Consider the following 130033-nt stretch of genomic DNA (forward strand, 5'->3'; position numbering starts at 1 on the left):
TCTTTGTCCAGCTTCAGTTGATGCTCGTCCATCTCTGCCTTCAGCTTGTTCTCGAGCCCCATCAGCTGCTTCTGGTGCTGCCGCCTCATACGTTTGTAACCAGACATCTGCTCTCGCAGGGCCGAGCCCTGCTCATGTTCCTGGATCTGACGGGTTACCTGGAGAAAGGGCGGAGATGAGCAGGAATAAACACTGGTATTTGAGGGTGGAAGCATTTCAGCTGGCCAGTAGAGGGCTGAGAGGTTCATGTGACACTTGCTACATATGCTGTCATATATAGTATTTTGTGCAGAGATGTTCTCCACCAAACTCTGGACTCTGTAACTTGTTTTTAATGTGACAAGCATTCACTTGTGATGTGCAGTTGTGTGCAGTATTTTATTGTAAGTTATTGTGTTTTGTAAGTGATGTGCTTTGTGTTGTAGTTTTATGTTATAATGTCTGTCTTGTATCTTGTTCTTTGTATTATTTTATATCATGTGCATTTGTGTGTATTATTTGTCTTGTGTGTGTGTGTTTTCTTTTTCTCTTCTTCTTCTACAGCTTTGTACTGTCATGTCATTGTGCTGTGGCTTTGTTCTGACCTGCTGATGGACTGCAGATGCGATTTAGCTTTAAGCAATAATCTGGCACAGGGCATCAAATGGCAACTTTTATGTTTTAAACTGTAAATGGTTATTTTAAATAAATAAATAAATCAATAAATAAATAATAAACAGTGGCAAGAAGGCATTAGTCAACATCTGCAGTATGGAGTGGACCTGGTGAGGTCCCTGGCACAAAGGGGGGAATAAATAATGACAAAAACAAAATGAACAGCAATATAGCAACATCTGTATCGGCTATTGGCTAAATTGTTATTATAAATATTAGTATCGGCCTAGAAATTCCAAACTGGTGCATCCCTAAAAAATGTATTTGTGGAGCTCATAATGTAAAAAGAAAGAGAGAGAGAGAGAGAGAAAAACCTGTACGTTCTCGTAACTTACCAAAGAGGCAGTTCGGATGGTGGCAAAGTGATCACGGTTGCGGTAATAGGCTCTACGACGTCCAGCTGAGGGAGCCTGGGGTTGGTCCATCTCTGGCTGGTAGGGGTCATCATAGATGTTATCCTGACCCTGAGAAGGAGGATCAGACATTATTAACACACATATAATTTCTCAACTTAAAACTCACGGGTGCCAAACATAATATTATTCTACAGATATGAGTTTTCATATCACAGATCAGGCCCGGTTTCACATATTTCGAGCCGAGTGAGCGTCCGTCATTACCGTGGGTCTGTGGATGATGGAGCTGTTGGAGGTGACGGTGTGCTCGCCCTCCTGCATCATGGCCATTTCACTGCTGCTGTCGTCAGAGGCGTCTGCCAGACTGTTGACCGAGCTGCTCTGAGAACTGGCCGAGATGGACATACTGGGCACCGACTGAGAGCTCTCCATACTGTTGACTGTCCCTGTCCGCAGCAGGTACTGCTCCACCTCCTGATGCAAACAGACACTGGATTTAGAGCCACATTTTTTTTTCAAGGTAACAGGTCTTAATTTTCTTTTCATTTTTGTCTGCATGCACAATTTCTCTTTTTTTGGTGTGGTGTATTGTTTTTATATATATATTAAAAAAAAAAAAACAAGCACTGGAAGAAGATAATGAACAACAATAAAAGAAATGACCAGAAACTAGCAAGAAATCTATGAAAAGCATAAGAAAATTAGATAGGTCACTGAACATTTTTCCTTTGCTTTAAAAAAAATCTGGATGTATTAATCTCTTTTTTTGCGTGTCTCTCTTGTTTACGATGCCGGTAATAATGTCTTCATTTGGTGCTCACCGTGAGTAAAATTAACTGAATGAATGAATTGTGGAGAATCTTACCAAGCTAACGATGTGTGTAATATGGTCATATTGACAAAAGTTTTTACATTTATATCTGTATGTGCAATCTAAGCAGCTAACTAACGTTATCTTCAGTGGGTCGTCTATAACCCAGTTTTATACATCCAAAAAACGTTTCTAAAAATGAAGCGCATGGCAACCAGACTGGGCCTCTAATTGAGACAGGACTTTATTTGTCAAATGTGTTGCCACATCTGGCTAGTAAAAGGGACTGGGCATCTAATTAGGACTAGGCTTTTATTTGGATTTTTACGGTAAATACACCCCCAGACTAAAATAAGCTACTACAAAGACTAGAATACCCCTCTATAGTACTAGGTGGATATGCAAAGACATGTCTTTTTAAACAGGGACACAACAGATTGATGTTCAGTGTATGAACAAATACACAATACATTAGACTTCATTGTCCCCTCTCCTGGGCTCCTCACCTCCTCGTCCTCCCCTCCCTCAGACACGGGGCCGTTCTGCTGTGTCTCTTGGAAGAGGATCTTCTTCATCTTGCGGTACTGCAGGTTGTCCAGCTCTCGCACTGCATCCTTGGTTCGTGCAATCAGGTCCATGATCACCGTCAGCGGACGCTCACGGCACAAGAACCGATGCTACAGAAGCGAAAGAGAAGACAGGTGAGCATGACAACGCTGCAGAGGACGTGTGTGTCTGGGTGTGTGTGTGCTCTGGTGAGGATGAGTTCTCACATTCAGCAGCACGTCCGAGGTAGGCCGGTCCTGGGGAATCTTCTGTAGGCAAGAGTCAACAAAGTTTCGGAAGGAATCAGACCTGCAGAGAAATATGAGATTATGTTATTTAGTATAACAATAATAATAATAATAATAATAATAATAATAATAATAATAATAACAACAGCTGTAAAAAAAAAAAAAAAACTAAAATAAGACTATTTTATTTATATGTAATCAAACCCCAATAAAGAAACCGTTAAAAAAAAGATATCAAACATTGTTTTCACTATTTCTCAACTTAAATAATGTGTTTTTTCAACACTCAGATAGCAACATAATTACATTTTTTTAAAAAACGTAATTATCTCAAGATAGAGATAAAAAAAATTTTTATCGTAAAATAGCAAAACCTCAAGCTTGACTTTAAGATCCGGACACAGAGGACACAAAGGACACAAATGTTCTCACCAGTGATTGGACTGAAGGATGGGGCTTTCATTCTGAGCGATGTGATATAAGGCACTCATAGCATTCATATTGAACAGTGGGGGCTTCCTCTCCGCTATGGAAAGAGCACAAGGTCAAAATAATGTATGTGTGGATTTATCTGCTCATCTGAAGGAAAAGGAAAAGCTTGCAGTTGTTACCCAGCTCTATGGAGGTGATGCCAAGCGACCAGACATCCACCTTGCCGTCATACTGGCCCTCATCCATCGCCAAGATTACCTCTGGAGCCATCCTTAAAAAAAAAAACATAAATAAAAAATTAAAAAAGCACAGCAGATGTTAATGAAACAGAAGATTTAGGAATGTCACAGAGCTGTTGCTTTGTATCTGCCTTCTTTTCACTGACCCTTCTCTGCAGAAAAAAAACCCACCAAAAGATGTTTGGAGAAAGATTAAAAACCAGTTCAGTTTCCCTTGTATAATGTGAAAAAACTGGAATACAACCACAAAGCAGACAGCTGCACTTCTATAAAGGGCATGACAGGGTTTGCAAAGTTGCAGAAATATTCCATTTGAAAACTTATTATTATTATTGTTATTTTCTCAGGCTATATTAACCATGTCATATGCAAATTGAATTTAACATTTCACCGTCAAGCAGACACAACCTTATTACATACCCTTCTAATAGAAATGTCAAAAAATCAAAAATTTTGCTGAGTTAAACTTTAATTGAGTTGACAAATTTTAGTTGTATTATTAAATATACTGAAAAACAAATTTTAAAAAATGTATTTTTCCCTCGGAAAACTTCAAGAAATTCCTGGCCAGTTTGTAAACCCCTATAAACCTGAGGCATACTTTGAACCGAAACAGGTTATAAGACCTCATATTGCTCATATACCCCCCAAAAAGAGTTGGGTTAAAAACTTCTCCAGAGTTTTAGTGATTGTTTGTAATGACTTGATTTTTATTAGAACTAGGGCTGTCAAATAATTGCTTTTTTAAATCAATATTAATAGCAGTTTCAAAGAGTTTTAAAACTCAATTACTTGTTCTTTTTTTTTTTATCAAAGTCTTTTAATTTTCCAAATGGTTGAATTATTTGCATTTTTAATCATATTTTCAATTCCATTATTTTGCATTTCAGAACAGTTATGAAGTTTATATTGACAAGGTAAAGCAATTCTTACCAAGATGTCTTGATTAGGACTCAAATGACAGCAAAAAACTGCATGGTACTAGCATAAAGTAGGTATGTCTGTAAAGGAGAGACTCATTTTCATTTCCATTCAGATATCTTGAGGTCAGAGGTCAAAAGGACCCCTGTGAAATAGTCATGCCGTTTTTCCATTGCAAAAATTTAGCCTAACTTTGGAGCATTATTCAGTACCTTATATAGAAGTTCACATGACATGACCGGCACCACTGAACTCCTCAGGTCTCCTAGTTTTAAAACGCAGCCCAGTACAGCCTCTTAAACAGAAATGTTGGCTGACAATTAATGGGATTAAAAAATGTAATGCTTTATGTAAGGACCTTAATCGCATTGCAGTTAATGTGTTACCGCTAATCAGAAACTTTTACAGTAATCCTTTGAAGAAAGTCACTTTAAGCACAACAAGAGGACTAGAATAAGACAGTACTCACCAGTAGGGAGTCCCCACGAAGGAGTTGGCTGGAGCCACGATCGAAGCGGAACCAAAGTCCCCCAGTTTGACCTGACCGGGCTCCGTCAACAGGATGTTTCCTGCTTTCACGTCCCTGCAGATGAGAATCAAACATTAGTGCAAACAGCTTTTGTTACATACACATTTGTCAAAAACCTTCTTGAAGCACTTAGTCTTAAATTGTATTTTTCTCAACATGTAAAATCTCTGTACTCTATGTACATTTCTTGTTTTTATTGTAAAGCCAATATAGTTATTGACATGACGCTGTTTTTTTTGTTTGCTGTAATCATTTGATTGTTGCTAAAAATTGTCTAAAAAAAAATTGTGAAACTAATATCTATACTTCTATCTATAGAAGTATAGATATATTCAAAGTGAAATACATTTAAAAAACAAGTTAAAAAAAGAGCCAACAGAGTGAAAAACATTTTACCTGTGAATCATGTTGTGAGAGTGAAGATATGCTAATCCCTGCAGTGCACCGTGGGTAATAGCAGCTATTTCTATTTCCTGGAGCGGCTTTTTGTGAACTGTGAGGAAGAGAGGACACCAAGAGTCACAAACAACAACAAGAGGCGGGTGAATAATTATGTTTTAATGAGCAATTTAAGTGTTAAACTGACCTTCTAGGAGGTCTGAGGCCGAGCCGAGGCAGTACTCCATCACCAGCTGAGGGAGGAACAGTCGAACAGAATGATTAGCAGGCAGGCAGGCGCGCGCGCACACACACACACACACACACACACTATTTATATTCACATTAAAATTACAGCAATAGGTAATATTACAAATGCAGACCATCCTCACTGACTGACAGCATACGTACCCATGCTGTGTGCTCTTTCAGGTAACATCCCCGGTACTCGATTGTGTTGGGGTGGCGAAGTTTCTGCAGGAACTTCACCTCTTTAATGATGTCCTGCCATTTCTGCACATGAACACAAAAAACACAGTGATAGTGGTAATTTTCAGTGACCAGACCCTTAATCATGCTATCTTTGAACATTTTTCTTTGTCAAAAACAGCAGTAGGACTATGTCACATAAAAGACATTTAGTTTTATGAGCCCGTATTTTTCCGCAATGCACTGTTAAAAGTTGTAGCAAAAGACAGGAGGTGGACTTTGAAAAAAAAAAAAGCAGTGAATTATGACTATTTCATTTCTTAACTGAGAAACTCTGAAAGGGTAAGTCAAGCATGCAAAGCGAAAGGAATTTTTTTTTTTCTTCTTTCCAGTTTGTTACCTCGTTCGTCTGCTTGCCGCTGTACGACATTTTCTTGATGGCCACCACCTCATTGTTGCGCACATCTCGAGCCTGTTGGAAGCACAAGTATGAAAAACATTGAATACTCAAGAAACCAAGTTACTAAACAAAAACAGACTACTGTTAAAGGTTTGAACCTTTTATTATCAAAAATGCACCTTAACCATATTACAAAATCTACATTTGAAATGGTAAAAGCCACATCATAGTACGGTCCTATTTTAAGAGAAGGATGGTTAGGATGGATCATCAGTTATAAAGAAAAAACATAACAAAGACATTCATATCCAAATAACACATTAAAACGGCATTGGTTGGTGTGTGATATGAAACAAAATCCACTTTTGCACCAAGAAAAATGCTTTAACCTTTATTTATGAAGGGAATTTCACAGAAAGACCTGACAGCACTCACACAATTTCCCACTTTCACACCTGAAAGCTGCCCAGTGCATCCACAGCCTGACCTTACTGATTTCGCTTCAGGGCAACTCAGAGGTTTGCCTGCCAGTGTTGGGATCAAGCCCACTTCTCTAACCTTTAGGCCACCACTGCCCTCAATTTTAACATTTAGCAGTAACCTTTGATTATATCCAACTGCTGTAACAACATCTGTTTTTCACCTCAGCTTTACATATACTTTTTAATTTTCTTTTTTTTTGCTGTTGTTTACTGGTGTACCATATTTGGTGCCATGACTATTTTATGTTATTTTATGTAATATCTGTTATAATTGGAAATCCCGATTAAGACACTGTTTAAAAATAAACTTGATTATATCCATACATATGTATTATCCACATTTACAAGCAGCAGGTCAGCAATCAGATTTTCCCCCAATTCTGCCCTCCTATTTAAACTTTACTCTGAAGGCATGGATTTGGTAACGCAGTGTGATCATGATGCTTCCTGATTTTGTGGAGGGACAGGATTGATGATGCAGTAAGAGGACAGGTAGAGAAAGAGCACACAACTTCCTCACATAGTGTTTAAATATTTAAAATGCTTACATTTTCAAGGAAACCTAGTTATTTGAGTTATCTTTTTATACCTGTACACATCATAACAGAATATATATTTACATGCATATCTCTTTTCAACCTGTTCTCTTTACATATACATTCACCACACATAGACATATTTAAATTTCAGTATATACAATTCGTTAGTACTCTCCTGCCCACCACAGTATTTGATTTGATTTGATTTGATTTTATATTTTAGCTGCTGCTCTAATTTGGGTCTTTGATTTTCATTAGATTTTGTTCTTTTAAGTGATTTCTCTTTATTTGCTTTTATTCACATCTGTAAGAGCAAGGGGAGGCAACAATAGTGTATTTGTGGCACATTTAACAATAAAGAATTTAAAACTTCTAGAAGCTACTCTGTGAGAGTTTTGCTCTTAATTTAGATAGATTTATTCTAAATAAGAGGAAGCATCTCAGCATATCTCTCATTTCATCCAGATGCTGTGCTTTCACTGCAGTATTGTCTGATGTCTTTGTACTACACATGCGTACATTTAAAACAAAGATTAGAAACATGTACAAGAAACTGCTTCTCTCTAAGAGAAATCAGGCTTCTGTAATCCCTCCTGATTACAGAGACAACATTTACATTACGTTTTGGAAATCAGCTTACTGAAGAAAGCCGTCAGTAACCCGGTTACTCAAGTGCATGTAAATGACTGAGAAAAAAGATGATCATCTTTGTGGCCACAGTCCAGTACAATGGCCCAATCCAATGGAAACATTCACCTTAATTATGGCATTTTCTTTAAAATTCTGTTTAAATAACCTTTTAGGACTTCACCGGGGAAACTAACCATGTAAAAAGGAGGCTTTACTTCTTTAAATAATTTCTTTTGTCTTCTCCATCGTTGTCACGGTGTTTTTAATTTTTTCCCCGTCAATTAAAATGACCCAAATTTTGCATGATTACTGCTGTCAATAAACAACTTCCCCTAAAAGCATCTTTTTGTCATCATTTCCAGATTAAAGAGTGCAAGCTACTTTTCACACCACTTGGTGGTGCCAGAATATTGATCCAACATATTCAGAGAGCTGAGGACAAAAGAAGTACACAATGATCCACTTATCAACCAAACTAAATGATTTATTCCTGGATAAAATACTCATATTTTCATGAATCTATTCCAAGTGCTTAATCCTCCAAAAAGGGCTTAATCCTAAATCCCAAGTGAGGATGCTGCTACAGACACCAGATGAAGTGCACTGAGATGACACCGACAACATGAAGTCCTGCTCCAGACTGTAAACAACTAAATGATGCATCACTGCTGTTTCTACAGAGGATAATTCCCAAATAAAACAGCATTAAACATGGAGCCAGAAGAGCTGCCCAACGCTCTTTAAATCAGGTTCCCTTAAGCTTTGACTGTTCTTGTCGAGGGTTGTTTAAGGTCATTTGCTCTCGCTGACACACGCATACAGCCTGAGCTCCGAGGAAACACGGTGTAAAAGCTGTACCACTCTGGCTAAATTGATGCAAATTGATGCACACCGTCTATTTTTGTAGCACATCTCTAATGGCCTTTTAAAGATCCTCTGAAACTCAGACATTCAGCGAGAACACTGTGGAGGTGTTAGTCTACCTCACAGCCGCAAGAATATTTTACAGGTAGAATGAGAAACACAGCTCAGTAAAAAATACACTGTGTTCCCACTGTTTTCATAATTAGGTGGGGACATTTTCACATTTACAGTTTCCTTATTAATTATAAAATGCAGATGAGATGCAATTTCTGTCTTTCAGAAATGCGCACAGAGTAACAGTGGTTGCTGCTCAGGCCTCCTGGGCTCAGTCAGTGTATATTTTTTTTCAACAGGAAATACTGGAAAAATCAGATACAGATCTAAATTATTTAATTTTCTTCACCATTATCTCCACACCGGGCTGCAGGAGCACCACACAGAGTATCTGGTTGCTTAATACTTGCTCACAAAACAGGAAACTCCTAACAAACAAACAGAGGATAAACACAGTCTAACTATTTGTATACTGGCTCTGAATCCAGATCTCTATACAACTGTCCACTAAAGCTGGGCAGTGTGGAGAAAATACAAAAATCACAATACTTTTTAATTTTTACATACTCCTTTAAACAAATACTTAAATACTGATACTGAAACAATATTGTAGCAGGATTTCCCACACATTCATTTATTTGTGACTGCCTGCAATGATTAAAACAGCTGTCGCCACAAATAGATTTTCTATTTTTGGAACTGGGCCGTCATTTGGAGCATTGTTGAAATAAATATATATGCTGTTTAGTTATTCATTACGCCACACTCTCAGAGCACACTTTGAGCACAGATGGAGCAGCAGAACATCAGGCGCATTAAAAACGAAATGTTACCCTTCATTCTGCTGGGTCTAAATTAGGGGTCGACCGATATTGGCTTTTCAGGGGTGATACCGATACCAATATGTGAAACCGATATGCAGTTACAATAACAATAAAAATCTTTGTCAATATTGAGAATTTTGCAATATAACATGCTCCAACACAAAACTTTGTTTAAATGCCTTTATAAAAAGTTGAATTAAAACTAAAAAAAATCAAATACAGAAAGCTATTGTCCGGTCTGCAAGTTAAAAACTGCTGCAAAGGAAAAAAAGAACTCATGGAGAGTTCTGCTTACGCTGCTTTCCTGGACCCGCAACCCCTACCCTCCTCTATGTCTCACTTAATAAAGTTTGTTGCGCTCATTGCAACTGTATCCATTGGTTGTTGCAGCCTCATCTTGCATAGCTTTCTAGCTACATACGTGATAAATATCAGCAGAAAAATGGCCAAATCACAGCAGGCTTGGATGAGACTGATGCAGTTGTGGCCACAATAAAAGCTCAAACTCTACAAGTTCTCTGATTATAAAAACTTAAAAATAGCTGTTCCTCGGGAACACCATCACAGCTTCCTGACAACTAAAAATGACTTCAGAGGGTTGGAATTGGAAAACATCAGCCACCACTGATCATGAGAGCAGAATAAAACTTAATACTCCCCCAAACTATTACACACAAAACTGGCAAAAATATGCTTCATCAGAACTATCTGTCGGCTGGATGAACAGCTTCGGAGGCCTCCAATAATTTGTGGAATTTTTCAAAACCGACAATTTGACGTTCACACCCACTTCACACAACGATTGGCCAGCTGTGTGGAAGTGAGAAAGGAAGCAGGGTGGAGAGTACAACACCGAGAATGTCTTCCAGAAGAGACTGGCAGAAAATGTGCTCTGTCATACCCATATTTAAGTGATCATTACATCTCTCTATGATGGCCGTCTTTTCACACTGCCTTCAAGCGGCCACTCAGAACACTTTTGTAAACACTAACATGAAGACATCAAAAGTCAGAAGTCATCAAAAAAATCAATTATTTTTATTACGCTGTATCTCATTCAGATGATCCAGAAGATACTGAAGCCTCGAGTCCACAAAGCAGCCCACTTCAGTTAATAAACGATATAGCATTGCATGAAACAACAGATGTTTTTTTATCGTCAGATGATATATTTCGTCACATTGCAAAACCCTAGTTTCAAAGGTACCACATCAAAATTTTTTGGTGGAAATGCAGTTATATTAGCACCAAGTTTCACTACCCAACCCTGCTCAAAACAGCTATTTTCACATTTTAAACACTATTATCAAGACATCAGCAAAAAAAAAGTGCATTCTGTCTTATTATTCGTCTCCTTCCCAGATTATGCCCATTTGTAGAGGCTGTAAGACACACGGGACCAAACAAACAGTGAAGGAATATACATCACTACTCACAAAGTAAACGGCTCCGAAGCTGCCATGACCAATCTCACGGAGGTCAGCGAACAGCTTCTCTGGGTCATCTTTGCAGAATAGGTCTGCCACCTCGGGGTCTTTCAGATTGCCCGCCCGTGCACTTGAGGGCATGGCCAGGGCCTGGAAGACAGTGAAGATCACAGGTTAGTACTGGGATACTGCAGGAGAGACACTGAGGTTAAAGGTCATAACAAGGAGTAACCTTCAGAGCCTCAGTCGGATTGCTGAAACAAACATTTTGACCAGTTTTCGACTGATATTGGTTTTTCAGGGCCGATACCAATACCAATTATTAATAGTTAATGAGGCCAGTAACTGGTGTTTAGAACCACCATGCATTTAATGACAATAAAAAAATCTTTCTGTCAATATTTAGAATTTGGAATATAACAAACTCCTACACAAATCTTTGTTTAGATGCCTTTAGCAAAACTAAAATTTTCAACATCATATACAGCAAGTTCCCAGCAACTTTTTTTATAAAGTCAAGTGAAAATTTAAATTAATAAATAAAATTTTTTTAGAGGTTTTCACAAAGTAAAAGGTCCTCCCATGCCAGCACTTTCTTTACACTTTTTAATTAATTAATTTTAGCGGCAATCATAAAATAAAGCCCTGATACAGATAATCTGCAAGTCTGATAATCTGTTGACCTCTAATTTTGACTACTAAAGTATTCCTATTATGCAATTCGACACTCAATTTTCTGCTTTCCTGGTTACTCGAAAGCCTAATTCTGTGTGATTTTTCACAGGAGCTGAAACAATCCATGAGTCAGTCAACAAAATCAGTCAGCAACATTTTGGATTTGAATTTATTAATCATGGAAGCTGAAGTACCAGACTGGTTCCAGATTTTGAAATGTGAGGATTTCCTGTTTTATCGCATCATGACTAATCAGATCTCTTCAACACTTCAACTGCTGGTCAGATAGAAGGAGCGATATGAAGACATCACATCACACCTTATTTTAAAAAATCGGGTTACTTTGTTTCTGGGCTTACATTTATTTCTGATGTAAAGAAACCTTTAAAAACATCACAAATGTGAATACTTTCTGATTGATGTATTGACAGACTTGGAGTCATAGCTGGCTCCAATCCTGTGTTTTGATTTTTACTGAAGGAACAACCCTTTGGTTTATATTTGGATCGTTGACTGTGTGCCCATTTTGTTTTTGAAGTGATGTGAAGCGTCTGTTTTCCACTTCAGTTGGGCAGAAACCCATCTAATTAATGTGTTAAACACGGTGGAAAATGCATTCTCGTACTCTTGTAAAGTGACCCATTTGCAACACCCCCTCATGTGCACCGAAATCAGAGACTTTATCAGCCTCCCCGTAATTCAGAATCTTTGGTGCATGTCTCAAGATTTCTGTAATATTTCAAGAATGTCATGACTGGCTGCTTTTGGAGTTATCATGAGCTCTGCATCTTTGTAGTGATAGAAATCAGTCTTTATCTCCCACTGTCCATCTATCCTGAAGTTGGGACATGAACTTAAAACTGGATGTACCACTGTAAAGGTGAGAGAGAGTTAGAAAGTGGGGTAATAATACTGAGGAGGAGAGTGACAGGAACAGCAGAGAGTGTGTGTGTGTGTGTGGGGGGGGGGGCAGAATGGCAGCTGGTTTGCACAAAGTGCACTTCAGCATGAATGGATTTCGATTATTAAATGTTAGTTTTAGGGCTGAAACTTGTGACGTCAATCACATGAATGCTGTCAACAGCTTCCAAAATAAGAAGACATGGTAACAGTCAGCTTTCTAATGCATGGACTTATTTAGTGTCTTTCTTTGTGTCATAAAGATGCAAATTACAATGAAAATATATCAAAAAATTGAGCTAATGCTTAACTCAAGAACTTAAAATATATTTACTTCACGTACATTTAGATAAACGTACTTACGGCATATAAAAATCTTCTTTATGGATATTTAGATATAAAGTTAATGAAAACAAATGCATGTGAAAACAAATGTATAGTTCTAAAGAAAATACTGGTAATCATGGACCCAAATAACTAACGAATGCAAATATTACTGTGACTATAAACTGTTTATGACCGAATAATCTTTTATTTAAAAAATACAGTGATTTAAAAAAAATGACCAATTAATGATCTCAATAATAATGCTTCATTATCATATTATGTTTTACAGATTCTTTGGAAAATGTATTTGCTGATATCACAAAACCTGTCACGAGACAATAGTTCAATTAAATTCAGGGACCTGCAATCAATGAGACCTCATCAGTAAGTATCCTTGTTGTCTTTCTCTCATGTTCAAGGAGCACTTGAACGGAAATGATGACAGATGTGCCGTACGAATTTCACAATAAAGGCATGTTTTCTCTTTGCATCATAGATATTGATCTTTGATGATTGAATCGATATAATGATCAAGATCAATGCATTGTTACACCCTTAATAGGCCAATTGTTTCTGAGCAACCTGAGTTACCTGACAAACTCTATTACGCTGAGTGTTGTTTTTCGCACAGATTTCACTTAATTAATAGATTGCCCATGTAATTTTATTTATTTATTTGCTGGCAAGGCTTTTGTTGCACCTGCAGTGGTGTAGTGTGTAAGGTTGTAATAAGCACTGCATCGCTGTCTATCTTAACTCTGAGCAGGGCAGAGAAACACCATGTGCTACATTGAAAGCAAAATGTGTGACTCTCACACAGAGCTGACATGAAATGAGTGCTCATAACTTCGGTAAATCACGTTAATCATGCTGCATTTTCATTTATGGGGTGAGGTGTTTCAGCACAGGAGCAGAGCCCTTGCTAGGAGCTCAGCAAAGTGTTGAGACAGACAGATAGCGGAGAGTTAACCAAAGCTGCACTCCTGGTTGCTGTGCATGAAAGTAAAACCACCTGTGTGACACCTGACATAAATCAAAGGACGTGATTGGATTCTATAGGCTAAATATAGCCGATCCCAATCAGTCAAAGAATGCCCAGTTCAGTCTCAATACTGAGCTTTAGGATCCAACCGGGACATCCCTAAGAATCATTATTAAAAAAAGACCACTGAGTCATTTGTCATAATAAAAATTGAGAATGAACCATTGGTGTCCCCTTTTCAAGATAAAATTATTGTTTGAACAACACTGCAGATTTGTTATCTTTTGATCAACTAATCAATGACTTGTTTTAGCTCGAGCTGAAATATAAAAGCGCCTTTCTTTAAAAAAAAAAAACATGAACAGCCAACCAGTGGGCCAAAAGTAAAAAAAGAAAAAAAAAAAGAAAAAGAAAAGAAGGGATCTTCACACGAATGTAATTACATGCATGACACTTGTGTTGTCTCATGCATCTGTAGATCAGAGAGCAGCAGAAAGCCTGACTGACAGAAACACAGTTCCGCACCATCCAACTCAAATCAAAGACCGGTATAAATAAACCCTTGATGAAGAGCCAAGCTGAGCTTCAAATCAAATCTCCTGACTAAATCAGCCCCCTTGAATGTGATCTCAGCCTGCACACTTATTGACAAATGCAACATCATTTCATAATGGGGTTAATGTAGCTGCTCATCTTTAAGTGTCAGCTGCAGCCCTGAGGAGACCTGGCAACATAACCAGGCCTCTGTGACTCTGAATACATGAAAACAGACCCTGAGGGTCATTGTTTAATGCAGGACTGCGAGGCTTGTTCCTTTTTAAGCGCTGCTGCTGTTTAAACGCGCTAGTAAATCTGTGCTAGACGAGGAGACACATTCCTCCCCCTCTCCAACTCAACATTTATTCGAAACGCAGTGAACCGATTTCCAATTATATACTGTGTGGCACTCTGTGGCCTGATGGTGTTTAATCCAAGACAAGGAGGCAGACGGCGGCAGCTACTGTCTCAAAAATGTGAAAGACAGAAATGTATAGAGCAAGATTAGTACGAGACACTCTAAATGATACAACCGTGGTTTCAATCTGATAATGGACCTTTATTATGTTCTGTTTCCTGTTCTCTATCATTCCACACTGGACATTTTCACAATAAAAACTGGCACGCCATGAAAATAACTGTGGCTTCAAATGGGGTCTTGTAAGCTCTGTCAAAAGTCCATATTAACCCGGTGTTGTTATATTCATGACTTACTGGATATTTTCTGACAAATAATGTTGAAGAATTTAAAGTGTTCTAAGGACTGTTCCTATTACTGTCCACCATTTTCCTCAGCTTCATGTCATAAAGTAAAAACCACCAAATAATTCACAATTTTTCGAAATGAGAATACGTCTAGTGGTATCTATTTTTGTCATTTTCCAAGGAACAAGGCCATTCTCACAGAGCTTAAGCAGACAACACTGGGGGAGTTTCCCCCAAATCCTATGTGGAATAAACACATGCTCATTTAAGCTAAATTTGAAACCAGCATGAGACACTAAAAATAAGAGATAACGGAAAAAGGGAAGCAGAGCTTCAGACAGTAAAGAGTGACACAAAATTTGGTGTGTCAGTGGCGCCGAATGACCAAGATCACATGGTTGAGCTCAACCCTGACTGGGAAACAGTTTTGAATAACAGAAGCTCCTTGTTGTAAATGGGTGTAACATTCACACAAAGTTAGTAGTGGAGCATTTTAGCACCGATAACCAACAACCCAAAAACTACATTGAGTTAATTTCTCATTTTACAGTTGGGTGACACACAATGAGGTCAGAGGTTTCTGTTAAATTAAAAACATTAGTGCCGGTCCAAGTGTTCTGAAAGATTCCAATATGCCAGAAAAATTAGAGAAATTCCTATAAAAGGGTATCTACTATGCCCATTTTCAGGTTTGTGAAAGTAAGAATGCAAGTGTAGCTTAAATATGCACCTCTCTTTTATTTAGATGATGTTTTGACCTTTGGGGCTTCTCCAAGATCAACAGTAAAAAAATGTTGTTTTTGGTTACTTTTCGTTTTTTATTTGTTTCTTTAATATTCAGAACAGTCTGGTGCCTGAAGTTTTTGCTAACAGAGATTACATCTACATATGTTTACCTAATTATTTGAATCTTTGGCCACGTTTAACATGAACATCTGAATAATAACTGTATAATACATGAGAGAAAATGAGGAGAAGCATAAAAAGTCCCCTCTAAATCTATGTTTATTGAGCTTAAAATTAATTGATAGGCAACCTGTATAAAGAAATACATAATCAAGGCATATAGAATTACATATATACATTTTTAAAGTTTTTTACTTTAGCTTTTACATTATCTTCCAAATACAGTAAGTCTCTTCATTAGATCCATATGCATAACAACACTAACTTATAAAATAAATATATATATATATATCTAGCCGGGGTTCTTTGGGGCAACATGTAAACACAAAGAATTTCCTCCAGTTCGACTCAGTGTCCTAACTAAATGAGACGTCGGCGAGCTTCTGTGACAAAATCAGTTTGATTGCATTGTTTTCTCTTAGAATGTCCTCAGTGTCCTGAGCTTAACTTTTGTCAAACGCCCTGTTTCTATTTATTCCTGTCGCCTGCTTCAAAAGTGCCTCAGTGGACAAGGAACGGATGATTCATGAAGTTGAAATGATGAGTTATCTATATGTTAACTCATTTCACAACAAAAACCTAAATTAGGTGGCAGCTGGCTACAGAGAGATTGCAAGCTAGCTGGAAATTTCTGATATGTCCATTGCTAGTGAGAACCTACTTTCCGTTGGCTGCATTGTATGTCATTTCCAGTAGATATCACAATATAAAACTTGTGTTTTATGTTTAAAAAGTACAAACGTAGAAAGATAGCGAGTACTCATCCGTCTTTTAGATGGTTGCGTCTCTAGTATGATCCAGTGCACGGCTGATGGGTACATGATTTGTACCTAACAGAAGTGCACATTTAACAGATTCAGTGTTTCGTATTGACCACATTGTGCATTGACCACAGAGATTTAAAGGAGCAGTGTGTAGTATTTATGGGGCTCTAGCATTGAGGACTGAAGACTGCAACCAGCTGAAACTTCTCCCATGTACCAAGCCTGACCTACTCTGATAGAATTCTTTCAGTGTTCATTGTTCAAGGCGGTTTTTACCAATCTTTCCACAGAGGTCTCTTCCTCTCTAAAACAAGCAGACCATGTGATTAAACCAGTTAAAACACTGAATAATGCAATTTCATATTACAAATCAGTGTTTTTTCAGAAGCTGCTCATCACAGAGGGGTCGCTAACTATGGTGGCCGAGGCCCTATTAAGAACCAGTGTTTGGTTTGTCTGTTCTGGGCAACTGCTGAAACATGGCAGCACAAATTGGCGAACTCCACAAATGAGGACCGGATCTCTAGGGGAACAAAAACATAATTCTACTTTCCGGGTGATTATACACTATAGAAAACCTACTCCAGGTTTTCTACACATTATTCATTTGCAGCAGCTCACCAAGATTAAGACATCTGCTGCCATAAATAGGATTTCTAATTTTGGAGATAAGCCATTCATTTGAAGCACTGTTTAATTATATACCATTAAATTATTCCTTGCACCACACTCTCGGACTGCAGAGCGCACTCAGGGCACAGATAAAGCAACAGATCATCAGGCACAGCTAGAGCGAAACTTAACAGATCACTCTGCTAAGATTAAGAGTTTGCATTCACTCAGATTTTTTCATTTAATTAATTGATCTGATCATCTCTGAATAGATTGACATATCAATTATCCACCCCACAAGTCCGAGGGGACACAGATTGATACAAAGGAGCACACAACTCTCTCTCTATCTGTCTGTCTGTATATATATGTATGTATATACATACATACATATATATATATATATATATATATATATATATATATATATATATATATATATATATATATATGTATATACATATATATACACACACACACACACACACACACACACATATATATATATAAAACTTAAGTGTGCTGAAAAACTTCAGACGTGTGAAAAATGTGCTGTTTTTACCTGCGGTCTCTCTGTTGTAGCTGGCCGAGCATTTTCTTGTTTTATTAAGTTATCACCGACCTGTTCCACCATTAGAGACTGAACTCTGCTGCCTGCTGTGCACTACTTACTCAACTCAATACAGCATCTCCTCATCAGAAGCCTCTGTAATTTGGCTGTATTGAAAATCATACCGTCTGGATTTCTAAATACCATGGTATTTGGTAATACAGTAATACTACCAAACTTGGTCTGAAATTTAAAACCCCCAAATCTGCCCCACCCACACATTCCCAGTGGCTTTGGGGCAAAGTGGAAAAGATTGAGCATACAGTGCGAGGGTACGAAAAAAACGTTTTGTGAGGTTTGGGGTCCACTTCTTGCCCCTCTTTGCTCGGCCCTCCACAGTAGCTGCTGGATAGTGCAGTGTTTTTTTCCGCTTTCACTCTGTTCCAGGATGTCTAGTCTTAAATGTGTAATCATATATTTTTCTAATTTTTCCCCCTTACCTAATTTAGTATGAAACCTACAACTTTAGGCAATGTGTGTGACTCTGTTTCTCCTGGCATGGGCCTTAAAAAGGCTCTAATAATGTCACATGAGCAGGTGTTGTTTCATATCTAAGCAAACACTAAGCTGTGTATGTGGATTTCAAATCCTTTGTTAGATTTCCCTTTAAATATATTTGTTTTTGCGAGCATAGTATGATTTGTTTATTTGCCTCAGTCCATGTATACTCTCTTTGTGTCTGACAGTGCCCAATCCTACAAACAACTATGTACTACTGTTGCACAAGCTAACACAGTGTTATTAATATTGTATATCTTTCACTCTCATTTTTAGAGATATTGACAATAAGTATGTGATTGGGGTATTGGGCTATTGTGTATTGTATTTTGACATTTACAGTCGAGAAGAAAGTTGAAAAGCAAACCTATGTACCAACTAACCAGGCGAGCTAAGTAAATGTAGCATTAACATTACTTACCGCGGCTTATTGTGGTTCCGCTCTGGCACGAAAAACAATCGTTAGCAGCCAAGCTAACGAGCCTCTATCCTCATAGCCCGGGTCTCCTCTCTCTGCGGACAATCAACACGACGTTTGGCCCATTTCCACCGAAGTCCCGCTAGTGAAATTAATTTACGGTTTCCTAATTACACTGCTAGTTTAGCCGGCTCAAACAGAAGCTCGGTCAGTTGTCCTCTCGTACGTTACTAGCCTTAGCTAATTGGCTAGCTTAGCTTCGACAAGCTAACGTTAACATTAGCTGTTGTACGGGGTGTGGCTGATGTTTCTCTGCGCTGCCCCACTTCCGAGCATATTGTCCAGTTACAACTGACCTTTTAAAAAATATCTTTTCTTAAAATCCGGCTTAATTTCTGCGCCTCATCCTGATAGAAGGCTTGTTTCTTACCCCGTTTTTGTTCTTTGCTAAATACAAGATGGCACAGACTGGTGGGGCGGGACCATAGTGACCGGACGCTGATTTGTTCCATTTCCTGTGAGGTTTCCGCTTCACAAATAAAAGGGTATAAATAAATCGACCTAGATAATGTGAATAATGTAGTACAAAGGCTCGAAGGCTTGATTTAATGATTTTTTTTTAACAAGACTCCGTATATGTTGGCCACATTTCATAATGCTGAGGAGAAGCACTTAGTTGCAGTGGTGGATGGAGTACTCAGGTATTTTAGTAGTGATATGGCATCATAATAACAGCAGGCTGTACAAGTAGTAAGGGACTGTTCTTTATTTGTCAGAGGAGATATGTCTTGGGTGTGATTTTTTTTTATACTCACTGAAGTTACAAATACATAGGCCTACATGACCCTCCCTCTACCATAAACGACTTGTTAGTGTATAAAAACATTCTATTTTATGTATCAAAATTAAATTTGAAGACGTAATCCTGAAGTCAAAAAAGTCTTGGTTTTTCACTCTTGTCATGCATGTCGGTCAATTAGTTTTTGGCAATTTTTTTAATGAAACGTGATTTTGATGAAACATCACAACTTTAAGCTCGGATTGGTTTGTGGGTTTTTTTCTGACAGATGTGTTTCTTATGCATAATATATTCCAAGGACTGTCAGAAATTAAAAAAATCCAACAATGATTTCTGTTTTTAAAGTTTCCGGCTATCATAAATGGTATATGTTAAAATTTATATATAGGAAGATTATAGCAATCGGGTGGTTGCTTTTAATTAAATAAATTTACAGTATTTTTTTTTAGTATCAAAACAAACGAAATGTGTCTATCTGTTGTCATAAAAACGTAAGTCAGGCATTTTCTAACAATCTATTTATGAAGGAAGATTTATGGGATTAACTGTTCATAGTACAGCTTGGAAGAACAGGGTATTATAATTGGCTTGTAAATTCAAAATTGGCGCTAGAATAAATTATTATATTTTATGTCTGATCAGCACAGTCTCCTAGATCGCATTATTGACATTATCCTCATTAAATTAAGCATGTTTTATTTATGAATTTATTGAAAAATAAAATGATAATTGGTGGAAGCACAGTTTCCTAAATGAAAAATGAAATCTTTGTATTGTGTCAGACAACAGTGAAGTAATCTGTCAAAGTATAAGTGCAATTGTGACATCTAGTGGTATTTATACATACTGCACTTCTTTTTTTATTAAGAAGCCAGATGCTTTAACCTTTAATATTTGGATTTGTAAGGATCAAGAGTTTGAGTAATGTATGTTAATTTAAAAAAAAACAAAAAACAATATCATTATAGGATATACCAAAGATTGTGTATCCTGTAGGGAGTACTCTGGTTTGTTTGAAGGGTCAGACTATCAGTAATCTTTGACTCTATTTATGTTGAATTCTACTGACTCAAGTGTTTTAAAGGAAAAGGACCATCCATATTGTTACCAGCCCAAGTTCAAAAGCCACCACATGAGATAGTATGGAGGTGTATTAGTAGTGCTTTAGAGCAACACATACAACGATGCATTTCTCTGGGACGTCCCTGTTTGTAGTTGTAGGTAGGTAGGTACTAATACACATTATACATATTCAGAATGAGTGAAGGCCCTTTATCTATTTTTTTTAAGTACGTTTTATCAGTGTAAATATTACATTTCTTTGTCTATGTTGTTTTCAATTGAGTATTGATCATAGTGGATTTGCAAATCATTGTGTTTTACATGTATTTATGTTTTACACAGCATCCCACCTTTTTTGGATTTGGGGTTGTAAATTAACTATTAACTGAAGATGTAAACCAAAGAAAAGACAAAACAACAATATAAATTCTATTTATGTTTTATCTTTATTGCAATGTCCAGCAAAGCAGAGGTGAAAAGTACATGAAGATGACACCCATTACCCAAAATGTTAAAATCTTAACATCTTTTTTTAAAAAATACAATTATAAGAAAGCATGAAAACAAATAAAGTTACAGTTGTATTTTAAACAGTCCCAGTGAAAACAGAGTCTATATGAAGAGCCATTTTAGTCCACCTCCTCAATGGTTGGCCCCTGAGAGCCGGCTCGTGCTTCCTCTCTACAGCTACTTGCAGGCATTCCTCCCTGGTACAACTTGCTGATGATGGGGTTACACACTTTCTCCAGCTCTTTCTGCTTGTGTTGGTACTCGTCTTTATCAGCCAGCTGGTTACTCTCCAGCCAGGTGATGGTCTCATCACACTTCTCAGTCACCTTCTTCTTGTCCTCCTCACTAATTTTGTCCTTCAGGTTCTCATCCTGCACACTGCTCTTCAGGTTGAAGGCATAGGACTCAAGGGAGTTCTTGGCAGAGATTTTTTCCCTCTGAAGGTCGTCCTCAGCTTTGTATTTGTCAGCGTCCTGCACCATTCGCTCAATCTCCTCTTTGCTCAGTCGGCCCTTATCGTTGGTGATGGTGATCTTGTTCTGTTTGCCAGTGCTTTTGTCCACTGCTGACACGTTCAAAATACCGTTGGCGTCGATGTCGAAGGTGACCTCGATCTGTGGGACCCCTCGTGGAGCAGGCGGGATTCCACTCAGCTCAAACTTGCCCAGCAGGTTGTTGTCCCTGGTCATGGCTCTTTCTCCTTCGTAGACCTGGATAAGGACTCCGGGCTGGTTGTCAGAGTATGTGGTGAATACCTGGGTTTGTTTAGTGGGGATGGTGGTGTTACGCTTAATCAGGGACGTCATGACTCCTCCAGCAGTCTCGATACCCAGAGACAGAGGCGCCACGTCCAGCAGCAGCAGGTCCTGCACATTGCCAGAGGTATCACCTGTGAGAATGGCGGCCTGGACGGCAGCACCATAAGCCACCGCCTCATCTGGATTGATGCTTTTGTTTAGTTCCCTGCCATTGAAGAAATCTTGCAGGAGTTTCTGGATTTTGGGGATTCTGGTGGAGCCTCCCACCAAGACAATGTCGTGGATCTGCGCCTTGTCGATTTTGGCGTCCCTCAGGGCTTTCTCCACCGGCTCCAATGTTCCCCTGAACAGGTCGGAGCACAGCTCCTCAAAGCGAGCCCTGGTGATGGAGGTGTAGAAGTCGATGCCCTCAAACAGAGAGTCGATCTCGATGCTGGCCTGGGAGCTGGAGGACAGAGTTCTCTTGGCTCTCTCGCAAGCTGTGCGCAGCCTCCTTAAGGCTCTCTTGTTCTGACTGATGTCCTTCTTGTGTTTCCTCTTGAACTCTTCCACAAAGTGGTTGACCATGCGGTTGTCAAAGTCCTCTCCACCCAGGTGAGTGTCTCCAGCCGTGGCTTTGACTTCAAAGATTCCGTCATCAATGGTCAGAATGGACACGTCAAAGGTTCCTCCACCCAGGTCAAAGATCAGGACGTTACGTTCTCCAGACTTGCTTTTGTCCAGACCATATGCGATGGCGGCTGCTGTCGGCTCATTGATGATCCTCAGGACATTCAGTCCTGCGATGACACCTGCATCTTTTGTCGCTTGTCGCTGGGAGTCGTTGAAATACGCTGGTACTGTGATGACTGCGTTGGAAACCTTTTGGCCGAGGTAAGACTCAGCGATCTCCTTCATCTTCACCAGGACCATAGAGGAAATCTCTTCAGGGTAGAAGGATTTGTCCTCTCCTTTGTATTCCACTTGAATTTTGGGTTTCCCTCCATCTCCCACCACCTTGAAGGGCCAGTGCTTGATGTCCGCCTGCACCACTGGATCATCGATCTTTCTTCCAATCAGTCTCTTGGCATCAAACACTGTGTTGGTGGGGTTTAAAGCAACCTGGTTCTTGGCTGCGTCCCCGATGAGCCTTTCAGTGTCAGTGAACGCCACATAGCTGGGGGTGGTCCTGTTGCCCTGGTCGTTGGCGATGATTTCTACTTTTCCGTGCTGGAAAACCCCCACACAGGAGTATGTGGTGCCAAGGTCAATGCCAATCGCTACGCCTTTAGCTGAAGACATCTTGTTGATCTGAATTGGTGCCCTAAAAATGCAGAAACAAAAAATACATTATGAATCAATAAAATTGTGCCCATCCTAAATTATTTACAAATATTTTACTTTGATTTCTTATTTTATAGTCTTAAAAAATGTAATTTTCATTGTTGGCCAATGATTCAGTGCTTAACAACTGGGTAAAACGTTTAATTAATACTTTTTCTTGAAATATCAAGAGGAAGTTAGAGACTTTATATAAATAACTAAAATTTATTGAAACAGGACAGTAGATTAATTTGACTATCAATGGATTCTAAACTTGACAGTTCTTTGGATAGAGGTTGGTGGAGCTTTAAATTTGCATGAGAAAAGGCTTCCTATTGGTGTAACATTACAATTTTTGTTCACACAATTAAAATATTTGAGTGTGATATAAGCCCAAAGCATTGAATCATTTATTGCACAATGTACACACTGTACACTAATTGAAGGCTAAGTTGGCATTTTTTTGTGAGGAAGTTTAGTTATGAAAAAACTCATAGTGGAGACTGTATTTTATTCAAAGACGCTATAATAAACACTTTTCTGTTTGAAGAAACAAATAATTATGACATAGCTTCAAAACAAAAAACTCAGACTTAAATTCGAGAGAAAAACTAGACTATACAACTGTAACTTACATAATTCAAAGCATAAACTCTACATTTTTTCAAAAAGGAGTTTATTGAAATGCTAACTTGGAATAAGAAAACTCATAGTGGCCGCATTTGACTAAAAGACTATAATTTCTATTGTGCGCACGTCGTTATGAGGACATTTTAGCTCAAAACAATGTGTGTGTTAACACATAGGCTCGCTGTTCAACAAATAGCATGCCTGAATTACATTAATGTCCGTTATTGCTACAGTCTGAAACTGGCTTTTTTTCTCAGAGTTTGAGGAAACGTTCACTAAGCTAGAAAAACAAAACAAAAACGGAAGCAGCGTACTTACTGTCGTTAAAAGATGAAAGTGGAAGAGAATAGAAAGGGAGATGGTCTCGGTTCTGTCGCGTTGATCCTCTCGTCTGTGCTCTTGTAGTCTGAACGCCGGTGACTCCACCAACGTTTCTTTATACTCTCCTCACTCCCCTCTGGACACTTCTCCATATTTCTCGACTTTTCCACCATGCTCCAGAGCGCTCCAGCAGAGGCTCTCCACTGACTGTTTGGTCCAATCACAGAGCTGAGCGCGGACGCTCGGCGTCATGACGTAACACGGGAGCGTGTTACGTGTTACCCCAGAAGCCTCGTGAAAGTCCTGGAGAAACAGAAAGACTTCACTATCAGGTTAAAAAAATATTTTTGGCTAAACTAAACAAAACTTGAACTTAATAAGTGAGGTATAATTTTCTCCTGCTATTATGAAAGACTACAGAGAAGTGAAACTGACAATGAATATCATTAATAATTGAAACATAAGAAAGAATGTAGGTTATTGGAAGTTTCTCACTTCCTATGTTTGAACGCCTAGTATCAGACATCCAATACATGATACAATTTGTATGGCAAAGAAATTGATACAAGACAGTGAAAAACAGCAGGTATTTCTAAAATTTAGAAGCACAGAAATAAACCCAACAACTGCATTTAACCCTTTCAAACCTGAGCAAATAAGCTTGATTTCTTCAAAAACATGGGATGAGGTTGATGAGCAACTTAACTAGAAATGATCCAAAAATTTGCTGGAAATTGGTAAAAAGTTACAAGAAAATTACCATAAAACAGGCAACAAAAAAGAAAAGTAAAAACAAGAAAAAGAAAATAACCTCAAGAAAGGCCTTAATTTTTTTTCCTTTAATATAATTTTAAATATATAATCAAGAAAATTCTGAATATAGTTTTATAGACATTTTACCTATTTCTTAATTATACCTTACAATCCCCCCAAGCTGATCTTCGGATCATTTCCTTGACACCTTTATGTTCCTGAAAAGTTGTTGATCGTGTTTTTTCCTGTTTATATATATATATATATATATATATATATATATATATATATATATATATATATATATATATATATATATATATATATATATAATATGTGTGTGTGTGTGTGTGTGTGTGTGTGTGTGTGTGTATGTATGTATGTATGTATGTATGTATTTTTATAACAAAATCAAACCATTTCCTCTGGTTTCAGAGTTTTAAATGCTCGGGAAAAGGATCACAAGCAACACAGGAAAACTGATGTCAATCCAGGTCTTAAAGGGTTAAAATTAGATACAATCTGTAACTGTAATAATATTATTTTTAGGATTTATAGCCCTCTGTGCTAATATTTATCAGCATTTTGATTCCCATAAAATCTCTAATATTCTGATTTGAATTGAAGATGCAATAAGTGGAACAGAATGTTCCAATATGTTACTACTGAAGAAACTATTTTAGGTATAAAAGATCTGAACCAATAAACCACAAAGCAAAGGTGGACATATCTCTGAATTCCATAAAGCACTATAATCTATTTTTAGAATATTTACGTACAATGAGGCTTTTCTGTAGGGAGGAATTAGTCGACCCTGTCATTAAGGAAAAGAATGCTCATGCTCATTTCCAAAACAAAAAAGGATCCTTTACGCAGTGACAAATGAGACCAACTACACATTTCTGAATATTGATTATAAATTGACAGCCTCCATGTCAGCAAAGCATCAAAACACTAGTAATAATTAAATAATTCACAAATCTCATTGTGGATTTATAAGTGCCCATAATATCTCCAATGATATGTCTATAATTAATAATAACAACAATAATGTGTGGATGGCAGCTACTTATTTTATTTTTGAAATTTCAAAAAGTGTTTGATACAAAGTCACAAAATTTTAAGTTTTGATACATTAGTTTTTTTCAAATTTGATAACTTTTGTATTATGGCAATCAAAACATGCACACTGGTAACACTGGATCTGTCAAAGGATGATGGTGATTAATAAACTGAGAAGTTGGCCTACCAGTACAAATAATAGTTTAAGAGAGATGAGACAGCCCTGGCAAATTACTCTCTTTATGTCAAATCTGGCTGGTGGGGCAGTTTGACAGGGCGACTATATCAGCAGAATGTTTCACACAAACTTGTAAAGAACCAAGCATCAATAACTGTCTGTACTTTTATCACTTGGATCTTTCTACGGGTCAGACAAATTAATCTTTTTAGGAGGCATTGCCTAGGGATTCCTTCAATTAATTTTACCCACTATTCCCATTATACCTGGGGTTCTTTGTGCAACGAATGTTGCACAACTATACATTGCGTGACTATAGTCAGGCTGCTAAAACATCATTGTACAACAGCTCTTCCTACTTAGTGCAACTTGCAACTACTGCACAACATCTTCCCCCTCTGGATAAAAACAGCTCCGTCTTATCAAAAACTTTTTATTTGTAATTTAGTGTCTGCATCATTGAATAATGCTGCAACCCCTGTTCCAAAAAGTTGTGATGTCCTGTAAAATGTACATAAAAGCAGAATGATATGATACATGATGTGAAGGTACATACAGGTTTTGGGGCAACTATGCTGCCATCCAGACAACATATTTTTCAGAGACGTCCCTGTTTATTCCAGCAAGACAATGAGCCATTGAGTTTCGTAATTAAAGAGTGCAGGTACTAGACTGGCCTGCCTGTATTGAACATGTGAAGCACATTATGAGGCACAAAATACAACAAAGGAGACTCTGGACTGATGAGCAACAGAGGTCATATATCAAGAAAGAATGGGAAAGAATTTCAGTTTGAAAACTCCAATAATTAGTGTCCTATGTTCTGTGTAAAACGGTGGCAAACATGCCGCTATCTAAATGTTATTTGGAACTTGCTGCAGCCTTCATATTCAGAATCAGTGTATTTTTATGACAATAATTAAGTTTTATCAGTTTGAACATTACACTTCTTTCTCTGTCTTGTATTCAACACAACTTGTTTGTAATTGGGGTTGTAAATTAATGATTAACTGAAGATATAGACCAGAGAAAAGACAAAACAATATACATTTTAGTTATATTTCGTCTTTATTGCAATGTCCAGCAAAGCAGAGGTGAAAAGTACATGAAGATGACACCCATTACCCAAAATGTTAAAATCTTAACATCTTTTTTTAAAAAATACAATTATAAGAAAGCATGAAAACAAATAAAGTTACAGTTGTATTTTAAACAGTCCCAGTGAAAACAGAGTCTATATGAAGAGCCATTTTAGTCCACCTCCTCAATGGTTGGCCCCTGAGAGCCGGCTCGTGCTTCCTCTCTACAGCTACTTGCAGGCATTCCTCCCTGGTACAACTTGCTGATGATGGGGTTACACACTTTCTCCAGCTCTTTCTGCTTGTGTTGGTACTCGTCTTTATCAGCCAGCTGGTTACTCTCCAGCCAGGTGATGGTCTCATCACACTTCTCAGTCACCTTCTTCTTGTCCTCCTCACTAATTTTGTCCTTCAGGTTCTCGTCCTGCACACTGCTCTTCAGATTGAAGGCATAGGACTCAAGGGAGTTCTTGGCAGAGATTTTTTCCCTCTGAAGGTCGTCCTCAGCTTTGTATTTGTCAGCGTCCTGCACCATTCGCTCAATCTCCTCTTTGCTCAGTCGGCCCTTATCGTTGGTGATGGTGATCTTGTTCTGTTTGCCAGTGCTTTTGTCCACTGCTGACACGTTCAAAATACCGTTGGCGTCGATGTCAAAGGTGACCTCGATCTGTGGGACCCCTCGTGGAGCAGGCGGGATTCCACTCAGCTCAAACTTGCCCAGCAGGTTGTTGTCCCTGGTCATGGCTCTTTCTCCTTCGTAGACCTGGATAAGGACTCCGGGCTGGTTGTCAGAGTATGTGGTGAATACCTGGGTTTGTTTAGTAGGGATGGTGGTGTTACGCTTAATCAGGGACGTCATGACTCCTCCAGCAGTCTCGATACCCAGAGACAGAGGCGCCACGTCCAGCAGCAGCAGGTCCTGCACATTGCCAGAGGTATCACCTGTGAGAATGGCGGCCTGGACGGCAGCACCATAAGCCACCGCCTCATCTGGATTGATGCTTTTGTTTAGTTCCCTGCCATTGAAGAAATCTTGCAGGAGTTTCTGGATTTTGGGGATTCTGGTGGAGCCTCCCACCAAGACAATGTCGTGGATCTGCGCCTTGTCGATTTTGGCGTCCCTCAGGGCTTTCTCCACCGGCTCCAATGTTCCCCTGAACAGGTCGGAGCACAGCTCCTCAAAGCGAGCCCTGGTGATGGAGGTGTAGAAGTCGATGCCCTCAAACAGAGAGTCGATCTCGATGCTGGCCTGGGAGCTGGAGGACAGAGTTCTCTTGGCTCTCTCGCAAGCTGTGCGCAGCCTCCTTAAGGCTCTCTTGTTCTGACTGATGTCCTTCTTGTGTTTCCTCTTGAACTCTTCCACAAAGTGGTTGACCATGCGGTTGTCAAAGTCCTCTCCACCCAGGTGAGTGTCTCCAGCCGTGGCTTTGACTTCAAAGATTCCGTCATCAATGGTCAGAATGGACACGTCAAAGGTTCCTCCACCCAGGTCAAAGATCAGGACGTTACGTTCTCCAGACTTGCTTTTGTCCAGACCATACGCGATGGCGGCTGCTGTCGGCTCATTGATGATCCTCAGGACATTCAGTCCTGCGATGACACCTGCATCTTTTGTCGCTTGTCGCTGGGAGTCGTTGAAATACGCTGGTACTGTGATGACTGCGTTGGAAACCTTTTGGCCGAGGTAAGACTCAGCGATCTCCTTCATCTTCACCAGGACCATAGAGGAAATCTCTTCAGGGTAGAAGGATTTGTCCTCTCCTTTGTATTCCACTTGAATTTTGGGTTTCCCTCCATCTCCCACCACCTTGAAGGGCCAGTGCTTGATGTCCGCCTGCACCACTGGATCATCGATCTTTCTTCCAATCAGTCTCTTGGCATCAAACACTGTGTTGGTGGGGTTTAAAGCAACCTGGTTCTTGGCTGCGTCCCCGATGAGCCTTTCAGTGTCAGTGAACGCCACATAGCTGGGGGTGGTCCTGTTGCCCTGGTCGTTGGCGATGATTTCTACTTTTCCGTGCTGGAAAACCCCCACACAGGAGTATGTGGTGCCAAGGTCAATGCCAATCGCTACGCCTTTAGCTGAAGACATCTTGTTGATCTGAATTGGTGCCCTAAAAATGCAGAAACAAAAAATACATTATGAATCAATAAAATTGTGCCCATCCTATATTTTCTACTTAAAATTTACTTTAATTTCCTATTAAAGTCTTAAAAATGTAATTGTTATTGTTGGTCAATGTCTCATTGCTTAACAACTGGGTAATATTTAAAATGCAGAAATAATTTATTTATTGACATTACTGCTCCTCAAAACAAAAAACTGGAGTCTGAAGGAAAACTAGTCAATACCACTGTAAATTCCATCATTCATTGCTTAAAGATATCAGTTTTTGTAATAGGAATTTGGTGAACTGCTCACTCTGGATGAGAAAACTCACAGTAGCTGCGTTTGATTCAAAGACCATAATTTCTATAGTATGCACACCATTATGAAAACATTATAGTTAAAAGCAACACATATATTAACACATAGGCTCGCTGTTCAACAAATAGCTTGGCTTAAGTCTGAAATTAAATGTTTTTCTAAGATAGTTTGATGAAACGTTCATTAAAGTAGTAAAACGGAAGCAGCGTACTTACTGTCGTTAAAAGATGAAAGTGGAAGAGAATAGAAAGGGAGATGGTCTCGGTTCTGTCGCGTTGATCCTCTCGTCTGTGCTCTTGTAGTCTGAACGCCGGTGACTCCACCACCGTTTCTTTATACTCTCCTCACTCCCCTCTGGACACTTCTCCATATTTCTCGACTTTTCCACCATGCTCCAGAGCGCTCCAGCAGAGGCTCTCCACTGACTGTTTGGTCCAATCACAGAGCTGAGCGCGGACGCTCGGCGTCATGACGTAACACGGGAGCGTGTTACGTGTTACCCCAGAAGCCTCGTGAAAGTCCTGGAGAAACAGAAAGACTTCACTATCAGGTTAAAAAGTATTTTTGGCTGAACTAAACAAAACTTAAACCTTATGAATGAGGTGTATTTTCTCCTGCTATTATAAAAACTACAGAGAAGTGAAACAAATTAAAGAATGTGGGTTACTGGAGGTAAAATAACTTACTCCCTAAATTTGATCTCCTAGTATCAGTCATCAGTTACATCATACATTTACATGGCAAAATGAATTAGAAAAGAGATCTGGTGTAAAAATAATAATTAGAGATATTCATGCTCCAACTTTAAACAATAAATTCAGTCAATGAAAACAATATTATTACATAATACAAATTACACCAGGACCTGAATGAGACTTTTCTTGCACTGTCAATGCAAATGGATAGCCTACATGCTGGTTAAAAACAAATTTAAAAAAAGGAAAATAAAACAGCAAGTGTTTTTTTTTTATTTAGAAAGAAGAAATGCAAAATAGCCTAAACTCAACTACCAGGTTTTAAATTGGATACAATACAGTAAATGTTATAGATATTCACCCTTATGTGCTAATCCTTATCACCCTTCTGATCCCCATAAAAGCTTTAATATTAAAAATTAAATTAAAGATGTAAAAACATTTTACCATAGCATGTTTTAAAATGTTACTCCAGAGGAAACACTTTTAATGTATTATTGTATCACTGTAACAACAAAAAAACAAACAAAAGTATTCTCATTTTTAAGTGATAAGGAAAACACAATTATATATATATGATATACCATTCTATCAATAGATGCCCCTAAACACTGGACCCTTATGTTGCATGTATGCATAAATTAATGAAGGATAATTTGGACCCATTAGTTGCTTCTTATGAAGAAGACAAAGGCTCTTGTATGTTGGTCCTATCTATTTGAGCACAAGTACTCTCCTCACAAATGTTTTTTCTGGCATCGTGGGGCTTGCAACTACAACATTGCAAGTACTTTACTGTTGGTGGCATTGTCTTGAAAAAACTTCTGCACCTTCATCACAAGCTCATTTGAATATTACCTGTGCATAGACAGATGCTAAAAAAGTGATGAGAACATATTTAGAGAGGTTTTAGTGGAAACATTTTTTGGATGAAAACTTGAAATTGGCCTTTTTATGTACCTTTGTGCACTCTGTTTAACTCGGGGCTTAGTTTCAACTCATTCAGTGTCATTTACATGTCATTAGAAGTACCCAATCCTTCTAAAACAAGAGTTTTTGGCATCACTTCAAAAGCTCCATCAGTCAGATCTGTATACGTATTTCCATCCATAGAAAACCACAATAAATGGTCAGAATGAGATCAATGACACTAATAACAAATAATATGTATTTCACCACAATCTTACATGTCAAAGGGTGTTAGTGCTGATTAACCACTAGATGGTGACATTAGAGAATAAAATGAAGGCTGGTCTTTGCAGCTTTCTAGGTGGCATCAGTGGATCAACTGGCAAATCGAAAAATGGACAGTAGCACAATAGCATAATTTGCGTTGCCCCCAGGATAAGTCCTAGGAACTTTGGAAATCCTCTGATGTTTCATCTGGCTTCCAAGTGTCCAAAACATCACCACAGAATACCTTTAAAACTGATATTTACATGAGTTTCTGCTGTGTATTTAAGCTGCATGCTAACATGCTATCATTAAAAGCAACAAATATCTATTCACTGAGACCTAGGCAAGAGGATAATGTAGCCTAATATCATGTGGATGCTGTGACATTCTAATAGACTAACAGACTTTGTCAATGTGCGTCTCTCAAACAATGCAAGACTACAAATGCTCTTTCTGTAAATAAATGGTGAAAACACTAAAACATTTTTAATATTTCATTATTTTTGATATTTTACATGTGTTATTCATATACAGAACAGGCTGTTTAGGACCTAGTACAGATCCCTGTGGGAATCCACAAGTAATAATGCTATTTATCTGTCAATAAATGCCAAGGAAGGAAAATGCTCTTTCTCTAATTAAATGGTAAAAAAAAAAAGCTACCAAAACATTTGTTTAACTAGTGTGAACGTGACAATACAATGATTTTCGGTTGCATTGTAAAACATTTTTGGGAAGGTAAGTTTACTTAAACGATCAGATGGTCAACAATGTGTTAAGGTCTGGTTAGGCCTGTACCCCATTCCTTGTGATTTTGCTGTTTTGTCCGACCTGCGTTTCTGGTTGGACCTGTTTGTTCTCTCTCTCTCTCTCTCTGTGTTTGCCAAGGCGTGATGAACCATTTCACTCTTGTGGCCCCTCAACCAGCAACCCAACCACTAATCAAGCTCCTGCAGTATGTGATGGCCATGTATGTACATGTGAAAGGAATGTGACTTGTTTTGTGCATTGCTCTCATTGTACATACACAAAAATAAAGCAAAGAATGTACAGGACTGAAATATTTTACCATTTACCTGACTACATTTACCTGACTGCAAGTATATTCTAAAGAAGACAAATACTCTTTATGTAATTAAAAGGTGGAAAAGGCAGAACATTTGCTTGTCCAGTGTGCTCATGTGACAAAGTTTCAGGATCATTTTTGTGACTTTTTGGAGTGGAAATTTTACTTAAAGGACCTGATCGTCAACAATTTGTTAATGTCTGGTTGGGCTTGTACCTCATTCCTAGTGCTTTTGCTGTTTTGCTCTCTCTGTGTTTCTGGCTGGTCCCATTTTCTTCTCTCTCTCTCTCTGTCTCTGCATTTGTGTTTGGCTGGGTGTGGCAAACCATTTCATTCCTGCAGTCCCCCAACCAGTACACCTGGAACCCACCCACTCTTTAAACTCCTGCATTATATAAAGGCCATGTATGTACACGTGAAAGGAATTTGACTTTAGGCAAAAATGTTTATTTCAGCAGAAACATTGGTGTGTTAAACACCTTGCTGTGTTGCTCAAGTGCACTGCCTTTTTTTATGGCGGGTTTAGTTCTAGTGGATTTAAAGGGGCTATGGGCATGGGAGACATAACATTTCCGAAGCAAGTGTGAGAAAAAAGCTGTATGTAGCCTACAGTACATAAAAATCTAGGCCTGCTACAATTAGGTTTTTATAGCCTACGTGTCGGCAAATGCGAGTAGGTATAAATGCAAATGGAGCAGCTACGTGACCTGCCCTGTAGCTACAAGACTCACCCACCATATGTACATGTTGGTCCATATCGACCCCCTTCAGTCAGTGGCCAGGAAGTGTAAGTTCCAACAATTTGCTAAGTTAGTGAATAGATAGCAATGAAATTTCATGTTAAAAAGAGGTGGTAAAGTTTAGGGTAAGGGTAATGGGAGGGCTACATTACTTTCATGGGCTCATTACTTATGATAATGCTAAGATAGTGATACTGGTAGTGTTGTAGTACTCGAGGTCAGTCTTGGTCTTGAGACCAGTTTTAGAGGGTCTTGGTCTCACAATCAAATGCATTTTAAATCGATCCCAATAGATTTATTTGTTAACGTAATTACTGTGACTGGATGTAAAACTTCCTTCTTTAAATCCAGCCAGCTGGTCTCGCCCTGCTTTGGTCATGGTCTTGTTTTGATCTCAGCACACTCTGGTCTCGGTCAAGTCTTGGTTAGTATGGTCTTGACTAAAACACCAGCAAATAGCTAGCTATGCAGTGTCATTTTTATTTTAATTTACTTAATGCATACTAAAGCAGGAAAGTCCTATTATAATAAACAATCTCTTTAAGGGAAATCCGATGAGACAGCAGCAGCTCTCTTTTATTAACTTCAAAGGGAAGTGGTTATAAGATTTAGGTACTGGGAAGACTACATGTCTGTACTTACACTAATGCTAGTGAGTAGCTAGCTATGAAATATTACATTAAAAGAGAGGTGGAAGGTAGGGAAAGGGTCATGGGAAGGCAGCATCTCATCACCTATAACAGCTAAGGTAATAAAGAGACAGGACTATTGTATTTATGATATGCAGAAAAGGAAAAAGAGACATTTTTTTCTGTCATTAAATGGTGGAAACACTCGAACATTTGTTTATTCAGTGTACACATATGACAATCTTTTGGGCTTATTTTCAGTTGGATGTCAAAATACTTTATTGGAGAGGAAATTTTACTTAAAGTACATGACATGTTTCTGCTGTTTTGTTCTCCCTGTGTTTCAGGTTGGTCATGTTTGTTCTCTCTGTGTATATATGTCTGCACACCTGCAACCCAGCCACTCCTTAAACTCCTCCAGTATATAATGGTCACATATGTGTACATGTGAGAGGAATTTGACTCTTTTTTTTGTTTTTTGTTTGCGTACTTGAGGCAACTCAACTAAGACGAAGAATTGGCAGGAATATTACATATAGGCTGCACAGTATGCTGAAAAATAGCTGTATGTATACTCATACATATTTATACATATATATTCAATAGAAGCAGTAGGAAAAGGAGAAGGGACATGCTTTTTTTCTTAGATTATCTGTCTCATGTAACTATAGCTGTGCTGATGTACATTTTAACTGTCCTGCACTAAAAACTTTTACTAGGCTGTGACTGGGGCTTCCTACAGTTTTCCCCAGTTAGTAGTAGTACATGACTGAAACTCTCAATAATTTCAAGTGAAACTGTTTAAACATCATTGTACTGCAACTCTATCTATTTTATATTGTAAGTACTGCACAACAGATTCCCAGAAAAAAAAAAACCCAAATAACCATAAAAATCATATTAATGCGTTATCTTTATTGCAATGTCCAACTTAGGAGAGATGAAAAGTACATTAAGATGACACATCTTAATCCAAAAGTTTAGAATCATAACTTTCATCACAAATACAATGATGATAAAAACATATGAACATGAGGTATTATGTTAAAGTTGTTTTTCAAACCATCCCCGTGATAACAGCGTACATTTTTTAAGGACACAGCCTTTATGCACGGGACGCCCACTCTACCAGGTGAGCTACTGGGCATCACATAAGAGCCATTTTAGTCCACCTCCTCAATGGTTGGCCCCTGAGAGCCAGCTTGTGCCTGCTCTCCAGGGCTACTTGCAGGCATTCCTCCCTGGTACAACTTGCTGATGATGGGGTTACACACTTTCTCCAGCTCTTTCTGCTTGTGTTGGTACTCGTCTTTATCAGCCAGCTGGTTACTCTCCAGCCAAGTGATGGTCTCATCACACTTCTCAGTCACCTTCTTCTTGTCCTCCTCACTTATTTTGTCCTTCAGGTTCTCGTCCTGCACACTGCTCTTCAGGTTGAAGGCATAGGACTCAAGGGAGTTCTTGGCAGAGATTTTTTCCCTCTGAAGGTCGTCCTCAGCTTTGTATTTGTCAGCGTCCTGCACCATTCGCTCAATCTCCTCTTTGCTCAGTCGGCCCTTATCGTTGGTGATGGTGATCTTGTTCTGTTTGCCAGTGCTTTTGTCCACTGCTGACACGTTCAAAATACCGTTGGCGTCGATGTCAAAGGTGACCTCGATCTGTGGGACCCCTCGTGGAGCAGGCGGGATTCCACTCAGCTCAAACTTGCCCAGCAGGTTGTTGTCCCTGGTCATGGCTCTTTCTCCTTCGTAGACCTGGATAAGGACTCCGGGCTGGTTGTCAGAGTAAGTAGTAAAGATCTGGTTTGCTTTAGTAGGGATGGTGGTGTTACGTTTTATCAGGGACGTCATGACTCCTCCAGCAGTCTCGATACCCAGAGACAGAGGTGCCACGTCCAGCAGCAGCAGGTCTTGAATGATGTCCGAGGTATCACCTGTGAGAATGGCGGCCTGGACGGCAGCACCATAAGCCACCGCCTCATCTGGATTGATGCTTTTGTTTAGTTCCCTGCCATTGAAGAAATCTTGCAGGAGTTTCTGGATTTTGGGGATTCTGGTGGAGCCTCCCACCAAGACAATGTCGTGGATTTCTCTCTTTTCCTTTCTGGCGTCTCTCAGGGCTTTCTCCACCGGCTCTAATGTTCTCTTGAACAGGTCGGAGCACAGCTCCTCAAAGCGAGCCCTGGTGATGGAGGTGTAGAAGTCGATGCCCTCAAACAGAGAGTCGATCTCGATGCTGGCCTGGGAGCTGGAGGACAGAGTTCTCTTGGCTCTCTCACAAGCTGTGCGCAGCCTCCTTAAGGCTCTCTTGTTCTGACTGATGTCCTTCTTGTGTTTCCTCTTAAACTCTTCCACAAAGTGGTTGACCATGCGGTTGTCAAAGTCCTCTCCACCCAGGTGAGTGTCTCCAGCCGTGGCTCTGACCTCAAAGATACCCTCATCAATGGCCAGTAGGGACACGTCAAAGGTACCTCCTCCCAGGTCAAAGATCAGGACGTAACGTTCTCCAGACTGGCTTTTGTCCAGACCGTATGCGATGGCGGCTGCTGTCGGCTCATTGATTATCCTCAGGACATTCAGTCCTGCAATGATGCCTGCATCTTTTGTCGCTTGTCGCTGGGAGTCATTGAAATATGCTGGTACTGTGATGACTGCGTTGGAAACCTTTTGGCCGAGGTAAGACTCAGCAGTCTCCTTCATCTTCACCAGGACCATAGAGGAAATCTCTTCAGGGTAGAAGGATTTGTCCTCTCCTTTGTATTCCACTTGAATTTTGGGCCTCCCTTCAGCTTCCACCACCTTGAAGGGCCAGTGCTTGATGTCCGCCTGCACCACTGGATCATCGATCTTTCTTCCAATCAGTCTCTTGGCATCAAATACTGTGTTGGTGGGGTTTAAAGCAACCTGGTTCTTGGCTGCGTCCCCGATGAGCCTTTCAGTGTCAGTGAACGCCACATAGCTGGGGGTGGTCCTGTTGCCCTGGTCGTTGGCGATGATTTCTACTTTTCCGTGCTGGAAAACCCCCACACAGGAGTATGTGGTGCCAAGGTCAATGCCAATCGCTACACCCTTAGACATCTTGATTGTGTTGAATAATGTCCTAAAGATGCAGAAACAAAAATTAGAAAGTAAAATTAAAACAAAAGTAAATATATACAACAAACTTATTACATTATGAATACACTTAAAATCATTCCCATCCTCTATTATCTAAACTTCGGTTTGCAATAAAAATGGTCAAGTCAATTTAACCATTGTGCATTACTAGGGACATTTTTTAGCATTTTTTTTTCATTTCTGATCACTTTGGCTGTGTCAATGTATACATTTTGGCAAGGAATTTTTTTTTTTTTTTTTCCAAAACTTTGGAAAGTCAATATCAGCTCCTATAATAAATCTTTAACTTACTGTTAATAAAATAAAGACACCCACACACTTAAAAGCAAAAATGTCCCCAGTTGGATTCATTAAAACCACAATTTTTGATCCCATGGCCATTACAGAATAAAATCATGCAGTCCTGATATCAGCCTTTTAATCTCTAGCCCTTGCTTCAAAATTGTAGTTTTTTCTATTTTCCACCAAATTGAGCCTTTATCTCAGGTTTGTAATATAAAGTAACAGGCTAGCAGAAGGAAGGAACTGTGAAAGGTAATAATAAGTAGAAGGTTTAAGACTTTAAAGGGTAATGGCAATAATACAGAAAGCAATAATGGATATTTCACATGAACTTAAAGGTGAAATTCTTTCATCTAATACTGTACAAACAAACAAAAATGCATCAAAATGAATGGAATTGTCAGATTGTGACAATGGACATTTTTGTCCTCTACGGTATAAAGAGGGCGTTTTTAATCACACCCTAAAAAACTAATAACTCATATTTAAACCCAGAAGTAAATTCCCCCCCAAAATGACACAGCCTAAAAAACTAATAACTCATTTTTATATTCTAAAAGAAAATTAAGCAGCATACTTACTGTTGTTAAAAGATGAAAAGGAGAAGAGCAGCAGTGGAATCTGTTCTGTAGTGTTGTGTCTCCTGTCACTGTCTGCAGTCCTGCGGTCCGAGGGTCTGTTTGCAGGTGTCATCACAACCTGGCTATTAAATACTTTCCTCACTCCCCTCAGGCCACTTCTCGGTCTTTCCACTGAGAGCAGCCAATAACAGAGCTCAGCGTGATGATGTTGATGATGAACACAAAACTTTCAAATGGCCAGCAGGAGGCAACACTTGTTGCAAAAAGAAGTCTCTTTACATGTAAGTCAATGAGAAATAACCTTACTTCTTCCTTTCAACACTTTCCTAAGCGATGTGTGGGCTCATCGCTTAGAAATGTGTTGAAAGAAAGAGGTCGTTTGGAGTCTTATGCTTTATAAATTGATGCTCATTTTGTAAATTATGGCCCTATTTTGGCTAAGATAGATGACAAACCAGGGGTATGCTTAGGGCGTGACTAACGTTTGATTGACAAGTTGCAACCAGAGCCACCTGTTTATCAGGATGGAGCAGGGGTAGGTAACCTGTGGCTCTGCAGTCACATGAGGATCTTTAGCCCCTAGCTCTCTACAGCTTTGACAAAAAGTCAAATGACTGAAGGTTATATTTTGACATTTTCATTACTAAATACTGTATACAGTATGTCGCCTAGCCTATACACCGAATTACTAGAATGTAACATTTCGTGAACTAAAATGTGCATTACCAACCCGTTCTCATTCTGAAGTTGTCAAATGCTGCCACTTTGACAGAGCTTTTGGCACAACATCCAAACGTCAAAAGCCACCTTTCATGTCTGCATGATACTGGTAAGAACGCAGCTGGACAGAATCTGTTGCAGTGTTATTATACGCCAGTGGACAGCCGCACAACACCTGCCACGTCTGCAACTTACGCTGTAGGACAGTTTCAGTTTGACGTACTATGAGGAGGTGCCTGTGCCTGTGCAGGAGGGGTGGTGGATGGATCCAACAAACCCTGGACTTTCATGTGGAAGAGTGGTGTTCACTTCCTGTCTGAATATACTGCTTTTTCTTCTCCTCCCCTTAATCCTAATTTTCCACTCCCTTGTTGCCAAATCTTGGTTGCCATATGCTGTTGTTGCCTAAACTTAACCGCATGCAGTGTAATCCCACCATGTGCTTGTGTTGACAACATGATGGCAGCATCCCAGAAGGTAAATGGCAGATGCTTAAGGATATAGCATAATATATAGACACAGAATTGGCAATATGTGATGACTTGGGTGTGTTGACATTACACGTCCACAGCCTGGCACCTTTTCCTTTTCTGTTCTGTCCAAGCTCAATGGCAGGGGCTTGTCTCGAATGTAGCTGGCTAGCAATGGATTACAAATCCTAAAAAGATAATGGAAAAGAGAATTTAATAGTGCATGGACCTTTTTGTTTGTTTTCATCACCAACACTGGTTTTCAGCTCCAAACAGACTTTATTTTATTTGTTTTTCATCAAAAATGACTGTGTTAATGGTAAAGGTTGTCAACACCTGGGATAAAGGCAAAGCAATGGATATCCCTGGTTCTACATTGTTGTGAACTTCGACCCTGTAAGCATGTTTTTTAGTTCATGGTTGCCTAAAAATGCCTTGTCTTCTTCAAACAGAGTTTTCCAGGTAGATTGTTGGCGACGGTTTGTTTTCACGAGAAGACATCCCTCAACAGCATTTTATCCATATATTTCAACATTCAGGTACTCCAGGGGATCCTTTTTTTCATTTTACAATTTTTACAATTACAATTTTGTATGAAATTATAGTGAGACAAAAAGTGGTTTAAATCTCTTTGTATCTTTATTATACAGAAATATTGACATAAACTCCTGTTGCAGATTTAAAAAGTATTTGATGCTATTACATGGGCATTTAAAAGAAATCATCTATTTATCTATCATTTGCAACAAATAGAGACTTGAGATCTGTGAGTCTATAAAAAAATGAAATGAAGCAGGATGTTAAATGTAACCCTATAATCAGAGGTGCTTGAATCTGTTTATAGGGCTGAACAGACAGTGATGCAATACATTATGAAGACTTAAAGACTTTAAAATATTAAAGGTATAAAAACTAGGTTCACTGGGTGGTGTCTGTCATCATGTCATTCCTGATATTACCACCAGATGACACCAAATCTTAGGAAATAAGAAGGGACACATTCAGATTGTTGATGTCAAGTTTAGAACAGTCTAAAGTATGTATTAAAACATGTGCAGCATGTCGGCTACAGTATGCTTTATACTTTACTCTTCTCACTTTGTATGTGTATTTTCTCTATTTCTTTGATCCCTTGTAAAACATTTAGAAATGTTAGTTATTTTGTAAGTGCTAAATAAATAAACATTAAAAGTAATATTGTTAACCAAAGATGGCTTTAAGTCCTATGTTGTCTATATCTGACAGTAGTGGAATTATTAATTATTATTAATTCTGCTCAAAATATTATTGTAGATAACACCACACATACCAAAGAAATGGAAATGATTTAAGAGGCACAGGATGTATGCATGGTATTATAAAATGTGTATTATTAACATGATCTCAATATTTCTTTATATTGATTAATTTATTATTTTGTTGATATTAAAATATCACAGTTGCTGCCTTACTGATACCGATATAAACAAACAATACAAACAGATACAAACAACCCCAAGTGGAATTAAACTGTGTCACATGCTGTGCAATGCCCTACAGCAAGATTTAACCATTTACTGTGTAATAATATTTATAGGCTACATTTCTATGTTTTTACAGTACATATACTACACTACATGTGTGTATTTCAGTTATTTTGTGCAACTATCAACCATGGACGTACAGTATCTGAATAAGAAAAAGGTGTATATAGATGTTATATTTTCCCTTATTTAATGGGATTTGATCAAACCTAATTTGCATTTTTGCAATATTTTATCCTTTTTGTGTTTAACTCCCCCCTTTTTTTGCATTTTTGTCTTGCTCTAACTCCTGAGCTATTGTAACTTGTGAATTTTCCCAGTGTAAGATAAATATGTCTTTACATGTCTGATCTTATCTAACTTAGCTTAAACTAAGTATATTTATTCAAGAATGAATATACTATATTTGTACTTTACATGAGCATTTAATACCTTCATTAGGTGAAAACCTTATTTATGTTTTTAACCTGATAAGGGTGTGATGACCGAAACATTATTTACTTGATAGTTTTTTGCAAGTAATTGGACAGCTTGCTGGAAATCCTCTCTTTTTGCATTTTAGGAAAATAAAAAGCAGAAACCGCTACAGTGAGATGTTAAATGAAGAATGTAGATGACAGTCTCCTTACTGGACCTCTGCAAACAACTCAGGTACACCTCTTTTACCTGCCTGCAGTGTGATGGAAAAACACTTGCAGCAAAAGTAATGGGGGACTTAACCCATGGACTTTACCCGCCTGTAGCCTTTTAATGTCATCAGTAAAGACAAGCAGTCATCAATCAAAGACACACCTTCACTGTTGTAACAGAGGTGCAATTCCCAGCATAGCTGGGAACCAAGCCAATCCAGCTCATGAATGTGGAATCGAGATATCCCTTTTCTGGTTTCTGGCTTTGAGAGAGAATAGCTCATGTTCACAAATATTGACTAAACTTTCTCCTACCATAGAAATATCATATCAGAACCTTTAATGTAGAGGGAAACACAAAAATGCCTCAATATAATCCAGTGATATATATTATTCTGAATGGGGCCTTTCTGTATAATAAGTAATGATAGTTTTGGTACACTGTTGTAGTACTACTTTTACTGAAGTAAAATACGTTGATGTTTTTTGTCCTATTATTGTTGTTATTATTATTCTTATTATTATTTTAATTATGAGGTGCTCTCTTTTTATTTTTGGTACTTTTATTTTACACCATTCATTTTTTTTAGTGCTGTAGTTTTTAGACTTGAAAAATTCTATTTATTGTCTTCTTTTTGTTTGTTTTCACTTTTTTTTTTAATTTGTGAAGCACTTTGGACTGCATGTTGTATGAAAGGTGCTACTGTCTATAAATAAAGTTGAGTTGAGTAAAAAAAAAAAAAAAAAAAAAAAAAAAGAAGAAGTAAAATATTTGTACATCTACCCCTCATCATCAGGTATCACAACTCACACGAGGCAACACTGGCCCCCGAAGCCCCGAGGTGCTTTTGTGCTTTTATGGTTTATGTGGATGGTGAGGGTGGCTTCAGAGTAGGCACTTCAGCAGCAACTCTAAGATCGTGTTGGCTGCTGTATTTGCAAATGTTTATAAAGATAGGCGTGTTTGGCGCGTGTGGTGTCACACACGTATGACAGGACACAATGCACCTTACCAGGAGGGCTGGTTTAACGGACACACACCTTCCTGCTCCAGCCTTTACGACTCCTTCAGTGATTACAGGACGCAGTTAGAAGATTAACGTCATGGAGACGAAGCTGTTTGTTTCTGGTGTCCTGCTCCTGGTTTTAACAGTTACAGGTGAGTGCTGTTAAATAATATGTTAGTAGAGTACCAGCGTTCATTAATTAGTATTTATAATGACAGAAAATATAGAGCACATTGGTTGCTGTTTTTTCTGTATTATCTGGTTAAAAGACTTAATATATTCGCATATGTATTAGAGTGTATGTTTTTGTATTTAGTTTTTTTCCCCCGGTCTAAGATTTTACTGTATGATAAAATAACACAAACTGGTTTACATTTTAACAAACTAATAGTAAAAGCTCAGTGTTAACTTAAACTCACCAGCCTGAAAGTGTTAATTACCTTGCTTCACCTGATCCCACAGTTGAGGTAAAGCAAGAAACAGAGTCTAATAAATACTCCAGCATCAGAGACCACATCAAAAATATTTCACTTAACATGAAAATCCAGAAGAGCCAGTTTGAGCCAGTGTGTGTTGCAGCTGACACGCTCAGCTGATCGAAAGGTGGTTTCAGTCACTTTGTATTTAGTTAACAAATGAATCGCTGCCAGTGTGTTCGCTGCGGAGAATATGTATTGTGTTTTATGAGGCAGGAAAAAAGTGACAACACTCATGGAAATGAATTACTAATTACAAATACAATGAATTGATTTAATCTTCAATAATGTGTTTGTATTTTAAAGCATATGCTATATTTTAATGTAATGTCTCAATCTGGAAAGTAACTATGACAAACATCAGTGGAGTGAAGTCAAAAGTATGGTATTTTCTTCCGAGATGTATTGGAGTAAAAGTAAAAAGTAGAAGAAAATAGCACAAAATTTAAAGACTTCAGTAAGTACCACAAAACTGTACTTCAAGAGAAAAATCCACAGCAAAGTGAGTATTTGGTGCAGTCCAACGTATTATAATGCAAAGATGTCTTCTGAATCAATACTCCTTAACACTGTACTTTGGTTTATTATGGAAACCTGGATAAGGCAAGAAGATTATGTCATCTACCTCATTTCACCTTTTGAACTGTTTATTTTTCAACTGATTTATTTTCGTGGGCTACCTTTTGTTCGGCTTAATGCCACAAATACCGGCCTCACCCACCAACATGACATGATGGACACAGCAGGTCCTCAAAAAAAACCAGTTGGTTTTGATTCTTCTTCAAACCCTCTCGGAAATGTAAATATGCCCTTCAGACTTAGTCAAAAATAATGACATGCATTATTCTCTGTCTCTCCCACAGGAAGCAACGCACAGTCACAACTCACAGATGGTGAGTTACGGTCTCACATTTTCTTTATGCATTCACCGTCTCTTTCTGATATCTCACTGTGTACTCACAACACACACACAACAGTTAAGGTTTCAAACAGATCAAAACAGCTTCTGAACTCTCAGACTGAATCCAGATAAGGTTTTAAGACTCACAATAGTCCACAGCAGCTTTTACACACCATCCATCCATCCATTTTCTTCCGCTTATCCGGGGTCGGGTCGCGGGTACAGCAGCCTAAGCAGGGAAACCCAGACTTCCCTCTCCCCAGCCACTTCGTCCAGCTCTTCCCGGGGGACCCCGAGGCCAGCTGTGAGACGTAGTCTCTCCAGCGTGTCCTGGGTCTTCCCCGGGGCCTCCTACCGGTGGGACGTGCCCTGAACACCTCACCAGGGAGGCGTCCTGGAGGCATCCTAATGAGATGCCCGAGCCACCTCATCTGGCTCTTCTCAATGCGGAGGAGCAGCGGCTCTACTCCGAGCTCCTCCCGGATGACCGAGCTTCTCACCCTATCTCTAAGGGAGAGCCCAGCCACCCTACGGAGGAAACTCATTTCGGCCGCTTGTACCCGTGATCTTGTTCTTTCGGTCACTACCCAAAGCTCATGACCATAGGTGAGGGTAGGAACGAAGATCGACTGGTAAATCGAGAGCTTTGCCTTTCGGCTCAGCTCCCTCTTCACCACGACAGACCGGTGCAGAGTCTGCATTACTGCAGACGCTGCACCGATCCGCCTGTCGATCTCCCGTTCCATCCTTCCCTCACTCGTGAACAAGACCCCGAGGTACTCCTCCACTTGGGGCAGGACTTCATCCCCGATCCGGAGGGGGCACGCCACCCTTTTCCGGCTGAGAACCATGGTCTTGGATTTGGAGGTGCTGATTCTCATTCCAGCTGCTTCACACTCGGCTGCCAACCGATCCAGTGAGAGCTGAAGGTCGCGGCCCGATGAAGCCAACAGGACCACATCATCTGCAAAGAGCAGAGACCTAATCCTGAGGTCACCAAACCAGACCCCCTCAACACCCTGGCTGCGCCTAGAAATTCTGTCCATAAAAGTTATGAACAGAATCGGCGACAAAGGGCAGCCCTGGCGGAGTCCAACCCTCACCGGAAACAAGTTCGACTTACTGCCGGCAATGCGGACCAAGCTCCGGCACTGGTCATACAGGGAACGGACAGCCCGTATCAGGGACTCCGAAACCCCATATTCCTGGGGAACCCCCCACAGGACTCCCCGAGGGACACGGTCGAATGCCTTCTCCAAGTCCACAAAGCACATGTGGACTGGTTGGGCAAACTCCCAAGGACCCTCAAGGATCCTGCCAAGGGTCCAGAGCTGGTCCACAGTTCCATGACCGGGGCGAAAACTGCATTGCTCCTCCTGAATCCGGGGTTCGACTATCCGGCGGACCCTCCTCTCTAGTACCCCCGAATAGACCTTACCAGGGAGGCTGAGGAGTGTGATCCCCCTGTAGTTGGAACACACCCTCCTGTCCCCCTTCTTGAAAAGAGGGACCACCACCCCAGTCTGCCAGTCCAAGGGCACTGCCCTCGATGTCCACGCAATGTTGCAAAGTCGTGTCAGCCACAACAGCCCCACAACATCCAGGGCCTTGAGGAACTCCGGGCGGACCTCGTCCACCCCCGGGGCCCTGCCACCGAGGAGCTTTTTGACCACCTCGGTAACCTCAGTCCCAGAGATAGAGGAGCCCACCCCCGGGTCCCCAGGCCCTGCTTCCCCAACGGAAGGCGTGTCGGTGGGATTGAGGAGGTCTTCGAAGTATTCCTTCCACTGATCCACAACGTCCCGAGTCGAGGTCAGCAGCGCCCCGTTGCCACCATACACAGTGTTGACGGAGTACTGTTTCCCCCTCCTGAGACGCCGGATGGTGGTCCAGAACCTCTTCGAAGCCATCCGGAAGTCATTTTCCATGGCCTCGCCTCGGCGACCGCCGCCGCTGCACTCCGCTTGGCCTGTCGGTACCTGTCTGCTGCCTCCGGAGTCCCACAGGCCAAGAAGGCCCGATAGGACTCCTTCTTCAGCTTGACGGCACCCCTTACCGCCAGTGTCCACCAGCGGGTTCGGGTGTTGCCGCCCCGACAGGCACCAACCACCTTACGGCCACAGCACCGGTCGGCCGCCTCAGCAATGGAGGCACGGAACACGGCCCACTCGGACTCAATGTCCCCAGCCTCCCCCGGGACATGGTCGAAGCTCTTCCGGAGGTGGGAGTTGAAGCTCCTTCTGACGGGAGACTCTGCCAGACGTTCCCAGTAGACCCTCACAATGCGTTTGGGTCTGCCAGGTCTGACCGGCGTCCTCCCCCACCATTGGAGCCAACTCACCACCAGGTGGTGATCGGTTGACAGCTCCGCCCCTCTCTTCACCCGAATGTCCAAGACATGCGGCCGCAAGTCCAACGATACGACTAGAAAGTCGATTATTGAACTGTGGCCTAGGGTGTCCTGATGCCAAGTGCGCATATGGACACCCTTATGCTTGAACATGGTGTTCATTATGGACAATCTGTGGTGAGCACAGAAGTCCAATAGCAAAACACCACTCGGGTGATCACGCCCCTCCAGGTCTCACTGTCGTTGCCAACGTGAGCGTTGAAGTCCCCCAGCAGAACGAGGGAGTCCCCAGAAGGAGCACTCTCCAGCACCCCCTCTAAGGACTCCAAAAAGGGTGGATACTCTGAACTGCTGTTTGGACCATAGGCACAAACAACAGTCAGGATCCATCCCCCAACCCGAAGGCGGAGGGAGGCTACCCTCTCATTCACCGGCGTAAACTCCAACGTACAGGCACCCAGCCGGGGGGCAATAAGTTTTGCCACCCCTGCCCGGCGCCTCTCACCAGTGGCAACTCCAGAGTGGAAGAGAGTCCATCCCCTCTCAAGAAGACTGGTTCCGGAGCCCAAGCCATGCGTCGAGGTGAGGCCGACTATATCTAGTCGGAACTTCTCAACCTCGCGCACCAGCTCAGGCTCCTTCCCCACCAGAGAGGTGACATTCCACGTCCCCAGAGCTAGCTTCTGCAGCCGTGGGGACGCACACACTTCTGATATTTTCACATTCCTGTTTGTATTCGGATTAAAACACACAAGATAGTAAGTAATTGTATTTCTGAACTTTAAACAAAGCCGGGCAGTGTTGGAAGAAGTATTCACATCTCATAAGCAAATGTACCAGCACCACAAGTGTACAGATACTGTGTTAAAAATAAAAGTCATACATTCTTTGGAAAAAAAGCACAAAAGTATTAGCATCAAAATATATACTTAAAGTACCAAATGTGAAAATATACATTATGCAAAATGGCCCATTTCTATGTCAATTATTGTATTGTTCATCATTCATTTTAATGATCACTAATTTCCAATTTTACTGTAACTGCTTGATATACTGGGTAGTTTAATCTACAGTAATAATAGTATGATTTATTAGTTTGCTTTTTTTTTACAATTAGCTGGGTGAGTAAAATAACTAAAACATCTAGTGTTACCAGCACTAGTATTATTTTCCATATATTTTTTCTGTATATTTACCATTAGGCCGGCACTACTTTACATTACTTAGAAATTGTGAAAAAATTCTATTTTTTTTTTTCTAAGAGTGGGAATCACCACAGGCCCCCACGATACCATATTATCATGATACGATATTATTATCGTACATAAGTCACAATACAATATTATTGGGATTTCAAACGAGCTGCAACATGCTGAGTATCAAACTGCAAACTATCACCAAAGGAAAATTTTGTCAATACCTGCTTTATCTAATTAGATAAAGTTTTCAGTCTCATCGTCTCACTTCAGTCATTTTGACTGCAGCAAAATGTATCTGGCTGACTGAAAAAAGCAGCTTATTACATCATTTTAGTAGGAGACTAAAAATTTGATTTCTATTTGTAATATTTATAATTTATATCATAACAAAAAAAAAAGTGATACTTTCCGTCCGTGTAGCCATACGATATTGCCACACAAAAATATTACAAGATATATGTTGCATCGTTTTTTTTTTCCTGACCCCTAATTTTTTCATTAAATATATAAAGGAATATCATCAAGTATATGGTATTAACAACATTGAATATGTATGCATTTGCATATACATATGCATTTTAGCATCAATACCTTTATCATATCATATGTTTAGTTGTATATATTGACTGTGAAAATACTCTGCTACAGGGATGACATTCAATGTATCATTTTACAAAATAAGTTTGATGCTGTCATATTGATGTCATATTAATACTGCATATTGATACAGCTGCACACCTGTTTCCCTGTAGTTTGTGGCACTGCGCCGCTTAACTCCAGGATTGTAGGAGGTGTGGATGCTCCTGCAGGGGCATGGCCCTGGCAGGTCAGTTTGCACAACTCATTTGGACATTTCTGTGGAGGCTCCCTGATCACCAGCGAGTGGGTCCTGTCTGCTGCTCACTGTTTCGACAGGTGAGCTCTGATCCTGACACTTGGCCAGTGTGGTGGAATGCAAGGAGCACATTACTTAAAAATTACAAATTTGAGCTACTGTATTATGTTTTTCCATTTTCTGCTACACCACTCCCTACTGCTCCACTAAACCTCAGAGAGAAAATTCTCCTACTTCCTAACTCTTTGAAATCTGGCACAATGTCACTTTTCTTGTGGTGCTTTCAGATGGCTTTTACAAGTATTTATATCTTTGAACCCTGAGAAAATTGGTGCAATATCTTTCAAAACATGGGAAAAAGGGCAACGAACAGATTGGTAAGATATTCTCCACAAATTAATAGATATAAAAATTATTTTTAAAAAGCTAGGGTAAAGTGTCTATGGAAAAAAAAACACTGACAGGGAACATTTTACTGCACAATGAATACTTTTACTTTTCATACTTTGTCCCTTTGAAACCTGGATCGACATCAGCTTTCTTGTACTGTGCAGGTGTTTCACAACCATTTCAACAAATGAACCGTAAGCAGATTGTTTTGGCATGAAATTAAATTGTACAAACATGGTTGAATATGACAAGAAAATAAACAGAAATTAGGTATTAAAAATTGTTTTAAAATGGTCAAAAACCTAGGGTGAAAAAGTCAAGAAAACTATGTTTATAGTTATATTTTAAAAATCTGGTTACAGAAATAAAATGTATTTATTATTATTATTATTATTATTCAGGATAGAATGATTTGAAAAGGATCAAAAACCTAGGTAAAAATATCAAGAAAACTATACAGTTATATTTTGGAAATAAGGTTACAGAAAAAAATATTTATTATCAATATTATTTAGTATTATTTTAATTTACTGTATATTTATTTTATTGTGTTTTAGCATGTTCTTAGGTCCTTTTTTTCTTCTTTTTTATTTTATTATTTTTTTTATCATAACCTCTCTCTAATTTCTTGCTAGTTTGTGGGCCATTTTTTTGTTGCCTTCTTTTCATGTTTTTGAAAGAAATTAAGCCACTTTCTTCGGTTTCAAATGATGAATTAAATTTGCCATTTAGACATACATACTTTTAATGAAATAAGGTTTTGAATGCAGGACTTTTATTCATAGTTGAGTATTTTCATTAGCACTTTCTGTGAAGTAAAAGATCTGAATGTGATTTCTGGCACTGCACATGAATCAGTGCGTAACCTGAGCAAGCAGAGTCTGTTTGTACAGCAGCACTGAGGGTGTGGCAGGTGTGACAGTCATGTAATCAGTCAAATGGCCTATTCAGTTCAGATCACAAAAGGAGATTTGTTTTGTCACAAGTCAACATAAAACAACTGAAACTGCTGGCAACACAATAAAAGATTCATGTAGTTAAAGCTATAAAAATCTGCAGATTAAATAAACAGATTAAATGCTAAACTGTGCTCAAAACAAACAGGTAGTTCATGGCAAATTTTGTTTCACATGCACTGTAACAATTTGCTGTGTAATACTGCCAAATCGACTGTTAATTTATTTTTTATTAAAATACAGAAAAACACTGTAAATCTTAATGCTTTTTGGAATCAATTTTACACTGTTAACCAGTCAAGTATAGAATACTCTGATAATGTAACGGTACTGTTTAAGATATTTACAGCACTGACAATGTAAAATAATGGATGAAGCTGATGTAATTCAGCAGAAATCTAAACTGAAATGAATTGCTGTAAAAAAAAAAAAAAAAACCAACCCTGCAGTTTTGTAGATTTTGGTTGTTTTTTTTCTTTCAAAATACTGCCAAATTTTTCTCATTTTTCCTCCAAAATATAGTAAAACAATGTAAATGTGGATGCTCTTTGGAGCTGTACTACAAATTTTACTGCAGAATACTGTAATAAATTTAATGGTAATATATTATTGAAGTAATTAGCAATAATGACAGAAAAATAACGACAGGATGCTGCCAGCAGTTTACCGTAATTTTCCAGGAAAATCTGTTACAGTATGGGATAAATGACAACTTTAAACTATTGGATCTCTATTGGTTTTCTGAAATTTGCACAGAAATCTGACGTTTTCTAGACTGAGACATGTTAGAGATGCGAAATGACCTAAAATCTCAAAACTAGCATGCATGAAAAAAAAAACAGATTTTCACCTGGGGCATCTTGCTCTAATTTTCGCTCTAAGAACCTAATTAGGCCTTAAAGGGAAACTTTGGGAAACCAGAAATATTAGTAAAAATTAACAACTCAAGACTCATTGTGAACCAACTCAACTCAACCAACTCAATGAACAACTACAGTCAAAAACTAGATGCTTAAACTCTAATTTGTGATGTCATCAAGTAAAGTCTGGAGCTGCTCCACAGACGCTGAAAAATGAAAGATGTTTTAGATGACAGTCAGTATGTTTACATGCACAGTTTAGTCCAGCTACAGCTATAGCTGGATTGGGACATTTAACTGGACAGCTGTCCTTGTCCCAGTATACAAGCACCAAGGAAAAAATGAGTTGTTGATGGAAACATGTCCAATGCCTCCACAGCAGGTGGAGACATCCCTCTTTCAGCTAGTTGCTATAAACCTATATTATTTTAACAGTCTCTGCTATAGAGCGCATCACAATCACAGCTGTTTATTTCCAATAACTTCAGGGTAGAAAACCACTGCATCATGTATTTATAATCAAACGGCGCTGAGCAAACTCTGTTCTCACTTATTAGTTTTAAGCCACCTAAGAAAAATCAATACCGGTTTAAGTGTACACTATATTCAGAATATTTTTACAACTTTACCTTGCTGTGAGACAGCCTGATGGTGACAGGGATCAGAAAAACACCAGACTGTGTTGAGACTCCACTAAAAGAAAATATTTAAATATAGTGCACATTTAAACTGATGTTTTTGTGCTGTTTTTTAGGTGGCTAAAGTATGATTTGCTATGGCTTAGCTGCTTAGCTTAGCTGTTGTGACTTTCTATATTTTTTCCCAATTCTTACTAAGATGCTTGAGAAATTGTTAAAAATAAAAAATCTTGTCCAATACCTCAACCAACTACAATAGTAAAGTTCTGCTTTTACATTAACGCACAGGTAATAATAATTTTATGGTATGAATTATAAATTACTGTAACAACCACTGGGGACATTTTTCTAACTGCAATACTTAAATACATTTTCCTGAATATACATACACACTTTTACTGAAGGAACATTTCAATGCAGGACTTTCACTTGTTATCAAGTATTTTGACAGTGTGGTGTGAATAATTTGCTGGATCTACACATGACTTCTTCTCTCTCTATATCTTAACATGTTGTCTTTTCTGTGTCTCAGCAACGTCCCAACTGGTTTCACCGTTTATCTTGGACGTGAGAATCAACTATCGATCAATTCTAACGAGGTGTCGCGGTCACTGTCTCAGATCATCAGACATCCAGACTATGATAACACCCCAAACAACAATGACGTCGCCTTGTTGAAACTGTCCTCGGCGGTTGACTTCACCAACTACATCAGACCGGTGTGTCTGGCGGCAGCAGACAGCGTGTTCGCAGCTGGGACGACCACCTGGGTCACGGGATGGGGAACTATCAACAGTGACGGAAGTGAGAATAATTTTATCAAATTTTTCTAAAGTAGCCTATTGTACTATAGGGGAGACTGGGGCTGGTTGGCCCACTGCTGTAGGAAATTTAAGTTCTCAGCTATAAGCAAATATTTTTGAATGTACACAAATGTTTTTGGGATCAAAGTCTTGCAGTGCGTCTGTGTCAACCAGTCCTATCACGGAATTTATGTTAAAATGCTTAAGTTAAAAAAAACACAAAAAACAGCCAATAGACACAATCCAAACATGTAATTTACAGGAGAACCTGAAAATATAATCATTTTAAAAAATATCTAACAATTTTTAAGCAATTCAGAATGTCTAATTAATTTTGCCACTGACCATTCAAAATAGCCAAATAATTAAAAGATAATATAAATGTTGCTTTTAAACTTTCAAAATAGTTTTAAACTCTCACAATTCATTTAACACAAATTTGTGATGAAATTATGTTAGCCAGCTGCAATCACTCATCACAGACATTCAAATCATATATCAAAATTTAGATTTTTGTTTTGTCTATTAACCCTTTAAAACCTGGAGGGACATCACTTGTCTTGTGCTGGTTTCAGATGTCTTTCACAAGTATTTAACCCTTTAAACTCTGGCCACATTGGTTTGATTTCTTTCATAAAAATTATAAATAGGCAATGAGCAATGTGCTAAGAACTGAGAAAAGAAAGCTAGAGAAAAATGTCTGGGGAAAATATATAAAAAAAGATGTTATAATTATCAAAATTAAATATTTTAAAATCTGATGTAGAATTATTATAACTTTTACATGCATTTATTAAAGTGTTGTTTTCTTTGTTTAAAAAAACAAACAATGTCAGAAACCTTTCTTGTGCTTTTTTACTAATTTCTTGCAAATTTTGGGGGTCATTTCTTCTTGAGTTGCTCATTGTCTTCTTTTCATGTTATAATTTCTGTAACAGAAATCAAGACATTTTGTTCAGGCTTCAAAGGGTTAATAATCGGAATCTGCAAAGTAACTACAGTTATAAAATAAATGTAGTGGAGTAAAAAGTACCTTTCCCTCTAAGATATAGTGGATAAGTACAATAGGCCAACAGCATAAAAAGGAAATACTCAAGTAAAGTGTAAGTAATATTACTAGTAGATGCACCAAGGAAATTAGTTTTTACATCCACAGGCTTCTTGTACCTTTGACCTTTTCACTTGGAGAGTTTTGTTTCCGTCTCAACTGTGAATCAGCTGATTCCATCTATGATTATGTTAAAAGGAAATTTTTCTGCAGGAACCAGTTCTGCCACCTGTTGCACCCCCAGGCCATGGCATTAGTTCAAATTCCTGCTACAGTGGCCCGAAGTGTCTTGCCAGAGGTTCAACAACATACTGAGCTTAAAGGGGCAGTCCAAAGTGATGAGTCATTTCACAGATAAAGGACATCAAGTGGTGCCGGTTTCCAATGAAGTCACTCGCCTGGCCAAAAAAAATGTTTTGCTTCTGGGGTTACTTTGGGGTATGCGGCGCACTGACTATACTTGTTTTATCAGCTGGCCCCACCCATCAGTTCCCGCTCAGCTCACAGACTTTATATTGTGATGATGTCACACTTTTCTAAGATCAAGGAAAGTTTTACAAATATTAATCAAATAGAAAGAGTCATAATTGACCGTGTTAGCAGTTTGATCTGTGCTGTCGAGTTTTAAAGACATTTCTTTTACAATTGAGTTCTTTTGAGAAACTGCCTTTTTTAACTGTGAGTGACTGCTGGGAAAAATTGGAAGCAAGGTTCATCCTGCACCGCTCCTCCTATTCTGCCTGATCAAATAAAGTGATATCTCACTGGTTTAGACACTGGATCAGCGCTCACAGTCCTGATGCAGCTGGAAAAACGTCAGGTTATATTCCTAATAGCAAAAATAACCATTGAAAGGGACCGTAAATACACCTATACTCTAACTCTGGGCTTTCCCAGACCAAAATTTACTAGGCTGACACATTTTACAATAAGGTTGAAAAGACAAGACTGATGATTTGTTTTTAAATATTTGTGAAAGGCATCTGAAAGCGGAAGAAGGAAAGCATTTTGCTCCAGGTTTTAAAGGGTTCATTTCCTTTCTTTTCAGTAACTATTTTCAGTGGCAGACAACACTTGGTACTATAATAACTGCAGTGTGTGTGTTCATGGTGTGAAGGAACACGTCACCAAGTACAACAGTGAGGCAAACCAAAAAACAAGGACAAGGTGGTAATGATAAAACCAAAACCAATTTTTCCCTTGATTTAAAAAAAAAATGAAATCAAAATCTATATATGTCTTGCCATTCTGTGAAGCATTTCTGACCCAGTTGCCCCCCCCCCCCCCCAGGTTTTTGAAAGAAATCCTACTGATTTGCTCAGGGTTGAAAGGTAAAAATACTTATAAAAGAAGTTTAAAGCAGCACAAGACAGGTTATGTCGTTTAAGCTTTAAGCTTTCAAAGGGTTAATAGATTTTGGAGCAACAGAAACCGAAGACTCAACAATAATATCTCTTTTCTTGTTCTTCAGCTTTGATCCCGTTCCCACAGACGCTGCAGGAGGTGAGTGTTCCCGTCGTGTCAAACGCTCAGTGTAGCACCTCCTACAGTGACATCACTGACAACATGCTCTGCGCCGGTCTGGATGAAGGCGGGAAAGACTCCTGCCAGGTGAGTCCGTCTGCAAAACTCCCCTCCACCACCTGATCACACCCATGTTTAGAGCTGCACTAATATAGATATGATATGTGTGTGTGTGTGTGTGTGTGTGTGTGTGTGTGTGTGTGTGTGTGTGTTATAGTGCAGAAAAGGTATAAATGTAGTGCAGACTCCTCCCACTATTATATATATATATATATATATATATATATATATATATATATATATATATATATAAATATAACTGTAACAGGTTTAACAAGACAATTTAACAGATGCCAGGGGATAAAAATCATGCAATTACAAAGAAAGATACAGAATTAAATTAAAAATATTAAAGGAGGTGCATTAAGTTATTGTCTTGATAACCTTTTTGTTATGGGAGGAGAGAATCATCCTTGTTTATTTTCTGGTTTAATTTTGCGAAGAGAATAATCAGATTAATAATATAGCATTCTTGTATTTTACTGTAGAATTGCTGTTATAAAAACCAAACAAAAAATTGTCAAGATATAAATTAAAATCAGGGTCAAAATTATCAATAATGAATTGGCTCTTCTAAGTCTGCAGAGGTCTCTTAACCCTTTAACACCTGGATAGAAATCTGTTTTCTTGTGCTGCATTCAGACGTCTTTAATTAGCATTTAAACCTTTAAAACCTAGGAAAATTGCTTTGATTTCTTTCAAAAACACAATAAAACTATAATAATCTGAATATAAGCTACTATATATTATCAAAGACAAGGGGAAAATATCAAGAAAACTGTATTTATAGTTCTTTTAATTATACATTTAAAATTATGTTACAGAACAAAGAAAAAAAATATTTGGCACTTTCTTGAGATTATTTTCTTGTTGTTTTTGTTTTGTTTTTTTACTTTTTTTTTGGTTTATTTTAAGGTAATTTTATTGCAACTTTAATTTTATAATTCTTTGTAATTCTGTTATTTTTTGTTAAGTAAGATTTTGAATGCAGGACTTTTACTTGTAAATCAGTCTTTCATTGTGGTATCGTCACTTTAAAAAAAAAAACATGAAGTATTTCTCCACCACTGAAGCCAGTGGTTTCCAATAAAACAGTACATTTCCTGGCAGTGGTAAAAGAAATATTTCAACAGTAGTAATACTAAAGTGTAGAAATATTCTGTTGTATTTTTTTTACTTTACAGTGGTAAATAAGTACCTCAGATGTGTACTTGTTTATTGATGATATTACCGATATGTCTGACCTCTGCAGGGGGACTCTGGTGGCCCGTTGGTGGTTAAAAACGGGACTAAGTGGCTCCTTGTCGGAGTGGTGAGTTTTGGAAGAGGCTGTGCTGAGCCCGGCTTCCCAGGAGTCTACGCCCGGGTGTCCAGTTATCAGAACTGGATCAACAGCCAGATCAGCAGCCAGGACAGCAACAGCACCCTGCCAGGTTTCGTCTCCTTTGAGGGTGATGGTTCAACATCTGGAACTGCTCGCCTGGTTTCCCTCTCTCTGCTGCTGTCCCTCTTGCCGATTCTCTTCTCTCTTTTTGTGCTTTCATAGAACGTCTGACGATGGTTAATGCACCTTTATGAAGCCAGTGTCACTGTAAGGCTGCCTCAAGCTCTCATTTAGCCTCTTACTCTTGTACTCAAATCTGCACATGCAGAATATTTCCACTTGTATCAGGTGCTGAAGGAGTTTTACAGAAACAAATCAGAAACTTACATGAAGAAAATAACAGTAGATTTAAGAACTTTCTTGATTCAGTAATTCATTGTTTTGTGTTTAGAATGACAGAAAATAAAGAAATTAGTCCTTAAAAATCCCTAAACTTTCCGCTAGTAGCATCTCGTTTAATTCCTCTACTACAACATGTTGAAGGTTTTTTTTGTTCAGCTTTTCTTTTTTTTTTTTTTTTTACAAAAACATGGTTTAGCTATAAACATTTATAATTTTCTGACTTGTTTTTTTACAAAAAGATTATATGTTTTTGGTTTCGGCTGCAGCCAAGGATTATTTTCACAATTCATAATTGCTTAACTTACTAAACTTATCTTAAATTATCAATAAATGATATTATAAGATGTTAAAAAGTAGTAAAAATAAAAAATATATATAATTTTTAAAGTGCTTGTTAATTCAAAATCCCAAGATAGGTACTTTAACTGGAACAAGAGAATATTTGGCTTTTTTTCGCTTGTAAAATGACTAAAATTGATCATCAAAACTGTTGTCATTTAACCTTATATCGATAAACTAATCATTATAGAAATAAGTTACATTAAAAGATAATGTAAAATGTAAAATGTAAAATGTGAAAAGATAATGTAAAATAATCTTCAGTGGCCATTAAAGCTCTTGGTCAATGACGTCAAAGAAGCCATGCTATTGTGCTCAGCTATTATTTTGTGCTTAATCACAATCAAGTTATAAGCAATTAAAAATGATTTTAAAAAAGCTAGGCTATTGAAAATAATTTATAGGCTGCTGACTTTAAATAATCCAAAAAGTAAAAAATATACATAATACATAGATCATATAAAATCATTTAATGACTCCATTTCCTTTTTTATTATTTGAATTAACGACTAGGCTTAGAAATGAAACTGGAGAGCAATTACTTGAAGACTTTTTAATTGATCTAATTTCCTCCTTTAACATTTACAGTTTTAGTTTTGTAATCATCAGTTAAACATTAAACATAAGATGCTAAATTAATGTAAATTAATCAAACTCAACATTATAAGGTTGAAAATGAGGCGTAAGTCAATGTAACCTGATTTGAAATAATAATAATTAAAAGCCCTTTTAAAAAATGAATTTATCCTCATTTTAAATTCTTAGCAATAACTCATAATTGAAAGACAGAATAACGAAAAAGAATTATGACAATTCTGATCATCTTAATTTCAACTCAGTCTCACAATGCTTAATTTAATCCAATTAAACTTGTCTGCTCATAAAAGTTCCTTTACATTTAAATTAATTACTTCAAATGGTTAGAATTAAAAAAACAAAAGTTAATTCTCATTCTACTCCAAACTCATATTAAAATCCATAAAAGAATTAAACCAAATGATTTTTAACCTGAAAATGATCTAATATACAGATAATAAATAATAAGTCATTTTTTCTTTTCCTTCTTTCTTTCTTTTCTTTAAACAGAAAAACTCAAATTTACTTCTGTAAATTAGAATTTTTATCTCTTCATGAATTTAACTTAAATTCAACTTTTGCACTGATGGTGAATTTTAGACGTTAATAAAGCTGTGTATTTGGTGAGGACATGTAAGCTATATATTTGTGTTTATATGGACAAAATTGCCTCTTTAATCTGTTTTAATCTGTTTACTACTGTAACTCAGGACTTGATTTTTGCACTGCAAACCTGCAACTGTGATTTACTTTTTAAACATACATGAATTGCAAATTACATTGACAATTTTAAACATTTACATAACTTTACATTTAGTCAAATATTAGCACGCCTGCCGATGAGTTGTGGTTCAATATCATACAATTGTAACATCATATACAGAGTACAGCTGTTTGACTGTATGATGTTAAATAAATGTTTTTTTTATCTTGACATTTTGAGTATTCATTTTGATTATCTCCTGCGAGGCCACTGTAAACGAATATGAGAGGAAGTATTCAGATTGTTTAGTAAAATAATTTATACCATACTGTAAAAATACTCAAATTAAAGTTCAGAATCAAAAGTGTTACCTACTTAAACATGTACTTAAGTACTGCACTTGAGTACAATTTTGAGATACTTCCTGCACTTGAGTATTTCCGTTTTCTACTCTACTACATTTTATACAAGAATAATGTAGGATATTTTCTGCTCCATTGAAGAGTTTAGTTAGACAAAAAAAAAAACCATGTATAATAAGCTCTAATGATATTATAAAATGCTGCTATAATCTAGTGGCTCAGTACCACTGCTCTAATGATGTATATACAAAATAACTGTAACACTAGATTGGGGCCATTCTGCATAACTAACTTATTATATTTCATACTATGGCCAACTATCATTTTTTCATTCCACTCTGCTGCTATTATGTATGTACTTTAATTAAGTGAGCTTTTGAATACGTCAGTATTGTCTTATTGTACTAATTTAGCTCAAAAACTCAATGCTTCTTTCACCACTGGTATGTACTAGAAAATATGTCTTCAGTCATATTTTTATTAGTAAAATTGTAAATAAAATATTAATCAGAAATATGAAATATGACATTTTATATTAAACTATATTATATTATATATACTATATTATATATTAAATATAACAGAATGTGCTGTAATATGATGTAATATTATACATTTTTGTATATTATAATAATATATATTACAGTATATTGATTACACATTATTTGCCTATATTGTGTAATCCCACACAAGGTACAACTCTGTTGTTGCAAACAATAGTGCAGCCGTAGTCCAAACCTCAGAATCGTTAAGAATACATTAAAACTATTATAAAAGGTTAAAAAGACTAGCAGCAAATCTTCCCATTTATGGTGTGGAGTGAAAGGAAAACATATTTCCTCTGAAATGTGAGTAGAAATAGAAAATATTTTTATTTTTTAATGCATTAAATATAAATACTCAAGTAAAGTACAGGTAGCTCAAATTTGTACTGCTTGACTATGCTGGTTAAAAAAAAATACAAAAAAATACATTTTAAGAAATAAAAAAACAAACTCTTGGTCGTTACAACGGAGTTATGAAGTAGAGCTCATATCTTCCACGGTACCTGAACGCTGCACGCGCTCACATGAATGTGGTGTTCTCTGATTGGCTCTCTGACAGGAAGTCAGAATACAGTTCACTCTCAGGGACAATGCGAAATATGTACTGTAATTTCTCCTAAACGTTGTTGAATGTCTGTGTTCGCTGCTCCGGTTTTAAATGGAATATAACATTGTGTTCACTACATGCGCACAGTTTGCTCTGATGTGTTTGATCGGGCTGAAGGCAGCGGAGCCGGCAGATGATGGAGGCGGCTGGTGAGTGTCCTACACCGGGTCAGCTCTAAACACACACATTCACACACGTGGAGCTACTATAAACATTACTATTATTATCTTTTTTTTTTTTTTTAACTTTTGTTTGATTATTATCATTTTATCATGAAGTGAACTGCACCGCCTGTATTATGTTACCCAGTTTAGCCACTATATCTGCTACTGTGACTGAGCTTCACATCAAACATTTAAAATACTGTCATTTTAACGATTACTTTGAAAACAAGATGATTTAAACACGTCAGGAACAATAACCCCCATTTGGTCATATTTAAAATAATTTGTTTCCCTATCTAAAACTATTTTTCAGGTCATTTTCTTTGCCAACTTCTGACAAGTTTTTGTTATATATGGTACATTTCTTCCAAGGTTTGCTATTTGCCTTTTTCCCCATGTTTTTTTTTTTTTTTTAAACAAATGAATCCAGTGTGCTCAGGAAATGCCCCAACACACTGGCAAGAATTGTGTGAAGTTACCTGAAGATATTTAAATATTATTTATTATTTGTTATTATTTTATGTCAATCAAGTGAGATAATTATGAATCTAGTTGTCTGGACTTTTTAAAATCATATCTAATAATCCCAGAATTTAAAAGTACATTCTGCTGATGATAAGTATTAAAGGTTTCAAATGCAGGATTGTAGTGGAGTTTTTACACTACAGGCAGATGGACACAATTTAAATAATTTAATGGGGAACAAACTGGATTTGATCTTGGCTGAAATATTTATAATGATTACTTGTCTTTTAACAAAAGGCGTTAGGATTAAACTGAAATTAACTTCTTTAAACTTGAATCTAAGATAGAATAGACAAAAAATTAGAAGGTGTTTGGTATAAAATTCATGACCAGAGTTCCTTTGCAACATCTACAGTTCCATATCTCACCGTCTAAATGCAACATGCGTTTTTCTGTAGAGGGAGATCTGTGTGTGGTTCTAACGCTCACGTCTGCCTCTGTGTTCAGGTCATTAAAGTCAGATTTCAGATTACAGGACGAGGGTCCCTGTAACATCGATGTGTTCGACGGCTCTTCACTCTCTTATCGGCAGTTCATTGAAAGGTACGTATGACAAATGAACTCGTGTCTCCAAAAACAAACCCACCCCAAAAAAACTGCAGCACATAAAGAGATTTACAGTTTGTCTGAGATATTTGAATTGTGGATATTCTCTCCTGTACTTGGGTTTTAGGCTGCAAACTATCGAGTAAAGCCACAACAATCATCCTAAACACACTAACAGGCACCTTAAAATACCACAGAGGCATCTGAAACACCCTCACAGCTACTGCTGCAAAATCACTTTACTATCAATCATTTTATTAATCTTAATAATATTATTTGACAGTGTTATATTTTGAACTTATTGTCATTACATTTTTTATTGGTCTTGCTTTAGTTTCCCCGTGTGACTATTTTATGCACTTGCGTGTACTTTGCACTTTTACCTGTTTTAAATTCAAGAGTTTGTTCTTTTATTGGCATTTAATCTGTTTTATATGAGATCATCTCTTTTATTAGCATCCTACCAGCTTATATACACAGTTATTTCTTTTACTGGAGTTTTTATATGAGCTTGATCCTCTTATCTATATTTTACTTATTAATGAAATTGCTCCCCCGTCTGTTCATGTACACAGTGCTGTTTAATGTTCTTAGTGTTCTTAATTTTGGTCATGTCATAAGGGGAGCACAGGAGGGGCTTCATGATATTTTGCTTTTATTCTGTAATTTTTTTTAGATCTGGGAAGCACTTTGTACATACGATTTAAAAGTGCTCTATACATAGAGATGTTATTATTATTAAATATTTGGTCTCTGAAATGTCCAGAAACTGTTAAAACTGCTTTCAAATGCCAAGTTTACACATACAGATCAGTTGTTATGTCCTGCCAGCAATCCAGCGCTCATTCATTTCTTTAAAACTTCTGCTTAAAGGAAATCTCACATGTATTCTGTTTATTCTTTTTCTTCAGATATGCATACAGCAGACCGGTGATCCTCAGAGGTCTCACTGATAACACGGTACGGACTGGGCCATTTAATCATTCATGTTAAAATGTATTTTTAAACACCTGAAAAAAAGTCCCACCTAGAAAAATCACAGTAAGTTTTAGTTTATGTTGTATTATGAATATTTTTGGCGCTTTACCTTAATGTCAGACACTGATTTCAAACTGGAAAATAAAGCTGTTGTATCGCTGTCTTCAAAGCCAGACTCCACTGAGAAAAAACGTGATTTAATACTGATGAAAACAAGAATTGGCGGTCTACCGCTGCGTTGATCAGTACATTTGTTTGTGTATTATTGTTGTGTAAAATGGTTAATTCTTATTCACCAAAGTCACGAGACAACATAAACTAACGGATCGTCGTAGCAGCAGACGAGCAGCTCCTGTGTTCACTGAGCTAAAATGACAGTTTTTGTGAATGGAGTCTGGTGGCTTTGACAAGAGCAGAGTGGGAAACTGAAGCTGGTGATGGCTTCCCTGTCAAAATGCACGGAAAGTTACCGAGCATTAATTAAATCTAACGGAAAGTTAAAGCGCTGAAAATACTCTCAATATAGCATACACCTAAACTGATAATGATATTTTTTCAGGTGGCTAAAATGCATTTTGCTGCTGGCCCCCATCCACAGCAGTACATTGCTTCCAGGTCGGACTCCAGTCTGCTTCTCCAAACTTGGAGCTTTCCGACCACCATCTAGTGAATGTAAAACACTGACTATAGAAAATTACTCCAGACAACTCCACTTCAAAAATTCCAAACTATCCCTTTAATCTAAATATTGTAGTACAATAAAAGGTGCATTATTTGCCTCAAAGATGTAGTATTAGTATAAAGTAGCATAAAATGGAAATACTCAAGGAAAGTAGAAGTACACTGAAACTGCACTTAATGTAATTAAGTGCAGTTTCAAAGTACTTCTTGAGAAAATCTACTGTTTTTTTCTTACTACTACCAGCATGTACATACTGTAGAGCGCAGTCTATGAGTATCAGGACAGTTTTTTTAAAGCGTTATCTCCAGCAGATAACTCTTTCTCTGCCAACTTCTGTCAAGTTTTTGTTATATATGGTACATTTCTTCCAAGGTTTGCTATTTGCCTTTTTCCCCATGTTTTTTTTTTTTTTTAAACAAATGAATCCAGTGTGCTCAGGAAATGCCCCAACACAATGGCAAGAAATGTGTGAAGTTACCTGAAGATATTTAAATATTATTATATATTATTATATACAGACTGTATTTAAAAATCAAGTTTTTCATACAAAAACCACATTTACTCCATTTCTCTCAAAGTAAATCTGAAAGTCACAATTTCAACCTTATTATTTCATCTGAAAGTGCTTAAAAAGTGCGGAGACAGACAACACAACAAACTGTCCCAACACATTCAGACTGTCAAAATAGAGTAAAATACTAAAGTCAAATAAATATATGAATATATATTCATACCTATGACTGTGTTTTAGAAATTCAGGTCGTTGTGCTCCAAGTCGAGTTTATTAGAAGAATATGGCGCCCGGAGAGTTCGGCTCAGTACAGCTAACACTTATTCTTACAGGAAAGGTACGCATGTCTAACACAAGTCTGCATGTTACACTCAGAATCCGCAGGGATTTGTACTTTTATTTAATATTTTCACTATGTTTTAGTGGACGTCCCTCTGCAGGAGTATGTGGACGTGTTACTGAGGCCTCAGTCTGTGGACACTCTCGGCAGCGGTGAGCTCAAACACTTTTCCACCTCTGGAGGCTTCAGGTTTACATGCTGATTGACAATATTTTTGTGGAATTTTAATGTGGTTTTGTTTGTTTTTTTGTTGTTTTTTAAAAAATTTTTTGCCTCACCTGAACAAAAAAGTTCCAGGACAGAAGACGTGATTTGTTTGATCATAAAGCTCTTTGAGGCTAATTTGTAATTGATAATTTGGGGATTTATAAATAAACCTGACTGGACATGAAAAGTTTATAATTTGTATTCAATTTTGAATGTGCACACTTTTAGAGACAAGACTTAAAGAAATCAAGTATGAAAAATTCCCAGAAACTCACCAGTAATGCAGCACATCTTAGACTGAAGGTCACGGGTCGATATGTTCTGTATTTTTCTTCTTGTTGTGCATGTTTGTCCGTCTCTCAATACTGTCCTGACTTCCTGTCTGTGGCTCTTTTAGCTCCAAGCCCATTGGTTCCTATTGAAGATATAAATCATTTTTCAATCAATTTTCATGTTACTTTGAAAATCCTTTAAATAATGTGAAACAAATTGTTGGAACTTTATTTTTATGAGTAATTAACTTAAAACATGTGTTCATAAATATGATAATCAATAAACTTAGAAGGAACAAAATTAACTTGTATGGGTTATCAACTTAAAAACTTTAGTACTTGATTACCATAATTACAAACACACATTTTTAAGTTGACTCCTCATTAAATTTAAGTTTTTCACATTATTTAAGAGGATTTTTTGAGTGGTATGTGCTGTTACCGTAATTATGAACACACAGTTTTATATTGATAACTAGTAAAAATTAAATTTGTTCAACAAATTTTTCCACATTTATAAAGAATATTAAAGTGTTATATACTTAATTAACATTATTATAAACACAGTTGATTCCTCCTAAACCTGTTATTTTAACTTTTTTCACATTATTTTTTAAAGTGTTAACTGTAGTTTTTATCAAATAAAGGATAAATTAAGCATTTGTTGGGGACTATTTTCAGCGGCGGATTAATTCATACTTGGTGCTCTCTCACGTATTTACAGCAGTAGGACATTATACTATGATGGACTGAGTCAAAATAAACTACAGTGTGTGTCATCATGGTAGTGACAGAACATGTCACAGTGCAACAGTGTGGCTCACTGATGAGTATTACGTAGTTTTTGGAGCTAAGATATGTCAGGCTTTTATCAGATGTTGTTTGAAAGAGTCCATGTTTCCTACTTCTACAGACACGCTGTACTTTTTTGGAGACAACAACTTTACAGAGTGGCACGGTTTGTTCGACGTGTACGAGTCTCCTCCGTACGTCCTGCCTCACACCAGCGGAGCGTACAGCTTTGGGATCGCAGGTCAGTGTTTGTTCTGCAGACTGAGAGTCCTGCAGGATTTCACTCTTCCTGTCTGTTACTCTCATCAGGGTTAAAGTGTCAGTTAAAGTTCTGTGGCATCGAACTTCAAACTATTATCTATTAGGAAAAGAGCATCAACAAAAAAGACAAAGAAATCTTGTCTCCAAGGTAATTTAAAAATATTATTTTTATGTTTCTGTGCCTGTTAAATCTTTAAAATATACTGTAATTCCACATTTTTGTTTTTTAAATGTATTCTGTCTTAGATAGATTAACTTATTTCCTGTTTTATTTGTCCTCTGTGTTTAGACTTTTTTATGTTTTATGTAAAGCACTTTGAATTGCCTCCGTGTCTATACACATTAATTTCCCTTGTAGGATTTTGGAATGAAATGTTGTGTCTCTCAGAGTTTTAATATAGAGACTGTTTTGTTTTCTTTGACTCACATGCATCAAATCAGAAATTTTAAAAATGATTTATACCATTAGAGGGCCAAACTGCAGATCTGCGTGTCGTGTTCAGGTGCAGGAACAGGAGTCCCCTTTCACTGGCACGGTCCTGGTTACTCTGAAGTCATCTATGGAAGAAAGGTAAAAAAAAAAAAGAAAAAAGATTGGATTTAATTTTCTGCATGTTTGTTCATTTGTATGTCTTGATCCTGAATCCGCTGACATATGAACACAAATAAACATCTTACTTTTAGCATCTTTTCGTTGAATGAATGATTATGTTGTAATCACACAGCGTTGGTTCCTCTACCCGCCTGACAAGGAGCCCCATTTCCACCCAAACCACACCACCCTGTCCTGGGTGACGGAGACCTACCCCAACCTGCCCGAGGAGGAGGCTCCGCTGGAGTGCACCATCAGACCTGGAGAGGTAAACAAACTGTGTTTTATACAGCAGCCGCTGCACCGTGCAGTTTTTTAGAAATAGTTTTCGGTTATTGTTCATTTTAGTTCACTGAGACAGTTAACTACTAACTAACTTACAGGTTCCCTGTGGAGTTTAAGATGCCCGTCAGTGCGATTAAACAGTTTCTGCAGTCAGCAAAGACTGTGAGGAAGACTGCACACATGTACATAAACATGGATGTAGGATTTAATATACTTAACCCTTTCAAACCTGAGCAAATTGGCTTAATTTCTTTCAAAACATGGGAAGAAGGCACTGAGCAACTTAACAAGAAATGGCCCAAAGATGAGCAAGAAATTGGTAAAAAGTTACAAGAAAATTACCTGAAAATAAGCACACAAAAAAAGAGTAAAAAAACAAAACAGACAAGAAAATGACCTTAACAAAGTGTGAAAAAGTATATATATATATATATATATATTTAATTTCAAAAATGTAATTGTAAGAAATATAAATATAGTTTTCTGGACATTTTTGCGGGGTTTTAATCTAAAAACTCCACACAGCTAATTTTTGAAATAATTGTCTTTTCACCTTTTACTAACTTTTTTTTCTTGCCAAGTCGCTCATTACCTTTTGCCCATGTTTTTAAAAGAAATCAAAGCAATTTTTTCAAGTTCCATGGGTTTAAATGCTTATGAAATGCATCTGAGCGCAGCACAAGAAAACTGATGTCCTTCCAGGTTCTTAAGGGTTAAACTTAAGAAATCAGCTTTGTATGATTAATGATTAATGAAGTGCACTTAACACATTTGTTAGACCTGAATGATAAACTCAAAAGCATGAGTCTACGGGTATCAGACTCTTACATTTCATTTCAGACCTTTTCAAGAGAAGTTTAGACCAAATTTAACACAGATTTTTGGAAAAATCATCTTTTTTTTTAATTCAAGAATTGCAGGTAAGATAAAGGTGAGTGGTACATTAGTAAGGTCCCTTGTAGAGGCAGAATTTATGTAGGAATATAGTTATTGGAGTTAATTTGGTTACTCTACATTTTGTGAAGAATTAAGTGAGAGGACACTATCAGAAGATTTGTGGATTTTTACAGAGAAAAGCTCCACTTATTTTGATACAAATAAGCTAAAAGATGGATAAATTAATTGGATAAAATGTTGAATGTGGAACTGAAGCTCTCACAAAATCAAATCTAAGACTATTTAATAACTTTTAAGGCCTAATATATCTATAAAATGAAAGACATTTCAATGACCTGCAGACGCCCTGATAATTGCAGTCCATTTTCCACGATGATCTCTGTTAAAAGATGTTTTCTTACATTGAATTCTAAATTAAAACTTTTAAAACACTCTTCACATGGTGACTAAACCAGTGTGTTTTAGCTGCTGTCTGCAGTAATTTGACTCCAGTATAAAGCAGCAGCATCATCTACACAGAAACCAGTAGAAGCACATAGTTCAAACTCACCTGTGTTTGCAGAAATATTTTTGCTGATTCTCCTTCAGGTGCTGTATTTCCCCGACCGCTGGTGGCATGCAACACTCAACCTGGACACCAGCGTTTTCATCTCCACCTTCCTCGGCTGAGCTCCATCGCCAGTATTTTTTAATCAAAGGAAATCATCTCATCTGTTTTTTCAGTCTGTCACAGGGATCCAAAAACAAAGAGTGGATATTATGTATATCTGATATTTTCAGGTGATGAACTGTGACTTCTGGGGTCATATTTTAGTCTGAAGCATCGCACTTACATTCCAGGTGAATCTTTTTTCTTAATCTTTGAATTAAGCCATGCTTTCTAATAATGAAACAATAAAAAAGTGTTTTAATGACCGAAGGAGCTAAGGAGCGGCGATGATCTGCAAATTTTCACACACAGCGGTGAGTTACATTCCTGTCACCTGTCAATGAAAATACATGAGAATTATGTCATTATTATTTTTTCTTAAGTCAGTTGAACTTTGTTGAATTAATAAAGCACAAAACATGTGATCCAATCAGTGTCTTTTCCAGAATAAAGATGTTTGTATTTAATTGTTTGCAGATCATTTCTATGATTCCGTTGACAACGTTTAAAGATTTTACAGTGACAATATCATGCATCTAGTTTCCACGAGTCCAGCAAAGGCTGATGGGAATGTAGTGGGGAAATTAAAATGCTGACCTGATGATGGCGCTGGATGAAAAGTCAGATGATCACCAAAGTTATGATATTTCATCCTGAGGGAAACATGAACAGTCATTACACTCCATCAAACAGCTTATAACATATTACAGTCTGGATACAAAAAAACGTTTCAAGTGTCTGTAGAAATCATGGAACATTTATTTTTTATCACAGCAACTTCAAACATTATTCTGCAGCAAGTTGATCGTTCAAAGATCTCCTGTGCTGTAAGATGTCTCACTGCAACTGAAAACGACATGCTGAGAGAAAACAAAGACACATAAGAACTAAATGTGCTCCCTTTAGTCGTCATTACAGTATCACACAGAAAATCTGACATTAACTGACTGAGTCAAAGCTGAAATGTAATGATCACATTTTGAAAGAAAAAAACACATTTAAAATATACAATATTTTCTAAAACAAGTGAAATGTACTGAACCAATAACGGCAGGCTTAATGATGTAATCAGGTTCCAGTGTGAGAGCGCAGTCGTCTCACACTGACGTAAGATGACTGAAACAATGTGTGCACGCTAGCTTTAATACACAGCAACAGTAAAAACAAAGACAACAACGAAACAAAACAAGCAAAAAATAGTTTTTTTTCACAAGATGCTGCACCAGAGTATAAAAAAGAGAAAAAAATCTGAAAACACACTAAGTAACATCTTAATTTACTGATTATTTACAGCAAAAACTGGTCCCTCCACAAAGTGACGAGTTTCTCGCAACAATCCAAACACACTCGCTCCGTCTAAATCAGCCTCGACAATTTCTCTTTTTAGTTTGCCAGCAAACACTTTCATACTCTGAACAATGATCAGCACCAGCAGTGCAGTTTTCATATATAATCTGATTACTCTAAGGTAAAGTAATCTGATTGTATTCAGCAGTTTGATCACTCTGGAGAGCCACGACAGCTCTCTCAGCTCTTCACACAAAGCTTGAAGGACAAAAATAAGTCTTCATTTGAAATCTTCATCCATTTAGAAGAGGCCTAACAGTTGTTTCACTCAAAAAATCTGATCCTGAATTCTTTCTCAGTGCTGACCGGGGGAATACTGGCTGAGGTTGAATTTAATATTGGAAGTATGTTTTCTTCAGTATGTGGTCACCTAAATATGAGAGAGATTACTACAGTAACTGTTACTCAACACTGAGTTATTCTCAAATGCTGCCAATCAGAGATTGTTTATTAGAGAAACAGCGAAACGACGAACGCTCACGCTCATCAGATTAAACAATGCTCACACGAACGTTATTGTTCCTGTTAGTGATGTTGAGCTCTAACTGGTATTACTGGTTGGTCTTGCTGGTCACAAGACAGAAACAAAAAGGAGCTGTTGAACAGTCAGAGTTTAGTTTTTCATTGTTCCCAGACGATAAATTCCAGAATCTCACTTCATTATTTGCCTTTTGCTTTTTTCCAGTTCAGGCTTAAATTTCACTGCCTGTGAGTGTAAATCATGAAGTTAAATGATTTCACTGTGCATTAACTGGTTAATATTCTGATTGGACGTGTGTTCTGTGATGTCTGTGCAGTTTGTTCTCACCTCCATCTCGGCTCATCTTGAATCTCAGTTTAACACCTGCAGGGTTTTACAGCCAATCACAGTATGAAACTAAAATAAGTCAGACTCAGAGTGGACTTTTCAGTGAAGAAGGAGACAACAGACAATCTTTTAAAATGGAAAATATTTACATATTCACAGACTCTGGAGGAGATTATTGTGAGTATTTGTTAGATAATTTGAAACTTCAATAACTTTGCTGAAGTTTCTGATGCTGCATATTTTCGTATCCAGAGAACTTTTTGGTACAAATCAACATTGTACACTTGAACTTTGAGGGTTTAACTTAAAGTGCTTCTTTGTCCAAATCTGTCTCCAGCAGCAGGAAAATGCTTTAAAGCTGCAGTTTCATCTGTTCGCATATTATTTTCGGTGCCTGCTCTTTGAACAGAATCAGTTAGGTTGCACTGAAATTCATGAGTAAAGCTGTACTGAAAAGGCCTCAGAATCAATAACAGACACCTTGGTGGTGCGTCCTAAGTATGTTTACTCAAATATCGTTCTTGTGTATAACTCTGGAAGTACTTGTACAATACTTGAAGTTTTTCATTTAATCCCACTTAAACCTTCAAATTAAGATTTAAAGTAGAAAACATACCAGCAACCTAATTAACTTAATTAAACTTATCTTTAAAAAAAACAACAAACAGATTATTCAGTTAAAATTAGAAAAATATCACATTAATGCATTCAGAATGAAAATAATGAGTATTTCTACTTTTGATCTCAAGTTTCCACAATTTTGATTTTAAGATACAATTTTTTGAACAAAGTACTGCTACTTCAGAGTACTTCATCCAGGTTTAACCCTTTAAACCTCACAACATCACTTTTCTTGAGCTGCTTTCAGACTCTTTTCATAAGTATTTAAACTTTTAAATCCTGAGCACACTGGTGCAATTTCTTTCAATAAAAAGGAAAAAGCAGTGAGCAACGTGGTATAAATAACTAAAGTATAATATAAAGTTCCACAAGTTGCAAGAAATTAGTAAATTGCTAAGGAAAAACTAAATTTGGAATTATCATAATTAATTATGAACAATTATTGTTGTGAAATTATTATACAATTATTAGAATTTTAAAGCACCTTATCTGGGTCATTTCCTTTTCTAATGTATTTACACATTTTCAGGTAATTTTCTTGTACCTTTTACTAATTTCTTGATAATTTTCAGGTTATTCTTCCTTTGTTGCTCAATGCCCCAGCAAGCCTGTCAATTTGCTGAGGTTTCAAAGGGTTAACATACAGCGACCTCTGGTGACACATCTTAAAACTTTGTTAGTTTTCTTTGGCTTGTTCTTGATTTTGTAAATTTGTTTTTTTTGGGGGGGGTTGTGAGGACCCTACTGAAATGCAAAAGATTATATATTATTATTATTATTATTATTATTATTATTATTTCTTTATGTTGTCTATATTCTCTTTTCTTCGGGTCTCTTTTCCCTGTAAATCACTTATTATAACTTTAGTTATTCTAAAGGAACTGAGTTTGTTTTTTTGCTCTGGAAGCTGTCTGATGATTTCTACAGGACTCAGATCATCACACTGTAACAGGATGCTAAATTTTAACAGATCATGTGATTTGATGTGATTGTTTAAACTAACTACAGCTCAAGCAGGCCCTCTGAAACTGTCAGAATCACTTCCCTTCCTCTGCTTTCATTGGTCAGTAGTCCTCCACCCATCCATTCTCCAAAATAAAAGCATCGATGACTTCCTTCATGGCCAGGTTTGGGATGAGCTGATCTTGGGTCAGAGGAGAGCGCGTCACCGGGTCAAAATGGCCGACTCGCTGCAACACAACAACAACATGTTCTCATTTCTCCCATTTTTGGTATTTTTATGTTTGTATTGAACATAACAGTCAAGCGTGTATGGTTGTTTGTCTATATGTGTCGGCCCTGCGATAGTCTGGCGACCTGTCCAGGGTGTACCCCGCCTTCCGCCCGATGACAGCTGGGATTGGCTCCAGCCCCCCCGCAACCCTTACGAGGACAAGCGGCTACAGAAAATGACTGACTGACTGACATAACAGTCACTAGGGACATTTTTTCTACCGTTAATACTTTAGATCATTTTCCTGATTACACTTCCATATTTAACATTTTTGATGCAGGACTTCTCTTGTAACGGAGTATTTTTTTTAGAGTAAGGTACTTTTACGAAAGTATTTTACCTGCAGGTGCTCTTCAATGTCTTTTCTGTCATAAGTGACTCCACTGGGAGTGATGCAAGGCTCCCTCATCAACTCAAAGCTGATCTTTCCACACAGGAAGTCTGGGATCTCTCGCTTCTGTCAAACACACAACAAACACAATACAGAAAACTTTTCTCATCAAATCAAATAATAATGAAAAAAGAAAAAGAAATTAAATTTCTTAACACTGACCTTCCTCTTCTCGTCTACTTGACAGAACAGCTCCTCCATGTCTGAGAGATACTTGTCCTGTAGAAAAAACAAATTTTAGGTTAATCAGATATAAACAGGTTAAGGGTTATTAGTATGGCATACAAATGGAAGAATCAATATATATTACAGTCAGAATACCTTCACTGTCAAATTGATGTCTACTTTAACACTAATTCCAGGGAGTTTCCAGAAGCTTTTAGTGTGACTACTTTACCTCTCGTAAAAGCCAAATGCGATTGTAACTTTATTGATCAGCCTGAAGTCCTGTACAAAGACAGCAGCTATGAACTGATTAACGAGTTACAGCAAAACAAAACTTTATTCTTAAAAAGTGTCGCCCACTAAGAGTAATAGCCGTCCTCATGCTTGACTGTGAGCTTGTTCTTCAGGTTCAGCGCTCGCTGTTACTTAGTTTTACCTCACTGTTATAAAAGGGCTGGATTGTACATAAGAATATTAAATTAACTGGTAAAAGTGATGTTTTTATGAGGTAGATAGATAAAGGGCTGTACAACATCCTTGCAATTAAACCTTTTTTAAGGTTGTGATAAGAGGTGTTTCTAGAATATTTTCCCACTCCATTTACATCCATAAAGGTATATTAAATATTACTAAGGCCTCTCTGTTTAATGTCATACAGTTCAGCAGCAGCAGAAACTACATCCTCCAAAAATGATCACTCAGTTGATTCAATACAAACTGAACAGCTTTGTTCCAGCTGTCATCACACTGGTAAACAAGCTGTGGAAACATTGCACACAGTTGCACAAGATCAGTTTGGAGCCTGTATTCATGATTTATTTATTTCATAGTTTTATACTCTTTTTATTTCAGGGTTTGGTTTTGTAGTTTAGTGTTTTCATTGGTATTTATTACATACTAAATACATTGATTAACACTTAATTGTTTTATCTTACATCTTCTTGTCATGTTTTATCCTGAATGTTGTCTGTGTGCCTTGCACTTTATACTACAAACCAAATCTACCAACAGGTACAAATAAAGTAACCTGAACCTAAGCTGCGCCTAACAGACTGGACTATAATGAATGAGTCACAGAAAGAGTCATGACGTGACTAACAAAGACGTATATGGTTTATATCTGAAGTAGAAACGTGTTCCTAACAATGTCAACACGCTGCTTTATTGTCCCTACTGATATTTGTACTGATCTCATATGGTTTTGTCATATTAATTCTACAGAGTGTTACAAGTAAGATCCATACAGAGTTTTCAGGTTTGTGCGTTTCTTGCAAAAACACAGAAAAGTGAAAGGGCAGGATAAGGAGTGGACCTGACCTGATGATCCGACAACACACTGTACTAACACATCGTCTGCCAGCAGCAGTAAGGGTAGGAAGAGTCTGAACAGTTACTTTTTCTTCGGTGTGATGTTAGTGATCGCTACACCGTCTGCTTTCAAATAAATGCTCAATCAAGTCCACAAATCTCTGTGTTTTAATGGCAAAGGTAATCACAATGAAAAACTTACATGTTTTGTGTGGATCTCGTTTGGATTGTGTTGAATTCTGCTGTCGTCTGACTTGTCTTCCTGTGTCTGTCGGCAGCCCTCCAGCTCTCTGCAGATTAAACAACACATACTCAACTTCAGGATCAAGATGAATAAGATTTGGAACCACCAAATCTATATTAAAGCCTATTTTAGAGCCTCTATTTGACCTGCCTCTTTTTCTCAGCGAGGATGAGCTTGGTGAGGTAGGCGTGCAGCTCGCTCTCCTGGTTGATCCTCCTCTCCTCCATGTTGTTCCAGCGTTTCTTCTTAGCGATCCGCAGAGCGCTGGGAATGTCGTCACCAAAGTTGAGACGCTGCTCCTTTGCCAGGTTATAAGCTGGAAAACAAACATAGAGATGAATGTATCACAATTCTTTCATTGTGTGTGTAAAGGATTTGGATCTACAGTATATTTAACCAAAATTACAAAATACTGAACAACTAAAATCTGTTTAAAATGAGGTCTAAAGTCAGCAGTGGTGGAAAAAGTATTCAGATCCTTTAGCTAAGTAAAAGCACTAAACCACATGATGAACATACTCAAGTACAAGTAAAAGTCCTCAATGTATATATAAGTGTCATGAGTACTTAAGGCATGACAGGTAAATGTATTCAATGTTGAATTTGTACTTTAATTCAGCGCCTAAATGTTACATTTAAAAGTTGGTAATATCCCATGTACCTTTCTGCAGGTTGCCTATGGCTTCGTCATAGTTCTCCATCTCCAGGTGACACTGGCCCATGAAGAAGTGCGCTTTGACTGACTGGCTGTCCAGCTCCAGTGCGTGTCTGCAGTCTGTCAGAGCTTTGTCGTACTGCTGCAGCTTCACGTAACACAGCGCTCGGTTGGTGTAGTACGCAGGGACAGATGGACTGTGGGTCTGAGAGAGGGGGAAACATGAAACACATTTATCCTGGGCAACGCTGACTTTTTTTTATAGGAAATACTAATCAATATTTATTGAGAATAATAACAACCGCAGCTAAGAAAGACATCACTAAACACTGGTTGCATCCCGATCCTCCCACAGTAGAAGAATGGATAGTCAAAATGATGATCAAAAAATGGAGAATGAAAAGCGGGAAAATAAGGGAAAACATTTAAGTAGATTTCAGTGCCAATGTTTTTATACTCAAAAATATATAAATAATAATAATGAAAATAATGAAAATGTACTTTCTGAATCATTATTATTTTATTGGTGTTCAATCAGGTTTGATTCCCTTTTCTCTAAATAAAACAAAGCAATCATTTTGAGAGACAAATTTGGCAGAAATACTGGGATGTTGCATGGATTCTGGCTTTTTGAAAAGGACGTTACATACACAGATGCAGACTGACATTAAAACACTGTGACCCGTTCATGTTCCCCAACACTTACTATGGCTCTGCTGTAGCAGGCAGCAGCCTCCAGGTACTTGCGGTTGAGAAACAGGCGGTTGCCCTGTTCCTTCAGCTCCTGAGCCGACACCGAGACGCTTTTCTCAGGACTTTCTGACATTTTGTCCACCAGGCTTGCTGCACCGGCGGCAGCTGCCGCTCCACTTTGCTTCCCTATCCTGACTGACGCTCAGATCCGGCAGGCCAGGGCAGAAACTGAGACAAGAAGATCAGAAACAGAGATCATCAGAGCTTACAGAGAGCGCTTAGTGTGGTGGTTCAAATTCTGACTGGAAAATATAAAAACAGTTATTCAGGACCAAGAAGATGTTTAAACACTGAGGTGTGTAAACAGTTAAGAGTGAGTGTTAATAACTGCAGTTTAAAGAGTCTCTGGGAAAAGTCTGACAGGAGTGACTTAACTTATTTTAAAAGCTAAAGTGCAGGATATTGATTTTGAATATTTCACCAGATATGGAGGTACTGACAGCTTCTTTTAGTTTCTAATAAATTACTTCATCTGCACCATAAAATATCAGCGTCAATGTTACGGTAAAATAAACTCATACTGTTATCGACCAACTTGTAACCTTCGGTTATAATCTGACAGTATCAGAGAAACTGTTTCAACATTGCTTCCTGCCACCTGTGACATCAATAAACACACAAATTAATTATGTTTTTACTTTTAACTAATGACTAGTGACTTAACTTTAAAGATTTAATGGAAATCGCCTACATTCCATTGGTGTAGTTTATGTTTTTGGTACCATACTTTATATAAATAATAAGACACAAAAAACATGTGGTAATGGAGGGAGTGCACTTGCTTGCCTGGATGTGAGCCATACTGACTTGGAATATTTGTATCAACTTGATGATGTGTAAACACAGCATGTGGAAAAACAATTTAAAAACACTACTAATTTAAAAGAAAAATCATTCATGTGTCTGTTCTCCCTTTTATCCATTTAGTTTTGTAACAAGTCTGTTAAAATATTATTTGTTGTGATGAGACATTAACACTATTTCTTAAAAATCTGAGCAGTCTAAAAACTTATTTCAAGTTATATTATTTGGGTAAGGGGCTGTTCATCAGAGAAGGGAGGGGGTGGTGCAAAATGAAAGAGGCACCTCAGATTTTTAGATTCATTTTTTAAGCACTGGGGAAGGAGCTGTGGGTTTGTTGTCGTGGGGAGGGACGTTCATCTTTAAATGGTTGTATATCGTTTTTATTTTTAATATCCTCAGAACCCCAAAGCCCACAAGTAGGTTTTAAAGGCATGTTTTTTGTAGACTTTGATTGAAAGACACGTTTCTTTAGATTATGTTCTTCATTTGATTTTAAAGATAAAAGAATATTAATATAAAATCACATTTATCGTAGCCAGAGCTGTAAATTACGGTTATTTAAAGTAATAAGGGAGGGTCATGTACTTCTCCCTGTCACTCAGTGAGGCTGAAGGAGAAGAGTATAAAGCATTTATTACAAAAATAAATGAAGTCACACCCCAGCCACCCCCTCCTCTAACAAATAACGCACCTGTCGGACAATAATTGGGGGAGTGTGAGTGTGCATGCCGACATAGGACCGACCTGGGACACCTGCAGATCTGCCTCCTCAGGGCCGATTTTAAACCTTCAAGTTACGCTATGTTTACTGTTATTTTGGCCCTGGGGTAGGATGTGGGCAGTAAACCCCGAATATTTCTTACTGCCTGAGTTACTGAAAACTAAATGCCCCAAAACAGATCGATCACTTTGCACTGCGTACCCTGGTTCAGGTCTTTCAGCTACCTGTATCCGTGTTAACATGTTATGCTTCTCATTGCACGTCTCTGCTGACACTAGAGACAAAATGAACGTAATGACACAGTTTATATTCGCCTACATTTTGGCTGCTATCTTATGGGAATTATTGCTAACGTGTAGCTAACGTTAGCTGCCTCTCTAGCTAACAACCCTCTGTGTTTAACATGATATCAGCGAGCAGAGCTGACTAATATGGTACACACATACATAATTAATAACAGTACACTCACATACCTGTGCCGCTGTTTCACCACCCTCACTGCAGTGATGGTGTATTAACAAATATATATGGCAAAATAGATATTGCTTGTGATGCAGCTAGGTGGCTATCTACCTAGCTACAAGTTGTCTCGCCAACAGATGTTTTGGTTTTCACATATGATGTAAAACGCGTCATCGGGAGACACGCCCGACGTCGACAGTGACAATAAAGTTTTGATATTTATTACAGAAAAAAATATAAATATGAATAAATAAAATACATTATGAAACCCCCAGAATATAACAGATAAGCCAAAGATAAAGAGCTAAACATGTTTTTAATGACGAAGCATCATAACAGCTTTTAAACATTTGCATAGTTTATATATTTATGTCCCTATCATAGACTGTATATAAAGACTTTAAAAACTTTATATACAGTCTATGGTCTCTAACAATAATGACGTTTTGGATTAATAAGCACAAAATATTTTTTCTTCACTGTGCAATTTTAAAACAGGAGAATCCAGCATAGTTTAAAGTTCATAAAGTGCTAATGCTCTCACACATAGACTGTGTATATGTACAGTCTATGATTTCACACAGCCAGTCTCCACTCTAAAACTTGAACATCCTATATTAAGTTTGAAGACTGAGAAATACTGAGTAGAATAAACACCATGTTTGTTATTACTGTGAATATCCTTGGCAGCCAGTTCAGACACAACTAACTAAAGTTAATAACTTCTACTTATCTACCACCAGTGCAATTAAGACAGTTTGGACCTGAAGACCAGCCTGTGATCTGAAATGTGTTTGTGAAATATAAAGTGCATCATGTGTTCACTACTAAAATCTGTTCTACATCTGTTTGTGGAGGAATGTGCAACTTTTGTTTTGTTGGAGGGAGAACTGCTCGAAAAACAGAAATAATCTCACTTTTGGATTTACAATCAGTTCAGCCTAATTACAAACTAGGACATTTTACCACAGACTATAGCGTCGTTACATAATCTTATCTATATCAATAAAGTCCCATTTAGGGATCTTACTGTGCACTGGTGCAATTATTCAACACTGGGCCTCCAGTGTTTCTCACAAAAAAGTGATAAATACTGTAGGAACAGGCAGTGAGGAGGAATGAACTGGCTGGTCTGTACATTAGATTTATTTTTTTAATCCAGCCTTGTCTCGGGCAAAGAATGTAGATGATTTCCTGTGAAAACTATTAAACTGCGTTTAAATTGGCCTGGCCGAGTCAGGTGTTTCATAGTTTGGTAATGGCTTTACAAAAAAGTTCAGACATTTGCTCCTTAATCTTTATGAACAGCCGTCTGAGAAGTACTGACTCATGTACAGCATTTTTTGTTAAAGATCTGCATTCATTCATTCAAATATCTGCTCCTAGACTTTGGACTGAGCTACAAGTGCCCGGAAGAGTAAGTCTTGGCTGAGATATTTGCTGGCTACACCGGATCAGCCAGAAATATTGGCTGCTGCCCCCAGAGGTTTTATCATCATCAGACTATAGCCTTTGGGCTCTCAGATCGTTTGCCCCTCATCTTAATGAGAATATTGTTTATACTGATTTTTCCTATTTACATTTTAGTTCTCAGAAGGTATATATATGTTTGTTTAAAATAAAGCACATTTTAAAGGTTTTTTTTTTTTTGCATTTTGCACTCAAGGGGAAAAAAAAGAATCTTAAAAGTTTGAGAAAGTTTTTTTTTTGAAAATATACATGTCTAAGGAGGAATAAATAAGACCTCTGAGATCATAGCTGGTTTTAATTCTTCCTTTGTTGAATATATTGTCACTGTATCAAATCAATAACCCTGTATCGTTATCGTCGAACCGTATGTGCATTTGCTGTATCTTACGGTCCTATTAACTGAGTAATAAAACACTGGCCTCTCAAATAGCAAGTGGATTGCACAATTTTCAAATCAAGACAAATAAAATGTGGTCTGTCATGTGGAAAATTATAAGCCTTGATTCTAAAAGGTGGCAGATGGTATTGTGCAGAGAATGTGAGAAAACTGTGGCACTGTTTCACGGCTTTGGATAAAAAACATAACATTCAATTTAATTCTGTGACTGTTCACCTTCAGAGGTGCTCAGTCCAGTTTGTAGATTAACTGACACAAACAGTAGAGTTGCTTTCGAGTAAAGCTTTGTCAAATAATATCTGGAAATGTGTTCTATGTGAGCAAAATGAACATTTAAAATGATGCCTGAATTTCTTCCAACATGATTAGGAAATGAAATTAAAATATTGTTGTTGTTTTTTTTTTTTAAGAATTACTGATCAAGACTTTTGAGCTGCCACAAAAAAAAGGAAACCGTTTCAACCAAAGAAACATTAAAGTTGATATTGGAGCAGAAATGACACTGTGGCACAATGTTGTACCTCTCTAACCTAAATTGACCCATGAAAAGTTGTTTTGTGGGGCGCCCGGTGGCTCAGTGGATAGAGCGACACCCCATGTACAGAAACCGTGTCCTTGCTGCTGCGGCCGCGGGTTCTAATCCAGCCTCGGCCCTTTGCTGCGTGTCTCCCCCTCTCTCTCTCCCCCTTTCACGCTCACACTGTCCAGTCAAGTAAAGGCAATAAATGCCCCAAAAATAATCTTTAAAAAAAAAAAAGGCTGTTTTGTTTTGCCGGTTGAGATTTAATTCAACCAGTGAGATTATTTCTGTCTCCGAGCAGCTCTGATTATTTAAATGTATGTAGAGCTAAAATGGCACAATATGCCTGCTCACTAAACATGATGGTCTCTTTGCACAACAGTCCAACATTTATGGGAGACGTGGCTATTTTCCACAAATTAACTCCTAAAATGTTGGACTGTTCCTTTAAAGAAGCTGCCTCAATGTTGAGATCTCATGTCTAGTGTGTGATACAGATCTATCGTCTGACTCCTCCCCAGTTCCCCTGACTCATCCTCCCAGCCAGTCAGAGGGGTCGAGGCTGATGCAGACCTGCTGTCTCCGGGCTCAGAGCGGGACTGTGTGTTGCCTTTGAAGGACTCCAGTTCCCCAGAGAAGCCTGGACAGCCTTACGATGAGCCAGTCTGTGTGTGATGGAGAAGCCGGCGTTTCCCTCAAGCTGAGACAAAACCACGAGCACCTGTCTGCGAGAGAAGCAAAGCCTCGTTCACGTCCGCGAACATCCGACACATTACAATAACTGAGAAGTTCAGAGCGAGCATAAAACATCTGATTAATGTAGTTTAAATGCAACTTTATTGACTTTAGATTATTTTAGATTACAGTCAGGCAGTGGTGGAAATTAAATTTACTCAAGTACTGTATTTAAGAAAAGAACAAGTATCTCAAAATTGTACTTGAGCTTTTTTAAAAAAAAAATTATGTAACTTTCTACTTTTACTCCAGTGCGTCTCAGAGGAAAGAAATGTACTATTTACTGCACTACATTTATTTTACCTATTTAGGATATTAGTGCAAAATATAATCAACTACTAAATTATGATGTATAATTACAGGTTAAACTACCCAGAAGCACATAAAATTAATAAAATTAGCTCTATCTTTACCAGCTACAACATTAACCTGATGAGCACATCAATGCATCAATAATTACAATTTAGTAATACGGTACTAAATTATATATGTTATTCTGAAAAGGGCCATTCTGAATTATGAGTACTTTTACTTTTGGTACTTTAAAGGGCCAGTGTGGATTCGCATGTATGATTGGTGTATGGAATAATCATAACTATATTTTTATAATTGCCTGAAAAAATGAGAACATGTTTTCATTACTGAGTGGCTTCTCAGTAGGTACCGCTTCCCGAAACACATACTGCTGGATTTATGTCATGAGTTAGGACCTATGTTGGAGCAAGACACAAAACACACAAACACCATTCCGAACTCATCCAACTCCTGTCCAAATTTTCAGCCAAAGGCACACTCCATTTTTTTCAATTAATTTTTTTACTAATTTCCTGCTAATTTTTGGGTAATTTCTTTGTTCATTGTGCATCGCCTTCTCCCCATGTTTTTGAAAGAAATCAAAGCGATTTGATCAGGATTCAAAATGTTGATTTCCTGTCAGCCTACTTGATTACTGATCTGTTGGTGTCAGTGGTGATGTTAGCTGCGGTGAACCTGTGCAGAGGAGGGATGCTGTCGATGGTCTTGAGGCTGCTGCGTGTCGACACCACGTTGAAGCTGTCGCTGCAGTCACATGACACATGGAGGTGATGTCTCGGGTGTCTGTTTTCCACCATGACGATGAGCCCCGCCCAGCCATGTGTCAGGTAGTAACAGGTCATCCCCTCTCGACCCTGTGGTGGAAGAGGTGTTCAGATCATTCACTTCAGAAAAAGCACCTCATCGTGAAAATGCTGCGCCACAAAGCAAAAAGTCCAGCATTCAAAACCATTAGCAGAAATATGTATCAGCAAAATGTCCTTGAAGTGTAAAAAGTAAAAGTATTCATTGTGCAGTAAAATGTTCCCTGTCAGTGTTTTACTATTATATATGATGGTTTGGATTCATATTACTGCAGCATTCATGTGTATGATACATTTTGACCCTGGTTTTACGAACTGACAAAGCGCTGATTTAAGGTAGCGTTACCTCGTGTCTCTCTCCTTTAGTTTCTGTCAGCTGGATGATGGCGTCGGCGATGGTGGTGTTGGAGGCGGTTACCTGCTCCACCATCACTAGTCTGGAGCTATAGACTGCCAGCATGTAACCAGGCACCTCTGATCGACCACAGCTCGCTGAAAAGATGCAGCAGTGGCTTATTAACAGATTTAATAATATCCTTTAAATCCATTTTAGCTCTGGGGTCAATCCACCTGCAAAAAAGTGACACTTTAAACTAAGAAGAGAGATATAAGTAAAATCCCCCCTTTTTAATCCTAAAAATTAATCTGAAGCAATATGTATGACTCAGTAGTTTAAGATCACTTTTTGAGGCTGCTGCTTTCTTGAAAGCTCTGACTGTACATTTGATAGGATGTCCTCCCACCGTGGTGCATCCATTACAAAGTGTAAACAACAAAAAAGATTGCAGCCCTTTGATTTCCTGTATATTAAGTAAACTATACATGTTAAAAATGAGAAAAAGACTCATCTTTGCTCTCTACAAAACCATCAGTCGGAATGTTATAATTTATTGAATCATCACATTTTATACAAAAAATATTAAATGCAAATGCAAGTAATATAAACATTAAAAACATTGCTGAAATGATAAGAAAAAGAGAAATCTAAGAGAAAATGAATAATATATAAAATGACAATTAATACTGCAGATTTTTTTTAAGGTAAAAGCAAGTTTAAAACATAGTGTTTTATGTTTTCTTTCTCAGATCTACTGGGAGAAGAATTCTTAGTTGAATATCTATTAATTTCATTAGTATTTTAATGGCCTTCAATTAGGTCATTGGTGCTGCAATGTCTGCAAACTTATTTTACGCATACCGTAGGTAACAGCTGTGTGACCCAAATACCAAACGCTCCACACATGTTTATGTTCTCTCTTTGCTACTACAAATATTGCCTACAAAAATACAATATAAATTATGCCCCCCTGGTGTACAGAAAGTGTATTACACCAAAAATAAATAAAGGCAAACATATGAGTGAATGTCTCTTACATGTATTGATTATGAGTAATAAGTTACATTTGCTAGCAAAGCCATTGAGGTGATTGATATTAATTTTGATGTACAAATTGTTGGTGGGGAGTTTAGTTTAATTTTACACAGTTAAAGTTAAGCAGTTAATGTAACTGTTTCCTTTATGATTATTATTATTATTGCTGTTTTATGTTTTCTGCCTTTGCCTCTAAAGAATTTACTCTTTGTATGACGAGTGGTAGTCTTAGTTGTCAAGGAGTGTGCATATTTTTAAGGAAAACAAAATGTGCTTATTTGTTGAAAAACAGCCTGATGCTGGTGCTCTTACTTGTCCCCTCCGTGCCGGTGCTGTGCCAGTGGTTGAAAGCGCAGCAGAGGACAGCATATTCTCCCGGCTCCAGCATGACATCACAGCCCACAAACCTCCTGACTGAGCGCCGGCTGTGAGCCAGCAGACGACCCAGCGTCGGGGTACCTGAGCTGTCGTAGGAGACCCGAAACAACAACACACACAAATCCAACAGGTGGCTCTCTGCCGTGTCCCATCGCCTGAGGACAGGAGAAGGAGAAAAATGGATCAGTCAGCAGTCATCTTTGACTAAAACTTTTATTTCCTCATACATTTGCATTATGGCTGATATAATGAAGGACTTTCTGACCTATACTCTGTTTGGATTGGAAGCTCAATACCTGGGATAAACATAACAATATGATTTATTTGTTTGGCAAACTTTAATGCTGATTTAATCAGGACTCTTAAGAGTTTTTTGCATATCATTTCACTAAGGGGGACAATTTGCCAAGACGGGGGAAGAGAGTTGACACTGTTGTCCAAATAATATAACTTTATTTGTGTTATGATGGAAAAAGTTTGCCGCTTCTGAGGACTTATAATTTTGGATTTTTCAGTGAGGGAGAGAGATACGATTTTAAGGATATTTTAAGAATTTTTTGTATATGAAATTCTTTGTGAAAAAAAAACAACAAACAAAGCACGTAAGACACAAATTACTATTCCAAGCAGAGTAGTTTTATAAGACTTAAAACATGGCTGGAAGGAATGTTTAACTCTTCTGCCTGCAGTCATTTTTGCATTCTTTACTTTGTGATACAGCAACAATAAGACATTTTGCCTTGCCTCATTATTCATGGAAAGTCACAGAGTCTCTTAAAGTAGAGTGGGAGCCAGAGTTTAACTATGCAAACTAAGGAACCAGCACCCAGCTTAGGTTCAGGAGGTAGACACGCTCTCCACATATGTTTCTCCTTGATAAAGCTTAGAGTAAGGGCTGGCTCATGCAAGTCCTGAACCATCCCTTATTTATGGTGCTAAAGGCCTATAATGTTGGAGGACTTTCAATGTATAATGTATAAGCATTGCAATCCTCTCTCCTCTTCTCCCTCTCCACCTGCACTCGCTCATGTCCCAGTAATGCATGTTACTAACTTAGTATCTTAGCAAGTTTTCCGTGGAACGTGTTGCACCTGGATCGTGGTTGTGCCTGCTGCTGTAGTCCTGCCTGACACCCACTGCTACTATTATTTTTCTTAGTCATGTTTCTATTATTTTTTAGTTAATATTGTTATAATGGTTGTTGCTGCATGTCTCTAACTCTATTTAAACTCAACAGGTCAAGACAGATGGCCAAACATCCAGAGCCTGGCACTGTTTGAAGTTTCTTTCCCCTAAGGGGGAGTTTTTTTCTCACTTGCTTGCTCATAAGGGAATGTTGGGTGTGTATAAATTAAAGATTGTGGTCTTGACCTGCTCTATATGAAAATTTCCATGACATGACCTTTGTTTTTGTACATAATAAAACTGACTTGACTTAACTAGAAGGCTTACAGTAAAGATTGCTTTGTTAAATGAGTGTTAATGAAAAGGAGAAGATCACTGAATCTTTTTTCAACAACTTCATTTAAAACATTCTCCACCAACACCAGACACTTGTAGGAGAAATCGCAAGCAGCCCAAAGTAACCAAATTGAGAGGGGAGGCTACAGTTATGAGAAGGTGTGGGTGTAGTTTGTCCTACCTGCTGCCCTGCTGGAATAAAGCCAGTTCCATGGCCGTTCTCTCCAGTACTGTGATGGACACCACCGTCACCGGGACGTCGGCTCCTCTGGGAAAAACACCTGGTGCTCGGACCTCCTGCCAGTCTGAATGAATCTTACAGATATCCACTGAGTCAAAGTACCTGCCAAGGTCAAACACACACTCACAGACGTGTGAACGCATCAACGTGTTTTCTTATTCCAGTAATGAATCAATGCTTTATTGTTTTCTTTGTCTGTTTTCAGGAAGCCAGCAATCAGAATATGTGACAGTTTAAGCTGGTAGTGTAAAAAGAAAATCAATAAATTAAACAGAATGTAACTTTTGATCTACCTGATGAAATCCCAAAAGTCCATCCAGAACAGGCCATCCTCCGCTCGCTGTGCACACAATTCCCTCTTCACGTGTGGAGGCCAGTTTGGCCAGTCGTCCGCCCACGGTCCTGTCCATGAGAAGCGACCCCATGGGTTCCTCAGCTGCAGTAATCTTAAAAAATAAAAGCAGATGTTAGGCACTAATTTAAAACTATTAGATCTCAAAGAACAGCATGAACAAGCCCAAAAATAATGGCGGCGTACAAATATATCAGCTTAAGAAGTGATGTGTTAACAGAACTCACAAGTGACCCCCTTACCTTACACTTTGTAAGGACACATTTAACAGATCTTGACTCTTGAGACAAAAGTTTTCAGATTTTGTGGTATGACTCTTTATCTAATGTAATTTATATTTCTACAAATATAAAAAGTAAAACCGTTCTCTTCCTAACACAGTCTTCCCTGTGGCTTATGTAAATCACATGTGCTATGTTTACACTAAATGTCACACAAAGGAAAAAAGTTAGGGCAAAACTCACCGTTGTAAATACTGTGACATCGGTAAATCCAGTAATATCTAAACACTACTGACATGTCTCCCTTTTTGTTATTTGTAAGACTTAACCTGTAAACACTTGCATAATGTAAATTTTAAGGTAGATTTACATTTTGGGAGACATGGAGTCCTAATTTTTTGGCAGATACCTGCGTTTGGATATCTGTATTTATAGCTAAAAGAAAACATCAAAAGGGGGACAGAATCTTAATAAAATTGTACTGAACCTACATGTCACATTATAACCCTCAGCTGTATTTTGGTAATATGTTAACTGTGGAGCAGACTGGATATGATTTATCATTAAGGCCATATTATGACTTCATCCGCAGACTTGGCTCCTCACCTGTGACCATCTACATCCCTCACATCGAGGACAGAGTAAGCGTGTCGTGGACGTAAACCTAGGGACTCGTACTCTGAGTCATCCACCTTCATGTTACCACCTCCACAAGATGCCCCCATCAGGAAACTATCAGCATAAAAAAAACATTAGGATTGTTTTTTTCAACAGATCGAAATGAACTACAACTTTTCTCTTTTCAGAGACTTTTCCTGTCACTCACCCTGCTTCTTTGGAGCTCAGCATTTTGGCCCAGATAAGGTCAGTGTCGATGGGTTCTTCCTTGGGGTTGGTCGCACTGACCTGGAGGGCCAGCGACTCACAGGGGGCCCCTGTCAGAGTGGAGAGCCCCTCGATAGCACGACCTGCCTGCAAAGCAAAGTAGGAGCCGTGGAGCTTGGCCAGCGCTTTTTCAATCAGAGCTACCCAAAGCTGCTTCCGCTGGGCCTGGAGAGGGAACATGAGGAAAAAAAGGATTAATTATCTCCCGTACCTCAGCTTAAAAATGGTGATGAGCAGACGAACATCAGCCCGCTACATTAAGAGATAAAAAAAGAGACAGAACTCAAGATGGAAATATCACAGACAACTGGTACGATATCAACATTTTGGGATATTGTATGAATAATGTTTAAAGTGATACAAGTGATGTGTTGTGATGTTTTTAGGTCACCTGAGATATCAGAGAAATGTACAACATGAGATATCTTGTTATGGTTCAATTAGTGTCGACCAAGAAGCAATCATCGAAAAAAAAGAAATGCTGATGGTGGTTTATCATGCCCTGACATATATTTTATATATTTGTCAGTGACATCACTCCTGGTGTTCCAATTGGACCAACATATTGAAAGTAACAGTAATGGCAGTAATGGAATTAAGTACATTTACTCAAGAACTGTACTATTTTGACACACTTATACTTAACTTGACTCCATTTTGTGCTACTTATGTACTTCTACCACTATACATTTCAGAGCAAAATGTTGTAATGTCTACACCATTTCATTTATATGATTCTTTAAGTTAGATTATTACATAAAATGCAACATGATGCAGTACTGTAGTGCAAATCTTCTCAGTAGTAATACAGTATCTAAAATTGTCTCCATACTGATGAACAACAATTAAAATGCTCTTAGATGCATTCATTAGTGATAAAACGGTATAATACAATATACACATTGAAAGGATAAAAAAAATGAGTACGTTTACTCTTGATGCTGTAAGTGCATTTTTTATAACACTTAGGTACTTGTACATGCTCATTTGTGCAAAGCAAAAGTTACAATGCCTTCCCAGATATTACTCATTACTTGCCCAGTTCCTTGTACTTTTTAAATTTTATTCTCTGCACCTATTTTGAAGCAAATCCAAGTCTTTGTTGTGTGTGTTTTGTGTTTAACATGTTTACTTCTGTTTGTCACATGAACATGCAGTTGTGTGTAAAGAGTCGAACTTTTCACCTGAGAGAAGAGGAGGTGGCCGTTCTCGTCACACGGCAGCATGTCGTCCACCAGCACTGTGATCCACGAGCCGTCTTTGCATAGACGCACCTGATAGGCTCCCTCTGCACACAGTGAGCGAGTCACCATCACTTTCTCCACCAGCTCGGGACGTTCAGCCAGAACAGCCAAGGCACTCAGGAACCTGCTCTCCAACACATTGAGACACGCTGTATAACTAAACTGGATCTAATATAGGTAGAGAGGGTATTCAGCTCCTTTACTGCAGAAAAAAACACTAAAAATGCTCTTTCAAGACTATTACAGACAGGTTGTATGAAGGGGCAGCACTAGAACTGGTACTTAAACTCTCCAACTCTCACACACTGCAAAGGCTGGGCCCTAAACCGGCTGTGAAGACTTCATTGACACTGCTAAAGTAGCCACTAGCACTTGTGCTCAGATGATTTCTATCCACTTCAGTTTGAACAGGGCTGCTTGAATTACTCTCCTCTCATCTGCACTTTTCTTCAGTTTCCTTTTAGGAGCCGCGACTGCAGTGGTTTTAAAATATTTATTTTACCGTCACTTAGTATCCTGCCATCATAGTATAGCCTGGAACTATTGCCTAAGTCTGTATGTGCTTTGATAGATTTATCAATATTGTCTTGTTTCCAAGATGTTTGTAGAGAGTTCCAGCCAATAAAATAACAACTAACAGCTGTTAAATGTTTTTACTTTCTTGCTTTAAGTTTGGCCACGTCTGTCTTTCCTTTTGCCCATATACACACTGTACATGGGTTTGAATTGGCTCACCAGCAGTTACCCAGAAGACCTTGCAAGATGTCTGATGGCCGAAGCGTGCGGAAAACAGACCACTTCACCGCACGGTCTCTTAAGTTGCAGCAGTTGATTTCTTGAGGACGAAGCCATTTTCTGACCCGATGCTGGACGCTGTCGTCCGCCGGAAAGCCCACTGACTTCGAACCAGGAGGAAAGCTGTCATCCACAAACGTTACGTTGTTCTGGGAAAGAGGGAATCAAATCACAGAAACGACTGAAGTGTGTTGTAGAAAAGAAATATAACAAACTTATTTAAAAATATAAGAGAGGGGCATGTATAAGTACAGAGAAGGTTAAATACCAAATAAAAAAAGACCAGTACAGGTTGGGTCAGGAGTTAATTAGGTACAATATGATAAAATGCAACAATACCTTTGGAACAATTTCTCAGCTCCATCATTTTGTGTCTCGTTAATTAAAAGAGCACCTCCAGACATGATTTAAGACTTAGATAGTCCACAAAATAGTTACAAAATTAAACACTCTTAAAATGCATCTACTTTTTCTCCCTTATTAAAAAAATAACATAAGCTCAGAGAAACTTTCTTCCTTTAGCAGATGAATGTGGGGAAAAATAACTGCACAGTGAAGCTGACACATGACAGTGAGAGAACAATTTAAATTAGTGTATGCTGCTATCTTAAAGATTCATCTTGGAAAGACGATACTCTAGCTGAGCCTGAGTCATGTACAAACCTCTCTGCAGAAGCTGATGATGTTGTCCCACAGCTCTTTGGCCTCTCCTTCATCACTCTGCCGCAGCGCCTCCACCAGCATGCTCTCCTTCCTCTTCGGGGACAGGGCTGGTTTAAGCTGTGCGACGTGCTGCTGAGGAGTGTGGCAGGCCAGGCAGTGTTTGGCTTTTACCTCGTTAATGAGAGTGCAGGCCGGACACGACCACTCCTGTGTCCTGTTAACGGTGACTACACATGGTGGGAACGATGCAGTGGCATCTGGTGCAGGTGAGAGCGGTGACATTTCCTCCTTAAGGATGCTGAGTCGTCGGCTGGGCAGGAGGTCTGGTTGGTCAGAGAGATGTGAAACAGCGAGTGTTGACGGAGAGGGGCTTAAGTTATGAGTTTGACTGTGGCAACCCTCTGGAGGTGGCACCTCTCTGCGACTGCAGGGAAGAGGATTATTATGACCTGAAGATGCTGCATTGAGCGCTGAGGAGTTTGTTTGTGGATACGAAGCTTCCACCGGTAAACACTCTCCTCCGGTTGATATGGAAAGGGACAGTGCCCCTGGCGCACGCTCTGGTTGCTGTCCTCCTGCTTGTGTTTCAGGCATGAGCAGAGCGTCAGCAGGGATCTGGGGAAGCGACAGTTTGCGTGGTCCGCCACAAGCGGAGCAGGACATGGAGGTAGGGGTGTTCTGCAGAGTGCACCTCGAACACTCCCAAACCAGGCTGTTTTTTACTGCATCCTCCGGCTGTTTTTTATTTTGCTGCCTGAACAGCTCAGTGGACGACGGCCTCAGGGGACCTGAGCAGCTACTGGAGCGCTGCGGCCGGGGCTGGTTCTCTGATGATCCCCGGGGTCGGTCCAGTGCTCCCTTGTAGCCACACAGAGAGCAGGCTAGACTGTCAGAGGGGTTGGCCAGTGTGCAGCGTGGGCAGGACCAGCGGCCGTCCTCCCTGCTGGTCCCCTGCCACATCCACCGGGTGTCGGGTCTTCCCCGAGGGGCTTCACAGATGGAGCAGCGCGGGGCAGCGGCTGCATTGAGGAATGTGCAACAGCCACAAGCCCACTGGCTCCTCTGCATGGGCATCGAACCAGAAGAGAAACTAGAGAGAAAACACAAAACTTCAGAATCACAGTATTTATTATATCATATGCAATATTATAATATTCATTCCATGTACATATACAGCCTGTTCACACTCAAAGCTTTCACCTGGGTGCCAACTGTATGCCTCCCATGTGTATGTTAACATTTACCTATGTTGTAGGTGTATTCTGAAAAACACTGGCTACATGTAACGAGCAAAAACTGTACATTTTCTGTTAAAATAGAAGTGCATTTTAAAAAAGACATAATGCATAGAACAAGCGTAAATTGATATGCTGTCCTGAAATCAAAAACAGATGCAGGATGGTACCTAACACAGCATATTAAGATATGAAGGTACACTGAAAAAGCGGCTGTATTTGATGAGTTGGGATGAAAACGTGTTGACATGTGCTCTTTACTGTTACTTTTAATATATTTGTATGTGTATTGTATATATCGCTGATAATCATACCTGTAGTATATTCATATATCATGTGTAGCTGTCACATACATGCTATACCAGATTTCTTTCACACAACTATTTGTACAACTCCTTTATATCCTTGGTTACTCTAAGGTATATATTGCATATAGCTTTTTTAAATGTCATCTTTCTAATTGAATTTCTTATTTTATTTTGATTTACATCAATAAAATAATTCGTCATCTGTTCACTTACCTCTCTGTGGTGTTATAACATGAATTACTGCCATTCCTATCATATCTAATTAACTAAAGTATTTTACTTTAATTGATTAATGAACTGAGCAGTAAATATTATTTTTAAATGATAGGCCTTGGGATATTTTTTCATACTATGAAATGTTTTTTGTTTTGTTTTTTAAGACGATACTAAAACTTTAATGTGTCAAGAGTACCATTTAGGGGTACTAAGCTCCAGTTTGGGGTATTCTCTGTGACTTTGGCATGACAATGGTTAATATGGCATGACAATGGTTAATATGGCATGACAATGGTTATATAACCTCCACAAGTATCTGCCAATAGCGTGTGTGATGTGTGGAAAATATCTGAACTGTTTTCACATGAACTCTGTTTTCATATAACTGTAAAATCTCAAGGGGAGAGAAGGAGCAGAGCCGAGAGACGAGGGGGGAAAATTCCAGATATAAATGGGTGCATTATACCCTGTGGTGTCTCGGAGGAGAAAATTAAAATGCATGAATATGGAAATGATACAAGAAGCTGCTCTACAGAAACAACATAAAATGTTCCTCACAGACTGATAGATTATATAATATTCATGATTTATTACCTTCCTCGTGAATTATTCCAGCCGTTTCACCACCAGTAAGATCAGTTTACAGTGTCTGCAGACTGTTCTTTGTAATACTCTAAATTTGGTTAAAAAACACTGTCGTACATCTACGTTTTGTGTCCCTCATAATGATCAGGCTGTAAAACAGACCCAGATTATCCCTGCGGTGGCATCCAGGGAGAAATTTAGGCTGGAGGAGCCAGTGGGACATCTGTGTAGAGGTTGGCCCACATTTTCGATCTGCACTCTGAGTAGCTTTGGCTTCAAGCCTGAAAAACTTCCAGCGCAGCCCAACCTGGACAGGTTACTGCAGGGCAGTGTCGCTAAGATGCAGGAGTTTCTGTGAGCTCAGCTATTCTTCTAAACAGAGGTGGAAATGAATGAAGCAGAGATAATTTGCTACAATACCACAAACTCACAAGCTACAATCAATAGAGAATACTCTTTAAATACTAAAAAACACTTCTTGATAGTTTCATTTTTGCATGTTTTATATATGTAATTTATTTGTTTTTAAAGTTTAATAAGTACCTATAAATTAATTGAGTAGTGTACTACTTTTTTTTAACCCTTTCTTCATCTTTCTGACTAGATTGACTATTTTCAAGCTTAATTGAGACCATACGACACTGCACATTCCCAGGGTACCTTCATTATTTTCTGTAAAACACACTTAATAGAAGCACTTACTGACAGTTTTAATTTGTTAATAACTATCAGTCTTCAAATTAACTGACAGACGTCTCATTTTTATGTTTATATACTCAAGCTGGCATTTTAAGTTTAAAAGAAACAGATAATGCTATTCTGAAACACCTTACTGTGCAAGTATCCATCCCATAGTTTACTTTTACATAAAGACAAATTCAAACATGTTTTTTACAGAACTCCTAATTAACCCTTAACATTTCAAATCTTCGTAAAGACAGCAAGAACTCTCTGGGAATTTGCTTTAAAAGTGTACAGAGTAAAAGCTTCAAAGTAGAGACTGTCTTGTTAAAAACATTTTTATTTATGTTACCACTATGTTTTACTTTCCAGTTATGTTTTATCTGGTTATTTCACTCTTTTTATCATATTTTGTTTTGGGGTATTTTATTCTATTACATTCTCAAAAAGGTGTATTGCTTTTATGGCAGGAAAAAAAGGATATTTTTTAATGTAAAAAGTTTGACAAGATGTTTTTCACATATTTTTGCTTTATGACGACAAAACCTCATCACGTTATATGAAGAAACTTATGTCAATACACTATTGATATCGCACAAAACACAAAATGTTTTATATTAAAATGTATAAATGTCTACTGTTAAAGCCTAACATTTAATTTTATGACATGATCACTTTTAGTGCCTTAACAGGAAATGTTTTACATTATGACAACGTGATAATCTATTGTTTTAATGTGAAACTTGTGTTCATATAAGGAAATAGTGTGCAGAGAAGGATAAACTGAGAAATATGGCTCATTGTAGCAATTTGATTGGGTTCTACTTCATGCTTGGGTTGAGACATGGCAAATTTTGCTTTTATTGGTTCATGATATTATGGTAAGTATGTGTGGGCCTACACTAAGAAGGATTTTGACAATCCTCTGTCAAAATTAGCAGGGGGAGGCAGTTAGAAACAGCTGTTTGCCGCTTGCAGCACTCTGTCTGTCTGTCTGTCTGTCTGTCTGTCTGTCTGTCTGTCTCTCAGAGATCCTCAAACAGCTGTTTCTAAGCGCCTCCACTTGCGGATTTTAACAGAGATTTGTTAAGAAGCTCAGTTTAAAAAAGCCTCACCCCTCTGCAAGTGATACTTTCTTATGTGATAATTAATGTATCTGCTCAGTTGATGATTTGAGGATGGGTGAATAAATGCCTCCTTGTTATCCTGCCACCCCCTCTTTCCATCCACTAGTAGCAGAGAGACTGTGGGGCTGTTTAGTTGAGTAATCTAGTCATCCTGCCTTATTGATCCTCTATCTCACTGAGGTTTGAGCAAAGTCTCTGGCCCTGGCTCTGAAATATCAGTAGGCTAATTGGGCTGTGTATCGATAAACCGATGACGCTGTCTGTGGTCCTGGTGTAGCAGATGATTTGTGTTTGAGGGTTGCTGGTCAAATCATGCTCTATTTCAGCACCACAGACAGCACCATGGATTTCTCAATACAGTCTGCCCTAAAAGAAGTGGAGGAAAATGGCTACATTTGGGAATACTGCTCTTTTACACAATTCGATTAAATTCTGCTTCATGCTTGGGTTGAGATAGGGCCAGATTTCGCTGTTACTAAGCGTGGCCATAGATACTGTGGTATCAGAATGAGTCTGATCCTCTGGAGATTGTCATTTCTCACTGATCAGCTGGAGGGACAGAAAGGCTCCATGGATACAAGCTAGATAAGTAATATAAGCTCTGTATGTAAATGCCGTATTGTGCCATATTCCTCAATTTATCTGTTCTCTGCACACCATTTCATCTTTCTAATTTAACTGTTATAGCCCAACAATTGTTGGAAAAGATGAATAAACTGCAGTCAGCGGGCTCTGCCTCCCACTTGGTTTCCACCCTCTTTTCCCAGTTGATTGGGAGCATGCATAGCTGCTGAAACTAAAGCATTCTTATGAGCCTACACCTGACTACAGCACTCTGCTTCACACACCCCCTCCCTTTTTGGAATTTCCAAGACAGACGCTCTTCAGCCACAATTCAGATTTTCTTTTTTTTTTTTACTCATCAAAGTTTCTGATATCTGTCTCACTTTTAAATAATTACTGGAATTTATGATTATGTTTGTTTTTTATTCATATGTCAAAATTTCCTGCTTTGTAAAACTTTACCCATCTTCTTTTTTTTTCAGATGTCACTGTTAGTCCATTTTGATCTTAATGCATCAAACGAAATGTAAAGCAGTCTGCGGACCCAAATGCCCTCTCCAGACTACTGTCTACAGTTCACTCATCAGGGATTTCCCTGGTCGCGTTACATTTCCTTTCAGAGAGTAACTTGACTCCTGCTAGGACCGAGTCTGATGGAGGTTGGGACAGTGTGGCAGCAGAGGACTGAATATACAGCACACTGCACATTAGACGGAGACACACTAATAATTAATAAGTGGAGTTTTGAAAAAACGCAGGAAGGCTGTGGTTTACTTTATATCGAACAATTCATAAAAAATTCATGAGCACATTCTCGAGCCTGGGACGTTCACACAAGTGTAGACTATAAATTAAACATTCACCTCATTCAGCTATCACATTAAAGGTGCAATGTGTGGCGTAATAACATGAATAAATCATCATGATCACTCATTTTTACAATGAGAGATAACAAGCAAACAAGAAGGCCGGCAGCCGCTGTAGACCTTTAACTGGTATTTACTTATCATAATGGGTCACATTTGATAGAGAACTGTGCTTGTTTGTCTCAAAACAAACTTAAAACAGGAGGGAGACGCTGGGTTCTGCTACAAAAACCTGAGTTATTTGGATAAATGTGTGAATTAAATACCCTTCAGTGGGTCTAAGAAGACATTTGTCACTTGTACTGATACTTATTTCTGTCTGGAGTTCCAGAAATGTTGATACGATCCATTCAAGTCTCTTTTCATGAGCTGAGTAAGAGCTGTGTTGGTATGCTGCCAATTCTCTTGGTGATTTCTACAGACAGAATATCAGTTGATGGAGTGGAGCATTCACGGTTTGGTGACCTCAGAATTGCATCTCTGCTGTTTGCTGATAACATAGTTTTCATTAGGCTTAAATGGACTGTGACCTCCAGGGGCTCTGTGCATGTTTTTCCCCCCTAAACTAAACTCTAGATTTCTCAAAGTCATCACTATTTGCCACTTTACCCATGCTGGTATGATACATCTACTACCTGTTTATTCCTGCACACATCATAGTTTACATAAGGTTTTATTTTATGCTGTCTATACTAAAGTTTATTAATATTCTCAGTGCTGTATGCCAGTCTACCACAGTATCAAATTTGATATTTTTATTAATTCCTATATTCAAACTTCTGTACTTTTTTATGTTTTGGATTCTCATTTTTACCTGCATGTTTTTTCTTTTATACATATTGTAGTAGCATTGTTGAAGGGAGCCTGAGAACAAAGAATTTTCGCAGAGTCGCAGAGTGAGATGAAGAGTCTGCAGTGAAGAAAGAGCCGAAGCTGAAGGCGAAAGATCTGAATTTATACTTAAAACTCAAACACAAAAAGCAGGAGGCTGAGCTCTGATTATTTGCACACAGGAAAAAAAGAAGGATTTTTTATAAAAACTAAAGATTTTGAAGAAACTTTGCAAACTTATCTGAAATATTGCAGTGTTGCAAGTTTTACAGGCAGATGGCACGATTGATTACAAAGTCAATTGAAGGGCGGGATTAAACGTGGTTTTGGTGGGGGTGGTGAAAAGAGACACAAAGATACATCCCTAGGGCTTTATGAATGTACTGAAAATATACTTGAGTAAGACAAGGAAAGGGGAGAGATTGGAAGAACTAATAGAGATAGCTACAGTTTCTGGATTTCCGGATTCTTAGATCCGAGATTGAGATGTTCCTCGGTTAAATTTGTGCAAATGAAGTGCAGCAGAAATTGACTTTTTACTGTGTCTGAAAACATCTTTAAATGTCTGAAACAAAAACTTGTTTCGGAGTGGGAGCGACATGCCCCAAATGGGGGGCGTCAGAGGAACATTTGAAATTTCCAGGCAACATAACAATAGGCTTAAGGGAGAGCAAGAAGTGGCACAAGATTACACAACAATAATCATTGTTGAGTGAGTGATTAATGAGTGAGAACAGTGTTTTAAACATCCATTTAGTAACTGCACTGATAATGAGATTAGACATATATGTTAGATGAATCTCAGCAGGTGAGTAACTGATTGATCACATCAGAATGATGCCTAGAAAAAAAAGAAAGGAAAAAAACTTGTCACCTCCGCTAAACAATTTCCAATCATATACATCTTTTTTCTTCAGGAACATCGTGGTTTGCTAAATTGTGAGTTTTTGGACCCCTTTGGAACTGTTTTTGCATTGTTTGTTGCTGACTGGCCCAAAAAGACTGCTGGGATGAAGTTTCCCTTCATTGTTGGTGTCTTACCTGCGCTCTCTGTGCCTGCTGGGTCTGGAAAGCTGCCGAGGGATGGAGGTGCTTTGGCTGCTCCTCAGACATCCCATGATGGGAGAGGGGGGCAGAGCAGCACCCCGAGGGGCGGCATCGCCCTCAGCCTCGTCAACAAGGGAGGAGGTGGAACCTCCCATGATGCTGCTGGCTCAGGAGGAAGGGCCCTGAGGGAGGAGGCAGAGGGAGAATCAGCATATACTGGTGAAATTAACTATTCTGATAACTGAATTATTTATTCCAGTCATTTTTCCATCAAAAATCCCAAAGCTTCACAAATTATAATGGTTTGATGCTTTTCTTTGTCATATATAATATTAAACTGAATGTCTTCGGGTTTTAGACTGTTGTGCTCAAATAAAACAAGCTATTTAAACATGACTTTTTAAAAAATATATATATATATTTTAACATGTTACAGACGAAGATACTAATTGAGAAAATAAATGGCAGATTATTCTATAATAAAAATATATCTTTAGCTGCAGCCCTAAATGAAAAGACGCGCACTGGCATTTAAAATACATATGTAAATAAAATAGCACATGGTCAAAACAACTTCCCATAGACAACCAGTGTAGCATCAAAGGATTCTGAAATCCAAATTTGGTTTTGTAGTGTGTGGGATATGGGGGCATCTATTGGCAGAAATTGAAAAATATATTTATAGCTAAGTTTTTAATAGTTTATAATCACCTGAAACTAAAAATTGTACTTTCCTGAACTTAGAGTGAGCCATTTATATCTACAGATGAATGGGTCCTCCTACACAGAGGTCACTATGTTGTTTCTACAGTAGCCCAGAGTGGACAAACCAAACACTGGTTCTAGATAGAACCTCTCTTGTTTTTGTATCAGCCACCAAAGTTCTCCTCAGTGCTTGGCACGTGGAGGAGTTTCATGTTATTGCAATCTGCAACCTCACCAATGGATCAATTATATCCTACACTCTTTACTGTAAAAATGCCACACAATTTGAGGTTATACAGTCTTTTTTTTTCCCAACACGCCTGGTCCTAGACTTCCAAATATGACACGCTAGGTACCCCTCATGCATCAGTTTTGGATGCCCAGGGATGACGCCTAAATTCGTACTTGTTATACGCATTGTGTCCTCTCAAATTAGACTTACAATATAGCTTTAAAAAAATAGGTTTCAGGTTTACTTCCCTAGGATTAGGCAACAAAAGTAGATGGGTAAAAGTATGTAGATATTAACTATCATGGTTTGGCTTTAAAAAAGTACGATTGTTACTGACTCCCAGGTAAAGTCCAGACTTTGTTTGATGTTTTTTTTTCCATATAAAATACTAATGTGTATCTTCTTCATGTTGGCTTAAATGAAACTTCATTATGCTGATAAACCTTGTTGTTAACCTTCGAGTTGAGTAATCAAGAGAAACTTTCTGTCTCAACTTTAAAGCTAAAAATCGGAAATCTGCAATTCCATCACAACTGGACAAAGAAAATCTGCTTGGAAAGATTTTGTGATACAGTCGAAGGCTGCAAAACAGCTACAAAATGGAGCCTTCGGTTAGATTGTAGTGCAAAGTGCTGTTTCCAAGGTCATGAATGCACGTCTCAAATCATGTAAGAGATGGTTAATAATTTTCATTAATTCATTCAATACAGAAGTAAAAACTATCAAACTTAGACTTCCATCACAGAGTAAAAGAAGTGAATATTATCGATCATAACTCCACATTCACAATATATCATGCTAATTTAAAACAATGAAAACTGACACAGTTTCTTTTAAAAAACAAACGTTTTCTGTCAAAATATTTTGACTCTCGAGACCTCTAACTGAGTTTTTATATTGACTGGTTTCAAAATGCAAGGTATATATATTACATCAGTATCAGCAGGGACAAATTAGCATCCCTGCCCTGCAAAGAAACACATATTTAAAACTACATAAATGACTGACATTGCTCAGATGGTTAATTTGACTCATACAGATGTCATGTAGAGCTTCAGCTCCCTCCCTGCTCACTTCACAGTTTTGTCCTTGAACAAGGACTTTAAATCGGTCTGATAACCTCAGGAGTCTCAGCTTCATATGCGTGTGATATGGACAAACAGATAAGAAGATACCTGATCTCTATCAAAAATTCACTTTCTGTATTGTTAAAAAATGTCACCTCAAATCATCTGTGTCCCTTATTGTCTGGTTTGTCTTTTTTCTGTCTCTGAATGACATTAAGACTATCAATTTAATCAAAATTATAATTTTAAGACTTTAAACTGATAAAATATTCTTTGTGTGGTTTCAAGATTGCATGCACGCCAAGTGAATTTCTCTCTACCTCAATGCAGATGCAACCCTGCTGGTAGTGAAGTTCACATAGACTTAAGGTAACCTGGTGCACCTGCAGTACAGCTGGTGGCTGAATGAGAAACTGCAGAGCAGCACGAGGACGCTGAAGGAAACAGAAGCACTGTGGACAGTTGGACTTACCTGACTGCAGTCAGGACACGGCGTGCAATAAGGGGATGAATATTCTTGGCAGCTGTCTGAGATCTCCATGCATCCTCTTTAATTATAGCCCCGATGTGCACAGTCACCACCGCTCTCCTCTCACCATCACCGTCAAGCTGCAGGAAAGAAAACATACTTCCTGTCACAACATTCAAAATAAAACGACTATTGTACAACATTGGTCACGATTTTTTTTAAATACTACCAAGTTCAAATGCAAAAAGTGAAAATAAAAAATCTTTTGATGGCTAAAAAAATAAAAGACAATCACGAAACAAACAATTCGTCAAGGAAAAGCAAATTAATTGGCGACCGTCTTGATCATTTATTTATCATCAGTCAACATTTTCTAGCTTTTCCAGCGTAGAGATCTGCGGATTTTGGACTGCTGGTTGGACAAAACAAACAAACTAAAGACATTATCGTGGGCTCTGAGAAACTCTGAATTGCTTTATTTTTATTTATTTATTTTTTTTACGTTTGACAGACTTGAAATGAAATTCTTTATTTCTTTTCCAGTGCGGTCAGGCTTTAATTTTTTTGAGCCTTTATACAACGAGACACATAGCATGAAAGAGAGGATGAACCTGAACCTAGGAAGTGAACCTGCAGCCACTGTGGCAAGGACATAGCCTTTGTACACAGGGTACCTGTTTTAACAGGAGAGCTACTTGGGGCCCTAACCAATATTTTTAAAATAATAAAGGAAGTTGCAGTTTGCAAAAGCCTTCAACTAACATACTGTATATGGAACAACATTGCTATGGTTTGATGACTATAGCAGCAACTAACTTGTCTCTTTTAAAATTAATGTATTCATTGTAGATCTACAAAATCTAAATATTTTCCAACAAAGAGTCAAAGAAAATACATAAACTACAATCTTTGCATTGCAAAAATTGAGTTCGGAAGGCCCTGTCTATTGTGTTTATAAAGCCTACCTACACTTCTCCTCAGATACATAAAGTCATATGTTGCTCTTTTACTTTGAAGGTAATGTCCCTCTGTTTCCGGGCCTGACTGTGGTTACGGCTAACTGTGGCTGGCTTGACGCAGCTTTCCTTCAGCTCGCCTCCGTGGACAATTTTCTTCTTCTCCAGGGACATTTCCTGACAGGACTCTGGGCAGCGGCTGGGACGTATCGACCTCTTATCTGGTCAAGAAGAATATCCTCTCCCCCTCTCTACGGTTCTGAATAAGGCAAGCCAAACACAGAAACATGTCGGTTCAGCTCCTTCCCCCTGCCTCCAAACTCCATATTAAATCTAGCAGTATAATGCTGCTTGACTTGGAGGATGGTACACCCTATAGATACACCTTTTAAAACATTAAGTAAAGTTTTTGGTACAAATCATTCAATATCATTTTTTTCTCTAACTAGTAATATTACATACGACCCCTCTCAAGTTATTTGAAGAACATCAGCTTTTCCCACCACACAGAAAGATTTCAAGTCCAACAGGCTCGATTAAACAGGCTGAGGAACTATTTTTTTCTGTCAGTCAAATGATTAAATCAAAGAATGGCTTCTCAGTAGCCTCAGTGCGCCTGGGCCGGACTCTGAATGTAACAGGGAATGATTAATATGTTTCACTTGCCTGGGTCCAGACCTTTTAATCCTCCCACTCAACTGAGTTCAGATTAACTTCAAATGGAAACAAAGTGTAATGAGTTAAAAATTCTGTCTGATATCAGCCAAAGACTGCACTGCATCCACTTGCTGTAAGTGTCTGATGTGATTTGTAGTGTTTGTGGTGTGAGATTTTGTTGTTTAGTTAAATGCTTTGTATTTATGTTTATGCCTGCAGGAGTTGAATGATGCCATCAGCAGCAACACACCCAAAGAATCAGATGGATCCTTCACAGCAGCTGCTGATTTTAATCAGCTCATCCTTCAACTCCGAAGATGCAGCAGGATCAAGGACAAATTAAATTACGTTTTTTAAACTTTGTTTAAAAAATGACTAATAAATCTACCTTCTAACCTCTATATGTGCAACAACTGATGTTGTAGGATGCAAGAACATTTCAGAATATTTTCAGAAAATAAAGCAAAATCATCTAAAAATCAAATATCATATGCATTATATGTACACTAATCATCTGAATTAGAAAGTAGTTATTTAAAATGCTTTACTTTTTTATAAACTCTCAATTATGCTAGTCAGTGACTGTTTTACCGTGATGGGACGTTAAATCCATCTTTTTCTACTTTCGGTGCTCCATAACAAACACGGACATCAATTTGTGTAAATCCACACAAACGTGAACGCTGGTGTACTCCAAACTCTGAGCAGGCCTATTTTATTTCTAAAATTTCAGCTGCAGTGTTTCTCGTTTGTTCCAAATTGTATCATCTGTACCCTCCAGTATTGATAAGTTTCATCATTTTAAAATAAACAAATAACAGAAGTCATCACCCCATCTTCCTTTAAACCTGCTGCGTGTTGCTCAGTAATGATCACACAGTACTATGTAATAATAACAATATAGTAATAATAAAAGGTGTCCAGTAGTAAAAACAAAAAAAGTTAAAAATTACATCATTTGTTGTTCCCATATAGTAACCCCCTTATTCCCTCTTGTTCCCTTGTACCTGTATCGGTATATGCTGTATTTGTTACACAATCAGTACAAAAAAATTACAATTCGTATTTACTTTGAATTAAAATGAGGAAGAATTACGCTATACATGCAGGAAGGTAATCTAAAGCATTTCCCATTATATATATATATATATATATATATATATATATATATATTTATAACAGTGCTCCCTTGAGTCCAATGAAAATCACTGAATTATAACTTGCACAACATTTATTTTATTTACGATGTCTCTCTCTCTCTCTCTTGTTCTTTATCTCTGAGCACAGATGAAAAAGGAGCTTCCTGTGTGTGTCTGATGTGTGTGTGTGAGCAGCGTCCTGAAGGCACCGGCACAGAAGAAGCCGACTGTAACAACAGCGTCCTCTGAGCCGGTCGGGACGGGGCGCTCCTCATCGTCCGATCGCCTGGTGGGAGAGGAGGGTGATGTCGGGGGGGACAGAGGAAGTGTTGGACTCACGCGGGTGCTGAGAGTGGCTCAGTGGTCTGCTGTGGTGCTGGACTTACTGGGATGGCTGACGTCCACTCTCAGCTGCCTCACGAGTGCCGAAAACTCAGCGGAGTGTTGCGCTATGAAACAGAAACACAGGTAATGAATTCTTCTGAGCTCAACTATACAACATCAGCCAAAGATGAAATAAAACTACAAACAATGGAATAATATTAAAGACGGCTCCTATAATAAATATAATTCACACGTGTAAAGTTTACTTTATCTGAGCTCCACTTTATGTCACTGCTGGTATTTTTGTAGTCTTTGTGAGAGGATTACTTACTGAGCCCACTGAGAGAGAGGCGCTCATCGCTCTCCATCTGGTCCTGTGGTCATCCGTCCTTCTCATCTGGTCCGGCGTTAACAATACCTGAGTTAAAGACACTTGGAGACTTTTCTTTACGTTAGTAAACTTTAAACTTCCCTCTGTTTGTTACAGCCGCTGACATGTAACTGAGAAAAGTGGCAGCAACAGAGTGAGATATTAACAACATCAGTGAGAAACAGAATTTCAGGAGGCTTGTATTAACGCTGGTTTTAAGTATTGACTTACCTTTGTCCGGTATGACCACCTTTACTTTACAAAGAAAAGAAATGACAGCCTAACAACTGTAACCCAGCAGGGCGCAGCAGTGAACCTGGGCTCTATGCATAAGCTGTCTCCTAAATGTTTTCTCTTTCATGCATTTTTTAAATTTCTGTTATTTTTGTTTTAACATCCTTTTGCTTTCCTTTCCTGTTTTTCTTTCTTTTCTTGAAACCTTGATTTTCCGTTCTTGGGAAAAACCTGCATGTTGGTGTTTATGAATCCTGATGCAAAAGCAGATTAAACCATTTAGCAGCTTTAAGGAGTGAGAGGCCTCAGAGAATTTTAAGTTAGTCATGGCACTAATAACTTTGAAAAAACAGATAAAAAATAAGAAATAAAACATTGCAAACAAAAAATTCAAAGTTTCATTCCAGGCTCTTGAGGACCCCCTCCCATTGGGGTCCTGAGTAATCAGTCCCACTTTTCCCTAAACTACAACGCTCCTGTTTACAGGCATTTAGCATCATCAACTATTACTCAAAAATAAAATCTATACATATTTTATGTTATTATTATTTTATTCTTCTCTCTGCTGTTATTGTGTGATTGTGTTTTCCATGAGGTGGTTTTTGTTTTTTTGTTCAAATTTTGAATTACCCCTTGAAACTTGGACAGACATCACTTTCAGTTTTTTAAACCTTTGAACCCTGAAACCCTGAGCAAATTCTTTTCTTTCAGAAACATGGTTCATAAGGGAAATGAGAAACTTGGCAATTAATATTTCACGTTTTGCAAGAAAAAAGTAAATGGGTTAGGTTGTTGTTGTTTCTTCTTTATAAAATTTAGAGTATTTTATTACATTTGTTTTTTCTCTCATTTTTGTGTAATTTCCTTGGTTGCCCTCGTCCCATGTTTTTTAATGAAATAAAGAAATTTGCTTAGGTTTCAAAGGGTTAACTTTAAGTCATAAAAAAGAGTAAAATCCATAAATCCATCCTATATGCAGAGGAGCTGAGGTTCAAACTCCTTATGCAGTTTTCATAAGGAGTTTTTCTATGTTGTTAAAAATTGTGAAATCCAATAAACTTGTGATGAAAATGATGGAAAGAGGAAAATCCTTGTAAAACTGCCCTGGTGCAAGACGCTACCGAAGGCTATATTCGCCTCGCCAGACGCGAAGGCTTCCTGGGGCTTTATCAGTCCTACCAGACACAAAGATTTTCCATTAAGGAGCCATCGGTCTTCATCTGAATCGCTGTCATCAGACCTCCTTGAGTACTCAAAAGGACTCGCCCAGTATCTCCTGTTTGTGGAGCAGCTGAGGCCTGAAGTTCAAAGTCTTGGCTCTTCATCACTGTCCTCAAGTCTTCCTCTGTGTCTTCACACTTACCTGTCCTGTGTTACTCTCTTCTTTGTTTCTCTTTGCAGAGGAGCTGAGGTTTGCAGATTTCTATGAGGTGTTTTTGTGTTGTTGACATTTTTAAATCCAATAACATTAATAAGAAAGAGGAAAATCCATATAAAAAGCCCTGGAGCAAGACGCTACCGAAGGCTATGTTGGCCTCGCCAGACGCAAAGGCTGCTGGGGCTTTATCAGTCCTCTGGGTACCAGTAAGGATAGAACAAGCGTCTCAGGTTGTAGGAGGAGCGGAGGCCTGAAGTCCAGGGTCTTGGCTCTTACTTGCTGTCCTCAGAAGTCCTCTGCCTCTTCACACCTACCTGCGCCGCGTTGCTCTCTTCCCTGCTTCTCTTTGTAGAGGAGGCGAGACCTGAAGTCGAGGGTCTTGGGTCTTCATCGCTGGCCTCAAAAATCTTCTTCTTCTTCCCACTTACCTGCGGTGTGTCGCTCTCTTCCCTGCTTCTCTTGGAGGAGGAGCCGAGGCCGGAGGTTGAGGGAGCGTCTTCTTCTGACCTCGGAGAGACTCGGGGCGGACCATCTTCAGGACGTTCCGGTTGCAGCTCAGAAGGCTCCGGCCAAGGAAGTCCAACAGCACGCCATCTGTGCCAAAAGTCGATGGGTAGGGGCCACTGGACGAGAGGGGAGCGTGGTCCGGTGTCGTCATCCTCGCGGTCCTCTTCACCGTCACCATCCTCTTCATCCTCTTCCTCCCCGAGGTCGCGGTCATCTTCTTCAGACTCCTCCTCACCGTCCAGGGAGAGTGGGGGATTGAGCTCACCTTCACCTACATCACCTACACCACCTACCTCAACCTCACCATCATCCACGACACCAGTCTCGTCCTCACTTACCTCTTCCTCATCATCAGAGACGTAGAATGAGAGGGAGGCCAAGATCCTGCTGACTTCAAGGAGGGGATCCACCGCAGGGGCGCTCGGCGGCGTCGATAGCACCACCTAAGGGGGGAAATAAGTCAAATGATGAGAATTTTAAATTTAAATATTTCAAATTAAATTAGCAATAACTGAACATTTTAAATGAAAAAAACTACAATGTTCCCATACAGTATAAGTACGACTGCACTACAATTGTTACAAAGCCAACAATACACAGGGGTATGACTTTAAACATCAACATCAAATATTGTGCTATTCAGCGTCTTAGTTTGAACAGATAATATAGCTTCACATAAAGCTTTAGAAACAATGTGATCGATGTGTCAGTGGGTCAATAACCCGACTGTTGAGTACGAGCTCTGGTTAAAGGCAGTTATTTTTGCACCAAACAATTGTAATGACTTCGGTTTTTACGTGGGCAAAACTCTCAGTGGTTTGCAAAAAACGGAGGGGCTGTCTGACAGCAAGGTAAAGCAGTATAGCGGTATTGCACATTAGGCTTTGTGCAAAACAAACTGGTAGTTTATAGCTCAACATTGTCACAGTTTATGAGTTGCACATCACAGCGTGTGCAGCAGATTGTGTCATTGTGGAAGCACACATGCAGTCACATCTGTATCACTTGTCCCTCAAAAACGAAATACCACACTGACGAGCAAAGTGCTTTCCAGTTTTAGAAGTTGTGCTTAATGTTATGATACAATTTGAAACTAGACCAGATGTTTCCGCATCAGTTCCAGATACAAAAAGCTCCAACAATCAAAACAAACAGACGCAGAGTCGCTGTGTGATTACGCAGCGTCATTACGTGCTGATGTGCGCTCCTAATATCTCCATCGTCTCCCTCGAGCACAGCTAAACGTCTTTAGTAGGCCCGGTTCTGGACTGCTTTGATTGGGGGGGCAGTAACAGATGTTGATGGGTTACATGGGTTATTCTTTAGGACTGTATACTATGAAACAGACATTTCATGTTTTTTATTCAGTGTTAAAAGGCAAAAGGCACCTCAGGAGGAGGGTCTATGAGGATCCTCCCAAATTTTGTTTTTTTTTTTAATAAAAAAGCTCTAATTTGATGCTTTTTCACCACTCTGGCACCTCACTCACATTCAAAGTACACATCTTTGAAAAGTTGAAATGTGTATCTCAAAAAGTGTCAAAACTAGAGGTACTTCAAATCTGTTCTGGTTACACATTTATTTTCTAGAGTTGTATTTGTGTGAACAGTGTTTGAGTACTCTACCTGAGTACAATTTTGAGGTTCAAGTACTTGAGTATTTCCATTTTATGCTAGTTTGTGGGCTATCTCTACTCCCTTTCATTTCCGAGGTAAATCTTGAACTTTTTATTGCACTACATGTGACAGCTTTATTTACTTTACATATTCAGATTATTAATACAAAATATGAATCAACTAATACTTTATGATGCATTATTATAGATTAATCTATTCAGCAATAGGCCCATATTTGAAATAAGCTTTACTAACTGCTACACATTCATGCATCAATAATTATAATATATATGCTATATTTCTCTGAAATGGGCCATCCTACATATTTGATAGCCTACTTTTACTTCTGGTAGGCTATTTCAAGTATACTTTAATTCTAATACTTTTGAACTTCTTGATACATTATATTTTGGATGCAGGACTCTTACTTAAAACATACAGTACCGTAACAGTATTTGTACACTGTTGCTATTTTACTCGAGTAAAAGATCAGAGCCAGTTGATGCAGTGTAGTGTGTGTGCACTGTTCACCTCTCCATCATCTCCATCATCTGCAGCTGCCTGTCTGCCCCCCGCGGCCAATTTTCAGTTTTCACCGATAGTAAAATGAATATTTGTACTGTTTTAAGTCGTTTCGGATCCAAACCTCAACTTTATGTGAGATGACTTCTTACAAAAAACGTTGTTTTTTCAATGTGTGCGCCACAATCTAACTACAACAGTAACAGACTGCGGTGCACTCTTGAAACAGCTTCCAATTTTTTTTAGCATTTTTTGAAATTTACAGCAGGCGCCATCTTTGATCAAAAAATTCGAGGACACATTTAGATGATTTGATGCCCACAATCCAAAATAACTGTGTTTTTCAGTCTTTACACTAATTGTTACCACATTTCACAGCTGTCCCAAATATTTAACACATTTTGTTCGTCAAATAATCATTTTACACAGAGAAATCGTTGAGTGTCTGTTTTCACCAAATCTGCAGTTTTCCAACAGACTAAGAACATGGTGTAAACTGTCCGTTTCAACTCAAAAAGTTAATTTCTGTACAAATAACGTGTTCAGACTTTGAGGAGATAAACTGACAGCTACAAAAAGCTAAAATAAATGTAAAAGTTGTCTTACCTGCGCCGGCGCGGTCCATCTCAGGCAGGTGCTCCGCCTCCATGGTCTGCTGAGGGCTTTTTTCGGGCTCTTCGTTTAACACGGAGTTGAGTGATCCAAGAGTGTTGTTTTCCGACAAGATCAGCTTTCAGTAGATTATCTCTGCTGCTCAAAGAGTTCGCTTTCCACAGTTTTGCTCTGGTCAAAATCCAAGTGCAAAGTGAGGATCCAGAATGTTCTCAGGGTTTTATATAGGCCGCGTGACCTCACGCGCCTTCTGATTCTTTAGTGACACGCGGTGTCACTAAAGAATGGAGGAGACATTTTTATTTAATATTCACGACTTCACTATCATACATCAATGATTATTTCATATTTGTTGATATATTCTTTTAAAATTTATACTTGGGGTGTTTATTATTCACTGTATGAGCATTTCTCTCTCTTTCATTATAATATGGGCTAGTTCGGTGTAATTTCTATTACATTACATTGCTATTGAAAAAATAGCTAAAAATAAAAACCCAAACACAGCAAATCAAAACATGACCATCCTTAACATTATAATAAAGCAGGAATAAAGTAAAGCTGTACAACCCGAAGTATACACTGTCCCTTGGTGGCCAAAATGTGGACCTACACTTAATGCAAAATTTTATGTTTTAATGGAAAACCTTACCTTGTAAAATGCTGTTGTAGTTTCGCCTGGTGGCCGGTAGAGGGCGGGAAAATAATCATGATAATTAAACACATTGCACACAAATTACTATCATGTCTGCATACCTGTCCAACATAAAAAAAATATTGAAACAACTCATTATTAATACAATTATAATAAGTATCGATGCTCCTGTTTCATTTATAATTTGAGTTTCCAATGTATGGCGATCATATTAAAACTGTGATGGGCACAGATTTTAACAAAGTGGTGCAAGTCTTCACTGCAACCACAGGAAGGCAGTAAACACCTGTGATTTTAAATTTACTCAGGTTAACTGTCCGACACACAAATACACCTAACACTAACATGCTATCATTTATCAATGTGGATGCTCACATCGTTATGTTTAAAGCTATGGTTATAGTGCTTGGCTAACACTATACTAATGTCACTTCTTATTTGTAACACTCACACAAATAACAGATGATTTGAATCGATATTAATATCGATCACACTAATATAAAACCCTGTGTTAGCCATGTGTTTATTTCTACTCGAAATAAACACAAGATATATTAAAACACATAGTATAATTCTACTCGACGCTCTTACGGTTGGTTGTACTTACTCACTGTGGCCACCAGAGAGAAGCTTTACCTGAGATTCAAACACTTCAGATGTTGCAGCCCCATAGACTTTTTATAAATATACTATTTATACACAGTCTGTGTGCAGCCCCTGGCTGAGACACTGCTCAAGACATCATATCTATGTAATGTTAATGGTAGATACATGTCATCAAATTATTTAAACAACTAAATATTGATACAGTTACTACAGATATTGTTGCTTAAATTGTTTCTAATAAGTACATGAATGTTTCGACATCAATAATACAAATATTAACTTTATGGACCCATTAATACTTGTTTCAATTAGTAAATAAGTGCTTCTTAGTACATACTTACATATTTAAACAATGTATACACAATTTTAGCTATATCCTACATTTATCCTTCTGCGTGTCAGCTGTAAATTGTTTGGCTCACCATTTTTAAATTAATTTTAAGGGCCCAGAGGGGAAAGGAGTGTCAAGGCTTGTGCAGGCTCCAAGGGGAAGCAGATGTAAGGAGGAACCAATCAGATTTGATTGCCTATCAATCTTATTAAACGCTAATTACATCATGCCTATCATTTTCATTGGTGGATAGCTATGTATGTTTACCCAGATACTGTTATTGTATAAATTTGGGGTGATTTTTTCTCAAGTAGTCTTCCTTTCCATTTAAGTAGCCTATACATATACATGTAGGTTACTCCACTACATTTCAGATGTAAATATTGAAGTTTACTTTTTCTTTAATCTTTTTTTGTCAGATATAGTTATTAAATAAAAACAAATAGTGTTGTGATGTGTGTATTTTGCTCAATTTTCTGGCCAGTTCACTAATTCATTCACTTCAATGAAAAACCAATAGACATAATGAAGCTAAAAATATCAGGGCCAAAAACATGCAGCAGAGATCGGAGAAAGGTATGATTTCAAAGGGAAATATTGTTCTTTTTACACAAAATAAGATTTTGCATTGAAAAAATAAAGGCAAAGCATTTCAACAGTTTTTCCTAACCTTCTGAGCTTGTGGCCCTTTAAAAAATGCAATAAAAAACATTTCCTATATGGCTGTAGAGTCTGGCCTGTGTAAACTGCCATAAACATGATTAAATCATGCAAAGACTATTACAGTACACAGGCAGCAAAAACGCACCCAAACAACATAAAATATAGCAAAAGTAAATGTTATTGCTTAAACGAACAACAGTCAAGTTATGTTAACATACACCAAAAGCTGATTTTTGTAGTTTAATACCAAAATGCTTCCTTTTAAAGCACATCTACATAAAGGGTTTAAAACAAACAGGAACGCATCTGAATGCAGACAAATAAAAACCTGTTTCATAAAGTGTATAATCATTCATAAAACTCTTAATATGTTGCATCCTCTATGCAATTTAAACACATTTGCACTCTGAATACACCTTAAAAATGCTCAGAGTGCTATGAGTCAGAATTTGATTGCTGATACTTGATTAAAAGATATAAAAATTTGAATTTTTGAAAAAGAAAATCAAAGTACTGGTTATTAGTGAAGTCAGTCCAACCAATCTGTAGCAGCCCTGTGAGGCTGTGATGCTCATTATAGGTCCAAAAGAAATATTTGTGGATGGATGAAATATCAAGAGACAACTTTGCTATTCTTTGATGTAGGAATCTGAAAGGTCAGCCTTTTTTTCTATATCTGAAAGGTTTATCCTCTGTACTATGACCTTTTTAGGACATCTAAAGCCCTATTTAGAAGGGATTTGTATCTCTAGGGGAAGTGGGGTGATTTTTATATTAACTGCGTGAATTTGTGATTTTAATTCAATCTGGAGCTCCCGTGTCTGTGATTTTTCAGCCCCATTCTGAATAATAATTACAGACAGCTACCTGTAATTAATTGGCTCTTCTGTAATTTAAGTACGGTCCCCAGAGACACTTGAAGTACCAAAGGATTTTATAAACCTGATAGATCCCTTGTTAACATCAGTCAACTCATGTAATAAAAGAAAGTAAAGTTTAAAGTTGACTTTTTCCAAGATGATGGAAGATTATCAAATGTGAGCTGTATCTGTCCTAACACAGAGCAGCCTGGTCAATGCTCATGAATACAATACAAAGAAATCTAAAGTAGTACAGTAGATGTCTGGGAGTAATATTAACCCTGTCGGAATGAGACTTCAAGGTGCAGTGGGTAGGATTTAGGGGAATATATTGGCAGAAATGGAATATAATATAATCCGTATTTTTTTCTTTAGTGTATAATCATCTGAAAATAAGAACTGTCGTGTTTTCAATACCTTAGATTAAGCCCTATATGTCTACATAATGGGTCCTTGTCTATGGAGACTGCCATGTTTTTACAGCAGCGCAGAGGAAAAAAAGGGCCATTGGTGTTTTTTGCATTAGCTGCTGTAGTTCACTGTACTTTTTTTAATGTGAAACTGCTTTATTTTCTCAGTAAAAAACCTCCTGAAAATAAACACTGAAAGAATCCCAATAGGAAAAATTTTAGCTGGTTGCCAATCTGCAATTGTCAACACTTGATGTCACTAAACCCCCCTCAATCTTACACACTGTTCCTTTAAGGGCCCAGACACACCAAACCAAAATCAGAGAACTAGTGGCGACCAAGGCCCCCTGCTGCATTGCCTCATATCCATCACTTGTGTCTCGGCCAAACAGTCGCACATGAACACACTGCAGAGACTACAGCTGTCAACTAACCAGCACGTATATTCTGCACCTGAATGAAATAACTCATACCAGCACATTAACCACACAATCCAATGTTAAAGGACCAAGCATATTTACTGTGCGCCAGTGAACGACAACACAAACCATCAGGAAACCTTTCTGCTAAAGAGCTCAATGGCTACTATCTCATGACTTTAGTTGTTTGATTACTTTTCTCATGTCTGTTTCTCTTCTTGTGCGCTGAGCTGAACTGCTTGTCAGAGTGATTTCACAGATGGGCTCTGCTGTCTGCAATTCATCATGATGAACTGGTTAAATAAAAGACAGCTAGCCCCAACAAGGGCCAAGCAAACCCCCGGGAAGTGCGCCATGCTGTGATGCAAATTTTATGAAGTGGAATTACACCGTCTGGGTCGGTCAATTTTTTGGGCGTCAAACCCCCCCTTCACTACTAGATTTAAGCCTCACCTCCGAATGCTGTATCCAGACTCTTTAAGGCATCCATGGGGCCAACCTAGCCTGACACACAGCAGCAAGCAGGTCAACAGACGCTCACCAACAGCCAAAAACTGACTGCGGCACAGTGTCAGCTTGGGCCATAAGGCTCAGCATGTCAGGTTCAGATATACTTCATACTCATCAGTCTAAGTTGTACTTAAACTAAACTGAACTTTTTACAATTGAGACTCAAAAATGTGACAAATGGGAGTTTTGAGTTGTTGGTGGGACTAAAAGAAAAGTCATAAGATATCATCCTCTGGGAACCATGAATTTCTGTACTACATTTTAACAGTATTAAATCCAATAGTATCATCGTTTTTTCACCCTGGACTAATGTGTTGGACCAACCCACTGACTGACAGATCAACTGTTTGGACAAACCCTGCTCTTCACTAACCTATCTTTTAAAAGGAGACAATAAAGTTCACTGTGTTTTCTGATGAACTAAAACATTCAACAGATTTATGGTTTTGCGGTTAAGAGTGTCTCCTGAAGGCACCACAGGTCCTAGCTGTTGGGCCAGTGTCCATCTGCAGGCTTCTTCTTCTTCTCTTTCTCTATGGTCCTTTTCTCCAAACCTCCTCTCCAGAAATGTAGGTGGCTTTGACACTGAGGGCGTCATCGAGCAAAACCAGGTCTGCGAACACAGATGCAAAAAACATAATTAATATAATAAATATTTCTGAATTCTGAATATTTATAAATATTTATATACAGCAGAGATGTTGCACATCCTGACCTGCGTCTGATCTGTAGTCCAGGTTTCCCTTCCTGTGGCTGATACCCAGAAGCTGAGCAGGATGGAGCGAAGCAGCTTCCAGAGCTTCCTCTACACTGCAGCCTGTTCATTTATAAAAATGGAACAAGATAGAAAATAGAATTAACACCTTGCGGTTGTACGCCTCCGCGCACCAGTCAGGTTACATTTACAGTTTAAATCCATGTTTGTTATAACATGAGTGCTTCACACACATCTTCCCCTGGCAGCACAGACGATCTTTATAATAAGCACAATTTTACGAAGTCAGTATCTGACCAAATGTCTGTTCCTGAGTAATCATGTTGAGTAATGGCCAGAAAAGTGTTTTTGTAGAATATAATAACACAATGAAGTTGACCTTTGACTTTTGAATATAAAATGTCTTTATTTTATCATTTTATTCTATCAAACAGTTGTGTGAAATTTTGTAATGAGAAGAGCATGAATTCTTGAGTTATATTCAAAAACATATTTTGTGAGGTCACAGTGACCTTGACCTTTAACCACCAAATTCAAGTCAGTTTATTCTTGAATGCAAGTAGACATTTGTGCCAAATCTCAAGTTTTTGAGATGTTGCATTCACAAGAATAAAAATGATGCAAGGTCATATTGACCTTTGACTTTTGACCAAGGGATTCTAATCTATTTATTTTTTAGTCCAAGTGAATGTTTGTGCCAAATTTGGGGAAATTACTTCAAGGTGTTCTTGAGATAGATAGATAGATAGATAGATAGATAGATAGATAGATAGATAGATTCACAAGAACGAGAAATACAAGGTCACACAGTGACCTTGACCTTTGGCCTATGTCCACCAAAATCGAGTCAGTTCATTGTTGACTCTGAGTGGACATTTGTGCCAAATCTGAAGAAATCTTCATTTCTTGGGGTGTCATTATCTTATTTGTTTTTGTTTTTTTACTTTTGGGGGTTTTTCTTTTACATTTTCTTTTCTTTTTTTTCTTTTTTCAGGTAATTTTGTTGTTATATTCTACTAATTTTTCGCTATTTTTTGGCCGATGTCTTGTTAAGTTGCTTGTTGCCCTCTCCCTTTGTTTTAGAGAGAAATCATACCAATCTGCTCAGATTTCAAAGGGTTAAATAAAAAAACAATTCAAAATGCACAAACTCACCTGAAGCATGTTTAAAATGCCGCACACACATGTCCATCGTGGCTATGCTGCCAGACAATGTTGTTGTGCCTTTAAGAAAGAAAGAGAGTTTAAAACACAGATATATCATTTTAAACTCTGAAGTCTTTTCAATAAGACCTGAATCAGACTGATGGAGGGAAAACAATTTAAGATAGATGAATTACCTCTAATTCTACAAGTGTGACAAAAAATCTTATGTTAAATACATCACCATTCAAAAGTCTAGAACCAGCTGTTATATTTATATTTTTCTAGAGTAGTCCTTTCAAACATCTGACAGAACCCAAACAAGACCCAATTGGACCCAATTAAGCTTTTGTAGCAGCCTCTGTACATGGGGCGCCTGCCCTTCCAACTGAGTTACTGGAGGCCCCAAATCATCATAATTAAAAAGAAAATATGTCAATATATTTTGAAACTGAAGAGGAACTTGAGACCTGCCACATAAGCGTGGAGACCCTGGATCTCAATGACCTGCTGGCCCAGAGTGTGATGACCAGGAGGGAGGCCCATTGCCATGATCGCATCCGTCACCAACACCAAACCTGAAGGTGTAAACAAATATGACGACAGGAAGTGACATCAAGACTTTGGCTCGCCATAGTTCAGTACTTTTTCCACTGACGACGACGACAACAACCTTCCACTGACCTGAAGGGTGAGCTCTGTGAGCAATGCGTAGGGCGGCGGGGTTTGTGTGAATCCCGTCAGCTATCATGCCGTAGTACACCGTCCTGCCTGCAGGAACCTGATCACTGGTCAGCAGACCCACTATACCAGGGTCCCGGTGGTGGAACTGGAACACATTCAAAGACAAAAAGAGATGTTGTAAGTAATGAAAAAAAAACAAACCAGTGCAAAAGTAAGAGACACTGAGGTATCTCTAAACACCTGGGGCGTGGTTAATCCCCAGTACTTTCGAAAAAAAGTACTGGGTATAACACATTTGTTTCATGTGACAGCTCCCCCAAAGTGTAACTTTTCAATTTTGATCGCCCCCTGGTGTCTGTCTGCAGTATAGGTCATAAAGCCTGCCCCTCCGTGTAAGTGAATGGGACATAGGCCAAACTAAAAACTCAAAGTACACGCCAAATAAATGTTTCCCAAAGATGGTTTCTGTTTCTGAAGGTGCTTCTCATCACCCTGATGTTTGTTGAAGTGTCTGTTTTTATGATGTTTGGTTTTAATTAGTTATTAGATTCTTCAAAAAAGGGGATTATCTGCCATGACTGACAGCTGTGAAAGCCAATCTGTGCACTTGCATTCAATGGAGCTGCTTGTGAGTGGTTGGATGGGGGTTCACGCAGGAACTCCCCCACTGTGGATATCGCTACTGCGCAGACACAGGCTTTCATTGACATCACCAGCAAAGATAGCAACGCCCATATTAAGGATATTTTAGCTTCACTAAAGAACAGCATCTTTACATTCAGTCAATAGTCCTGGTACCCACTTGTTCTATTGTTTTTCTAAAACTATTAGTTCAGAGCATGAAGTGAAATGTTCTATCCTCCAAAATGGATATCGTGCACAACAACATTATTAGAAACACAGCATAAAAGAGGATCATGATCATGTGGGACTCACAGGCAGCATGGCGTTAAAGAGGTGAGTAATGAAGGAGGCTCCGTGCTGAACAGCCTCCTCAGCCTGGGACAGGTTGGCCACAGAGTGACCTACATGAGGGAAATAGTAACAAGCAGATGGATCCCATTAATAAGAGTCAGAGGTGCTCACACATAAATACACCAAACAGAACTCAGGTGTGTTTTCTTAGATTTGAGGCGTAAAACAAAACTTCAGAGAGCATTCTGACCAGGGCTTGTTCTGAGTAGGCAATGCTCACCTAACGACACAGTGATGCCTCTCTGGCAGAGCTCCCTCACCACTGATTGGCTGCTGGCCAGCTCGGGGGCCAGTGTCACCATGGCAACGTTGTCCAGGCTGCCATAGGCCTCTCTCAGGTCCTTGATCCCTCCGGACTTGAAGGTTCGGAGAAACTGCTCCGGGTGAGCTCCTTTCTTCTCCACACTGATGAACGGGCCCTCCAGGTGACATCCTGCAGAGAAGCTCAAACCTCACTTTGTTGTTGAAGCTTTTTTTTCATTGCCATTATTTTTTAATTTTTTTTAAAGATTCAGTTGAAACTGTGTGTGTATCAAAGCCTGACATCTCTCTGTGTCATAAAGCCCCCCGTTCCAAAAACCAATCACTGAGCCACACCGCTGCACTGAGTGACATGTTCCTTCATAAACATGATGTAAAATATATCACTTTATCATTACATCCTATTAGACATTTGAGTGAAATTTTGTCATAATTAATGTATGCATTCTTGAGTTATGACCTAAAGAAGTTTTATAAGGGCACTTCAAAATCTAAATAACTCCATCCTTGGGGTCCAACGGGGATGTTTGTGCCACATTTAAAGAAATTCCCTTAAGGTAAACTTGAGATGCTGTGTTCACAAGAGTGAGACGTGTGGACAACCTGTAAACATAATGCCTCGGTCCACTGCTATTGCCGACGTGGAGGCATGAAAAACGCATCTTTGTGTTTTTAAAGACTTACATTGCGGGAAGTGGGAATCACTGTGCTTGGAGCTGAGACAGGAATTCAAAAGGTTTTTGGTGTTTTTGGCCATTTAAAACATCCTTTAACATGATGCAACCAGGGATTTAAACGCAGCAGTTTAGGACTATAATAAAGACACCATACAAACAGAGCACACTGACTGACACCTTCAGAGCAGATGTACTCTAAAAGGGCATTCAGCCTCAAACTGGATTTACATTTTGGTATTTGGGGGCTTTGGCAAAACAACAGATCCCACACAGCTAACATCTTACCAAGGACTCCAGCTCCATGCACTCCTCCATTGTGAACTTTAATCTGAGGCAGAACCTGAAACACAACACAACTCGTGTCAGGCAGGAATTAATTAGACAACCCAATGTACGAGCTTCACGTCTGTATAACTGCTTGACTGACTTATTTTGTCATTGTTTACTTCTAGAGTTGTATTTAGTTTAAACTTAATATTTATTCCGTAATCATAAGTATATGTTGGTGTTGGTTCAACCTGTGTTGGCCTGCAGCACAATGCAGCTGGCTAAATAATATCTTACAATAGGATTTTAATAACATCATTAACATAAAACTTCATGAATTCTTGGTTACGGCTTGTGTATAGAAATTATAAATATTTTTATGGTTACGCTCATGATATACTAACTTATACTTGTTATCCTCCATCTGCAGCCTGATGTGGATAAGAGGGTGAAACCTTGTTACCCCTTTTCCATCAACACGGAACCACTTCTGTTCCCACACCTAACTTTGAACTGTTCAGAACATTTGGACCAAAATTAAATTACCCAACAAGCCTTTTTGAAACAGGCGCATTATTTATACAAAAATTGCTAAAAAAACCAAAAAAAAAACACCTGAAGTGACGAGAACATGACCTGAAAGTCAGCTTAAAAAAGAGAGAGAGATAGAGAATCAATACAAAAAATATCAAATAACTACATAAAAAATACAAATAAAACTATATTTATAATATAATTATTAAAATGTAATATTTAAAATGAGTTTGGGCGAAAAAATATTTTACTATTTTTAATCCGTTTTTTTTCCAGGTAATTTCCTGCTTTTTTTCTTTTCTTTTTTGTGCTAATTTCAGGTAATTTTCTCATAGATTTCTATTTAGTTCTTGCTAATTTTTGGGTCATTTCTTGTTAAATCACTCATTGACTTTTTTCCACCTTTTTGTAAGAAATCAAGCCAATTTTCTTGGGTTTTGACGGGTTAAACAGCTAGAAATGATAAGTAGAATAATCAATTTAATTGCCAGCTACTTTGAAAATTAATCACTTTTGCAAGATTTTTTCAAGCAGAAGACAATTTGATTGCAATGACTGCAATGGTTTTGTTTAAAACTTGCTGACTGGTTCTCTAGGCAAGGTTTCAAGAGTCCTGAACTGAACTGATTCCAGATTCAGAACGAAGAATTTGGTGGAAAAGGAGCATCAGTGTCCTCTCTCCAGAGTCTGATTCTGTACATTAAGCTGTATAAAGCTGAAGTGTTGGTGGTACCTTGTGGTAGACCGAAGGAGGAGAGGTGACCAGCGTTGGGAGGAAGGAGGTCACGCCGTGCTCTAGGATCTTTTTGGCCACAAAAGAAACGCCACTGCTGACATCCTCGGAGGCCTGAGAGAAGTCGATGCCGTATCCTCCTGCAGGGAGAGGACACACTGCTAAGGACACATTACAGAAGATCAGTGTCCAACAACAATACCCTTACATCCACACCAAACAGTAGACGACTGAGAAATCTGGTTAACCTGCCGTTCAGCTGAGGAAATGATTTCGTGGCTCATGTTTATAGCAGAAAGATTTGCAGTCGTGCATTTTAAAAACTCAAAAAGATTTCTTTCATTTACAAACAAGGCTGCAACCGATGATTAAAGTCGTAGTCGTTTTATCTGCCAGTTATTTCATTAATCCCTGGTACACAAAATTGTGAAAATTTGATTCCCCTTTAAACAATTAAACAATCATTAAAAATGCACATTGATTTTCTGTTAATCAATATCCTTTATTGTACTTCAATTCAAAAACCTGTGGTTGAAGATTATTTTATTTCTTGATTAATCTGCATATTCTTTTTTTCAGTTAACTGATTTATCGCTTTGTCTATGAAATGTTTAACAAAAATATTGAAAACAATGCAATTAGCAATTTCTCTGTGCCCACTGTACTGTCCATTGTAAGTTGCAGATTTAAATGCTTTGTTTTAGATCACTTTTTTTTTTTTTTTTACAAAATTGTTGCAGATTACTTCTCTGTTGATGGAGTTATTGATTATTTGACTATTTTTTTTTTAGGTCTAAGCAGATCAGCCTCAGAAACACCCCAAAGGGCGACACATCATGATGGTGATAATCCTGCAAGCTATAGACGAACATGCAGAATTATGTCTTTCAAGAGTGTGTGCGTGTGTGTGTGTGTTTGTTTGTTTGTTTGCGTGGTACCATTGATCTGAACGTCTATAAAGCCCGGGGCGATGATGCTGCCTTCACAGTCCACACGTTTGTCAGCGTAACCCTGCTCATCAAAGAACAGCTTCTCTGGATCTAAGATTCTTCCGTCACGCACCCACAGGTCCTCTCTGCACGCGCGCGCACACACACACACACACAAAACCCAGTTGGTAATGCAAACCTAGTACATTAACTCAAGTACTGTAATTAAGTACAAACTTAAGGTACTTGATCTTAATTTCAGTATTTTCATTTTATGCTATTTTGTACTTCTACTCCACTACATCTCAGAGGTAAATATTGTTCTTTTTACTCCACTACATTTGCCTGACAGCTTATGATGATCTTACAGAATATGATGCATTTGTCAATGAATCTACCAAACATCTACAGTGTGAAAATGCTACACACACACGCATTACCAAGATTCATCCAAAAACATCATAATAGTAATAAAATCATAATATAACACTAACAGGCACATTTTACTGCACAATAAGTACTTTTTTTAGGTACATTTTGCTAATAATACTTCTTCCACCAGTGACACAATATGCGTGAGCTGTGTGTGTGTTTGTGTGTGTGTGATGTAACCTACCTCTGCAGCCTGTGGTCTCTCAGTATTCTGCAGTTGATGAACTGAGTGATTGGAGCGTCAGACACAGACTTGTTGGACGGCATGTTTTTCTCTCAGTGTAAGAGTGCAGACTCCGTCCACTCTGCTTCAGAAGACTGAAAGACACAGCAAAACAAATCAAACACTCCTCTTTATGCACAAATGAGGATGTCAAATAAACAAACTCTCTTTGTCTGTTTTCAGTTTTATTAACCCTTTAAAACCTGGATTGACATGCTGCATTCAGACACCTTTCACAAGTAATTAGATCTTTGAAACAGGAGCATAATTTTAAAAAAAAAAAAAAAAAGAATTTGCTTTTAAACAAAAGGAAAAAATGGGAAAGGTGAAAGTTAGCCTTTAAAAAGAGATAATAAATAAATAAAATAAAATAACTAGAGAACAATATGACAAAAACTATGTTAATAATTATTAAAATTGCATATTTAAAATTAGGTTGCAAGAAAATAAATAAATATATTATTATTATTACTTCGATCACTTTTTTCAGGCCATTTTACTATTATTACCGTATACGAGGTGTCCAACCACAGATGTACCAGTATTAAATTATATCTGATATCTTATCAGTGTAGGTGCAGCAGCTGACTTTGACCCCTCATCTGCTTTATACTCTCAGGGCGTTTTTGAATTATGTTGCAAAGAGCAAAATGAATATTAATCCTCCTGTTTCGTTTATCACATTCTAGGATGCTATGCTATTACCTGGCTGTCTTTGTGAAACTGTTATTTGTGGCTCTGGTTCGTTCTCTGTGGGAAAATACACACTGCCAAACTCCATCCAGAAATGAGTTAATTAAAGTCGTGTATAGCTCTGAGCTGATTTACATACCTTGACAGAGAATGAGATACGAAGTCTGAGGATTGGTAGAATCCAGTTGTTAACTCGGCATACACTAAATTCTAAAAAACAACACTTACTCCAGTAAAATTCAAACTTGTTCAACCGTCACACCGTCGCTCTTCTTCCATCAAAATACAGGAGCAAGGCGAGGAGGGCTACATTAAACTACTTTATTTTATTAACGGAGTACGGCGACCGTACATTCCGTATTTCCGGTCAGCTATTCTGTCACAAGCAGGCAAACACTTAACCAAACTCTGGTTTTACGGTGTTAATGTACCTGTCTAACGTTGCTACTTGCCCCAAAAGCATTTTTAGCTGAGTCTGTCGAATAAAAACACGGGAAGCGGATGTCATGTGACAAAACGGAGCTGCAGGTCAGCTGACCAAAAAAAAAAAAAAAAGAAAAAAGAAAAAAATCAACAGTCCAGAGCTGGAAGAAGCACTCACATCCTTTACTTCAGTAAAACTATATTATTGTAAAATACTAAATTACAAGGCAAGGCAAGACAACTTTATTTGTTATTATTTTATTTCGTATAACAAGACAATTCAAAGTGCTTTACAGAGCAATAAAATATAAAACAAAATAATGGATACAGGTTTAAAGTAAAAGAGTAAAGAGATACCATATAAAAGATAAAATTATTTAAATCAATACTTTTGAAAAAAAAAATCAAAATCCACATTAACACTAACAATGGCAAAAGAGGTGTAAAGATATTTTTTAAAAAGTCTATCATTTACAATCCTGCCACTTCAGTTACAGTTTAGAAGAAAAAGTAGCAAAGGAAGTATTCTTGGCTTCATGTAGTTGACACAATCAGTAATGGATGTACAGAAGTATTGTCAGCTTAATGCAGTTAAAGTACATGTTGTGTAGTAAAATGTCTCCCATGACTGATATTTAATTGCATGGCGATATTCAAATAATTAATTAATTATTCAACTCTTAATATACATTTGGCTTGTTAAGTCCAGTGGTTCCCAACCTAGGGGTCAGGCCCACCCAAAGGGTCACCGGATAAAAACTTTTATTTTCACACTGTTAACATTAGGAGAGAAAAGGCTTCAGGGATGCAGACTAACCAATATGTTTGGCACATATAACCTTCTTGGTTATTGTGTTACAGTCTCAGCAGCCTTTTATACATTTTTTGTTTTATCTTTTTATTTATATAAACCTCTGTGTGTGTGTGTGTGTGTGTGTGTGTGTGTGTGTGTGTGTGTGTGTGTGTGTGTTTAAATTAAAGGTAAAGAGCCAGTAGAGGGAGCTAAAGCACAACATTTGGTTTCCCCAATAAACTGAAACCTCACTTGACTTCTCTTCTGATAAACTGTGTTAATTTTGCATTAAATACTTAAGTACTTGCATTATACAATACTTATTTAGTGACATCATTCGTTATTAGCTGCCACTATTATTCATCTTATCAAGTCTGAGAGCGTTTTTATTTAATGTCTTTTCTTTGATGTATGCAGTGATGAGATATTAGTTCACTCACAGGGATGGATATTTTTACATTTCACTTTTAATACTTCTCTACTTTTACTTGATATATATATATATATATATATATATATATATATATTAACACTGATGTTCAGTAAAGAATCCAAATACTCCCACCACTGGTGTATATATATGAGTGTGTGTGTGTGTGTGTGTGTGTGTGTGTGTGTGTGTGTGTGTGTTTGAGTGTCCACAACCACCAGCTCTATGTGCAGGTCTCACCTGACCTGTGAGGTGAGAGGATGAAGTGAAAACCCAGCAAAGCCTGCAAAAACCTGAGTCTAAGTATGATGAAATATCTTAAATCAAGGCAATATGTGCTCGTTTTTTTTGGAGCCAGTTTTATGACTTGTTTTACGCTGTTTTGTCCTTTTGCAGCATTTTAGTGTAGTGTAGATGTGCAGGTTTTAAGATATGATTCAAAAACACTTTGTCTCATTCTAAGAGAATGGCACCAGCATTTGCTTTTTTTCATATTGAGAAAATAACTCTTCTCAATCTCAATCCCAAGAAAAATTTTCCAGTACTGTTAGCAGATAATTTTGCTAATTTTAAGTAATATTTCCCCCCCATTTTATTGCTTTTCTTCTTGTTTTTAGAGTTGACGTTTTTGCAGTGTTCACACTTCCAGGAAGTGCTACACCAACCTCTGTCTCCTTCACCCGTCCTGCCCCTGCTTCAGGCAGTGCAGCGGCCCCCTCCCCATTCCTGAAAGTCAACAATAAACCACGTTTCCAGTAAGCCGGATACCTCCCCAAGTCCTGCTCATCCCCATGGAGACCACTACGAGAGTCCGCAGTTCTGTGTCCTCTGGCCAAACTGGGCCACCCATGAGGAGACAAAACCTATATTTCACCCAATATGGATCAAAATGTTCATCTCCACTGAGACACAGTGCAAATGCTTCTGTGCGTTTTCTCTGTCTGGGCACAAAGAGAAGACTTGGCAGCAGCTGGGGTGAATATTTGAGAGGAGATCTCGGAGGACTCAGAGTGGTCCTGGTGTACTATATTTTACAGCCTCAGCCTCCCCTCTTTTGTGAGACGTGACGTCAGCATTCCCCTCAGTGCTGCGTGAGTGACACAGTATCTTTGTTTTGGAGTCGCCACATCTCATTCACGGCCGCTTAACTCCAGAGTCCGGGGCCGCGTAGTGGCCTTTCAGGATCCCTGATTCCTTAATCCGCTGCTTTTTTTAAAGCACTGAATAAGCAGCCGTTTGTATGCTCAGTTCAGGGGCGGCGGGGTGCTTCTGCTTTATGGGAATTGTTGACTTGCAAAACACGCCCTGAGGACACCAAGTGACTGATACATTGAGGGGATGACTGCCAGCAAGGTCATGGTGAAAGGTCGTACTGCTCACATGTGGATGGTGTGGACAAACAAGGCCCGAAGCAGTCAAATGATGGCAAACACTTGCTGCCTCTAGCTTTTCAGATGTGACGATTTGCTGCTGTGTTTGTCTTATATGCTACTGAAGTAAATATCTTTGAGTTTTGCACTGTTAACCCTTTGAAACCTGGATTGACATCACTTTCTTGTGCCGCTTCCAGACGCCTTTCAAAAGTATTTAAACCTCTGAACCCTGAGCACACTGGTTTGATTGACTTCAGAAATCAAAAAACAAAACTTAAACTTGACCAGCTGTCTCATCTGAAAGTAAGGAAACACTTAACATTGAACACAACTGAATCTATAATTAGAAATGTTCATACAAAGGAACCATTTCAAATTATTAGTTACATTTTTCAATAACCAATTCAGTGCTCACAAGTGTTGGGAGGCTGTTCTCTTCTCAAACTCCACTCTCTGATTAGAGTTTAAAGTCATGCAGATTATCTTCAATTTGAGCAGGAAGAACTTAACCTACTGCTCAGTGTCACCCTCATGTCCTCAGACATCTGAGAGGTCTGTATGCATCGTTGGCAAACATATGTGGAGGGTTGGGAAAAAGTCAAATCCATTAGCAAACAAAGCTTCAACACCTCCACACGATCTGCCCTCTCGTCCCTCCACTCACTGCCGCTTCACGCTTACTAATCTGCTAAATCTGTTGTCATTTGTCCTTTTTGACAACAGGCCCTCCCTCCTCTCCAGCCTCCCACTGATCCTCTGCTCTCCTCCACATCTTCCAGTTGTTTACATATGGACTAACTGGAGAGATCAACAGGAAGCTGGATCAAAACAGAGGAAAGTATCATCACAATTTCTTAAAGCCAGCAGTGACATCTTCAAAAGCCTTGTTCTGTCAAAGCAAACCAAGAGATACAGCCAACGATCATATGAGAAAAACAAAATCAGCAAAATAGCACATTGAATAATAATTCTTTTAAATTTTATTTTATTTTATTTTATTTTATTTTATTTTATTTGTCTTACTGATTGTCATATTAGTTGCCAAAAATTCTGTTTCGGTTTATTATTAAATGCATTTTAAGAATTATTTTTCATGTTTATAGTTTTTTATACATGCTATTCTTTATCCATTTTGTCAGTTTTACGCTGTGTTGAAACTATACATGCTAAATAGCTGTTGAGCATCCTAATATTTAAAATTCTCAGTGTGATAAATATGCATATATAAACAAACATACATTTACAAAGTCGTTTTTTCAAAACAAAAAGTGTAATTAAGTCAATACTGCTGTCATACCCTAAGTATTTTTCATCAACATGAATCCAAATTATATTCATTTTCATTAGGAAGACTTTTTTTTTTCTTTTTTTTTTTTTTTAGGTATACCCGAATTTTTCAGCTATATTTGACTATTGTTGTTTAAACACACTTTTACTGAACTGCATGTGCAAAAAGGACTGAAAACTTACCGTTTTGTACAGGGCTTGTGAAGAGGAGCAAGTTACCAAACAGTTCCAGAGAATAAATTAAATGCTGATATTAAAATTAAAAAATGCAGATACCTCAACAGAAATATCCTTTTATCTAATTAATTTTATGGAAAGCTGTGATTTTAAATGTAGCTATATTGTTGTGATTCTTAGCAGAAACTAATTTGTACCTTCATTTTGTTTCTGTTTCGTGATGATTTTTATTCTGACTACAAAGACTTAAGATGTCTTGTGTTAAGGTCAGCTACTTTATCAATTTTTTATTTTATTTATTTTTTCATTTGGACCTTACTTTCATGGTTACGTGTCGTGTCATGTCTCATCTTATAAGAAGATAATCATTGTCCAAGCAATAAAATAAAATATTAATAAAGACAGAAAGCTCAGATTGAGATTATGTTTGATGTTAATTAATGTCTGTCATATACACCTTGTTCAGTGCATTCAGACCCGTCTGCAGCCCATACGGTCACCATGTCCCTGCTCCTCCTCTGCTGCAGGAGCTGCATTGTTCTGGAAAACTCTGGATCAATCTCCTGGGTGGGGAGTTTACAAGAAGTAAAGAAAGGGTGGATGGGAGGAGGAACTTCTCCTTTTTCTCCTTTCCCTTTCTCCACCCCACATCCTCCCCCTACCAACCCTCCACCCTGTGCTGTCCTGCGTCTCTGCAGCTCGGGCCTGTTTGCATTCCTCTCAGTTAATAAGTGTTTGTCTGATCCCTGGCGGGGGGTGTAAAGATCACCCCACACAAACACTGCGTCCCCCACACACCCCTCCCCTGACTCACCCAGCTGTAAAGACGACAGGAGTGATGCTGTGAGGAACAGAGGAGGAGGAGGGGGGCAGGTGTCATAAATTTCATAGACACGCTGCTCAGCCATTCATTTTTATTGTAACCAGCAGGCTGCAACACACCGAATAAACACACTAACACACACAAACAGCTCAAATCCTAATTTTTCATTTGAAGGCAAAGCCATAACTGAGAACTGCAAGCTGTCAGTTGGTCACGGCGTCACTGCCCTCCTGTGAAGTCAATCATTCCTCAACTAAACAGGTTATTAGATCACATATTAAACCTCAACTGAGAACTCCAGCGCTGCTTTTTATCCTTATTTTAGGAAAAGATCAGGAAAGGTGGAAGAAAAGCAAACTATGAGTCTAAAGCCTGCTCTTTGAGGCTGAGCTAAATGCTAACATTTGCATGCTAACAGTGACAATGATAAAATGCATATGTTCAACATGCTCATTATCCTAGATTAGTGTTTCAGCATGCTAACATCTGCCAAAGAGCTGTAAACACTAGGGGTTGACCGATATTGGTTTTTCAGGGATGATTATAATTAACCTTAACCAGAGAGATGAAATGATGCACCAGCACTAAAGGGCCGTTTACACGATAATGGTTCTTTTGCTGCGGTTTGGCCTTTCGTTCACACAGCAATGGCATTTTGGGGGCCTGAAAACGTAGACTATTGAAACCAGTTGTAATCTTTTGAAAACACAACCCATTCTGTTGCTGTGTAAACTGGTTATGTACGGATCCTGTGAGAGCGTTGACGTCACAGCCGGACTTTGCACATGCACGTGGTGTTCTTCTACACACAGAAAGGCATGTTCATTCGCTGCAGTGCCGTGTGCACAGCTCTGGTTTACTGGCAATGGAAAAGCAGTCTGTTGCCTATTCTTATAGCAGGTATATCTGTGTTTAAAAAACCTGTGTGCACATACCAATTTTGGTGGAAAGGGGTATATGTTTCCTCCTCCTATATTCCATCAACCTGTGTTCCCTCAGTTAATTTAAATAAAAGGTTAATGCAGTTTCAACAGTGTCTTATATTGAGAACTATTCAACTACTTCTAACCCCTTATTTCAATGTTCTTTGAAAAAACACACTTAATCTGTGTGTATTGGGCATATTTTAGGTCTGTATCATTTTCTTTCTTTATAACAGCGTAGGCCAATACCAGACAATTATACAATCAAAATGTAAACTATTCTTCTTTTTATGTTGAGGGAACTAAGGGCCTTCTCTAAATTTGAACCTCTTTGAACATTGCTTTGGACATTGGATCATGCTGCCTGATGGACAATTGATGTAGTTTCTTGTTGTTGTTAACCGACAAGATAAGATATCTTTTCTACATAGAGTTTGAAACACTAACAAAGATATAACATTCTTTGTGGAATCCATTTAATCTATTAGCTTCATCAGTACTGAGTCTATTCTCCATGGCACTTAAACATACCAAAACACCAACCCACAACATACCAATTTTGACAAACATAATTAATATTAGTCATAATTTGAGATGTCCCCAAAACTGGATTTGTTGAAAGATACAAGCTCTACACTAACTGCGGCCCTACAAACAGAAGCTGATCCTGACTCTGGTTTTATTGGCCGGTGATAAAATGCGCTGCCATGTGAAATCACAAATCAAGCCAACTGCTATTAAAAGGTCCCACTGCAGCAGACTGATAATGGAGGGATAAAGAGTGACATGTTAAAGAGCAGAGCCAGAAACATCCCGACTGTGAGCTGTTTTGGAAAACGTCCTGGAAGCTCGCTCTTGCTCTATTCCATGTCCACTCCGATCAAGTCATTCTGTGGATGCTTTGAACACAACAGAGAAGCCGTGTGGTTCTTTGCTGGGGGTGCGAGGCTGCACCAGTGAATGGGGCAGCTTCAGACCGGTGGAGGGCCGCTTGGAGAAATCCCTGGCTGTGCTGAGCAGCGAGGGGGTCTGAGGCTTGGACCGGGGCGCACCGGGTGTGTGTGGAGGAGGCCTTTGTCGCTGCTGTTGCCACGCCAGCTCACCTATTGAGGGTAGAGTCTAAGATATGTAAAGCAGCAGCGTTTCAAAGCTTTCCCTCCGCTGTGGAACAAACAAAGAAATAAAGAAATCAAATTAAAGTTTGGAAAGGAGTGAGTAAAGAGCGGGAGTAAGAGAGAAAGTGTCCTCTGTGGTAAATGCTTATGCACCGGGCCAAGCCATGTGTTGGAATCCGATGAGTGTTGAGGAATGGAAAAAGAAAGGAATCATGAAAAAGACGGAGCGAGGTGGAGGGAGACTGTTATGCCCTTGTTTGCCCAGAGTGGTATTTTCTTTTCTCATTGAGCCGATCCAAGTCCTGCAGGCGGCTTGGTGAGTCTCCCACCAGCATTGAGAGGCAGGCCTGGGCATGCCCGGGCCAAGGTCAAACTGTGGCCGCCAAGAACGCGCACAGGGCTCAGCGTGCCCCCCCTACAAGCTGCCACAACTCTGTTTATGTTTGTTTCTTCTGTCCGTTTCCCTCTTTCTGCCTCCACAGGGATCGTCTCAGCTGCTCAGCCTCTGTGAAGGTATCAGGTAACATTTCCTCCACTGCCATGTGGCCGAGCTGAGGTGCTCCATCAGTCACACTCTATATAGGGCATCAGTATATGTTACCAAAGCCATGAAGTCATCTGCCTCTGTCAAAGAATTTAAACACCTTTCTGTGGAAATATTTCTTTTTTTTGCCATGTCATTGCATGACAAGAGAACAACCAGCAGTATCTGAAGGAAACAATGCACATAGCTGGTGTGAAATGTCACAGACAGGAGTGTAAGCTGAGAATATGTTTGGTAATTGACTCTAGTATTTAGAGACTATTGTTCTGTCACTGCAGTGAGTCACTAACCTTTATGTTACCTGGACAGCATAACACTGCAGAACCGTGGAAGACAACAAAGTGGAAAAACATTTGATGGATTAGAGCACAAGCTGGACAAACTTTGATATTTAAGGGTGTTAAGGTACTTTGAGTTCTAGCTCAAATTTCATCAAGTCAAAACTGCTCTACTGGAAGCCCCATTTGCTATCTTGTCTCCAAGACATTATGTTTACATACTGTGTATAGGCAACAAAATACATTTAAAAAAAACCATAATACTCCCTGCCGACTTTTTTTTAATTGTCACTATGAGGAAACGCTTTCGGTGATACTCAACAACAAGAACATGAACCTTTTTACAGTTATATTTAGACACTCATAGCATTTTGTTGATGTCAGGGAAAGATGGTGGCCTTGGACAGTCCACCAAAATATCAAAAATGCACATTTTCCACTTACCTGTAGTGCTATTTATCAATCTTGTTTTGGTGCAAGTTGCCAAATTTTGAATATATTGACCTTTGAGATGTCTACTTTCTCTATCGAAACCAAGCGCCATCGCAGCTTAATTCACTTCATATACTTTTAAAATTGTCTATGAAGATTGTATGAGCTATGCTATCACTTGAGCTCCTCTTTGGGTCAAATGGGACACAGTCGCTGAGTTTTTGGATTGCACTGCAAGCGTTGCAGCCAGGGCTGTTATCACGGAGGTTATGGAGGAAGGGAAAAGGGTAATGAAGGAACTGGCATAACTGCGAGACTGTATGTGCATATAGGTATTCTAATTCAAAGCCTACCCCACCAGGGCAATGATTTATCTGTTTGCATTCTTAAGGATTTGTGGTGAAATCAGCTTAACAAGTAGACTTTTTTTTTTTTTTTTTTTAAAAATTGCTGTTAATAACCACACTTTTTCCATTTACCAGACTTTTTTAGCATAAGTTTTTTTTTCCACCTGCTGTGATGTGGTAGTGCAGCTTGATTGACACTACTTTCAGAGGGTTGGATGGTTGCTCAGTCAACTTTGTGTGTTGGAATGTTAAATCACATATCCATCCAGTGAAGCGTGACAGGTCATTTACACATTTTAAACAACTTAGTATAGATATTGCATTCCTTCTGGAGACCCATTTACATACATCTGACCATTTTACAACAACATGCAGAATATCTCATCTCCAAATCATGGTAGGGGTGCAAAAAATATGGAGAAATAACAGATATTTGCTTATAAACTGAGTCAAAGAACTGCCCATCAGACCATTCCTGTAATCAAGGATGAGCAAGGCACTGAAACCATAAAAAATGTTTACTTTTTTTACAACTTTTTATCAATTATAATACACCTTCAACCTATCCATTAATCCTTCCTCTTCTGAGGAGTTTTGAGGACCCTGTCCGTTCTATATACCCAGAGATAGCTGCCAAGTAAGAGGAGGACCTTCCGGTTGTAGAGATAGCATCACAATCAGTTCTATACAAAGTTGCAATTCTCTTGGACCACACCATTGCTCAACAGATTTTTGCAAATAAGTCAAACACCAACTCTCACCTTAAATCACTAACTTCAACTATATTTTTTTTAATCCCCCAGAAAAACTAAAAACCTTGAACCACAGTTCGTTACATCCAATTTCTCTTTGATGCTAAACTGCTTGCAAAGTTCTTGCACACTGCTTTGACGTGGTCCTTTCTTTCATCATAACCTCACCAAACAAGTTTTACTAAGAATCCTTATTCTTTTTTAACAATAGATGCCTTTTAAATAACCTTTGTGGCCCCTCTCCATCCATCCCATTAGAGGAAGTGCTCTTACTCAATGAAGAAAAGGTGTTTGATCAGGTAGAGTGGGAGTATATTCATCAGAACACTGGAGGAGTTTGGATTAATTAATTAATATTAATTAATTTTATTAATATTATAGATCATAATTTTATATACTATACATTTCCAGTGTCTGCCATGCACACTAACAGTAGTCTTTCAAACTATTAGAGCCCCCAACGTGGCTCTACTGTGGCTCTACTGACTACTGTTAATGGTTCGCTTTGTTCCCTCTTCTATTCTCAGCTGCAATAGAAGCACTTGGTATAGCTTTGAGACAAAATGCTGATTTTTAAAGGTGCATTATGTAATTTCCAGCCACACAGTCCAACTATTAGTTCCACTATAGATATGTTTCAGTAAATAGCCAAGTTAGATGTTACTTACCAGTCCAAAAGAAACGCTGTGAGCTCAGCATCAAACCGCATCTTTTAACTCTGGAGCTGTGTCCAGTGTTGGAAAGCTACACCTATACTTACTCCAGTTTCGCCTCTCCTTGCATTTCTTCTTTTCTTTGCTGTAGAACAGTCATTTTTCTGGAGCTTCCGCCATCACTATGTTTCTTACACACTAATTAATTCATTAACTGAGACTGTAATTTTTGTGCTGTATCGATTGACTCCATGCTCTTGCTGGCTCATCTTCTTCACCCTCTCCTGCAGCATACTAGAGGCAACACGGACTCACTTTTGCCTCTCAGGCCAGGATGAATTATTACAGAAGGGATGGCCATACCTGGCTGCTTAGCAGTGGATATCTTTGCAGTACAATACACAGGCATCTTGGACATAACATCAAATGTGTTGCTTCTTCACACTCTGTTGATAGGGTTCGGTTATTTTTTGAATGTTTTAAACTAAGATTATGTCCAGATCTCACATAATGCACCATTAAGGGAATTTAGCATGTA

The 130033-nt window shown here is 38.3% G+C and overlaps 9 protein-coding genes across 10 annotated transcripts in view; 2 read left to right on the forward strand and 7 right to left on the reverse strand.

Annotated features, from left to right (window-relative positions):
• taok2a (TAO kinase 2a) overlaps positions 1-19194 on the reverse strand; it is a 31093-nt gene extending 11899 nt beyond the window's left edge. For both annotated transcript variants that reach the window (XM_042504607.2, XM_088090920.1), the window contains exons 1-14: positions 18701-19194; positions 10773-10913; positions 5944-6015; positions 5526-5627; positions 5323-5368; positions 5133-5229; positions 4677-4790; positions 3227-3318; positions 3048-3141; positions 2595-2676; positions 2328-2498; positions 1275-1484; positions 990-1118; positions 1-158 (exon numbers count right to left, since the gene is read on the reverse strand). The exon at positions 1-158 is cut by the window's left edge and continues 79 nt beyond it. In XM_042504607.2, coding sequence (XP_042360541.1) covers positions 1-158; positions 990-1118; positions 1275-1484; positions 2328-2498; positions 2595-2676; positions 3048-3141; positions 3227-3318; positions 4677-4790; positions 5133-5229; positions 5323-5368; positions 5526-5627; positions 5944-6015; positions 10773-10904 — 1499 coding nt within the window. In that variant the 5' untranslated portion in view covers positions 10905-10913; positions 18701-19194. The remainder of the gene's footprint in view (positions 159-989; positions 1119-1274; positions 1485-2327; positions 2499-2594; positions 2677-3047; positions 3142-3226; positions 3319-4676; positions 4791-5132; positions 5230-5322; positions 5369-5525; positions 5628-5943; positions 6016-10772; positions 10914-18700) is intronic.
• A 1791-nt stretch (positions 19195-20985) lies between these two features.
• On the reverse strand, positions 20986-24206 carry LOC121956354 (heat shock 70 kDa protein 1). Its single transcript, XM_042504522.2, has 2 exons — positions 24077-24206; positions 20986-23129 (listed from the first exon to the last, which is right to left on the reverse strand). The coding sequence occupies exon 2, from the start codon at positions 23105-23107 to the stop codon at positions 21188-21190; it is 1920 nt and encodes a 639-aa protein (XP_042360456.2). The 5' UTR covers positions 23108-23129; positions 24077-24206; the 3' UTR covers positions 20986-21187.
• Positions 24207-27121: 2915 nt separating this feature from the next.
• Positions 27122-29983, reverse strand: LOC121956353 (heat shock 70 kDa protein 1). Its single transcript, XM_088069043.1, has 2 exons — positions 29795-29983; positions 27122-29265 (listed from the first exon to the last, which is right to left on the reverse strand). The coding sequence occupies exon 2, from the start codon at positions 29241-29243 to the stop codon at positions 27324-27326; it is 1920 nt and encodes a 639-aa protein (XP_087925169.1). The 5' UTR covers positions 29244-29265; positions 29795-29983; the 3' UTR covers positions 27122-27323.
• Positions 29984-35032: 5049 nt separating this feature from the next.
• LOC121956355 (heat shock 70 kDa protein 1-like) lies at positions 35033-36977 on the reverse strand. The gene has a single exon (XM_042504524.2). It carries the CDS (start codon positions 36960-36962, stop codon positions 35049-35051), a length of 1914 nt encoding a protein of 637 aa, XP_042360458.2. The 5' UTR covers positions 36963-36977; the 3' UTR covers positions 35033-35048.
• Positions 36978-42214: 5237 nt separating this feature from the next.
• On the forward strand, positions 42215-57828 carry LOC121956380 (trypsin I-P1-like). The gene is made up of 6 exons (XM_042504561.2): positions 42215-42365; positions 43553-43582; positions 47892-48054; positions 51351-51622; positions 54141-54280; positions 55506-57828. The coding sequence occupies exons 1-6, from the start codon at positions 42311-42313 to the stop codon at positions 55797-55799; spliced, it is 954 nt and encodes a 317-aa protein (XP_042360495.2). The 5' UTR covers positions 42215-42310; the 3' UTR covers positions 55800-57828.
• A 1234-nt stretch (positions 57829-59062) lies between these two features.
• Positions 59063-67279, forward strand: jmjd8 (jumonji domain containing 8). The gene is made up of 9 exons (XM_042504572.2): positions 59063-59260; positions 60248-60343; positions 61258-61306; positions 62758-62854; positions 62941-63009; positions 64250-64369; positions 64893-64960; positions 65115-65249; positions 66752-67279. Exons 1-9 carry the CDS (start codon positions 59163-59165, stop codon positions 66830-66832), a joined length of 813 nt encoding a protein of 270 aa, XP_042360506.2. The 5' UTR covers positions 59063-59162; the 3' UTR covers positions 66833-67279.
• Positions 67280-67551: 272 nt separating this feature from the next.
• Positions 67552-76472, reverse strand: LOC121956386 (E3 ubiquitin-protein ligase CHIP-like). The gene is made up of 8 exons (XM_042504567.2): positions 76337-76472; positions 74292-74506; positions 73592-73790; positions 73081-73246; positions 72889-72976; positions 71376-71432; positions 71163-71279; positions 67552-70778 (listed from the first exon to the last, which is right to left on the reverse strand). The coding sequence occupies exons 2-8, from the start codon at positions 74409-74411 to the stop codon at positions 70653-70655; spliced, it is 873 nt and encodes a 290-aa protein (XP_042360501.1). The 5' UTR covers positions 74412-74506; positions 76337-76472; the 3' UTR covers positions 67552-70652.
• A 156-nt stretch (positions 76473-76628) lies between these two features.
• Positions 76629-98250, reverse strand: LOC121956341 (calpain-15-like). Its single transcript, XM_042504502.2, has 13 exons — positions 98114-98250; positions 95632-95819; positions 88178-89267; positions 87455-87663; positions 86660-86843; positions 85417-85640; positions 85197-85322; positions 84311-84463; positions 83958-84119; positions 82250-82470; positions 80912-81057; positions 80438-80616; positions 76629-79437 (listed from the first exon to the last, which is right to left on the reverse strand). The coding sequence occupies exons 2-13, from the start codon at positions 95790-95792 to the stop codon at positions 79260-79262; spliced, it is 3033 nt and encodes a 1010-aa protein (XP_042360436.1). The 5' UTR covers positions 95793-95819; positions 98114-98250; the 3' UTR covers positions 76629-79259.
• Positions 98251-108596: 10346 nt separating this feature from the next.
• Positions 108597-119663, reverse strand: amdhd2 (amidohydrolase domain containing 2). The gene is made up of 12 exons (XM_042504546.2): positions 119285-119663; positions 118414-118547; positions 117807-117943; positions 116869-117008; positions 115620-115674; positions 114617-114829; positions 114358-114446; positions 113422-113566; positions 113208-113315; positions 112750-112818; positions 111595-111696; positions 108597-111492 (listed from the first exon to the last, which is right to left on the reverse strand). The coding sequence occupies exons 2-12, from the start codon at positions 118494-118496 to the stop codon at positions 111413-111415; spliced, it is 1221 nt and encodes a 406-aa protein (XP_042360480.1). The 5' UTR covers positions 118497-118547; positions 119285-119663; the 3' UTR covers positions 108597-111412.
• Between the last annotated feature and the right edge of the window lie 10370 nt (positions 119664-130033).

Source organism: Plectropomus leopardus, chromosome 18, assembly GCF_026936395.1.
Source record: "Plectropomus leopardus strain MGB_pleo_1.0 chromosome 18, ASM2693639v1, whole genome shotgun sequence".
Taxonomy (NCBI): domain Eukaryota; kingdom Metazoa; phylum Chordata; class Actinopteri; order Perciformes; family Serranidae; genus Plectropomus; species Plectropomus leopardus.

Coding starts and splice junctions, on each gene's coding strand:
- LOC121956355 (XM_042504524.2), bottom strand. CDS start 36,962: ATGTCTAAGGGTGTAGCGATTGGCATTGACCTTGGCACCACATACTCC.
- jmjd8 (XM_042504572.2), top strand. CDS start 59,163: ATGGAATATAACATTGTGTTCACTACATGCGCACAGTTTGCTCTGATG. Junction 59,261..60,247: donor GCAGATGATGGAGGCGGCTG/GTGAGTGTCCTA, acceptor CTCTGTGTTCAG/GTCATTAAAGTCAGATTTCA. Junction 64,961..65,114: donor AAGTCATCTATGGAAGAAAG/GTAAAAAAAAAA, acceptor GTAATCACACAG/CGTTGGTTCCTCTACCCGCC.
- LOC121956386 (XM_042504567.2), bottom strand. CDS start 74,411: ATGTCAGAAAGTCCTGAGAAAAGCGTCTCGGTGTCGGCTCAGGAGCTG. Junction 72,977..73,080: donor ATCCTCGCTGAGAAAAAGAG/GCAGGTCAAATA, acceptor TTTAATCTGCAG/AGAGCTGGAGGGCTGCCGAC. Junction 71,433..72,888: donor ACGAGATCCACACAAAACAT/GTAAGTTTTTCA, acceptor TTTTTTCTACAG/GACAAGTATCTCTCAGACAT.
- LOC121956380 (XM_042504561.2), top strand. CDS start 42,311: ATGGAGACGAAGCTGTTTGTTTCTGGTGTCCTGCTCCTGGTTTTAACA. Junction 48,055..51,350: donor GCTGCTCACTGTTTCGACAG/GTGAGCTCTGAT, acceptor TCTGTGTCTCAG/CAACGTCCCAACTGGTTTCA. Junction 54,281..55,505: donor GCGGGAAAGACTCCTGCCAG/GTGAGTCCGTCT, acceptor TGACCTCTGCAG/GGGGACTCTGGTGGCCCGTT.
- amdhd2 (XM_042504546.2), bottom strand. CDS start 118,496: ATGCCGTCCAACAAGTCTGTGTCTGACGCTCCAATCACTCAGTTCATC. Junction 114,830..115,619: donor GCATGGAGCTGGAGTCCTTG/GTAAGATGTTAG, acceptor GCTTCTCTGCAG/GATGTCACCTGGAGGGCCCG. Junction 113,316..113,421: donor TCACAGAGCTCACCCTTCAG/GTCAGTGGAAGG, acceptor TTACACCTTCAG/GTTTGGTGTTGGTGACGGAT.
- LOC121956353 (XM_088069043.1), bottom strand. CDS start 29,243: ATGTCTTCAGCTAAAGGCGTAGCGATTGGCATTGACCTTGGCACCACA.
- LOC121956354 (XM_042504522.2), bottom strand. CDS start 23,107: ATGTCTTCAGCTAAAGGCGTAGCGATTGGCATTGACCTTGGCACCACA.
- LOC121956341 (XM_042504502.2), bottom strand. CDS start 95,792: ATGGGAGGTTCCACCTCCTCCCTTGTTGACGAGGCTGAGGGCGATGCC. Junction 85,641..86,659: donor GCCACCTCCTCTTCTCTCAG/GTGAAAAGTTCG, acceptor TTCCCTCTCCAG/GCCCAGCGGAAGCAGCTTTG. Junction 85,323..85,416: donor CTGAGCTCCAAAGAAGCAGG/GTGAGTGACAGG, acceptor TTATGCTGATAG/TTTCCTGATGGGGGCATCTT.